Genomic DNA, 144,179 nt, shown 5'->3' with positions numbered 1-144,179 from the left:
AGAAGCTCCTGGTGGGGAACACAGTCTGAGAAGGTGGGAGGGATGTGTTCTTCTATTCTGCTCCCCAAGGTTTCCCTTTACATTTTCTTCCCTGTGGGTTCTCCCTCTCATGACAACCTCAGGCTCTGTGGCAACCCAGGAATTGCACGAGCCTTGGTGGGCAAACAGGAAAGAAGGAAAGAAGGGGCGATCAATCAGAATTTGGAGGGGAGAGCAGGTTCTGGGCAACATCAGCTTAGGCAAGCTCTGCAAACAAGGAAAAGGGGAGCCCGACTAGACCTGGTGGAGTGGGGAGCAAAGAGATCACAAGGGAGGCTGAGAAGAATGGCTTTGTGGAGCGGAACTCTGTGAGATTAGACTCTGAGAGCCCTGGGATGAGGATAGAAGGTAAATACTCTACAACTATGGTAAAAAGGCTGACATGCTGGACTGTTCCAGGTGCTCTCACATGCACATCTCTATGATCCTTACTACACTCCTGTGAGGAATGCAGCGCAAAGGCCGTCTCCCAGGAGACATGTGAGACGTAGTGAGGTTCGGTACCACGTCCTGAGTCAGGAGTTCTGGCTCCACAGCAGCCATTCCTGCTCCCTCCACATCTCACTGCGCCCCTAGTGGGCAAGGCCACTGCTGAGGTGCCAGTACCATAGTGTTTTAGTTACTATAGCCTTGTACTACAGCTTGAAGTCTGGTAGACTGATACCTCCCAGTTTATTTTTTGCTTAAGACTGCTTTGGCTATATGGGGGTCTTTCTTTAAAAAACTGGACTACAACCAGTTGAGCCAACCAGCCAAAAAGAAATTGTAGAAGATTTAAACAGATGGAAAAATGTGCCTTGCTCATGGATTGGCAGAATCAACATTGTTAAAATGTTCATACTACCTAAAGTCATCTACAGAATTAATGCAATCTCTATCAAAGTAGCGTCATCATTCTTTACAGATCTAGAAAAAATAATTCTACGCTTTGTATGGAACCAGAGAAGGTAAGAATGAGATACCACTGCACATCTATTTGAATGTCCAAAATCCAGAACACTGACAACACTAAATGCTCATGAGGATGTGCAGAAGCTCTCAATCATTGCTGGTGGCGATGCAAAATGGTACAGCCACTTTGGAAGGCAATTTGGCAGTTTCTTCCAAAACTAAACAATAGTCTTACCTTATGATCCAGCAATCACACTCCTTGGTATTTACCCAAAGGAGGTGAAAAACATTTCCACACAAAAACCTGCACACAAATGTTTATAGCAGCTTTATTCATAATTGCCAAAACTTGTATCAACCAAGATGTCGTTCAGTAGGTGAATGGATAAATAAACTCTTATATACTCAGATAATGGAATATTATTCAGTGCTAAAAAGGAATGAGCTATCAAGCCATAAAAAAAAACCCATAAAAAAACATAAATGTGTACTACTAAGTTAAAGAAGCCAATCTGGAAAGATGTCATACTGTATGATTCCAGCTATATAACATTCCAGAAAAGGTAAAACTATGGAGACAGTAACAAGGTCCATGGTTGCTATGGAATAGAGGGTGGGAGGAATGAATAAGTGAAGCACAGAGGATTTTTAGGGCAGTGAAAATATTCTGTATGACACTATAATGGTGGATACATAGCATTATACATTTGTCCAAACACCAAGAGTAAACTCTAATGTGAACTATGGATTTTAGGTAATCATGATTTGTCAATGTATGTTCATCAATTTTAACAAATGTATCATACTGGTGGGGTTGTTCATAATAGGGGAAGCTAGGCATGTGTGGGGGCAGAAAGTTTATGGAATATCTCTATACTTTCATCTCAGTTTTGCTGTGAACCTAAAACTGCTTTAAAAAAAACACTGACAAAAAAATCAACAGTGGAATGATTAACTGCTTGATATTTACACAATGGAATCTTATACAGCAATGTAAATGAATAATCCACAAAAACACGCAATAATATAGATAAATGCTCAACAACATAAGGAATGAAAAAGCCAAAAAAACCTTGCACAAATAAGTTAATGTTGTTATTTGATTATATAATATAAAAAACACATGTAAGTTATTTATGCTCTCAGATATCAGAATAGTAGTTTATCCTTGCAGGTGGTGACGAGGAAGTGGCAAAATGTAGCTTTTGGAAGTGTTGACCTGTTTCTTTTATAGGTGTTACTCACAGAGGTGTGTGTTCAGTTTCTAAAATTTCATTGAACTGTGCATTTATAACGTGCAAGTGACATTAAAAAATTTAATTCAGTTCCACAATAAAGTTGAGATAAAGTTAATTTATTAGTGTTGGCTACCATCATATTTTCCAGGTGCAGGTAAAATGTATTTAATAAATACACTGTGGTTAGTATTTAAAAGGATGCTGTAATTTCTAGGTTGAATAATAAGAGATACTGAATATACAGCTCCAAAGTAAAAAGGATAAATTACAGAACTATTTTTTGCAAATAACACATAATTTAAGTTAGAAAAACAAAGAGTATACAACAGGCATGATTAATATCACACTATAAATTGGTAAATATGATCTCAATCATATGCATTATTATGCTGAATGTAAATAGACTACTTCTGTTAGGGTAAAATATATTTTACTATATTAAATTTAGATAGTTGTTCAAGACATATAGCTAAAATGTAAGTATTAAAATAGAAAAAGAAAAATATGTTCCATATAATATGACCAATTAAAGAAATAGAAGGGACATATATACATATTTTATATCATATATAATATAAAATATTAATATAGATTATATTAAGGTATGCTATATTATATATTAGATTACAATTTTGTATAATAAACATGATCTAATATAATCTACATTAGATTATAATCTAATACAATCTATATATGTTAAGCAGTCTTACAGATTAAAGCAATGTTATTGTAATTAGTATTATTTTTTATTTATTAATTCACAGTTTTCCAACATATTGATTGATGGAAAACAATAAGAATTTTATCTATTTCATTTCTATTCATATGTGCAAATGTACATATAAACACACACATATATATACAGAAATGTATATACAAATATGTATATACACACACACATAACTCTCAAGCACCTTGCTTTGTAATGTATTATGTGGTAAACTTTTTTAAGTTTTTCAGGTGAGGTAAAAATCTGTTTCTCTATTTTTTTTTAACAAGGTTCAATATATACCTGTTATGTCAAACTAATTCTTTTGATTTTCAATTTTTGAATCCTTAATGCTTTGCATCAGGTTTATAATTTAAATATAGAGAAAGTTATAAAAAATATTTCCTAAAATTGAGAAAATACTCACTTTACTCCTTTGAAAAGCCATGGGCCAAATCCTCCATGTCAACCACACAGAGTCATGACTAACTCCTGCAAATGGCTCTCCCCTCCCTGCTTCAAGGGTAATGGCAGGCTTCACGAAAACCTTATTTCCTCCTCTGAGTGCCATGAGAGCACACCCTGGAATCTGTTTCTGCCAACATGCTCAATTGACATCTTCACATAATAGAAAAAAGTATACCTTCTACTGATCCCAAAATCCATGCAATTTCATCTCAGACGTCAATGCTCACTTGATAAGTTTTTTAAAAATAGCAACAACATAATTTTGTGTTCTTTATCCCACTGTTGGCCAACTTAGATATTTCTGCATGAAAATGTTTTAAATATATTAATCTCCCCTCATAACATCATATTTCCAATACTGTCATCTCCCTAAGGATGTAACATACAAAACTCATACTCAATCCTTGATGCCTCTTCTCTCCGAAACTGAACTTCCTGTCCAGCTAAACTCCATGCTACTCATTAATCTATGGAAGCTTTGTTTAGTTCTTCAGTTTCTTGAAAGACAATCTCAAATGTTGTTCCTGATTAATAGGACATTTCCTACAATCCCATAATAGTTAATGCTTGGGAAGATTTATGATGTCAGATTGAAAGCTACACACACAATGATGTCTCCATAATTTCCAAATTTTTCAAAAACAGCTGTTTAATACTGCATAGTGTCTGAACTTCTCCACTGCAGATGTTAATAAAATTTCAATTACATAAGAATTAGAATGATGCTTATATCATATTTCATTTATAATTGCTATTCAACTTACTGATTTTTGGGGACCAGAAAGTCACTCTGTCTTGTTGATCACCCTCTTGTATCGTAACTATTTCAGAAAGGTGCATGAACTCTGATGGAGATTAATGAGTAAACAACTAGCCACTTTGTACACAAAATTCACATATTTCTGATAACTTTAGGGGATTTTGTCTTCCTTCTCCAAGCAAAATAGGGCCTGGATACTCTGGAGTCATGGCTCATGAGAATGTAGAGGCTGACAGTTGGGAAACACAAAGAGATTTGTGTCATGGTTTTTACCAGCCACATACTGGGATTAACAAAAACAGTCAAACACATGTGAAAGATGGAGGAGAGCGTGCAGAAAAACACAAAGATGCTGACCAGGACAAGGATGCTTTCGGTGTCTCTTGTCTCAGGGGAGGATCTGTGGCAGAGACTGTTGCTGTGTAGGTACCGGACCTGCTTCTTGTGTCTGTACAGGATGGAAATCATGGAGCTGCTGGCCCAGATCGTAAGCACCAAACACAAAACATCATGGATTAATATCAGTGCTGCATACAGTGACTCCGTAATTTTGTCATGAAGTACAGAATAACAGTAGCCATAATCTCTTTTCTTCGTGACATTTTTGTTGCTCCATTTGTCAGTTATATACACAGGGACAAAACCATTTAGCATCATGTAAGGAACCCAGCAGACGATATTGGAGGTGCCCAGGTACTTGGCAGCTTTTCCTTTAAGCTCTGCCCACCTGGAGTTCCTGGGACTGATCGTGATCACCTGGAAGACACTCAAGAGGCAGGTGCTGCCAATGGATACATCCCTGCTCACACTGTAAAGACAGAACACAAGTTTGCATCCAATATCACTAAGGAAACCTTTCAGCCCCAAAGCCGCCATTGTTTGGGGAACTCCTTTAGACAGGATGACTAAGCAGTTGGCTACAGTCAAATGCCTGAGCATCGGGTCTGCAGACCTCATCCTGCATTCTGTGAAGTAAAGGAAGAGATAATGATAAAGAAGAGAGAAATTCCCTAGAACTCCAACTATAGTCTGTAATAAACAGATCATTTTTATTGCCAAATTCCTGGTGGTCATCTTCTCAGTTGTCAGTGACTGTTATTTGTTCTGAGAGCCAGAGATTCCTGCATGGGAATATGAAGGATTAACTACATGTATCATGTTGAGTGAAATCAATATTCTCTGTTTTCATTGTTTCCCACTTAGAAATAAATAAAGCTCTTCTTTTATTAACAGGTTCCAAGAATTGAATGTATAATCTTTAAAGTGTACTCACAAGGTATGAATCTCACCATTATGCTGTCCAAATATGAAATGAATCCTTTACTCTTCACAATGCCATGAGACAGGCGGCACTATTATTCTCACTGAAAATTTAAAGGACACTTAGGCAGAAAAAGGTTAATAATTCCTCCAAATCTAATGATTTTCACTGTGCAACGTGGGGACCTGCACCTGAGTAAAAAGTGCATTTAAACATAATGCTAGTCTAACAAGCTCTTAGGTGCGTTCCCCAAAAATGACAACATGTATTTACATTCAAGATCTATATGAAGATGTATATTTTCATACCTTGGCATTTTGTGTTAGATTGGCTGTATTTTTAATAATGTTGTTTGTAATATATTTTCATGAATATGTAAAATTTATTATATAAGTCATGCCAACTATGAATAGATTTAGATATTTAATAAAGTATAGATGCATTGATTTGAGTATAATTTTCTAGGGACCCGCCTCACAACAAATCTCAATCAAGAAATACACAATTGGATCAACACTGGTATGGCAATAAACAATCGCTTGCTTTTATAACAAGAACAAAGTGGCACCTCTTTCAGGAATCACCAAACACTGTGTCAGTGACTAGACGGTGGAGCATGAAACACCAGTCGGTGACAAAGTAGCATAAAGTATAAAGATTAATAACTTTAAATTATGTAATTATCTATATCAACACCTGACCTTAATAAAAATGCTAGCAACAAGGCAGGAGTTGTGAAATATATTAAAATATAAGAATATATACAACACAGAGACTGTAAGGGATGAAATCCTCTGTATTTTATAAATTGAAATTGTATAGATTGCAATTGGTATGAGTATATTTTTAAGCCAAAGAATAGATCAGAAAATACATTTGTACCTGGCATGGACTATTGGAAACCAATTATTGTAATCTTGCCTTTTCCTTAAATGCTCCTTCCCTAATTGATGATAGAAAACAGTTTCACTAAAATCAGCAGACCATGGATGTTCCCAATGGGAAACAATTACTGTCTCCAGTTAGTACTTCCTACCCCAAGATTTGGAGAAAACAATTCTCCAACTACTCCAGCAACTGAAATTCAGACACAGCATTTCTGCACAAAATTGGATAATTCTTATCAATTTATCTCAGTTTCTATTACAAGCATTGCAGTGTTATAAGAACACCTATAGTAATCCTGAAAATTTAGGCTATGATTCTTGTAAGGTGATTGAACAGCATATTGATTACAAAACTGCGGTCCTTAAGCACTTAAAAATCAGGTTTTTTATCACTTGGATTAAATACCAACAATCAATGTCAGCACGAAATCACTATTATTACAAGAGCTGCAGGAATTGGTATAGGGGAGAGGGATAGGGTCCCCGTCTCTCTTTGCTAGTTCAGCTCGTATTTCAGGAATTAAGTTTCTTTCCCATGTGGCTTTCACACTAAACCAGTTTCAAGCCCAGATGTATTACTTCTTCCAATATTATCACTTAACTAGAATCCTGACACTTTTTCTTACTTGCAGACTCTATCTCTCAGACTGAAATAAAAAATACTTGCTTCAGCCCTTCTTGTTGACAGGACTAGGGTTCTTGGTGTGACACTCGCAACAGCCAATATTGTGTGGGAGGGAGGCAGGCAGATCTCTAGGTATGGGTTTGTGATTCTGTGACCTCCCCTCCCCTCAGGACATTGGCAATTATCTTATCACCTGTTGCCACCTTGAGACAACAGGCTTGGGGAACTGAGAATATTTTTGAAAATCTTTATCACTTGTTAATTACCAATAAGCAATGACAAGCTTGTAGTTATCATTTACAGAGAGAGCGCTGAAGTTTGGGAGAGGCTCTTTTTTTTCCTTGATCCCTGGAGGCAGACAGGGTCTCATATGGAGGAAACAGGAAGTAGTGAGGTCTCACAGATGAGGGACTGGCAGGTAAGCTCTTTTTCTCACCGGGAACTGTGATCTCCAGAGAAGTTTTTCTACATTAAAGTGAGTTCTTACATAATCTTCAGACCATTGAGCTGCACTATCATCTAAGTTACCAGCAGAGACTTAGAAACAAAGTACCTAAGAAAGATTTTCAAAGAGATACAAATAAATAGAAGGACACGATGGTAACTAATTTATATTAGAAACTGCTGGACTTATTTGCACAACTCAATGCCAATTGATTTGAATGTATAAATGATATGGAAGTTTTGTAACAAAATATACTGTCTCAATATTCATTCTCCCTTTCCACTACAAGTGAGGACAGAAACTCTAAACATAAACATAACAACGTCTATAGGAAGATATTCATAGAATTTTATGAGTCCCTCATAAATAAAACCATGATAATACAGGCAGGATCAGATAATTTAACAGGCATATTTTATAAGTCTTTAAGTATCCTCAATTCAATTCAAGAGAATGGAATGTTGACCACAGTCATCTAACCTTATTTTTCTTTATTGTGGTATCATTTAACATGAGATCTACCCTCTTAATAAATGTTTAAGTATGAAATATAGCATTATTCATTATGGATACAATGTGGTACAGCAGATATCTAGAATTATTCATTTTGTGTAACTAAAACTTTATTCCCATTGAACAGCAACTCCACATTTCTCCCTGCCTGCACCTCCTGGTAACCACCATTCTACTCTCTGTTTCTAAGAGTTTGACTATTCCTGATACCTTATATAAGTGGAATCGCACAGTATTTGTCCTTAGGTGACTGGCTTATTTCGTTCAACATGATGTCTACCAGGTTCATCCACGTGGTGGCATATGGCAGGATTTCCTTCTTTTATGAGGCTGAATAACACTCCAATGTATGTATGTGTATGTGTATGTGTGTGTGCATGTGCATATATATCACTTTTTATTTATTCATTTATCTATTCATGGGTATTTAGGATGCTTTTAGATCTTAGCTGTTGAGGATAATGCTGCATTTAACAAGGGAGTTCTATTGTTTTTTCAAGATCCTGATTTCAATTCTTTCAGATGTATATCCAGAAGTGACATTGTTGGGTCATGTGGCAGTTCTATTTTTAATTTTTTGAGATATTCCATGCAGTTTCCCATAGTGGCTGCTTCAAGGTCATGTGGCTGTGCATGGCCATGAAAGGTCATCTCCCTTTGCAATGGCTGCTCCTAGCGTTTTCTGGTCTCACAGAGAGATGATCCAACTGGCCATTTCAGTACAGCTTCTCTTGCCCAACTATAATTTGAAAATGCAGATGCAAAAGTAAAGCTGTTCTCAAAGAACCTTCTGAGCCCTCCTTGCTCAACATAATTATCCTTTATATCTGGTTAAATGTAAAACTCTTTAACAATATACTTTAAATAGATACTTTTTATGCTATTAAATAATATCTCTATAAGGTCATTAACACATAAAATAAAACTGTTACATCATTCTTAAATATATCCAAAGGTATTAACACAGAGGTGTACAGCCACTATCATCCATATTAAAATTTGATGAACAATCTCTTCTTTAAACATTAGAAATTCTTTGCACCATGTTATGGACTGAATTATGTCCCTTCAAAATTCATAGGTTGAAGCCCTAACACCTGCTATGATTGTATTTGAAGATAGGGCCTTAAAAGAGGTATTAATAATTAAGGTTAGGCAAGGACATCAGTGTGGGACCCTGATCCAATAGAACTGTTGTCTTTATAAGAAGAGGAAGAAATACCAGGAGTGTGACCACACAGAGAAAAGGCCATGTGAGGACACAGCCAGGAGAGTCAGCCACTTGCAAGCCAAAGACAAAGGACTCTGAAGAAAACAAACCTGCTGATACCCTGATCTTGGAATTTCAGCCTCCAGAACTGTGAGAAAATAAATTTATGTGGTTTAAGCCACTTAGTCTATGGTATTTTATTAAGGCAGCTCTAGCCAACTAACATACACCACATTTCATCAAATCGAAGATACCACTGTTAAGTCTAAGACACAATGTTATTTTATGTTTCTCTGTAGGACTCAAGGGCCAGGGTAGAAAAAGCATCCACCAAATTGATCCATTCAGATTGGACGTCAAAGCTAATCCTAGACTGGTATAAACAGGAGCTGTTTCCACCTTTAGGAATAGAAAGATAGTAAGTGAGGTGGAAGTGCCACAGGGCTGCAGCCAGGGCTATTAGTAGGCACCAGTACTATGGATGGGGGCATCCAAGAGGGTCCTGGAGCCCCAGAGAAGGTGCATCCTCTGACTGACAGAAAGGCCATCTGAGGCACAAAAGAAAGGAACATACACACTGGCCTCCTCCGCACACTTCAATCTCTGCCAGTATTTTCCTGTGTTGGAACCTGCTCCGCAGCCAACAGGCAGGGGAGCCTGTATCATATAGACTCCTGTTGTACCCAGCAGAGCAGGCGATGTGTGGGCCGTAGGTCGGAGAGGACCACAAGCAGGTGATGGGCACAGTGTTCCAGAAACAAAACCTGCTACCCACTAAGCTATGTGAGAAACCTTTAACCAGAGTCCGTGGTGAGACCACCTTGCCTCCATTTGCTTCTGGTTGCTCTGCGAGTCCTTCCTTCTATTCTGAGTGATTTGACAATTTATTCACATACATGGCTGTGTTTTGATAGCGACCCCTTTGCATGTATCTCAGTGACAGCATGTGAAACAGCTTCATCTACTGCAGGGAGAGATTTTTTCTACGTAAGTTCTTTAGACTCTTGCTTCTCCCTGTGTGGTCTGCTGACCAGCAGGAACCTCTGGAAACTTAGTAAATACAGAAATTTGGGCCCCACTCCCACTTCACTGGATCCTAGTCACATTTAAGAAGATTCCTGAATAACTTCTTTGTCCATTAAAATTTGAGCAACACTATTGTAGAACATTACTAAAAGGGTAGGTTTTAAATGTATTACCACAAAAAAGTATGAGGTGCTGCATTTGTTAATTAGCTTGATTTAATCATTTTACAATGTAAACATACCACAAAATATCACATTGTACCCCATAAATATATAAAATATACCATTATTATGTGTGTCAATACAAAATTTGAAAACTTAAAAATTAAAAATATGACATTGTATTCATTTTATTCTAATGTCTATTCCATTCCTGACTTATCTGTTTTCATGTCTTTCCATGTATACAATAAATTCTCTTTTCATTGTAAGATCATAACTTAAACTTTTTAACTATTTAATTTATAGCTTATGATATTTTTTGAAGCAAAATAAGACTATGTCAAATGTTTTACATTTCAATTGGGAGAACATTAAAATTATTAATAGAACACAAATGATTATAGACATTTACATACATTATTCAAATTGATAAATGACTATTAAATATATAAATAACACTATAATATAATCATAACACCAACACAAACGGATGTGGAGTATGCCAATACTTTGAAATGTCTCGTTTTAGTGTCCTGTAGAGTTTTACAATTTGGAGCAAAGCAATACAGACAGACTGTTTATAAATTAGTGATCTCCACATCCCCCCAATCTCTCCACCTTGCCCCCATCCCCCCTTCTTTTTTGACCTCCATCTGTCTGTCACCTCCCTTCCTCCCTAGTCCCATGATTGTCATTCATCTGCTCATCCCAGTAACTTTGCCCAGCCCTTTCCCCCCCTGTCTCTCCTCTTCCCAACCCATGGATCCCCTCTCTAAGGGCTCTCAGCCCTCAATAACTGGGTGACCTCAGCTCCCCTAGGGGCAGTGCACAGATACTGGGGGACAAAGGGGCGCCACAGGATCAGAAGAGCCTGGAAGACATTCTGAAGTAAAAACTGTTATTATGAGAGATTATTAAATTGTTTCAAAGTGGTTCACTGCCCCTTTCTCCATGTGTCTCCCAATTACAGTGTCTTTAATAAAAGCCTCATGGGGCTGGGGGGATGAAGAGAGACTGGTTGATGTGTACAAAAACACAGACAGAAGGAAGAAGATCTAGGCATCAATAGTACAGTAGGGCAACTATAGTTAACAATAATGGATTGTATATTTCAAAATTGCTAGAAGAATTTAAATGTTCTCAACATAAAGATCCACGTTTGAGGTGATGGATACCCCAATTACCCTTTTATGATAATAATACACATTGTATGCATGCATTAAAATATCACATGCACCACCAAGTTATGTACAACTATTACGTATCAATTTTTAAAAAGCCATGTGGCTCACTGAAGCCTTTTTGCAAAAGTGGGGGTTTGGGGGGAACCTTGAAGCGGGGTGCTGAGTTGAATGTCTGGCTGATGTTTGATGAACACAAATTTGTGGGGAAGCTTAAATTGAGGATAGAGCATATTCCAAGAATCTAAATCCCCAGGATTTACTACCTATTTCTGGGGAATCTTCTGACTTGTCAAGCTACGGAACTGGTGGAGTAAGAGCAGAGATTTCTAAGGGGTTGTCTTAGTCAGCTGTACAGCACCACTATATAAGTACTTACATATTAATCACCTAAGATTTCATTTACTATGGCCATTATTACTGAGTATTTGATGTTGGGCCAGGCTCAGTCTATCTTATTCACCCCTCTCTGTGCAGTAAAATTGGCTCATAATTGTTCTTAAGGTTCTTTCAGGTCTGAGTGTATCAATGGCCGAATATGATGCAAGATAGACAATTCATATGTTTCTGATGACATGAGAGAATCCTGTATTTCTTCCACAGCAGAACCTATATATGCTGGAGTCGTGGCTCATGAGAACAAATGGGCTAATAGTTGGGAAACATGCAGTGATGAGTGCCGCAGTGTTCACCAGCCACCCACTGGAATTATCAAAGAGAGCTAAATAAATGTAAGTGATGGAGGAAAAGGCATAAAATGAAACAAAAGTGCTCACCAAGACAAGGATGCTTTGGGTGGCTCTGGTCTCAGGTGAGGATCTAGGGGAGAGATTGTTCCTGTGAATGTGTTGGATCCGCTGCTTGTGCCTGTGCAGGATGAAAATCATGGAGCTGCTGGACCAGAGCATGAGTCCCAAACATAAAACATCATGGAAAGATGTCAATGCTGAATACACTGAATTAACGACTTTATCATGAAGTGGAGGAGAACAATATCCAAGATCTTTTCTCTTTGTGATGTTTTTGTTGCTCAACTTCCCACTTGTATAAATAGGAAAAATTATATTTACCAGTATGTGGAGAGTCCAGCACAGGATACTGGAGAGGCCAATGTACTTTGAAGCTTTTACTTTAATCTCTGCCCACCTGGAGTTCATAGGGTGGATTGTGATCAACTGGAAGACACTCAAGAGGCAGGTAGTACCAATGGACACACTCCTGGCCACTCTGTGAACATATAAAAAAACTTTGCATCCAAAATAATTGATTAAATGTTTCAACCCAAAAGCTGTCATGGCCTCTGGGATTCCTCTAGAGAGAACCAAGGAGTTGGCTACAGTCAGGTGCCTGAGAATCAAATCCATTGGTTTTGGCCTGCATCCACCAACATAAAGGAACATGTAATGATACAAGAGTGAAAAATTCCCCAGGATTCCAATGACAATCTGCAGTAGGAAGATCGTTCCTATTTTCAAATCGACGGAGGCCATTCTGTCATTTTCCAGGACTCAATATTCAAATTCATAAGCAGAGGGCTCTGCATGGAAACATGAGTTGTGGGCTACATTTTCATGGAAAATAACATCTCTACTTACTATTCTTTCCCCCTGAGAATTAGTAGCTAAAATAACACCTTACCTACTCTAACATTTAATATTCATAATCCTATGAGTTAGGGCTTAATATTATTTTCCTTTTATCAACTAGGAGAATTCACTCACAGGGAGGTTAGGTGACTCACATAAATAGCAGTGGAGGCAGGATTTGAACCTGCATACCCTGGTTGCAATGACATCAATATTCAATACTGTGCTATATTACGACAGTTAACAGGTTGTATTCTTTAAATTATATATATGTATATATATACTCACACACATATATATATATACATACACTTATAAATACCTTGTCATATTTAAAATTTATTTACTTTATAAATTTGGCTTGATAATTTCCCATTTTTGTCTAAGTATTCTACAAACCAATATAATTTATAAATGAATATTCAGAGGTCTGAATAAATTATAGATGCACTGAATAATTTTATATGACCCAATTTGATTTACTTAATGTAGGTAAATGCTAGGATGACAACAGAAAAACTCATTTCATTGTTTGCATGGACCAAAAATACAATGACACCCATCAAAAAAATTAATGTATAAAGTTAGGCTGCACACTAAAATATGAGACATGAGAAATAAAAAGTGATAACATATTTTAGTAGAAAAGAGTTATCTTTAAAGATTATATAACTATATGTTCATTATTTTAGGACAACTGAAACAAATTAATATTTGATTTGGGAAAGCTATTAAAATACAATACAGATATGCAAAATGGAATTTTAAGGAATGGAATCTTGCACATTTAATAAATTGAAAAAGAAGAGAGATTAGTAGTGAGCTTGGGAATAACTGGTTTTCAAACCAGAGAAAATATAACAAGAAACATAAAAGCCTTAAAACGACTGCTTTTCCTAATAAGATTATATTTAAAATCAATTTATTCTTTTACAATTAAAATGTTTAAATTAAGTCCTTAATTGTTTGCTGTCTGAAACCCTCTATTATGGTGTCAACTTTTTCTTAAAGGCCTTTCCCTAATATCAGGAAGAAAAATAGTCTCACCATGATCAACAGACCATAGATATTTTCAGTAAAGACGGACACATTTACTGTCTCCATTAATCATGTCACATTCAAATTACCAAAAAATAATTATATTTCAGCAATCACTACTTAGTCACAGTGTTTATTCTGATAGATAATTCAATTAGGTCTATTGTATTCATTAAAGAGCTCCCATGCACAGAGCTTTTACAGAAATAACTATACTACTCCTGAAAATATTTCTGTGACTTCTGTATACTGTATTAAATAGATTAATTTTACAATTACAATTCAGACTTGCATAACACTTGGATCAAACACTAAGAACCCCCTCAATGAGAATTTCATGAAATTACATTAGCAGCAGTCATGGGTCAGTTTAGGGTCTCAGACCTCTGGTTCCACTCCACAAGCTCAGCTCATGCCTCAGGAATTATTCCTCCTTCCTTTGTAGTTCTGCTCCTGGACAAGTTTCTACTCCAAAAGATTTTCTTTTCCAGACACCTACCCAGATTCCTGATGTACCTCCTTTCCTTACAGACTATGTCTCCTAAACTGAGGTGGAAAATACCAGACTCCTTCCTGATGCCAGGATTGTGAGCTCTATGGGATGGTCGTGACAGCCGAAGTGTGTGTGGGAGGGGAGAGAGCCAGAGCCTGAAATATGGGTTTGCGATTCTGTGACCTCACCTCCCCACAGAACTGCAATTATCATTTCACGTGTAGCAGCAATGCCAGGTCACGCTTGGGGAGCTGAGAACAGTTCTGAAAACTTTTTAATTCCCAGAATCGATTAAAAGTTTGATTATTGAGCATATCCAAAGAGATGATTGGAGTCTTTGGGAGAGACTCTTTTCCATTATTCTTGGAGGCAAACGGGGTCTCTCATGGCAGCAGCAGTAAACGCTGAAGTCTAACCATTTACATGAGGACTGACAGAAGCTCATGTATCTCTTTGCTTCCATAAGAATTTCTTCTACCCCCACTTTAACTCTTTGTTAATCCTTAGACCCCTAAGTATCACTATCATTTAATTTATGGGCAGAAAAATACAACCACACAAACTACCCAAGAAGGACTTTCAATTTGGTAAGTGGGAAAGTAAGAATATGATGTCAATAATTGATCAGAAAATATTTTCTCTTATTTTCCCAACTCAGTACAAATTAACTAGGAAATGTAGATGAAATAGACATTTTCTAGGAAAATACACTTTACCAATATTGACTTCAGTAGAGATAGGGAGTCTAAACAGAACAATATTCAGAAGAAAGGGAGAAGTTGGTGAGTCCCTCACAAACACAAGCACCAGAACCAGATTGGCAGGAAGTCTTCAATTCTTTTAAATGTTACATAAGCCAGTGCTACTTACTCAATTCAAGGGCATTGAAGAGGAAGAAAAATTTCCAAATGAGTATTATAAATTAAACAAAATACTGATACTAAAATGTCCTAAAGTTTGTACCCAAAACAATACTACAGAAAGACCTCACATATGCTTACAGACGGAAACATCTAAAATATAGCAAAAAGCTGAAAAATAACACCAAAATAAAGTTTATGTCCGAAATCCAGGAATGATTCAATAATAGGAAATTCATTAATATTGTTCATCATATTTGTAGGGAGAGAAATCAGGGGATCCTACTCATAGTTACAAAAACATATATTCAATGTGTATTGATATTAAATTAAAATATTCAAAACTAGGAATTGATGGGTCTTTCCTAACTTGACAAAGTCTTCATCTCAGTCGTGGAGAAGCACTAGGATGATTCCACTAAGGTCAGAAAACAACATTAAAAACACATGATCATCTGTTCTATTCATTCATCATTGTACTGGAGGATTAGCCAATGCAATTTAAAATGCCATAAGAATTGAAAAGAAAGATGTAAAACCATGTGTGTAGATGATGGAATTATACATCAAGAAACACAAAGGAATTGATAGAAAAATCTACCACAAAAAATAATTCAGTAAGCTAATAGAATATAGGATTGATATACAAAAACAATAGCCTTCATATGTAGAAAAAACAATCATTTACAAGTTACAGTGGGAGGGGCTGCAATTACAAAAGTATAAAATAACACAAAATGAAATAAACTAATTAGGAATGAATAACAAAAATCTGTAAAGCTTATATGAGGAAAACGATAACACATTCTCTGAAATATATGAAAGTAGATATAAACAAACGGAAAGTCATATCATGTTTTTGGATAGAAAAACCGAATTTTATAAAAAGGTTAATTACCCTTATGCTAATTTATACATTTAGTTTGATCCCAATATCGATACCATCCATTAAGTTTTCGAACTAGCAACATTATTGCAAAAATCTAATAGGATGTACATCTATTAAGTATCAATAAAAAAACTAACAGAAGAGTGAACAAATGAGCCACAAAGCACTTCAAAATAAACAAAATGAGGTGCATAGCCCTGTAAGATATGTTGATTCATGAATAGACTGATAGACAAGTGAAGTTAAAAATTCAGAAATATACTAAAGTGTATTTTTTAAAAGCTAATAAGTAATAAAAATTACAGTGGTAATAATATCATTAATACTTGGTATTTGGGAAATAGAAATTCCTATCAAAATGATAATAAGTGGACTTATTCTTTATATCCTGTAGCAAGACAAAGGTCAAATGAAAGTTACATAAGTTTAACTTTAAGCCCAATAAATTAAAACTACCCAAGAAGTAATTGGGCAGTGATGTGTGGGAAGAATTTACCAAATGGGAAAGCCTGACTGATGATTAGTCAAGATAACGAGATGAAAAAATAATGGCTCTGTAGCAAGTGGTCCTAGACAGAGCTGGAGATAAAATAATACATTACACAAGGCAGAACATTGGTGACCAGGTTTTGTGTTTATCTCAAGTCCTGACAGCGAAGTGAATCAGCTAAAATATGATTGTTTGGGGTAGGGCAGTAGCATATTAAAAATATTTCCAGGTAAAAATGGGAAGAATGACCTACTTAGGGCAAAGTGTACATGGGAAACAGATCAGGAGGTTTTAATAAAAATTTAAGTCAGAGGCCATGAATACGGGAGACAGAAAAAAAAAACAGATTTTAGAAGGTAGAATATTTTCTATTAAGCAATGAACATAAAGGTTTCCAGGGGGATGCCTGTGTTCCCAAATTGGGGCAATGAGTCTAGGAGTCTAATGGAGATGTTTAGCATGCTTAGAAGAGCTGGGGAGGAGGCCTTTGAGGTGAAGGCCATGGAATGCTTATTTATGGATGCATGTTGGTCCTCTGAAACATTCAGTGTTATAAAATTTACAGAATCAAAAAATAAAATGGACAATCCCTCATCCATAGGAACAAAAAAATTTAAGAAATTTCTCTTGCTTATTGTCAGATAAAGCACTGAAATTTATTAATAATTCAACAATTTGAAAAATACAATGAATGAGTTTGATACAATGAACATATATTGAAACTGTGCTAATGTCATATTTTTGGCATAATACAGAACAATAAAAATAACAGAACATGAGAAACTATTTAACAAATATAAATATTAATAATACAGATAATGTTTGTTTAATCATATTTGTAAAATTATATATTCAGGAATATTGACATACTAAAAACTTTTAAAAAGCTGGTCAATATTTCTAATGAAAAATTATAATCTTTTAAACTAAAAGACAGTGATAAAACCACATAAACATTATGCAATGCTTTTAATTCAAGAACAGCTCAGAGAAATGAGATGGCTACAAATTCCTGTACTAAAATAGATGTCTGTACAATTAATGAGCTAGATGTCCAGCCCAGGAATTTTTTAAAAAAGAAACATAAACTAAATGGAAGTAAAGCAGCACAATGTAAATTTTAAAATTTTAAAGAAAATTATGTAAAATATAATAAAAATTGAATAAAATAAAATGATTGATAAAACAGAGCTACCACAATGTTGATAAAAAATAAGGACACAAATTAAGAATAAATAGTAGATAAACATGAACATATTTGATAGATATTTCTAATAAAATCTCTAGAGACTAATACAATCCACCTTGACTTCTCTAAAATATAGAATACCAAAACTGAATTTTTAAAATAATTATAATCTAGAAAACCATATATAACTTTTAAATACTTCGAGATATTAATGAAGTTTTATGATTATTTTGCAGAATTACTCTCCCATGTTTTCAAGGTTTAGGTCATCTCCATCATCCTTCTTCTGAATCTATTGTACAAAAGAGGAAAACAAAGAAAAGATATTATGTGGCCATTATATACATGATAACAAAAAACTGAAAAAAGATTTCTTATGAATTTGTATATAAAATAGTAATTAAAATATTCAGCATGATTGAGAAGGGTTTATTTCAGAATACAAGACATAAAAATAAGACAATGTGGTTCAACATATTTAAAATGAAATAAAACCATATTCACTGAGAAAATGGTTTTTTACCCTTATAAATTGTCACTAGTAAATTGACTTAGAAAACACTCTATCAGAGAGTGTTTCAATTATCAGTGATCACTATACATCAGGATATAATAACAAATGAATTTTTAATGGGTATATGTATTTGCTGGATATTTGAAATGTAGAGTTTATCAAATATTTCAATGAACCCCTTTATATTCTTACATTTATGTTATTTTGACCATGAGCATTCTATGTCCTAAGAAGATAATGTAGTCATTCTCTAATATGTTCATGTTTTCCCGTGAAGTGTCTTCAGAAGAAAACTGAAGATCTGAAGTCAAGCCTTCAGATGACTGCAGTGGGCTTGACAGAGTGACCACCACCTCATGAAAGCCAGTGAGCTAGAACCACCCAGCTAAGCCGCTCTCTGCTTTCTGACTGTCAGAAACTGTGGGATAACTGAAGTTTGTAATTTTAAGTCACTTAGTTTTGGGGTAATTTTTTTATGGAGTAAGATATAACTAGCATATCCTATGAGCCATCAGTGCCACTTTTCAGAGACACCCAGGTAATACACATGTTTAAAAATCCAAGAAGTACAATGATTCCATTGTACATTCTAGCTTATTGTAAAAATTAAATAATATTGAAAGTCTAAAATGAGGAAATTATTAAACTCTAGTACATTCATATGCTTTAATATTAGAAAAAAATCTCTAGAAAGTACTTGTAATTAAGAAAATCAATTGGTAGTATTTATGTAAAATATTATTACACAGTAACAGTGCACTGAATTGTCACTATATGCACTATCCTGCACCTTAAATGTATATAAAATGGTCTGGAAAGATACAGCTCAAGCTAATGAACGGATTATGTCGATGCAAAGCTAGTATCAAACAAGGAATAATCAAGGGGAACAACATATTACCATCCACATTATTTAACTAGTTTACAAAACTGTTCCCAATATAAATCTTGTGCTTTATTAAGCAGTGTGAAAAATTTTAAAATTTGGGAACACATTTCCTTAAACCCTTTACCCTGGCAATCTCAATGGGCTATTTACTATAATTGATGGGTCAGAAAAGGGAAAACCTTCACTTTCTACTTCTGAATTGTTTTCTTCACCTCCAACATTGCATCATTAGAACATTAAAATATACACCCATAAATAAATTTCATCATGAAAAAAATATACATGCACATCTTGAGGATCTCAGCAGAAACCAAAGGACAAATGCCTAAGTTTCTCACACTGGGAGCCATGATATGCTCAAACTTCCTTCCTGACATCTTCTTCTCTTGAAGAAGTTATACTAAAATGCACTCTCACTTTTTTTTACCCCTCACCTGCTATCAGATCTAATTTCCAGTTATGAAACCAGAGACCCAAAGAGGTGGTAGACAGACTTGGTTTACTCCGATCCCCTTATAAACTCAATTTCTCTTGGGCAATATGGGAGCCTCCAGTCTGGCCCAAGAGAAACCACTTCATTTGATCAGAATTACCAAGTATATGTTATGTGTAAATACGAGAGTAGAATATTTCATTAAAAATGTGGGTTAGGGGCCCCCATATGAGGATAGAAGGGGCTGAAGGAAAACTAGATGAGTAGTTCGAATATCAGCACGAAATGGTATAAAGCGGACCTTAATCTAAGTCCATTTCAAAGTAGGTCCGAGTGGAATGAGCAGAGCTCAGGGAAGGTGAGCTCAGACCTGGGAGCCTGGGGAGAGAGGAGGACAGGAAAAAGGGTTGTTTCAGTTTTCTTCTCCAAGAGAAATTTATGCGCTAAAGTTTAAATCTGTTTGAGTTCAAGCGTTCGATTACTTAAAAAATAATAAAACCTTGGTAAAATACTAGGTGACAAAAAAAAAACTTAAAAGTTTGAGAAACTGGTATTACTTTTGAGGAAAACAGAAAAGTGCCCTTTATTGGAAATAATCTGTTGGAAATTTGTGCAGCATGTACAGTAGTGAACTGACAAGTTCATATTCCAGCCAGCACCACCTTCAAAATTTTCACAGGAAACAGTAAAGGAGCTATTAACTCTGAAATTTCAAATTAAAAATTATTAGGGGTGTAAATGATACTATTGAAAATTTGGAAAACTAGCTTTACTATTTATCTTCAATGTTCATATAAAGGAATACACATTCTTATCAAGTATCTTTGAAAACATTTCAAAATTAATATTTCATTAGTTAAAAGCAAAGGCAATCTTTTATAAGCCAACTTTATTATCTCCACTTGACACAAAGCATTCAGATACAGAAAACAGGTTAAAATATCTAATTTACGTAATTTAATTTTCATGTTAAAAGTACTCTTCCAAACAACTAAAGATTTTGAAAGTACATTAGTAATTAATGACTTAAGCAAAATGCAGATGCCAACCAGTACATCTCAAAGGTATCTGAGTTTATAATTCATCTCAAGACGTGCGGATTAGAATAACAAATTAAATTTAAAGAAAGAAACATGAATTTATATCGATACAAGCCGAAACTTTTGTTCCTTTAAAGCAAAGTCTCAGCCCTCCACCCCCACAACCCATGGCCGGGCCCCAGGTGCATCTTTGCCTCCAGGGTGAAAAGGGAACAGAAATGAAAATTAGGTTCCACTGGGACTTAGTGAAAAAAACACAGGCACAGTTTGGCATCTCATTCTAGTTACCAACACCTACACGGACAACTCCAGATCTTGCTTAATGAAGTAATAAGTTCCAACTGTCCCGAGTCTAAGACGTTCAGGGGTCCGACCCTCGCCCTGCATCGCCGCCCTCCTCCTCCCCCGGGTCCCATCGCAGGACGAGCCGCCACAGCTCGCGAAAAAAACTTTTGACGTAAACCGTTTTCAAATTAAGAGGAACATCTCTGCAATTTAAGTGGCCCAAACGTCTCTAAGTTTTCACCTAGCCAGTCTCGAAATGGCACCAGAGAGACTCAAAGGAACCTAAAAGCCAAGGGTCAGGTACCACTGGCCGGAAAAACAGACGTAGAAACGCGCAGGGGGCTGAGCGGAGGGGACGCCTAGACCCAGGGTACCAGGATCGGCCGCTTCCCCGCCCAGTTCCGCCCAGTCCCGGCCCCCGCCCCGCCCCCTCCACCGCCCCATTACGCTCGCGCACGCGCAGTTTTCTGCAGACCCGGAAGCGGATCCTGCGGGTCGACAGGCAAGCTCAGGTGAGTGGTGCTCAGTTTTTCTGTTCAATAATGCTCTTGAGGGCCTCAGGTCGCCATACTCCACTGCCCGGCTTCAGGGGGTCGCCCTCTAGGTTAAAACCCCTGATCCTATCCATGGCTCTTGCTGTGAGCTCGTCGCTCTCGCGGCGTGGCCCCAAGACGTTCCGAGTCCTGTTGCTCCCAGCAGGTCCGGAGGTGTGCGTCCATTTCGGATTAAAATCCTTCTGAAGCGAGTACCGGCTACCGGCCTCGACCTTTTATTTGCCACCGACCACCCTCAGCGTCGTTTTCCTGCTGAAAACCCTTTTCTGACTTCCTGTTCCCTCCCCGTGCCCAACCGCGCCCGATACAATTTTCAGTCCCTTCGCCCCCCTTTCGGGGAGAACAGAGGGGAAACAAATGGGGGAGAAAGACGGAGAAATATGCAGAGTTAGAGGGCAGTCAGAACGTTTCAGGAGAAAGAACCGAACTACAGGAATTAAAACCAGGATTGCAGCAGGCCAAACACCCTGTAGGTAGAAGAGTACAGAGGGGAAACAAAATAAGCAGAAACAGAGAAAGGGAAACAAATGGTTGGGGGAAGGAAAGGAGGAGAGAGACATTTGGAGAGAGGGGGAAAGAACTCCTAGTAGTGAAGAAAGCGGAGGACCCAAATCCAGGTGAGTGTTGAATTGATTTAATATGGAACATTAACTTGTGAAGTACAGATGTGTGGCTCTATAATATTAATTTAAAGTTTGTTAAATTGTTTATGTAGAAGAGAATGAGAAGTGCAAAATCAGTTGTGTGAGGCTTCTGCATTTTCTAATTATTGCATCAGATGATAATACTGTTTGCAAACCCTGTTCAGCCAGAGGGTTAACTGACTTAGCTCATTTAATTCCAGATTATCGTCTTCCCTTTCTCTGATCTTGTGAGACAAGAGTGCAAAAAATGGAGAAAGCTTCTCTGACACCACATGGTGCTTTCTAAAACGGACATTAATTATGTTGTACCCTCTTCCTTTTTTTGTGGCTCACATCATTCTTTTTTAAATTTGATGTGTACTTAAACTTGTTTTACATTTAATCTCAGAATTTACTGGATTTTTAAAGAATTTCCAAATTATTTTCTGTCTTAAATGTGTTGTTCAGATTATGAGATTTAAATGCTATCTACTCTTTATATAAGAACTATTTTTTGATATTTAATATTTAGTAACTGATTTCACAGTGTTTCACTGTAAGGATGTTGACAATCCTTAGACACTCAAAATCTAGTTTAACCAGTTAGTTTAATACAGTTGATCTTGAACAATACAGGTTTGAACTTCGCAGGTCCAATCATATGAGGGATTTTCTTCTGCCTCTGCCATCCTTCAGACAGCTAGACCAACCCCTCCTCTTCTTCCTCCTCCTCAGGCTACTTGATATAAAGATGATGAGGATGAAGACCTTTATGATGATCTACTTCCACTTAATGAATGGTAAATATATTTTCCCTTCTTTACAATTTTCTTAATAACGCTTTTTTGTCTAGCTTGCTTTATTGTAGGAATACATATATAATACATATAACACAGAATCTGTGTTAATTGGCTGTTTATGTTATTGGTAAGGCTTCCAGTCAACGGGAAGTTGTTAGTGGATAACTTTTGCTGGAGTCAAAAGTTATATGCAGATTTTTGATTACTTAGGTTGTAGGCAACCCTAACCCAGTGTTGTTTAAGGGTCCATTGTATTCAGTTTCTTTCTTTCCTTCTGTAATCTGTTAATTAGTCAGCTTCGAGCTAAAGTCTCCAACTAACCAGATGTTCCCCCAGATCCCTTTGTCCTTTCTGTGCAAGATGTTGAAGGATGGGCTGGATTGATGTGGAATTTTGTCCTAACAAAGTCTATGTGTTCATGATGAAGAGATTACTTAGAACTGATCTCCATAGCTGATTCCCCATTCATGCTTTCCAAGAGTAATAAGTATTTGAAATTTTATATTTTTAAAATATTTTTCTAGAAAGGAGGAATTAAATGCTTGGGATTGATTAAACCCATCAAATAGAAGTTTCTCCTTTTCAGGTATATGAAGGGTAATCTGGAATAAGGACAAACCCTTTCCACTGCCCTATCCATGCCACCATTGCAGAATTCATTCACTGCTGAATTCTGCTCACTCAACTCAGACCTATTTAGGGTAATTTGGTGAAATGATGCCCCTCTCTGAACCTCAGTGTACCCACCTATAACATAGAGTGATGAAACAGACCAAATTCTGAATCTGAAAAAATGGGATCCCTGAAATAATTTTTAAAATTGAGCATGTGCCTGCATGTTGCAATTCTTTGAGAGCAGATGCCCAGTTATGATTTGAATCTTAAATGGCTCTCAGTCCTCCAAAAATGATGCAAACCACTAGGAAAGAGGAGGGAACATAGGCCCAGAGGCAAAAGAGATGCCTCCCAGTTTCTCCCTCTGTGCATCAGGAGTAAATCTTAAGTTTGGTTATGTCATCTCCTGGCATTGAACTGTTTTATGGTTTCCCCTTGCCTTCAGTACAAAAATGTAAACTTCTCAATATGGCTACATCAGGGAGCTCTGGAGCCAAGGTGGCTCTTCAGAATTGTTCCAAATTGAGGGAAGAGACAGGCTTTTATTTCCCCCACATTCACCAGCTATTGTATACAGTCTACCCAGGGAGAGGCCGTGAACTTGGACAAGGCAGTTCTCTTTGGCTAGATGTCAAGTAAAGAAACAACAGTGCAGTTGAAGCAAAATGTATGGGTTTTAGCAAGAGGGGAGGGATTTTTGCAGAAATGGGTGGAAGAACTTACTTATTGGGCTCCATGTAGGATTGTATTTTTCCTGAATCCCTCCTGTTGCAGTGGAAAGCTAAAGACCATCTTTTTTCCTTATTAAAGTTTTCCCTTTGTGTGTGTACTTGTGCCTGAGGAAGGAGGTGTGTATTTATTCTAAGCATTAAACAATATATTTTTGACACACAGACTAATCTTACCTGAGAAAGAAATCCAGAGGAAGAGGAAAGAAAGAAGAGGAGGGAATGGCACTTTCCCAGGTAGAAGTCATATTCTTTTTTTTTTTTTTTTTTTTTTTGAGACAGAATCTCACTTTGTTGCCCGGGCTAGAGTGAGTGCTGTGGCATCAGCCTAGCTCACAGCAACCTCACACTCCTGGGCTTAAGCAATCCTACTGCCTCAGGCTCCCGAGTAGCTGGGACTACAGGCATGCGCCACCATGCCCGGCTAATTTTTTCTATATATATTTTTAGTTGTCCAGATAATTTATTTCTATTTTTAGTAGAGACAGGGTCTCGCTCAGGCTGATCGATATTCTTAATTGATTGTTCTGTCCTCTTCTTCCTGAAATGCCTGATTTTGGACTTGGTAATCTCTGATTCTGAAGTGTCCTGCCTAACACGTATACGCATACCTAGGGCCTTCCCTCAGTTCCATCTACATGTAGATTCCATCTCACTGTGACTCAGTAACATGGAACTTTGGAAGAAGCTCCATTTAGATGATTGTTCTGGGAAGGGTTTTATTCCCAGGAATGGATTGGAGGTGGGGAGTAAGTAGGCTCCATGGTGTCAGTGAGATTGGGTGGTAGAGACTGTTTACAGACCTTATCTGGGTGCCCTTTCAGCTATTTATAAACCAGGATTAAAGAAACTGCATATGTAAGTGATTTATTAATGTGCACAAACACCTGGAAAACTCTGGAAAAGAAGACTGATGGGAGAAATTTGCTTTGCTTGATTTTGTAAAGCATTTGGGTGAAACTAAGCAGTTGAATAGTGTGTTTCTGGCTCCAAAATATTAATAATTTGGAATAGAATGGGAAGTTATAAAGTTAGGTTGTTTATTTGAATCTTTTCTTCCTTTTGTATCATAGGCATTTATTGCTATGACCTTGACTTGTAATGCTGCTTTTGCTGTATCCCATATGTTTTGTTGTGTTGTGGTTTTATTTTTCTTTATCTGGAGATATTTTTTAATTTCATTTTTTATTTCTTCTTTGACCCAGTGGTTGTTCAAGAGTGTTTTGTTTAATTTCCTTGTATTTGCAAGTGTTCTCATTTTCCTTTTGTTATTGATTTCTAGTTTCATTCCACTGTGGTTGGAAAAGATGTTTGGAATGCATTCCTTGTTTTAAATTTGTTAATTACTTTGTGACCTAGCGTGTGATCCTGGAGAGTATTGCATTTGAGAAGAATGTGTATTCTGTCGCTGTTGGAAGGAATGTTCTGTATATATGTCCATTAGATCCATTTGGCGTATAGTGTTGTTCAAGTCTGCCATTTCCTTATTGATTTTCTGTCTGGCTATCTATCACTGAAAGTGGGATATTGAGTCTCCTACTGCTATTTTGTTGCTGTCTATTTCTCTCTCCGTATCTGTCAATATTTGCTTTATATATTTAGGTACTGTGATGTTGGGTGCATATATATTTATAATTGTTATGTCTTCCTATTGAATTGTTGCTTTTATCATTATGTAATGATCTTATTTCTTTCTTGTGACAGTTTTTGATTGACAGTCTGTTTTGTCTGATGTAAGTATAGTCATCATATGCTCTCTTTTCATTATCATTTGCATGAACTATTTTTCCATCCATTCACTTTTAGGCAGTGATATGTCTGTCTTAGTCCATTTGTGCTACTACTAATATAACAGAAAACAGATGCTCCTTGACGCATAACAGGGTTATGTTCTTTCAAAATTCTTTGTTTTGGGATTTTGACAATTTAATTACAATATGTTTCACCATACACCTCTTTATATTCAACTTATTGAAGGTATTTTCTGTGTCATGAATCTGGATGTCAATTTCCCTTCCAGATTTATGGAGTTTTCAGTCAGTATTTTTAAAGTAAGGTTTCTATTCCTTTCTTGTTCTCTCTTTCTTCTGTGATTAATGGTGCCCCATAAATCCTGTAGGCTTTCTTCACTCTTTCTCATTCATTTTTGTTTTTGCTTCTCTGACTGGATAATTTCAAATGACCTATCGTGAACTTCATTGATTCTTTCTTTCTGTTTGATGAATCTGGCTGTTTGAAGCTATCTGTTGAATTTTTCATTTCAGTAATTGCATTCTTCAGCTCTAGAATTTTGTTCCTTTTTATACTTTCTCTTTGCTGAACTTCTCATTGTATTCATGTATTTTTTTCCTGATTTCACTTAGTTGTCTGTCTGTGGTCTCTTTTAGATCACTGAGTTTCTTTAAGATGATCATCTAGAATTTTTTTTATTAAGCAATACTTAGATCTTCTTTTCTTTAGGGTTAGTTATTGGAACTTTATTTTGTTTTTTATGTTGTTTCCCTGATTTTGGGGGATGCTTGTAGCCTTGTGTTGGTATCTGCACATTTGAAGAAGCAGTCACCTTTCTCAGTCTTTACAGATTATCTTCAGTAGGGAAAGCACTTCAATAGTCAGAGATTCTGAACAGACCTGTTCATGGGGCTGGTGGGCAGACTGGCTGGTGGTTTTTGCAGTAAGACCTGCTTGCAAGGTCCACAGGATGATAGGACTGCTGTCAGGTTTCACAGGCAGGTAGGCCTGGTGCTGGAGGCCTGCAGCCAGAGGCCATGGGTTGCCTATTGAGATCTGCATGCTGATTGCTGAGGGCCTCCAGCCCTTTATTAGCTACCCCAAGCAATCTATCCATGCCAGTTCCCTCAGTGTTCTAAGTGAGGTGTGACAGAAATAGGCCCCTCAGATGTCACCCAAAAGAGCTTTGAAACTCAGATACTGACATTGCTCTCTCCTCCCATTAGAGAACTTAATTAGCCTAGGGTATCTCTTGGTGTTATACTATGCCGGCTTGGGAGGTGGGTGACGTGGGAAAAGTGAAACTGTTCTTGTTATTTTCAGTGTGTCTTTTCCACTTGCTGGAAGAGTTAGTATTGTTAAGATGGCAGTACTCCCCAAAGTGATATAGAGATTCAGTGCAGTTTCTTTCAAAATCCCAACCGCTTCTTTTTTTTTTTTTTTTTTTATACAAATGGCAAAGCCAGTCCTAAAATTTGAACTGAAAATCCAGATTGGATTTTGGGGTAAGGACCCCAAATGACCAAAACAATCTTGAAAAAGAGGAATGAAGTTGGAGGAGTTATAATTCCTGACATCTAAACTTACTACAAACTTAGCATAATCAAAATTGTGCTTCTGGCATAAGGATAGAAACACAGGTCAATGGGATAGAACTGAGAGTCCAACAGTTAGGCCATACATCTATGGTCAGTTCATTTTCTGCAAGGGTGCCGGAAACATTCAATGGGAAAAGAATAGTCACAAACAAATGGACTGGGACAACTGAATATCCACATATAAGAGAATAAGAGTGGCCCTTTACCTCCTATTCATATAAATAAATTCAAAATGAATCAAAGACCTAAATAAGAGCTAAAATTATAAAATTCTTAGACAAAAACATAGGGGTAAATCTTCATGGCCTTGAATTTGGCAATGGATGTTTAGATATGACACCAAAAGCAGAAAAGAAAAAGTAGATGTATCTTCATCATAATTAAAAACTTCAGTGCATTGAAGGACACAGTCACAAAAGTGAAAACATGATTTACCAAATGGGAGAAATTTTGTGCATATCACATGTCTTATAAGGTCTAGTGTCCAGAATATATGTAGAACACCTACAACTCAACAGGCAAAATACAGATAACCTAATTAAAAAATGATTTAAGGACTTCAATAGTATCTCTCCATAGCAGATATACAGATGGCCAGGAAGCACATGGAAAGTTGCTCAGCGAAATTAGTCATTAGTGAAATGGAAAATGAAAACCACAGTGAGATACCAATTCACACCCACCAGGATTTGCTATAATAAAAGAGAAAATAAGAAATGTTGGTAAAGATATGGAGAAATTGGAATCCTGATACATTGCTGGTAAAATGGTATAGCCACTGTGGAAAAAAAAATTGGCAAATCCTCAAAAAGTTAAACCATATAACCCAGCAATTCCTCTGCTGGATGTATACCCAAAAGAATTGAAAACAATTATTCAAACAGATACTTGTAAACAAATGTTCATATACACTGTATACAATAGCCAGAAGATGGAAACAACCCAAATGTCCATCAATGGATAAATGAATAAATAAAATGTAGTACAGTCATGCAATGGAATATTATCCAGCCGTAAAAACGAATATGCTACTGATACTTGCTACATCATGGATGAACCTCAAAAGCATTATTCTAATTGAAAGAAGCCAGATATACAAGGTCACGTATTTTATGTGATTCCATTTATGTGAAATGTCCATAGAGACAGAAAGCAGATTATTGGTTGCCAGGAACTGTGAGGAAGAGAGAATGGGGAGTGCCTACTTAGTGGGTACAGAGTCTCCTTGGAAGTTGATAAAAATATTTTTGAAATGGACAGAGGTGATGTTTGTACAACATGGTGAATGTACTAAATGGCACTGAATTCTATACTTTAAAATGGCTAATTTTATGTTACATAAATTTCACTTCAGTTTCTTAAAAAATAAAATCAGTGATAAATAACTTGCTTAGATTATCTCACATGGATCAGGAGAACACTCATTCCAGCCAAATCAGTCCTTACACCTCTCTTCTGTTATTTTATGTGAAAATAAATCTTCGTACGTCTACGCTGTGAAATGTGTTTTCATTTCAGGCACTGTTTACATTCAAGGATGTGGCCATAGAATTCTCCCAAGAGGAGTGGGAATGCTTAGACTCCGCTCAGAAGGCTTTGTACAGGGATGTGATGTTAGAGAACTACAGGAATCTGCTCTCCCTAGGTAAGGATAACTCCCCTCCAGAAATTAGTAACTGCACTTGTATATCTTTGCGTATTCCCTTGTGAGTCTCTTGGCAGCCCCTGACTTGCTTGTCTGACTGTCCAATTCCTGTTCTAAAGGGAAAGACTGAAACTGTTTTGATTCACAATGGAAAGGATTTATAATGTGTCATATGGACTTTAAACTTCCCCTTTCTGCCAAAGTTCTGCACATTTCAGATTTGATAAATGGTGGTTCCAGAACATTGGTAGTCACAAAACCTTGTAACAAACTTTTAAAAGTATCTGGTTTTGCCCCTGTGCTTTTATTCAGTAGTTCTTGGAAGAGAGCTAGATATCTGCACATTTAAAATAATCTCTAAGCATTCAGAAGGATGGAGTCAGTTGACTAATTTGTGAAGTAGTTTTCTAGACCCATCTGTAATGTTCTATCTTCTTAGCTAAACAAAAGGCTGGGAATCTATTCTGGAAAAGCACAGTATATTGTGTTCCTTTTTCTTTATAAGTGGAAATCTCTCCTGAGCTGAATATTCTCTTCATTTTGGAACAAGGGAAAGATGCCTGAACTGCGGGGAGTGATGTGAAATGGGGAAAAATCCAAGTGGGTGGAAATGTGAACACAAATAACAGCTCAGATGGGTACAGAGAAAGCTGCTTCATTAAATATTGTGTGGGAAACTCCTCAAATGGGAAAGATCTGTGGGAAAACAAAAGTTTATTTCTTATGAGCTCTCAAAGGAAGCTCCCCTACACACAGACTCACTCTCTCTGTCTTGTATGGTTTTGTTAAATTCCCACTCCCCTGTGATGCCTCAACTCACGTGGACACAAAGGAAAATGCTTTATAGTGACCTGTAATACCCTATTATCTGGCCCCTCTTACAGTTAGTTTTGGTCCCCTGGCTTTGAGAGGGACCAAGATGGCTGTTTTGAAGGACTCTCTCTTTGTATATTTGATTTTATCTGATACTCAGTTCTCAGTCCATACAGATCAGAACTGAGGCCCTTGTAGTCCTGGCCCCAGAGCCTATTCAGTTTCTGTTCACAGTTCATGTACTTGTAAGACTTTCTAAGGAAAGTGGCGAAAACAGTGGGCCTGCAAAATTTATCTGAGCTTCCCTGAAATTTCATGGGGCCCTGTACCTGTTCAGGCCCCTTGACCATCTCTTCAGAACTGCTTTTGCCACATGTGAATAAAGAGGAGTGGAGCAGATCTTTTGAGATTGTTACTCAGCAGTAATAAAGACTTGACAGGGAGATCCTTTTTTTTGATTCTCATTCCAAAATGGGAATATATCTCAACCTTTTAGACTTTCACCCTGCAGGCCATGGGCAGAGCATACCACCCTTCTCAAGAACCATAGAAAATCTGATCCTCTTATGCTCCCATATCTTGTATTTTTCTACCTCTTCCAGCTTTCTACCCTGTCCAGAAACAAAAACAGACCTTTGTTGCTGGTCTTCCTGATTTCATATTCTAAGATTTTTGCCTCTGAAACTTGCTTTTGAAATATACATTCCTAGGGTCTGAAATTTTATCCTCTTTTTCTGCTAGGGTAACCCTCCTTTAGGTGGTGGACAACTTCTAGTGAACTCATCCATGGAAGGGGCTTATTTGGTAACAGAAAATTCTCTTTCCTCTATTTTCTTTTTTTTTTTATATTAGACAAGGTCTCGCTGTGTTGCCCAGGCTGGTCTCAAACTCCCACCTTAGCTTCCCAGGTAGCTGGGATGATAGGTGTGTGCCATGGCAACCATCTGGTAACGTAAAATTCTTGAAAGAGAATGATTAACCTCTAACTGCAGTGGTCCCAGCCTTTTTGGCACCAGGGACTGGTTTCATGGAAGTCAATTTTTTCACAGATGGGCGTGGGGGGTTGGGAATGTGGCGCTCAGGCAATGATGCGAGCAATGGGGAGCAGCTGTAAGTATAGATGAAGCTTCGCTCATTTGCTTGCCTGCCTGCCACTTACCTCCTGCTGTGTGCCACCCCCATTCCTAAGTTTCATGGAAGACAATTTTTCCACGGACAGGAGGATGGGGTACAGCAGAGCTCTGCAGCCTGGTCCCTAACAGGCCACACACCAATACTGGTCCACAGCCCCCGGGGTTGGGGACAGCAGTCTTACAGTATCCTGCTTACGTTCAGAAGTGCCTCTTGAAGCCATTGAGTAGACTGATCTGCATGTCCCAGAATACTGACAAAGCATCAGGAGAACCTGAGTGATAAGTGCTTTCAGTCCATCCGGCTTTTTTGGAAGTTACGGTGTTTCCCAAGGGCAGGGTGACAATGTTGTTTAGACATATAATGATCATCCACTTGGAGCCAGCAATAAAAGGTGTAGGAATTTATCCTAGGGAGAGCACTGTTGAAGTTCACAACTTCATATCCGTGAGAATGTTGACTAAACTGTTGTTCGTGCCACCATCGTTCATCCCATGTATGTGCTATTGTACGTTCTGCTTCAACAAATAAGATTTTGATGCTCTCATTGAGGGAACTTATAAAATTGAATGATGTCTACATATAAAAAATCTGTAACTTGAGGCACTCACACTTTCATCAATCATGAGTTACGTATTTCTTATGATACTCTTAGTGTTTTTTGTTTTATATTTACAATGTGTGGGGCTGTGGGATGAAGGAATGAATATTATTTTATATATTTTACAAGAAGATTTCTTTCTTGAGTGTTTACATCTGAACATTAGTTTCCCCCAGAACATATATAACCTCCAGAATTTTGTTAAAAGATAGTGCTGATTATTCCTTTTATGTATTTCCTATAACTTAATACTGACTATTAGCATATACTTTTTGTAACAGACTTAATTTTTCAATCAATTGTAGGTTCACAGAAAAATTGAGTGGAAGATACAGAGATTTCCCATATGCCCTCTGTCTCCACACATACATACCCTCCCCCATTATCAACATTTGCCAGCACAGTGTTAACATTTGTTACAATTGATAAACCTACATTGACACATCATTATCACCCGAAGTCTATAGTTTACATTAGGGTTCACTTATATTATATGTATCCTGTGGATAATTGCACTGCCCTAAAAATTCTGTGTTCTGCCTGTTCATGTTTTCCTCTCCCTAACACTTGGCAACCACTGATCTCTTTACTGTCTCCATAGTTTTACCTTTTCCAGAATGTCATATAGTTGGAATCACAGTGTGTGGCCTTTTCAAGTTGGCTTCTTTCACTTAGTAATATACATCTAAGTTTGTTTCATGTCTTTTCATAGCTGATAGCTCATTTCTTTTTAGTACAGAATAATATTCTGTTTCATTCCATTGCTTATAGAATGATAACCCTAAAGTTGTATTGACATACCACAGTTTGTATGGATATACTACAGTTTGTTTATCCATAAAGTTGAAGGACCTCTTGGTTGCTCCAGATTTTTGCAATTATGAATAAAGATGCTATAAACACCCACATTCAGGTTTTTGTGTGGACATAAGTTTTCAGCTGCTTTGGGTAAATACCAAGAAGTGCAATGGCTGGGTCTTATGATGTATGTTTAGTTTTGTAAGAAACTTCAAACTGTCTTCCACGGTGTTTGTACTATTAATATTTTGCATTCCCACCAGCAGTGAATAACCATTTCTATTGCTTTACATCCTTACCAGCATTTGGTGTCCATGTTCTGGGTTTTAGCCATTCTCATAGACCTTTGGTATCTCGTTTTAAAATATGTTTTTCTCCATTAAAATCTATTGCGTTTTTTGAATTGAGAATTTTTGATAACTTGCAAACACTTTTTTATTAACTTAGTGTTTTAGTCACAGAAATACCATTAAATTGACTTGCCATATTTTTTTATATAAGATACATTGCTTTTTCAATAGTATATGTGGTTTTCTAAAAATAACTTTTGGGTTTTATTTTAATTTTACAGATTGTACATTTTTCGTGACAAATACTTAGTTCTAATAATTATTCTCCCGTCTGTATTCATCATGTACATCTTGGTATACTAACCTAGTATTTTAAAAATCTCATTTTATGGGACTCTGAGGCAATTTCTTAGACTCTGTGGTGTCCTCACCATTATTGCTTATAACATTTGTGTTTTCCAGACAATTTCTTAAGTTCTTGGAATTGCATGTTTCAATTAATCCATCAGGACTGTTTTGTTTCCTGTTCTTTTCAGCTAAATTCCATTAAAAAGCTCACCTGGTCCTTGTTGACCCATGTCCTGGTGCTTTTCTAATGTTCTGGCTGTTACTTTTTTATGTTGTTCACCATTTATCTGTACATCAGCCTCTTCCCTGAATTTCCATGGCACTGCCAAAAATTGTTTCTGTACTTAAATGCTGCTACCAACACTGTACAAGCCATTCTGTGCTCTGGGTCATTTAGTAATCACTTGTGAGGATCTTTGTGAAGTCAGAATTCATTACTTTTGGATAAGTGCACATTAATTTCCATTGATTCATAATAATAATAACTTTGTATCTACTAATACAGATAATAAGAGCATTCCTCCTGTCTCATATGTCTGGGATTTTGATATAAAAGATCCAAAGATATGATTTCAAACAATTAAAGAAGGCCAGAAAAAAAGACTCTGTTATTTTTATGTAACAAACAAGGAGGACACTGGGACTAAACAAATCAACATGCTAAAATTTGTAAATTCTATTTTAAAAATTTATAATTTAGTTCTTAACTTACTTTTTACCAAATACAGTCGCATCCCCAAAGAGCTTAGACTTTGGCAAAAGCTTCCTGCTAACTTCATTTCTGCCTTCCACCCTCTCTGTCCCCCCAGCCAAGGGATTGTCATCCTGTACCCATGTCCACCCTCATTGCTGGACTCTTGATAGGATTTCATGCATCCATGTGTGTTTATACTGAGTGAACTCATCCATTCTCTTGATGGCCATTTCCAGGTTTTTGCTTTTGGGTCCTGCTAAGAACATTCTTGTACATGTCTTCTGGAATATATATAGAATTTGTGAGATATTTACTTTGATAGATTTTAGAGCAAACACTGGAATATATATAAACCTGCATTTTTCCTACATTACATTTTTGATGATATATTCTGAATGTTATCTACTTTTGCCCTGTTCCCGTAGTATGGTTTCCACAGAATGGGTCACTATTAAGCCACTTTCTAAATCAATTCCTCTCTTTTTCCAAGATCAGGATTTTAACTGTCTTAGTACAATCATATTCTCACAGATTTGCATGCAGAAGCTTTGCTCCCATAATGCTGCTTATTCCTTACCTTTCACTCTTGCTTTTCTAAATCCCTGTCTGGGCCTTTCCTCCAGTTTTTCTTTGATCTAGATGGACTATACTGGTAGGTCCTAGTATATTAATTTTGAGCACCTTGGCAACCCAGTTTTCATAAGACATAACCCTCCCCTCAGTGCACATACTGGCTGAGAAAAGACCCCTACTCATGTACAGGACAGCTTGCTCAGGACAGAAACATGTTCAAGACATAACTCAAATGCTGTTACCTGGGAGCGGTGGCACTGTCACACTATAAGTGACACACCTCAGGTCCTATATCTCCCTTGAAACATTTCTTCTTCCTAAGCTCCTGGTAGTTGCTGTGATCTGTTGTAATCTGTATTGCCTGGGTAGGCAATGGTGCTTAATGCTTTATGAATATGGCATCTTAGCCTTCACACTTGGGTTCAAATGCTGGCTCTTAACAATTGCTCCCTGTGTGAGTTAAGGATAGATATATAAACCTCTTGGGTCCCTTGTTTTTATTTGAAAAATTGTAATAATTTTTAAATAAGTTAATGCTTTTGGAGGGCTTAGTGCATTGCATAGCATATAGTATGGACTGAAAAGTTATGTCTGTTAATAAGATATATCAACTTTCTGTCATGTTGCTTATGAGATTGGCCTTTCCCTGCATTATATCTTATATGTTTTCTTTTTTTAAATTTTTTTCTGATCAATATTTTCTTTGACCCCAGATAATAAATTTTCAAAGCACACAGCTTTTATTATATATTATATATTTTTTGGCCATAGAACTGGAGGGTTAGGTGACACCTTCATAGTTAGGAAGTTGTTCTATATACTGTTTGTTATATAACTGCAGGCACAAAATTATGATAATAATGTGTATTTACCTAAACCTGATATTTCAAAATTCAGTGATTCTCAACATATTTCTTATTTTTCCTGTTGTGTGCTCCTTCAGCAATGAGAGTTCCTCCTTCAGTTCTTAAGCAAGAACTCTTTGGAATTCCACAGATAATAATGTTGTATAATTGTGATTGCTATTAGGTTGCCAGCTAGATTGTCACAGATTACTACAATGTTTTATTTATTTTTATTATGATTTACAGATGGTGGTTTTTCAGTATACGTTATGCAATATAATGGCCATGCACAAAATGTTAATGCTGCAAAATGCACATTTTATATGGGTATAGGTAGTTTTATAACATATTCAGATTTACAATGTTGTAAATTCTTATAATGGCATTTAATTATTAATAAATTCTGCCTGATTTTTCTTGAGCTACTTTTTTGCAATCATGAATTGCCATTTTTTATATTTTTATTACATAAGTTTGGGTGTGCTTTAGCTTTTATTTCTGTATAATAGTCATCACTAAATAATGCATCATTATTTGCTTCTCTTCAAATATGAGACAGCCATATAGCTGTGCCAATTATTGTGTTTTTTAGGTGATGGTGTTAAAATATCCCTTCTTTCAGGGCGTATATGAGTTTACATAGTATAAGTGTTTTGGATATAGTATGTTTCAAACTGTACTGCCCTTAAAATAATTTGAATTACATGTTTCATTGCTATATTACTTTCTTATTGAGGACAACCATGCCCTTTGTGTTCCTAAACATTAGAAGACCATGGTTGAGAAACTTCATAACCCTGTTCATTATAAATATTATTTTTTATAACATGTATTTTAATGTAAAATATTTATCTTCCAACTCTACACAATGGAAAGCCTATGGTTCTTTATCTTTCAGATGTTTGTGAGGAATTATCAAAAGAAGACATTAATAAAGAGGAATTATACCATCTGGTGATACTGGAAAGAAATGAAAGCCATGGCATCAAGGAAGTCTGGAAAAATATGTGTAAGTTTGACAGCCCATGGGGATATGATACAAGAAATTACAAAGGAGTGCCTTTTACCCATAACAGAAATCTCATTTATAGAAAAGATCAACAACATAATAAATCCTCAGTTAATTTTTCTTTAAAGCAGAATGTTTCTGTAAGAGATAATACCTACCAACATTTTGTACATAGCAAGCCATTCATAAGGAATTTGTTAAAACTGAAAAATAACATAAGCTATACTGGAAACAAGTATGTGAAGTGTTTTGAAAATAGGATTGGATTAAGCCTAAAGGCACATCTTGCTGAACTGCAGAAATTTCAAACTGAGGAGAAAACTTATGAATGTAATCAAGTTGAGAAGTCTATCAACAATAGTTCCTTAGTTTCACCACTTCAAACAATTTCTCCTAGTGTCAAAAACATTTATAATAAATATAGGAAGATTTTAAAACCCCCTCTGTTACCTACACAGTGCAGGAGAACACACATCAGAGAAAAATCATACAAATGTGATGACTGTGGAAAGGCTTTTAGCAAAAGTTCCAACCTTACTAATCATCAGCGAATTCATTCTGGACAGAGACCGTACAAATGTAATGAGTGTGGCAAAGCCTTTAACCAGTGTTCAAATCTCACAAGACATCAGAGAGTCCATACAGGAGAGAAACCATATAAATGCAATGTATGTGGCAAAGTCTGTAGTCAAAATTCAAATCTTGCAAGTCATCAGAGAATGCATACTGGAGAAAAGCCTTACAAATGTAATGAATGTGGTAAAGCATTTATCCAGCGTTCACATCTTTGGGGTCATGAGAGAATTCATACTGGAGAGAAACCTTACAAATGTAGTGAATGTGACAAAGCCTTTGCTGAGCGTTCAAGCCTTACTCAACATAAGAGAATCCATACTGGAGAGAAACCTTACATATGTAATGAATGTGGCAAAGCTTTTAAGCAGTGCTCACACCTCACTAGACATCAGAATATTCATCCTGGAGAGAAACCACACAAATGTAATGTGTGTGGCAAGGCTTTCATCCACAGTTCAAGCCTCCTGGAACATCAGAGAATTCATACAGGAGAAAAACCTTACAAATGTAATAAATGTGATAAGGCTTTTATCAGATGTTCACACCTGTGGGGTCATCAAAGGACTCATACTGGAGAGAAACCCTACAAATGTAGTGAGTGTGGTAAAGCCTTTACTGAACGTTCAAATCTTACTCAACATAAGAAAATCCATACAGGAGAGAAACCTTACAAATGTAATGAATGTGGCAAAGCTTTTACCCAATTTGCAAACCTTACTAGACATCAAAAAATACATACTGAAAAGAAACATTGTAAACATAAAATACATCGTAATGCTTTTATCCAAAGTTCAAACCTTGGGCATCATCAGAAAACTCAGAGAAAAACATAACAAATATAATGAATAAGACAAAACTTAAATGTTCAAGCCTTATCAACATCAGAGACTCCACTATGAAGAAAAGCCATATAAAACTAGTATATGTGGAAAGGCCTTTAGCCAGTGCTCACACATCACTTGACATTAGTATACATGTCTTTGAGAGAAACCCCAGAAATAAAATGTGTATGGCAAGGCTTATCCAAAATTCAAGCCTTGTGGAACATCCACAGAGCTCTTATTGTAGAGATACCTTACAAATGTAGTGAATATGATCAGCCTTATAAAATATTTACATCTTTGTGGTTATGACAATATATTCAAGATGGAAACCATACAAATATGTCAAGGCCTTTAAGCAATGGTCTGACTCAGGATATACCAAAGAATTCATAATGGAGAGGAACATTACAAATGTAATGTGGTAAATTGTTTAGCCAATTCTCTCAATGGATTACATATACAAAAATTTATTCTAGGGGGCACTAAGTCTCTATTCCTTCTTGAGGATTAACTGATTTCATGTTAAATTCCACAGATGATTACAAAGTGAAAATCATTTAAAACTCATGAGATAATGTGTGTCAAAAGAACAGGGACATCTGCAGAAAGATCTGTCTTCACTTTATTTATTTGAGATTTCTTAAGAAGGCTTTGTTATTGATGAATTACAACTTGACATTTGAAATCTGTTGATGGTATATCTTCGTTACATGACTTTCGTGTATCATGATTGTCTCAAAGAAGGGATTGATAAAATGGAAGGGCCTAAATATACAATATAGTATAAATGTGAGAGCATGGGAGTGAAACAATAGAGTTAAAACTGTTATCTAAGTTACCATGCTTTATGTAGTCAGGACCCCTTTCCTGATTTGTTGATACGACTGAGAACTTCTGTTGATTATAGGAAAGGTAAGCTTACTGTACAAGATGACCAGGAAACACAGCCGGGCACAGTGGCTCACACCTGTAATCCTAGCACTCTGGGAGGCCGAGGCGGGTGGATCGCTCGAGGTCAGGAGTCCAAGACCAGCCTGAGCAAGAGCGAGACTCTGTCTCTACTAAAAATAGAAAGAAATTATCTGGCCAACTAAAATATATATATAGAAAAAAATTAGCCGGGCATGGTGGCGCATGCCTGTAGTCCCAGCTACTGGGGAGGCTGAGGCAGTAGGATCGCTTGAGCCCAGGAGTTTGAGGTTGCTGTGAGCTAGGCTGACGCCACGGCACTCGCTCTAGCCCAGGCAACAGAGTGAGACTCTGTCTCCAAAAAAAAAAAAAGATGACCAGGAAACAGAAAGAATAGGCCTGAACATTGAGAGAATGAGATTTTCATGGGAGCACAAATGATGGGTTACTAGGGACTGCATATGTGGCAGAAATAAATGGAGGGGGAATGATGGTCACCATCTCCTTTGAAAGGTAACAGCTATTGCATATCACACATTATTAAAAATTGATCTTATTTTTGAAACTGAAGATATTACAGAATGATCATCATAGAAGACAGTTAAAAGAACCAGAGGAGAGTGTTTGTAAAGCTTTCACATTTGGCCACTGAAATTGTATTTTGATATCATTTTATTAGAATATGTTATACTTCTCATGTCTTAATTAGTACAGTATAATCATTTGAATAACCCTGAGTGAATCATGCCATCAACCCAAGCATGTCCTACCTCTTTAAGGCTCTTCATAATGAACATTAATAATACATCATTTGGCTCTCAAGGTTGAATGTCTCCAATAGCAATTTCTTTCCATGTTAGATTCAAATAATATGCAATTTTGGGAATATATATTCATAATTTACACTTGAGTCATTTTCTCCACACTCTGCCCCGGATTATTTCTATGACTGTGATAAAAATATCATACCATAGCAGTGTAATAGACCCCTAAAACCTGTCTTCTCCTTCATAAGTATGCACTGTATGATTATATTTTTACATGCCTGCATTTCTACATGCGTTTTTTTTTTTTTTTGCAAGAATGGCATGCACTTTCTTCTACATCAGTGAAAATGCAAATATAAGCATGTGAAAATATTAGTAAAGAAAATTTCAGAAATAAGGATTAAAATAACACCATCTCTTTTTTGTACTTGGATCACTCAGTGTAATAATTTGAAAAGATCAATGTTCACGAGTTTCCTCTTAATAAATATTCACAATGGGATTTTTTTTTTCTTTTAGAAACTAGAAACTTCATGTATTTACCCCTAAAACATTTTTTGTTCATTTGCACTTGTGGCCACTCCACTGGAATAGGATGGAACTCCACACAAAATTTGGTTTAAACTTCAAGACTGGTGACACCATTCATGGAAGTGTTAGGAGAATATTTATTACATGAAGCTTTCTGAGAAGAACAAAGCAGATTTTCCACTCTGGTTCAAAAATGGCTAGAAAGGCCCGGCGCGGTGGCTCACACCTGTAATCCTAGCACTCGGGGAGGCCGAGGCGGGTGGATCGCTCGAGGTCAGGAGTTCGAGACCAGCCTGAGCAAAAGCGAGACCCCATCTCTACTAAAAAAAATAGAAAGAAATTATCTGGCCAACTAAAAATATATATAGAAAAAAATTAGCCGGGTATGGTGGCGCATGCCTGTAGTCCCAGCTACTCGGAAGGCTGAGGCAGTAGGATCCGCTTAAGCCCAGGAGTTTGAGGTTGCTGTGAGCTAGGCTGACGCCACTGTACTCACTCTAGCCCGGGCAACAGAGTGAGACTCTGTCTCAAAAAAAAAAAAAAAAAAAAATGGCTAGAGAGCAGAGTGAAAGATGACTGGCTTGGGGTGTTACAATGATTACCTGGTGGGACTAGAACGAGGTTACCCAGATATGGTTCAAATTTCCAGCTGGTGCCAAAAGAGACATACAATAAAATTTGCATGTTTTAAGTGTGCAATATAGTGGGATATGTTACTGGAACATTCATTAGTATGTAATAACTTACCATTGCTGAGTAATATCCACAGTTAGTTTATCCATCCTTCATCATTTAATGGAGATTTGGGCTCTTTGCACTTTGTGAAGTTAGGCTATTATGAAAAATGCTGCTATGAACAATCTTTTATAAGATGTTTTTGCATATACATGTTTTCACTCAGGTATGTTTGTAAAAGTGGAATTGCTGGGTCATATGGTAACTATGATTATCTTTTTGTGGAACTGCCAAACTTTTCCAAAGCAGCTGCTCCATTTTACATTCCCACCAGCAATATACAAGTGTTCCAACTTCTGTACTTCCTAATCAACTCTTGGTATTTGTAGTCGTTGGATTATTAGTAGTAGTAGTAGCAGTAGTAATATAGCCTTCTAGTCATTTATAGGTGATATTTCACTGTGGTTGGATTTGCATGTCTCCATGACTAATATTAAGCATCTGTCCATATGCTTATTGGCCATCTTTGGAGAAATGTCTATTCATATCCTTCACTCTTTTTTTTTTTAAATTGAGTTGCTTGTGTGTTTTTGTTGTAAGAGTTCTTTTATATTCTGAATACTAGACCCGTATGAGATATATAATTTACAAATATTTTCTCCACTCCTGTGTATTGTTTGCTACATTCTGAATAGCACTCTTAATTTTGGTGAAGTCAAATTACCTATAATTTTTTGGCTACTTATTTTTTGGTGTTGTATCTAAGAAACTGTTGTCTAGCCCAATGTCATAAAAGTTTACATCTGTTTTCTTCTAAGAGTTTTATAGTTTTACCCACACACTGGCAAAACTTGTCCCATAGCTGAGATTAAGGGAACATTGGCTATGTGTGTGAAGCTGTTAAAAGAATGAGAAAAGTCATTATATTGGCTTCCTCTCTGACATACATAAAAAGCAAGGTGTAGATAGAATATTATATATGGTATTCTCTTTGTTACAAAAAATCTGAAAATGTATAGATAGTAACCTATTGAAGAAAATGAAAGGTTTGAGAAGGCAGATTGGAATAGAGATTGTCATATTTTTTAATATAATTGTGACTTGAGACTCAAAATAATTTTATGTGGAAAATGCAATGAATAAAAACACTAAACAAATTGAAAACTGTAATGTAACCAAGATAGAATTATTTTATGTTTTTTGAAACAAATGTAACCTTAAACATTTTAAATGTTCACTCTCAATTGAATATATTCTACATTGCCAACTAAATCCTGTTGCAGTCTCTACTACTTTATTGAAACATTTAATATAGGCTCCCCAATTCTGAAAATCTCTGAGTTATAACAGTTATATTAAAATATATTTGGAGGTGATATTAAACTATTTCCCAACTACTACCCTTTTGCATTTCTTTAAGATAGGATGGCATGAATGAAAAACATCTCAAATGGATTTTTTTAAAATTTTCCTACCCTGATGGTAGAATCAAAATATCTATATTAAAACGTGGAGAAGCACTTTTGTTTGTTTAGATACAAATAGAGCTAAAAGGAAATAAATCTGTAAGTTAAAAAACCCTAAGGACTGTTTAATAATTTTTGTCTCATTTGGAACACCTAAGAGACTGGCCGTAGGTTACATGGAATATTAGACTCTTGGGATAAAGAACAAAATCAGTTTATATAATCTGTCTTCCCAAAATTATGTTTACTTCCTTGTCATCTAATATTGGTAAGGGGCATTTTAATTTGGGCTGTACCATGTTTTGTCTAACTTCTTTTATTTACCTTCCTCTGTTCTTGAGATGTGAATATACAATTTGAAAATTCCCGTTCTTCATTAAAATTGCGCTGTCCACTTAACAGAATTACCTAATAATACTTGGAAAGAATTCCTGAAATTATTGCTTCCATATAAACAAAACCTAAATATGAAAAGGGTTTTGCCCCTCATCCTATACCCTTCTTAGTCATACCCCAGCCATCTGTATTCTCTTTAAGAAGAACGTGGCCAGGCGCGGTGGCTCACGCCTGTAATCCTAGCACTCTGGGAGGCCGAGGCGGGTGGATCGCTCAAGGTCAGGAGTTCAAGACCAGCCTGAGCAAGAGTGAGACCCCGTCTCTACTAAAAAATAGAAAGAAATTATCTGGCCAACTAAAATATATATAGAAAAAATTAGCCGGGCATGGTGGCGCATTCCTGTAGTCCCAGCTACTCGGGAGGCTGAGGCAGGAGGATCGCTTAAGCCCAGGAGTTTGAGGTTGCTGTGAGCTAGGCTGACGCCATGGCACTCACTCTAGCCCGGGCAACAGAGCAAGACTCTGTCTCAAAAAAAAAAAAAAAAAAAGAACGAGAGCTGAGTGCTAATCGAGGCAGAGTAGGCAGAATGGACTTCCCAGAGGACCTGTCACATCCCAAACCGCAGCCTCTGGACTTGGTGTCATGTGAAACTGATAAACCGCCTACTTGTTTTAGTCACTTTTCCAGGTTGTCTATCACTTACAAATAAAAACTTCTACCTGACAAGTGAGATTATTATTTTGTGTTGGGAATAGAATAGAGCATTTGAGAATATCTTGAATTTTTGTTACTTAGAAAAACTTCATGAAAACCTTTTGTCACTGCTGAGATGGGTCTGTGTAGCTCATGTTGCCTGAAATAACACAATGTAGAATTTATGACCTATGCATTGCAGTAGCTTTCTTCTTTGCATTGAAAAAAATGCATGCATTTATTCTTTCAGCATGAATGCACAAAGTGCTTGCTCTCAGGAGTTATTCTAATCACTAATGATCTAGCAGGAAACAAAACCAATTCCCTGCCTTCAAGTACTTTATGTTCGACAAGGGTAAGTGAGTGATAATAAAATATGGTGATATTGATAAGTACAATGAAGTGTGTATGTATAATAACATGACAGGATGTCCTAATTAAACAATGTATTCAGGCAATGCCCATGTCATAAGTTGATAGTTGAGCGGAATCATTAATGAATTGAAGGAGTGTGTCATGCAGATACAAATGGGGAAAGGTAGTTGAGAAGAGGAAATAGAAGGAGAAGATTGCCAGGATGGAAGCATAATTTACAATGATTGAGGAATACCTGCAATCAGTGTGTGACTTGTGAGGTATATGAAAGTAAGCATTTATTGGAAACATTTTTAGTTAGCAATTTTTTATTTTTCAGGACTTAAAAGTCAAAACTTACGTAAACTGGCTGTGTATATTTTTGCATGCTAATTCTTTTAACAACAAAATTTCCCTAGAGGGCTTAAGGTATAAGTAGACTTGAGATATAGGTAGACTTATCCAGAATGATGACGACTTATTTGCAGAATACACAGATAAGCAGCCTTTACAGCAGCCTTTACTACCAGGACATGAGGGTGGGGTAGGGTAATGAGTTAATGGAAAGGTAGTAAATATCATTTGTCAAAACTATCTGAAATCTGATGATACCAGTTCTGGAAAGACTTGTTAGGATACACGCTTTTCCTATAGTCTACTTCTGTAGCTGCCACCTAAGAGTATATTGCTACTTCCACTTGTGAATCCACATCAAGTAAAATTAGTGGAGTGTTTAAGCCCCAGTTTATATCTTCAAATGTCATCAACAAATATGGTAACATAACATTTTAGTTTCAAATCAAATAGCAATACAGTCTCACATCTTCTATATCTTCCCTAGTATGAGACAACATCTACTGACTCCCAATTATTCCTGGTTTTACCCTTCCAGTTGAGAGCAATCTTATGATACCCTTGCTTAATATTTGACTACAAAATTAACTTTTTCTGTATGCTTTATTTCTCAAATTTCATTGTAATTCACGTATGTGATAGAAATGTGATTCTATATGAGAAGTCAACAAACTTTAAAGGGCCAGATGGTATTTTGTTCATTGTAGGCCATATGGTTTCTGTTGCATATATTCTACTCTGCCTTTAATGAATCAATAGTACTTGCACACAGGCCGGGCACAGTGGCTCACGCCTGTAATCCTAGCACTCTGGGAGGCCGAGGCGGGTGGATCGCTCGAGGTCAGGAGTTCGAGACCAGCCTGAGCAAGAGCGAGACCCCGTCTCTACCAAAAATAGAAAGAAATTATATGGACAACTAAAAATCTATATAGAAAAAAATTAGCCAGCCATAGTGGCACATGCCTGTAGTCCCAGCTACTCGGGAGGCTGAGGCAGTAGGATCGCTTAAGCCAAGGAGTCTGAGGTTGCTGTGAGCTAGGCTGATGCCACAGCACTCACTCTAGCCTGGGCAACAGAGCGAGACTCTGTCTCAAAAAAAAAAAAAAAAAAAAATAGCACTTACACATGGATTTGGCTGTGTTCCAAGTAAACATCATTTAAAACATATGGCAGATCATATTTGGCGTGACTTGTGTCCTAAAAGTTGCAAACACCTGATCTACACAAAAGAATGAAGAGCACCAGAAATAGTAACTACATGGGCAAATTTGAATGTCTTATTTTTAAATCTTTTTAAAATATAATTGGCTTTTAAAAAAATAATAATCTAGTATGAGTTTATAGAATATGTAAAAGTAATATCTATGATTATGATAGCACAAAAACCAAGAGTGGTAAAAATGGAAGTGTACATGTGTAAGGGTCTCTTGCCCTCCATGAAGTAGTATACAATCACTTGAAGGTGGACTGGTAAGTTGTACAGTATAACTCCTAAAGCAAATGCTATAAAAATTAGTTATAGCTAACACAAACCACAAAAAAAAGGAAACAAAGTCATAAAAAATCAGTTATTCCAAAGAAGACAGGAAAACAGAAGAATAAAGGAGACAATATAAGACCAATAGCAAGGTAATTTAAATCTAACCATATAATAATTACTTTAATTGGTTATTTTAATTGGAATTGGTCTAAACAGCCAAACCAAAAGGCGGAAATTATTAGTTTTTTAAAAAGACAAACAACTGTGTGTTTCCTATAAGAAATGTACTTCAAATATAAAGTCACCAATAGAGTAAAAGCATAAAAAATACATCAACAGTATTTAAAATAGAGTGATTATAGTAATGTCAATGTAGATTAAAGAGCAAATAATATTACCAGGGATAATGAAACATTTTGTAATGATAAAGGGATCAATTCCTCAAAAGGACATGACAATCCTAAACATTTATGAACCTAGTAACAAAACTTCAAAACCCATGAGGAGAAGCTGACGGGACTGCAGTGAAAACAAATCCACCATTGTGGTCAAGATTTGCATTGCCCCCTCTTGCAATAACGTAATAGATAGAACATGTAGACAGAAAGTAACTTCCAAGAGGATTTCAACAATACTGTCAATAAACTTGACCAAATTGCCCTTTATAAAACACTCCACCTAAAAGAATTATAAGACTTTACTTTAAAAGTCCACACAGTACTTAGTCTGTTCGGCTTACTATAACAAAAATACCATAGACTAGGTAGCTTATAAACACCAGAAATTTATTTTTTTACAGTGCTGGACACTGAAAAGTCCCAAGATTAAAGTGAGGCAGATTCTGTGTCTGGTGAGGGCCCACTCTCTGCTGTATAAATTGCCATCTTCTCACATGGCAGAAGGGGCAAGTGAGCTCTCAGCAGTTTCTTTTATAAGGGCACTAATCACGTTCACAAGGGCTTCCTTCTCATGAGCTAATCACCTCACAAAGGCCTGACTTCCTAATAGCATCGCCTTGGAGGTTAAGATTTCAACATATGAATTTTGGTGGGGGTGGGGGACACAAACATTCAAACCATAGCAGTACTTTACCAAGACAAACCATATTCCAGGCCATCAAACCAGTCTCCATAAATATTAAAAGAATTCAAGTCATACAAAATATGTCTTTGACCATAATGGAATTTAGAAATCAATAACAACAAAAAAAAATCTCTGGAAAAATCCTCAAATAATTATTAAATAATAACCTACTTTTGAATTATCCCAGGACAAAGAAGAAATCAGAAAGAAAATTAGAATGGATGCTAAATTGAATGAATGAAAACAGAACATAATGACATTTTAATTACCCACAACAGTATGAGAAATTAGAAAGAGCACCCTTGGATGAGGACAGCAAAGCCCAGGAGCCTAGAGAACTTGTTTATTTACTTGGGATTTTCTTTTGGCCTTTTTTTTTTTTTTTGCCATCAGTATGAATTTCGTGGGTGTAAGGGGACTACAGTCAATAAGGGAGCTCATCTGATTCTGAAGTTTAGTAAGGTGAAGGCAGCACAGTGAAAGAAGACAAATTTCTTCAGGATATTTACAAATACCAGATTATATTAATAGCAAACCAGTTCAGTAAAGTAACAACAAGTAGTTCATCGAGGGTGGTTACATAATAAAAGGCAATATTTCTAGATGGATTTAAAAATTGTTATTCTAATGAAAGTAGAGCATATAAAATGGAAGGGATGAACGTAATATAAGGAGGGGACTCTTGAAATGGAGATTTCAAAGGTAGTGCAGTTGATGGAGATAATGAGCTACCATCTATAATCTTGGATTTGGGAGGTTAAGGTTGGTAGAGAAAAAGAAAAGATCATTGAAAGTGTACCAGTGAGCTCTCTGCAAGTTATGTTGTGGTAACAAATATTCCTGAATTCTTACTGGGTTACAAGAAACATTTATTTCTTCCTTATATCTATCATTATTCACTTCTTGCTTGGTTCCACAATTTGATTCTGGATTTGGGGTTAAATTTCAGTCTTTGTCTGGGACATACCATTCTAATAGCAGAGAGAAGATCAGAAGCAGCAAATGAAGGATCTTAAAACTTCCATTTAAATTAAAACATGCAAGATTCTCCTGCCAAGCCTCTGGAGCGTGATCCACGAATCAAGGCCCCAGAGCCACAGTTTTGTAGCTTTCTTGGCCGAACAAAGTACTCAAAGGGATCCATGCCACAGGGAGCATGAGTGACTCTGAGTTTCCCCTGCCTAAGGGTGGGTACACACAGCTGCAGGGGGCGGAGGGTGACAGTTGCCTGGATAGAGCCTGCCCCGTGCGCAGGTGGAGACCCTTGCCAGGCTCACCTTAAGTATGTGCAGCTTTTTATAGTACAGGGATGCATCCCTTAATGATGGGGATACATTCTGAGAAATTTATTGTTAGGTGATTTCCTCATGGTGCAGACATCATAGTGTGCACTTACACAACCCTAGATGGTATAGCCTACTACACATCTAGGCTGTATGGTATCTATTGCTCCGAGGCTACAAACCTGTACGGCATGTTACGGTACTAAATACTGTAGGCAATTGTAACACAATGGTAAGTATTTGTATATCTAAACGTAGAAATGGTATAGTAAAAATACACTATTATAATTTTTTGGGACAGTTGTATATGTGGTCCTTCACAGATCAAAACATTATGTGGCACATAATTATATATCAATCACACCTCAATAAACTGTTTTAAAAAAATTGCCTGGACATCTTCGAGGCAGCTGGGCATGATGTGGCCTAGAAATCTGCATTTTACCATGAGTTCTAGGTCATCTGAGATTTCTGGTGAGTCAACTGCCTTTTTGGTGAGAATTGTATTTGTTTTCTCTGTGCAGAGGAGAATTTTATGTGATGCTCCCAATAAGCCTAAGAATAAAGAAAAAAGCTACAAGTATGACATGGAGCTACTTGAGTTAAAGGACATGCCCAGTGTAGACAATTTTTAGCTCCCTGATTAATTTACAGGGACAGTCAACTTATACTAACAATTTCTCATTTTAAAAACATGCCATTTCTACTCACACTAAATTGGCTAAGGAACTCAAAGGCAAACCTGTCATAAAGGGCAATGAATTTCAATCCTCTCAAAGGAAGTGTGGTCTCAAGTCAAGAGGCCACACCTGATAACAAAGGGCAGGGATATACAGTCTCACAGGGGGTGATACTTGGGAATAATAGTACAATATGTGACAATGCATCTTTTTTTTTTTTTTTTTTTTGAGACAGAGTCTCATTTTGTTGCCCAGGCTAGAGTGAGTGCCGTGGTGTCAGCCTAGCTCACAGCAACCTCACACTCCTGGGCTTAAGCGATCCTCCTGCCTCAGCCTCCCGAGTAGCTGGGACTACAGGCATGCACCACCATGCCCGGCTAATTTTTTTTTGCTATATATATTTTTAGTTGGCCAGATAATTTCTTTCTATTTTTAGTAGAGACAGGGTCTCACTCAGGCTGGTCTCGAACTCCTGACCTCGAGCGATCCACCCGCCTCGGCCTCCCAGAGGGCTAGGATTACAGGCGTGAGCCACCGCGCCTGGCCTACAATGCATCTTCTATCAGAAATAATTTGTCCCTCTTTTTTTTACACAAAATATACTTACCTCATCCCCTTAATATTCCCCCCAAAAGGAAAAGTCCTACCCAAACATAACCTCAGTCACAAACAAGGATCTTATGACAGTCTCCTGAGACTCCTTTTGATTCAGAGCCCAGTGGAGGAGTCCTCACTCACAATGCATATGGTGGAACAGATAAATGAAACCTCATTAAACCTATTCCAAAGAGGAAAAGAAAGGAGGTACCCAGGAATCTCTAGGATCCACAGCAAATGTGCAATTTTGGTGGGCAGATGTTATCAGGCTGATTCCACTAGGGGCAAAAATGAGGAATGATCCTTTTTTTCAGCTGCAGTTCTTCCCTTGAGAATAGACATCCAGTCCTTTATGTTTCATTGTTCTTGAATTCACCTGATTATAACTGATAGTATTAGAACTGGGCCTTCTATTGTATTTTCTTTTTTTCTAATTTCATTTTGAGGTCTCTCTCAGGAGAGCGGCATATACTCCAGTCCTGTCCTGATATGGCTCCAGGGATTTGGTCCTGGATGTTTACATTGTGCTTTTCAGGTATACTTCGTCATCCTGGTGTGTGGTCTAATGTCCAAGTGTTTGACCCATGCATGACCAGGTGTTGCTCCCACAAGCAGATGCCCTTGTGGCTCTTGTCTGGCCTGTGTCCAGTTTATTCCTACCAAGATAGCTGCTTTGTAGGAGATTCCTGATCACAATAGAACTTGGGGTCAGGTGTGCCATTCAGGTAAAACACACAATGCAACTCAACACATGAAATAACAGAAGTGCACACACATACACCGCTTTATCTGATACTACATTTTCCATTAGCTATACCCACAGTTTTTAGTAAGATATGCCTAACTCTTTAATTTTCTTCTAGGATCTTCTCAGGCCTCTCTAGGAGATCTACACTCTAATTTCTGTTTACTAAGCCATTTTTTCCAAAAGGAGGAATTTCCCAGAAACCACTTTAATCAACTGGCAGGTTATTTGAAAGGGCAATACGGCCATGTTCTTGATTTGGATTTTGCCATGATTTTGAGCTTTAACTTGCCCTTGACTCTCAAAGAATTTCTCAGTGGTAAGTTTTACCAGTTATAGATGAATCACAGTTATACCTTGAAAACTTGCATGCAAATCAGCTCATTCATTTCTGAGGTCAGGTCTTTATAGTAGTATCGTGTGAAATGCAGTTGAAAGCAACATGGCACACGCCACTCAGTACCTTTTGCTTTCCTGCCCTTTTGTACTGGTGGAGACTTTTAAAGACAAGGTCTTCCTCTGTTGTCCAGGCTAGAGTGCAGTGGTGTCATCACAGCTCACTGCAACTTCAAACTCCTGGGCTCAAGCGATTCTCCTGCCTCAGCCTCCCAAGTAACTGGGACTATAGGCACGTGCCACAATGCCCAGATAATTTTATTTTTTGTAGAGATGGGGTCTTGCTATGTTGCTCAGGCTGGTCTTGAACTCCAGGGCTCAAGCAGTCCTCCCACCTTAACCTCTCTAAAGTGCTAGGATTATACATGTGAGCCACCACACCTGGCCTGGAGACATTTTTGATTGTCACAGCTGGTGTGGTGTCACTGGTATCTAGTAGGTAGAGGCCAGGGATGCTGCTAAACATCCTACAGTGCATAGGATAGCCTCACACACATAATTTTCTGATCCATGATGTCAATACAATGGATAAAATTAGACCATGCAAACATCAAACAAAAGAAGGCAGAGTGTCTTTATTCATATCATATAAAGTAGAAGTCTGAGAAAACAAAATTACCAGGGAAAAAAAGGAAAATTACATAATGATAAGAGGGTTAATTTCCAAAGATATCTTCCCAGTCCTAAGTGCTTAAGTACCAAAAAAGAGCTGCAAATTATGTGAAGCAACAGGCAATAGTACTAAAAGGAGAAAGACAAATCTAGGTGAAGCACTGAGGATTTTGAGAGTAGTGAAAGTACCCTATATGATACTATAATGGTGAAGATGTCATGCATTTTTTCAAATCCATAGACTGTGCAACACAATAGTGAACCCTAATGTAAAGTATGGACTGTGGATGATAATTATATGTCAGTGTTCATTGATTGCAACAAATGTACCACTCTGGTGGGGTATGTTGATGATCGAGGCTATGCATGTTTGGGGCCAGGGGATATATGGGAAATCCCTGTATCTTCTACTTAATTTTTTTTTTTGTGAACCTAAAACTGCTCTAAAAAATAGTCTATTAAAAACCGCATTAGAAAAAGGGCAAAAGCATAAAGAGACATTTCACTGAAGCAGATACACAAAGCAAACAGGTGAATGAAAATGTTTGCAGCATCACTATCCATCAGGTGTTAAGACCTCACCATTACCTGTTTCCTCCATGTGAGCCCGTCTGCCTTCAGGAATCTTGAAAATAAAATATCCCTTACCAAACACGCCAAAGTATCTCTTTGGTGATGTTCATTACAGACTTGTCGTTGTTTCTGAGCATTAGCAATGGGAACGGTGTCTTTCAGAAATATTCTCAGCTCATCAAGCATGTAGTGTCATTGTCACTACTGGCAAATTAATTGCAGTTCTGTGAAAAGATCGTATCTCAGAATAACAAACATATCTCAGAGACCAGCTGGCTCCCTCCCCACGACCCCCACCTCATTGGTATAACACACTAAGCTCAAAGTTCTGGCAGCAAAAGCAATCAGATGAGTATTTTCTATTGCATTCTGTTAGGCAGTCTTTGCATACAGAAAAGAAGAGTATCATGAGTCTGAGTACATGCTCACATCTGAAAAAAGATTCCTCTGGGTTAGAAACTATTCTAGTGGCAAAGATACACAGGGTCAAGGAATAATTTCTGAGATATGGACTGAGTCTGTGGAGATAGACTAGAGGTCCTACCTCCGACATCAATCCCTGATTGTGATTCTTGATTATATCATATATAATCAATAATAATTTGATCTCTATGCTAAAATGTTTTATCTCTTACTCATGTTCCAGGTTTTATAGCTTAGCTCACAATATCGTGCAATTGTTTCAGTGGTTGATATTAATATTATTTGACTCTTGTTCTTGGCTTAATGGCAATCTGTCTTCTGTCTTGATGATAAATAGTGAACCATTCTTGGGTCAATAAACCCAACTTCATCTTGGATAATCCTTCTTCTAGGATTATGTGATAATCAGTGTATCTGCATTTTATTTAGGTATTTATTCATAGTAATTTGGCCTATGAAATAAAAGTATAGACATAGTACAAAATTACCACAATCATGATGATTTAGGAAGATAAACTACTTAAAAATGAGAAGAGGCACTAACAAAATTAAGTAGAGATGCTGAGTGCCTGAAGGACAGAAGTAACTAGCCTTGTCAGTGTAGCACCCACTGTTAAGAGGGTCATCTTTGCAGTCAGACAACATACATCCTGACTTACCCACTTAATGAGATGTGATTGGATGAGTCTTTAAACTGTCCTAATTTCCTCATTTGTGAAATGAGAATAACATCAGTACAGTTGAAGATTCCAATAGTTATTACACATAAGGCACTAATAACAGTGACTCCTACACAAAGTGTGATATAAAGGATAATACATGTGCAAACTTGAGAATCATTTAGGGCCAGGCATGGTGGCTCACGCCTGTAATCCTAGCACTCTGGGAGGCTGAGGCGGGCAGATCGTTTGAGCTCAGGAGTTCCCGACCAGCCTGAGCAAGAGCGAGACCCCGTCTCTACTAAAAATAGAAAGAAATTAGCTGGACAACTAAAAATATACAGAAAAAATTAGCTGGGCATGGTGGTGCAAGCCTGTAGTCCCAGCTACTTGGGAGGCTGAGGCAGAATTGCTTGAGCCCAGGAGTTTGAGGTTGCTGTGAGCTAGGCTGACGCCACGGCACTCTAGCCCGGGCACCAGAGTGAGACTCTGTCTCAAAAAAAAAAAAAAAAAATCATTTATTAAAGGAAAATATATGTATTATTCTGGGATGGGAACAAATAAAAGGGGAGGTATTGGATGTCAGTTGCTAGAGTAAGTAGCACGAACCTCACGTTTCCCCACAAGATCCTCTCACTCTGGATGTGAATCCCAGTCACTGAGTAATGGCAGAAGAGCCTGCAGGGACTTGGCAATAGAGATTATCTCCTTGTCACAAACTATAGTAGGAATCTTGCAGACGTTTTCTCTTATCATTTTATTTTCATTTACTTCACCAGATACTGCTTAAGCTTCACACACTTGATTTTCAAGCAAGATGTATTAATATATTCTTATATCTAATAGTGAACACTACTTTAAAACATTACTATATTCATTACATTTGTAAATATGAATTATTTGGTGAACCCTGAGTTTAGGGCCATGCTTAAAAGCCTTACTACCTTCAGTACATTTGTAAAGTTCTCTCCAGTATGAACTGTCTGATGATTAGTGAGGTGTGAGCCCCGAGTAAAGGCTTTGCCACACTCATCACATTTGTAAGGTTTCTCTCCAGAATGAATTCTTTGGTGAATCTTGAGGTCAGACCATTGTCTGAAGGCTTTACCACATTCAATACATTTGTATGGCTTCTCTCCAGTGTGAATTTTCTCATGTAGCCTAAGATGTGAAGACCTGCTAAAAGCCTTACCACATTCGTTACATTTGTAAGGTCTCTCTCCAGTATGGATGACCTGATGTTTAGTTAAGCTTGAAAGGACACTAAAGGCTTTGTCACACTCACTACATTTATATGGTTTCTCTCCAGTGTGAATTCTCCGATGATTTACAAGGTGTGAATTTTGACTAAAGACCTTGCCACACACATCACATTTGTAAGGCTTCTCCCCAGTATGGATTCTTCGATGACTTTCAAGGTGTGAATTTTGACTGAAGATCTTGCCACATTCATCACATTCAAATGGTTTCTTTCCAGTATGGATTAAATGATGTGTAGTGAGGTGGGACCCCTGAGTAAAGGCTTTGCCACACTCATCACATTTGTAAGGTTTCTCTCCAGCATGAATTCTTTGGTGAATAGTGATGTCAGAACATTTCCTAAAGGCCTTGCCACATTCAATACATTTGTATGGCTTCTCTCCAGTATGAATTTTCTCATGATGTCTAAGTTGGGATTGCTTGATAAAGGCCTTATCACACTCATTACATTTGTAGGACTTTTCTCCAGTATGGATTACTTGATGGTATGTTAGGCTTGAACGCACACTGAAGGCCTTGCCACACTCATTACATTTGTAAGGTTTCTCTCCAGTGTGAATTCTTTGATGACTTGAAAGGTGTGAATTTTGACTGAAGACCTTACCACATATATCACATTTATATGGTTTCTCTCCAGTATGGATTATCTGATGTTTACTGAGGTGTGAGCCCTGAGTAAAGGCTTTGCCGCACTCACCACATTTGTAAGGTTTCTCCCCAGCATGAATTCTTTGGTGAATCCTGATGTCAGCCCATTGCCTAAAGGCCTTGCCACATTCAGTACACTTGTATGGCTTCTCTCCAGTATGAATACTCTCATGATGCCTAAGGTGTGAACGCTTGATAAAAGCCTTTCCACATTCATTACATTTGTAAGGTTTCTCTCCAGTGTGGATTACCTGATGGGTAGTTAAGCTTGAATGCACAATAAAGGTTTTCCCACACTCATTACATTTATATGGTTTCTCTCCAGTGTGAATTCTCTGATGGTCCACCAGACTTGAATTTTGGATAAAAGTTTTACCACATTCATTACATTTATATGGTTTCTCTCCAGTGTGAATTCTGAGATGTTTTACGAGTTTTGAACTTTGGATAAAAGCCTTGCCACATTCATTACATTTATAAGGTTTTTCTCCAGCATGGATTACCTGATGTCTAGTTAGGCTTGAATGCACACTAAAGGCTTTGCCACACTCATTACATTTGTAAGGTTTTTTTCCAGTATGAATTCTCTGATGATTTTCGAGGTGTGAATGTTGACTGAAGACCTTGCCACACTCATTACATTTGTAAGGTTTCTCTCCAGTGTGAATTCTGTGATGACTTGCTAAGTTTGAATTTTGACTGAAAACCTTGCCACATACATCACATTTATATGGTTTCTCTCCAGTATGGATTATCTGATGTCTCGTGAGGTGAGAGCCCTGATTAAAGGCCTTGCCACACTCATTACATTTGTAAGGTTTTTTCCTAATTTGTGCTTTCTGGTCTTGTGTGAGTAACAAAGGATGCATAAAACCATTCTCATATATATTAAACATGTTAATGTTGACACTAGGAGGAATTGTTTGAAGTGGAGAGACTAAGGAACCATCGATGATAGACTTCTCAACTTGATTACATTCATGCATCTTCCTTTCAGTTTGAAATTCCTGCATTTCAGCCAGATGTGACTGAAAGTTTAATTCAAGCTGATTTTGAACAGGCCTATTTCCCGCATCCCTTCTATTATGTTGATCTCTTCTACCAGTGATGGGTTCTTTTTGAATTATAGGTACTCCTTTGTAATTTCTTTTATCAAACCACTGATAATCAAAATCATGCATATTTTCCTGGATTTCCCTGAAGTAAAAATCTTTGATGTCATGGCTTTCATGTCTTTCCAACGTCAATGTTTGGAAGATTTCTCCTGTGCTGTTGCTCTCTTTTGGTGGTAATTCCTTGATCATAGGTGTAGGAGAGATATCTACAAAATATAAAGAAACATAGGATTCATATTAACTATAGTTGGTAAATCAGTACTTCATATTGAAAAACATATTACACCAAAAATAATATTTATACTGAACAGAATTGTTATAAAATTTTCAACCATGATTTTCAAATTTTTAGGAACACAAAGTTTGGATTTTTAATAAAGAGTGGTTACATGTAATTCAAATGAATTTTAGGGAAGCCCAGTTTCAAACAACCTATGGCCCAAACCCTTGTGTTGTACAGACTGTTAACCCTGAAAAAGGGGGTATTTTTCCAACATGATCTCAAAGCAAACAGCAATTATCAGTAAACACATGGATGTTTTACTGAAGAGAACAAAAATATTATATTATACAAACTGACTTCATATTTATTGTACACAAATAAATGCTAAAGAAAGCATGTCATATGGAGTTGGCCCTCCATATCCTTGGGTTCCACTTCTGTGGACTCAACCAACCTCAGATTGAGCATATGATACTCTGCGGATGTGGACCCTGTGGATACAAAGGGCCAATTTTCATATCCGAGGGTTCTGCAGGGCTAACTTTGGGACTTCAGCATCTGAGCATTTTGGTATCCACAGGGTATCCTGGAACCAATCCCCCATGGATACTAAGGAACAACTGTACTGTAATGATAAATAATACAAAAAAAAATTTTATCTAATAGATAATTTAAATACATAGCAATTTAAAATTTCAAAATAATAGTGAGAAAAATTAATAAAATAGTGTTACAAAAATACAATGTTTTTCTGAATACCTGTCATGAAACTGTCTATACCCACACAGATGACGCATTTTGTGACATTAACAAGTGGTACATGTGATTTATATTGAATAATACATGCTAAAAAAAACCCATCATCTGTAAATCACACTGAAAATGAATAAGATAGTCTAGTAACCTATAATAAAACCATAAATAAAAAATAACCACCCACAATTATAAAAAATTATAGTCTGTGGAATTCTAAACAATTCCTTAAGGATAAAGAAAGGACTTCTGTTCTAAAGACAGCACACATTGTGAGAACTGGAAAAGATGTTCAAACCACTGACTTTTGAAATCTCAGGTTGGGTAAATACATAACATTACAAAGAATAAGAATTGGAGAGAGAAGTCAGAAATCACAATTATGATTTCATGTCTGCAGTTACAAAACAGCTAATCACCAAAGCAGCTCCCTATCTGTGCAGCACCCTTTAATCATCCATTTCATTGGCCACAAAATATATGTAATATGGAGTGTGTACTTTTAACATTTATTAACTAAGGTTAGAAACAACATTGTTGGGAAAAAATGCAAAATAAAAACCTACAAGATTTAATAAAGGCAAAGGCACCTCATAATAAACATCAAAGAAAGTTGATGTATCTTGTTAAATAAAAGTAACTTGAGTTCTTACATAAAACATGCGCTATTGTAAAGCATTAACTTGTCAAAAAGGGCTTGAGGTATATTATTACTATTTTTCAAATAAGGACAGAAGACCCACAGGTTTATGTTACTCCCCCAAATTTACAAAGAAAATAAGTGATAGAAACAGGATTTGAACCTGAGGCAGGCTCAGACAACATTTTCTTTCCCTCGCTCCAACATGGAGATAATATTCAGGTCAAAAAAAGAGAGCCTTGCTTATAAAATAAAGGAATATGATGTGCTGTGGCTTCTCCAGAATGCCTACCTTATGTTTAGCTGAGGAAAGAAGACATTACAAATGGATAAAGAAAAATATTTCAGGGCGGCATGGTGGCTCACACCTTTAATTCTAGCTCCCTGGGAGGCTGAGGCAGGAGGATTCCTTGAGCTTAGGAGTTCAAGACCAGCCTGAGTAGGAGCGAGATCCCATCTTTACTAAAAATAGAAAAATTAGCCAGGTGTCATGGCACACACCAGCTACTCGGGAGGCTGAGGCAGGATTGCTTGAGCCCCAGAGTTTGAGGTTGCAGTGAACTATGATGAAGCCACTGCACTCTACCTGGGGCGACAGGGCAAGACTCTGTCTCAAAAAAAAAAGAAAAATGTTTCATAAATGTATTCACCAACTGCCTCCTTCTGAATGTTTACGGAGCACTGTAACATCAGACATCTAGCTCTCTTCAAAGAACCACTGAATCAAAAGCACAAGGCTAGAAAACACCTGGATATTTTAAAAGCCTGCCATGGGGTTTTATTTCTACTTAATCTCTGGAACCACCAATGATGTATCATGAAGGATGAAGATCATCTGAAGAAAGGGGACAGTTAAGCAAGTCCAGATGCCACATTATGGAGTTTTTCATTTCAGAGTCAACAAGGCTTCAGCTTCAGTCAAGCAACGCAGGGGCTCCCAAGAGGCACACAGAGAAAATGCAGAGGCACACAAGGGCAGATCCCAATGTCGAGAGCCATATTATCCTCACCCAGGGACACCAGGTTCCTGTAGTTTTCCAACATCACATCCCTGTATAAAGCCCTCTGAGCAGGGTCCAGGCATTTCCACTCCTCCTGAGAGAATTCTATGGCCACATCCCTGAAAGTCAACATTCCCTGAAAAAAAAAAAAAGCACATTTCACTGAGAAGCCATGGGGAGAGTTATCATTTTCACATAAAATGACAAAAGGAGAGAGGTATATGGAACAATTAGGTTTAAGTGAACACTATGACTGATCTTTGAAGAGATATTTTTAAGTAAATTATGTGTCTTTTTTAATACTTTTTCATAAGTAGTTATGATATCCTCTACATCAGTGCAGATTTCTCATTTGTATGGCCAATATAAGAAATATAAATCTAGGAAAGGCAACACAAGGTTTTCCCTATAGAAGTGTTAGAGGCCAAGCACAGTAGCTCACACCTGTGATCCTACCACTCTGGGAGGCCAAGGCAGGAGGATCACTTGAGGTCAGGAATTCAAGACCAGCCTGAGCAACACAGCAAGACCCTGTCTCTATAAAACATGTTTACCAAACATGAATAGCAGTAAACACTGGATATATTTCCTTTAAATTTAAAGTGGAAAAAGAGAGTTGGCCAGGGCTCCTACCATTCACCACTGCGTAGGATGCCTTACCAGAGGCCCGTAGAAGATGGAAAAGGAGAAAAAAGAGAAAAGAAAGAGTCAAAGAGCTAGAACTGTTGAAATTCAGAGATGACATGAATGCAACCTAGAAAAAGAATGTCGTTTAACTATATAACTAATAACAACACACTAAAAACAATATTCCTTGTTTAGCAGCACTAAGTAAAAAATACACACACAAGAATTAGAATGCATTTTAATTAGCACATATACCATGGTACCTATTTATAAGATATTTCTGGACCTATATATAGAAATTATAAAACTGAAGAAGTGATGTCAGCAAGATAGCAAAATAGAAAGCCCCAAACCCTCCATATTCACAGATGTAACAATATGAAACAACTGCCTTTGTGAGAAATCCAGAAATCTGTTAAGAGGTTCCTATGCCCCAAGGGAGTGTAAAACCAATTGCATCAAAACTGGGTAGGAAATTCTGTGGAACTCACTTACCAGAGCCTTTGCCCCAGGCATGCAAAATAGCGTAGCTGGGAGGAAACTCCAACTCCCAACTTATCCCTGGAGAGGAATGAAGTGGAAAATCTCTACAGTGTTCTGACTTTTCAGGGAGTTGCCTGGAGAACTAGTTTCTGTCTTGCCTGAAGGTAGGCACCAAAAGGAACAGGGAGCAAGGTAAATTCCACTAGGGATGGTAGTGGGCCACTGAGAACAAAGATCATCAACGAAACCCAGTGTTGGCATTAACACAGACAAACACTAGGTAGAGATCCAGTACCATGGCTTACAAGAGTACCAGAGAAGCCTCAGTACTGCAGATAGTCAAGAGGAGAGTACCTGTGTAGAAACTGATAAACATCTTCAATCAGGAGATTACAAGCAAAAGTCAGAGAATACAAATCCCCAGGAAAGATTTAAGAAATCTCCAGAATCTCTAGCCAGGCTGATTAGACAAAGTCCTCAGTGAACAAAACTAGACAGCAAAGGTTGGGAGAGGTGGCTGATTTTTCAAATGCCAAGGTCCCAGCAGACTACAAGACATACAAAGAAAAAGGGAAACATGGCTCTTATAAAACAAGTTAAATCTCCAGAAACTGACCTTGAAGAAACAGAGATATATGAATTATCACAAACAAATTAAAAATAACTGTCATAAAGATGTTCAAAGAATTAAAAGAGAGTGCAGATAGACAACTTGACAAAATTATAAAAATTCTGCATGAACAAAACAAGAATGTCAGCTGAAAAATAGAAACTAAGAAGAAGAACCAAACAAAAATTCTGGAGCTAAAAAATACAATAACTAAATTGAAATATTCACTAGAGGGGTTCAACAGCAGGCTTGACAATGCAGAAGAATCAGCAAACTCAAAAACAGGGCTTTCAAAATTAATGAAGAGGAGCAAAAAGTAAAAGCAATGAAAAAAAATGAAGACAGTGTAAGGGACTTATGGGACACCACCAAAGTGTAACATCATCCACATTAGGAGAGTCTCAAAAGGAGAAGAAAAAGAGAAGTCAGCAGAGTCTATTTTAAGAAATAATGACCGAAAACTTCCCAACTCTTAGGAAAGAGATGAACATATAAATTCAAGAAGCTTAAAGAAATCCAACTAGAATAAATCTAAGAGAACTACACCAAGACATATCACAATCAAACTGTCAAAAGCCAGAGACAAAGAAAGAATCTTGACAACATCAAGAGAAAAGTGATTCATCACAAAAGTGGGAGCACCCATCAGATTATTAGCAGATATCTCAGCAAAAACCTTGGAGGTTACGGATGATATATTCAAAGTTCTGGGAGAAAAAACAAAAAAAACCTGCCACTCAAAAATAATATATCCAGGAAAACTATCCTTTGAAGAAGGAGCAATTAAGACTTTCCCAGGTAAACAAAAGCTAAGGGAATAAATACTGCTATAGCTGCCCTACCAAAAATGTCGTAGAGAGTCCTTCAAATTGAAGCAAATTGCCAATAAACATCAACACAAAACCATATAAAAAATTCTTGCAGAAATCTAAACATACAATTATAGAACACTTTAGTATTATAATGTCAGTGTGTAAATCACTTTTATAGCTGGTATAGAATTTTAAAACAAAAACATAAAAAGTAATAAATGTATATTAATGCATACACAATATAAAAAGAGGTTATTATGTCACCAATAATACTAAGTGGGGATATGAGAGACGTAAAGGAGTAGATTTTATATATGTGATTCAATTTAACCTTTTACCTGCTTAAAGCACATTGTTATAACTTTAATATGTTATATGTAATTGCAGTGATGACTACAAAGAAAATATCCATAAAACATACACAAAGGGAAACAAGAAAGTAGTCAAAACATGTCATTACAAAAATATCAATGAAAGAAGAAAAAAAGCAGCAAGAGAATTTAGAAGGGTCAAAGAAAACTATTAACATTTACAACACAATTAACAAAATAGCAATAAGTCCTTCCCAATTAGTAATTCTTTAAATGTAAATGGATTTAATACCCCAATTAAAAGACATATATTAGTGGAAGGGATAAAAAAAAAAAACAACAGAAACAACTGTATGTTGTCTCATATAATTGTCTTCTTTGGAAAAGACTCACTTTTCCAAATTTTGTGTTTGGGAAGGAAAAAAAAAGACTCACTTTATATCTAAGGACACATATAGGGTAACAGTGAATGGATGGAAAAACATGTTCCATGCAAACAGAAATTTAAAGAGAACAGGGGTGGCTGTATTATGTCAGACAAAATAGACTTTAAGATAAAAACTCTATGTGATGATTTTCAGGGCTGTAGAGAAAGGAAAAAATAAATAAGAAAAAAAAGAATTAAGAAGTTAAAAATTGTCACAAGAGACAAAAAAGGACATTATAATGATAAAAGGGTGAATTCACAGGAAGAAGTAACAAATATAAATATATATGTAACTAACATTACAGCTCCCAAATATATGAAGCAAACATTGACAGAAATGAAGGGAGATATAGAGAATAGCACAATAATAGGAGAGACTTCAATACCCCACTTTTAGTTATGAATAAAATAACCAAACAGAGTATCAATAAGAATGTACAGGACTTAAACTATACTATAGATTCCTTGGACCTAAGAGACACAGAATACTCCACCCAACAACAGAAGAATACATATTCTTCTAAAGCATACACAGAACATTCTCCATAATATACCACATGTTAGGCCACAAAACTAATCTTCACAAATTTAAGAATTCTGAAATCATACAAAGTATCTTCTCCAAGAACAAGGGAATGAAACTGGAAATAAACAGCAGAAAGAAAACAGGAAAATCCACAAAAATGTGGGAATTAAAAAACCCGCTCTAGAAAAACCATGGGTTCAAAGATAAAATCACAACATAATTTAGACAATATGTGCAGACAAATGAAAATGAAAACACAGCATGCTAAAATTTATGGAATGCAGTGGAAGCAGTATGAAAAGGAAAGTTTATAAAGTTAAACACTTATATTTGAAAAGAAAACTTCAAGTCAACAGCCTAACTTTACATCTCAAGGAAGAAGCAAAAGAACAAACTAAACATAGAGTTAGCAGAAGGAAAGAAATAACAAAGATTAGAGCAGGATCAACAGAACAGAGAATTGAAAAACAAAAGAAAAAATCAACAAAACCAACAGTTGGTTTTTTGAAAAGATCAATAAAATTGATAAACCTTAGCTAGTTTAGAAAAAGAGAAGAGTCCAATAACTAAAATTAGACACAAAGAGGGGATATTACAACTGAAGTCCCAGAAATAAAAAGATTATGAGACTACCATGAACAATTACATGGCAATTAATTAGATAACCTAGAAGAAATGGATAAATTCCTAGAAACATACATGCTAATGAAGAAATAAAAAATAAAATAGATCTGTAACAAGTAGTGAGATGGAAGCCATAATTAAACCTCCTGACAAAGTTTAGGACCAGGTGACTTCACTTAAGAATTCTACAAAACATTTAAGAAGAATTAACACCAGTATTCTTCAGATTCTTCCAAAGGCCAATATCTCTGATGAATACTGATTTTAAAAATTCCTCAACAAAATACTAACAAAGCAAATTCAACAGCACATTAAAATAATTATACCCCATGATGAAGTGGGATTTATTCCTGGGATGCAAGGATTTTTCAACGTATGAAAATCAATGTAATGTACCCTATTAACATAATAAAGGACAAAAACCATGTGATCATCTCAATGCAGAAAAAACATTAGACAAAAGTTATCAACAAAACACTCCACAAACTAGGAACAGAAGGAAACTACCTCAACATAATAAAAATGTTATACGAAAACTCACAGAAAACATCATAACTTGGTGAAAGACAAAGCTTTTTCTCTAAGATAAGGAATAAGGCCAGAATACTGACTGTGGTGACTACTATTCAACATTGTACTGGAAGTCCTAGCCAGAGCAATTAGATAAGGGAAAAAAAAGGCATCAAAATTGGAAAAGAAGTAAAATTATGTCTATCTGCAGATGAATAATTTTTATGTAGAAAACTGTAAGTATTCCACACCAAAAAACAAACAAAAAAACCACAACCTTGTTACGTTTAATAAGCAAGTTCAGAAAAGTTGCAAGACACAAAATCAGAACAAAAAAAACTGTTGTCTAACCAATAAAAGTGAACAATATAAAAGGAAATTAAGAAAATAATCATGCTTACTATAGCACAAAAAAGGATAAAATACTTAGGAATAAATTTAAACAAGGAAGTGAAAGACCTGTACACTGAAAACAATAAAGATTGCTTAGAAAATACAAATAAATAGAAACATATCCAGTCTTTCCATACCTGACCTCATGTAATGGGTCACAGTCCAAACACACGTGCAGGCCAGGCACGGTGGCTCACACCTGTAATCCTATTACTTTGGGAGGCCGAGGTGGGAGGATTACTTGAGCTCATGAGTTTGAGAGTAGCCTGAGCAAGGGTAAGACTCTGTCTCTACCAAAAAGAAAAAAAAAAAACCAGCCAGGTGTTGTGCTGCACGCATGCCTGTAGTCCCAGCTACCCAGGAGGCTGAGACAGAAGGATTGCTTACAGCCCAGGAGCTGGAGGTTGCAGTGAGCTACAATGCCACTGCACTCTACCCAGGGCACCCCTCCTCACAGCCTCCCACCCCTTCATATTAAAAATAAATAAATAAAAATTTAAAAATTTAAAAAACAACAACAACAAAACACAGGTGCACAACACACAGATTATTCAGCATGCCCAGGAAAAGACCTTCCAGCCTCTTTCAGCTGCAATATATTTTTTCCACACATGCCCAAATCGCCCCCCACACACATAAACACACCCACAAAGGGTATTAAAATGGCACATGTGCAGGCTGGACAGGCCAACAGCAAGTTCATCAAGATGTCCCACGTGGGCTCAAGACATACATGCATTACTCAATTTTTTTTTTTTTTTTTTTTACTTTTTCTCTGTTTGTGGTATAAAGGTTTTGTTGAAAATGTCAAAAATGCCTGCAGATACCCCTATGGGCAACAATGATTGAGGGAGAAAAGCATTTATGTTTATCTATAGCACCAAAAGTCAAGTTATTGGAGAAACTAGACAGCAGTGTGAGCGAAAACGTCTTAGAGAAGAGTACGGTGTTGGAATGGCCACCATATGTGACCTGAAGAAAAAGAAGGAAAACTGTTGAAGTTCTATGCTGAAAGTAATGAAAAGTAAAAGAAAAATAGAAAAACATGGCATAAAGCTAAAAATGAAGATCTCAGTTGTGTAATGAAAGTGGATCCATCAGCATCACAGTGAACACATGCCAGTTAATGATGTGCTGATCATAACACAGGCAAAGATTTATCACAGTGAACTGAAAATTGACGGGAACTGTGAGTATTCAACAGGCTGACTGTAGAAATTTAAGAAAACATTTCACCAAGTTAGCCTGAGAAGGTCTGGGTTGAATGAACAGAACTGGGTTTAACAAGATTTTGAAAGTGGCCTGGAGGAGCCAGTGGGGCAAAGTTTGTCATTATCAACCTTCCCTATTAAAAATTCTAAAACCATTTTTCACATAGCTAAGCAAAATAAACTTCTGTTTCAAGGTGTTCATCACATTGATTCCTCTTCTCCAGAAATCATAGTAAAATATTTTTCCAGCCTGAGCAAGAGTGAGACCCCGTCTCTACTAAAAAAATAGAAAGAAATTAGCTGGACAACTAAAGATATATATAGAAAAAATTAGCCAGGCATGGGGGCGTATGCCTGTAGTCCCAGCTACTTGGGAGGCTGAGGCAGGAGGATTGCTTAAGCCCAGGAGTTTGAGGTTGCTGTGACCTAGGCTGACACCACAGCACTCTAGCCCGGGGAACAGAGTGAGACTCTGCCTCAAAAAAAAAAAAAAATTAAAATACAAAATTGTGAATGGAAAGCTATTTTTGTTAAAAATATAGGGAGGGGGTTAATTGTAGAAATAAACTCTGAGCAAATTTTTTTCAGCATGAATACATGGGCTCTGTTGGAATAAGGTTCCAAGTCAATTCAGCAAATCCTTCAACATTTACAGAGAATGGAACAGACAATAGGGACTTGAGGGGAACATCTACCTACTAGATCACAGCTCACTAACTTTACAGATCACATACAGGAAGAAAATTGAATATCAGACCAACTGGTTAAACTAGGTTTGACAGTAAGATAAAAAGTCATTGAGAGCATTAGCAACTGAAACGATCTAAAATTATTTTTTAGGTACCAAACAAGTTTCCAAACATGTGATAGAGTAGAAAGCATGCATACCTCAATCTCAGTTGTAACAAAGAAACAATTTGGAAATTGTTTTTTTAAAAAATCTAACAGGTTCTGGGGTGACAGTTTTAAAAATTTGAGAATATAGTTGACCCTTAAACAACTGTGCAGTTTCACTTAATACATGGATTTTTTTTCAATAAATAATATTGAAAACATTTTTGGAGATTTGTGTTGTGACAATTTTAAAACAAGGGTCACAGATAAACTGCATACTCTAAAAATATCAAAAAAATTAAGAAAAAGGTATGCCATGCATGCATAAAATATATGTAGACACTAGCCTATTTTATCAATTATTATCATAAAATATACACAAATCTATCATAAAAAGTTAAAAATTTTCAAAACTTACACAAACACAAACATTTACAGACTATGTATGGTGTTATTCACAGTTGAGAGAAATGCAAACAAGTGTTAAATCATAACTGCATAAAATTACTGTAGTCCACACTGTACTACAATAATAATTTCATAGCTACCTCCTATTGCTATTGCAGTGAGCTCAAGTGTTTCAAGTATCCATTTAAAATGCCATGTCTCTCTAATAAATTGCATATTGCAGTAAAAAGTGATCTCTCTCCTGGTTCTCATGTATTTTTCATTCTGGTTAGTGTAATATCACAAACCTTGAATAACACTACGGGACCCATACTAACTGCCAATGGTGATACTGGAAGTGCTCCCAAGAAGTAGAAAAAAATCATGATGTTAGAAGAAAACGTTGAATTGCTTGATATGCACCATAGATGGAGGCCTGCAGCTACAGCTGTTCACCATTTCAAGGTAAATGAATCCAAAGTAAGGATCATTGTGGAAAAAGAAAAGGAAATTCATGAAGGCATAACTGAAACTATGCTAGCAGGCATAAACCCCCCCTTGCACTTTTTGTAAATATCTTTTTATCTCATATTCAAAAAGCGTCTTTTATGTGGGTGCAGGACTGCTATAAGAATTGCTGTAAGAAAGGCATACCTATAGATTCTAATATGATTTGAGAAAAAGTAAAGCCATTATATGGCAATTTAAAGCAAAAGACAAGTGAAGGATCTAAAGCTGGAGAATTTAATGCCAGCAAAGGACGATTTCTACCTCTTTTTTCCCCATCTCTACTCCCCCTCTGCTTTCCCTGTTAAATGTCTGCTTCTCTGTTACACCCCCTTGTCCCACGGGAGGTGACTGCGAAGGAGAGGCTTAGGAGCTGAAGACCCTGGCCTGAGGAAGACTCCGTGTGAGAATGACAGAGGTGGCGCCTCAGGAGAGGGGTGGAGTCTACAGAATCCCAGAACCTAGGAGAGGACGCGGAATGTCCAGGATTGGGGCTGCGGCGCTGCCCTCCACGGTCCGACAAGGGCGAGGCATGAATGGAGGAAAGGTCGTGGATCCACTTCACGGGTAAGGATTTTAAAAGGCGCGGGGTTGGAGGAGAGGTCAGTAAAGAGTTTTAAGCAGAAAAAAGACGCGAAAGGTGGTGTTTAGTGGCCCAAGGCAGGAAGAATGGGGATAGGGACCAGCCTCAGAGCGATTTTAACCCAAAGGGAGGGGAATTTTTGGACTCGGACAGCGACGTCTGAATTTACTTGGGGTGGAAGGAACGGTGCGGGGATTTTAAGGTCTGTAGGGACCCCCAGACCCGGGGCATGGAAGAAGGGGCACTGCAAAGGGCAGATTTAATCTAAATACAGGGAAACTCACGCTCCGTGCGATGTGACCTTCACTTCGGGCAATCAGCTTCCGGGTCTGTAGGGAACCCCGCGGATGTGAGGGAACAAGCGGCCTAGGGGAGGGGCGCGACAGCCAGGGGACGGGGCGGGGTGGCCTGGGGACAGGGACGGGCGGGGCGCGACTGCCAGGGGGCGGGGCCGAAGAGGACAGTACTGGGCATGAACCACTGAGAGGATGGGGGCGGGGCCGGGGCGGGGCGTAAGCGGGGGCGGGGCCTGCACGTCTCTGGCTTTGCCCCCAGTGCGTCCCTATTTTCCGGGTTTGGAAGCGTTTGAGTCTGTTTCGTATCTTGTGGAGCAGTTTTGCTTCTTGCCTATTTTAAGTTAATGTTTCAGAGAGTTTTAAGGTAAAGCCTTAGAGTTGTGTGAGCTACTTATATTGGAAACTAAGATGTTTTCCTCTTAACTTGCAAACCGTTTAGGTCGAAAGATATTTTTGCCAGCGGATTGGACCCAATCCTGTTAGTGAGGCTGAAACACCTCAGTGGTCTGGGAACAGGACCTCGGTTCAGGGGGTAGATGTGGGGAGGTGATTTGATCCAGAAATGTTTCCCGCAATTAGAAATAGTGTAAGCAATTTAATTAAGACTGGAATTGTCTGTGAAGGGGATGCAAACTACATAATTTTTCAGATATGTGAATTCACCTTTAAAGATGTTTTCTGATATGATAATCCATCAGCCTGAGGGCTCTGGAATCCACATGTTACAATGATTAAAGCACCTGTGCTGGCTGATGCTCAACGAAGAATGCAAGCGGGCGCAGTGGCTCATGCCTGTAATCCTAGCACTCTGAGAGGCCGAGGTGGGAAGATTGCTTGAGCTCAGGAGTTCAAGACCAACCTAAGCAAGAGTGATAGCCCATCTCTACTTAAAAAAATTGAAAAAAGTAGCCATTCCTTCCTCCAGGTCCCTAAACTTTGGACTACCTTTAGGCAGGGTAATTTTGAACAACTCCGTAACAGCCCCTCTCAAGAGTAGGCTGACCTTTAATAAAACATTCCCTGAATAACTGGAGGTCGGTCATACCAGGTGCTCAACCACTGCCCGACACCTGGCTCTTTCTGAGCTTGTTTACTTTTCCATATAAAAGGTAAACTCTTTTCTGTCTGACTCTTAGATGTAATTACTTCGTGGTTTATAGGAAAGAGAATAACGTTTTTATTAAATACCCTTAGAAATACTGCAAAATTCTTTATTCTTTAGGTGAAAATAAATCCAGTATCTTCTGAAAACCACCAGTTTTACAGGCTTTATTGTTATCCACACGTGACAGAAAATTAAGAAATAAAAAACAAAGACCTAAAATTAAGTACAATTTTAAATAAAAAAGACAAGATCTAAAGTAGAACAATTTTAAAATAAAAAGCATGTTGTGTACCTTCAGAATGCACCTAAAGTGAATTTGAAATTACATTATATTTAGAAATTATTGCATTAAGCATATAATGATGTAAATGAAGTTTATTTCAAAGGTGTTTGAGGTTAACTCATCTTTCTTTTTTGTTTGTTTTTTTTGTTGTTGTTGTTAACTCATCTTAATGTGGAATAAAATAACAGTATCAGGAAGACCAATGCAATTTATATCTATTTTTAAAAAGTTATTGCTTGTTTTAAAGCAACAGTTGGTGATTTAACTTATCTCGGGAGAGGAAACTTTTTATTTCCAGGGCGCGTCAGTCCGGCAGCCAGTACCGTGGGACCTGAGGGATCAGGAGGGCTCTCTACCCACGTGACAGTGGAGTGGAATTTGGCTTCTTTATGAATCCTGGATTGACAACATAGGACATTGTGGGACAAATCGGGAAATTGCAATGTGGGCAAAGCAGTCGGTGATATTAATATTTAGCTTTCATTTTTATTTGCCGGTTAGATATATTCCGGTTGTTGAGTCAACGTCTATTTTTTACACGTGCATCCTAAAGCATAACAAACTATATCTCTATTTTTTTGTTTGTTAACAAACCAGAAATTAATGTTAAGCCTGTTTGAGTCCCTTAAAAAGATGTTTGTTCTCACATACTAAACTAAAAAAAAAACTTTTCTCGGGCTTTTGCCTTCCCACGATTCACACCCCACATGTTGTCCCCATAAAAGTCTGAAACTGAGTACAAGGCTGACTCCTTCCCATTGGGGCACTAAAGGAATAGGAATGAGGGGAGGGAGCAGACAGCCTCAGACCTGAGCTCTCAACGCTCTGCCCTCGGCCCCGCCCCAGGCCCCGCCCACAGGCTGCCCGGGCTCCTCTCTCTGCGCATGCGTAGTTTCCCGCAGTCCCGGAAGCGGATCGTGGGCGTGGAGCTGATGCTGCGGAGTGTGAGTGTCCCCCTGTCTAGGTTAAACCTGCACTTCGCTGTCTTCTGTCTACCATACCCGGTGCCTGGAGGAAGCTATGAACCTTAAACTCCCCAAACCGTCTCCTCCACCCCAGGTAAATTCAGACCTCGCGGTCCCTTTGGTTTAAAATCGCTCTGAGGCTGGTGCTGCCCCCTCTTGGTGCCTTCGGACCAGGTAAACACCGCCTTTCACATTCTTTTTTCTTAAAACTCTTTACTGATCTCTCCGCGCGCACCGCGCTTTTAAAAATCCTCACCACTCGCGAGGTGGATTCACGCCCTTTGCTCCCCTCAACCCTCGCCCTCGTCGGCCCCTGGAGGGCAGCGCCGCAGCCTCAGTTCAGGAGAGGCCGCGTCCTCTGCCCGGTCTGGGAATCTGCAGACCCCCCCCTTCTACTAAGGCACCATCGTCCCATCACTCTTCCTCCTCAGGCCTGATCCTGCTCCCCAGGCCTCCCCTTCACAGTCACCACGTCCCCTGACCCCTCGTTTGGGGAGGTGACCGGGGCCTGTCTTGTGACACCCAGCATTCTTAGATGCCCAATTCCACCCCACTGGAAAATGCTGCTCTTCTGGGAGGCGGGCATCTTATTCCATGCCGTTCCCTGTGATTGTACGGCCAAAGGGGATCAGGAGAGAGAGAAAGCAACTGAGAGAGAAATAGAAAAACTGAGGAAGAGGAAAGAATGAGGGAGATCTGTCAACAGATGTCAAACTATAGAGAATGTTGGAGGAATTTGCAAAGAGACAGAGTGAAAGAAGAAGCAGAGAAAATAGTAGGGAGAGAAAAGCAACTGGAGAAATTTAGAGAAAAATCCAATGTGCAGAGAGATGAAGGAAGGACAGCAAAATATGGAGAGGGGCAGCAAAGGAGGAGGCACCTCAGACAGCTAGTGGGACCAGCGGATGGATGATTTGGAGTCAGGGCAGACAGCAGCGCGATGCTGGGACAACAAGAAGGGGCACCTGGTGACAAGGAGAGCAGAGTGGGAACCACAGCAGGGAGGAAGCCTAGGGACTTGGAGGTGCCAGAGAGTGAGGGCAAGGGGTGTAACAGGGAAGAGAGAATTTAACAGGGAGAGCAGAGGAGGAACAGAGACAGGGTAAGAAAGAGGCAGAAATATATGGGGACTGGGACAATCAAAAGATTGGAAAGAAAGTGGAAGAAGAGGCGAAACAAGTTGCAAGAATGGAACAGAAAGGTACAAGAGAAGCAGAGACAGAAAGGGAAGAAAGAGCAGGAGAGGAGAGGGGCACAAATGAAGAGCAAACCCAGGAAGAAAGCACCGAAAAGAAAGGGGGGGAAAAGGAGCTAGGGAGAGACCGTGAAAATGAAAGATATATACAGAATGAGGGAGGGAAACACAGGAATGAAGAAAGAGGAGACCCTGGGTCCACATTAGTGGTGAGGAATACAGAGATGACTGGATATGATGATTGTAATTATCATTGTAATTAGCATTTTAAATGGATACCAGTCCTCCAATAATGAAAAAAGAAAAAGAAAAGAACAAGAATGGAAACGGGCTGAAACAGAGAGAACATCTACAGAGACCTTTCTCTACATTAGGATTATCGGGGCTAAAGCTAAAGGCAGGTCATGTCAGTCCCTGGCATTGAGCTGTCTTCTGGTTTCCCATGTTCCTCAGGATAAATCCAGATCCTCCCTGTGGCTCCACAGCCCTGTGTCATCAGGGCCCTGCCAGTGTGTGCAGCCTCCTCCTGGGAGTTCACCCTCCTCATGGCTCACCTGCCCCCGTCACATTCCACATTTCTCTTTTTCCAAACACAAAAACCTTTCCCGTCTGAGGTCTTTTTCTTTCTCTTTCCCCTTTTCCCTAAATCATCATGGCTCTGTCCCTTTCTCCTCCTTCAGATCTAGGCTCAGATGTCTCCCCATCCCTTTGCCAGTCAGTCTTTACCATGTTACTCAGGTTTTATTGCCTCTGCATTAATCTGTCCGAAACGCTCTTCTGCATTGATCATTTTGAGCATTTTGTGTTTTCCCTGCATTGAAGGACACAGTCTCCATCCTGTTCACAGGACAACTGCAGCACCTGTTCTGGGGCTGTGGTTAGGTGCTGGGACTATGGTTGGGGCTGAGGGAAGACCAGAGGGACAGGGCAGGTGATAAAGATGGACCCATATTTCTTTTGGAAATTTCAGCTCTCATTGATCTAAACTTTCTGTGGCCACTTACTTTACTCAAAATGAGAGCAAAAGGATGTACTGAGGCCTGCGAAGCCCTACAGACCCTGGGTCCTCAAACATGTGTTGAGGTTCCCCGATTTTAGCCATCTGTGTCACTGTTTCACTCTGGCTCCTGGTTCTTCCAGGCTCTGCACATCACCAGGGACCAGTTGCATGTATTTAAAATATAGGAGATTGTTTGTAAGTATATTATTTTATAATACAAAGAAAAAATTTACATGTTTACCTAAAACAGGTGAGAACGTACATCTTTTCCAAAATTCTTTTGAGGTGTGGGGAAAAAAAAGTTTTGAAGACCTGGGCCCTCCCTGCTCTGCTCCCCCAGGACCTCTCTGCTCGTGAGCTCCCTAGTTCGGTCTGCTCCAGCCACACAGACTTGTTTCCTTTTCCTGGGGCCAAAATGGCTACTACCTTGGGGCCTTCACCTGGGCGGTCCCTCTGCCTAGAACTTGGGGGCCCCTCAGCTGCAGGTGGCAAACACTCTTTCTTACTTTTTTCCTTTAGTCTTCATTCTGATATCATATTCTCAGTGGAGACTTCATTTGAGCTCCATTTAACATTCCAGCCACACCCTCACCCCCACCTCTGGTTTATACTGGCCACTGTGTGTGTGTGTGTGTGTGTGTGTGTGTGTGTACGCACGCACGCACACGTACATTCCTTTACCTTCCATAACCTGGATACGGTTCACAAGGCCCCAAGGGGACAGCAAAACCAGGAGGTGAGAGGTGTGCTGGGCTTGCCCCTCTGAGTGGAACTCAATCCTGGCCTCATATTAGAGTGCTGAGGCACTTTGGAAGTACATTTCTTGTGCACCCTTACAGAGATTCCCATTCAAATAGGCAGATTGCAACCATCTTTCAATAATATTTGTAATGCCCCAAGTGTTTCCAGTCTGTGTCTAGCATTGAACACCACAGTTCTGTGTCCTTCTTTTCTGAAGGCTGAGATCAGCCTGTGATCCACGGAGGGGTGAGGGGGGCTGTGCTGTGCATCAGGTTTGGTCAGGGCCATACCTGTGCCCCGGAGGGGATCTCAGCCCAGTCCAGCTCCCCACTGCTGCAGCGTGAGTGTGGGCTCCACCAGGAGGGGAGCTAGTTCTGAAGAAAGGGGTCGAAAACTTAATTGTTTTTCCTGTAGGAGTTTATTGTTCCTGCATCTCTCATTGTGCAGTGGGCAACAGAGGACCATCTTTCCACTTGGTGATGTCTTGCCTATATATGGGGTTGTGGCACAGGAAGGGAATGTGTGGGTTGTGAATAGTAAACAGCATATTTTTAACATTTAGGATTGACTTCTAACGACTCATTTTACATGACGAAGAAACCCAGAAGAGGAAGAAGAGGAAAGAAAAGGATTCAGGAATGGCTCTTACTCAGGTAAAGTGATATTCTTGGTGGATTGTTCTGTGTCTCACTACTTTCTGAATTTCTGGGCATTGGCATTGATTGCTGATCTTCTCTGACTCGGAAGTGTCCTGCTTTATGTGTTTGCTCACACTGACCCATGCCTTCCCTCAGTCCCTCTCATCTCCACTGAGATTCCGTCTCACTGTGGCCCAGTGACATGACCTTTTGAAGAGGCTCCACTGGGCATGGTCCTGGGAAGGGCTTCTCTCCCAGACATGGATTGGAGATGGGGTGTGGGCCCCCAGGTGGCAGTGCTATTGGGAGCAGGGATTGTTTAGGGGCCACATCTGGATGCACTGTCAGCTCTCTTTAGAAGAGGATTAGAGAAGCTGCCCATGGAAATGTAGACATACTGTTATTTATAGTGGCTATGCTAATTTATATTCCCCGAAGAGCTCCCTTTTCCCTACATACTCACCAGCATCATTTATTTTTTTATCTTTTTTAATAATAGCCATTCTATCTGTGTTAAGATGATATCTCATTGTGATTTTGATTTGCATTTCCCTGATGATTAGTGATGTTGAGCATTTTTTCATGTACCTATTGGCCATTTGTATGTTTTCTTTTGAGAAAGCTCTATTCATGTCATTTGCCCACTTTTTAATGGAATTATTTCTGTTTTTACTATTGAATTGTTTGAGTTCCTTGTACGTTCAGGATGTTAGTTTCTTGACAGATGCATAGTTTGCAAATATTTTCTCCCATTGAACAATTTACCTTTTCACTCTGTTGATTGTTTCCTTTGCTGTGCAGAAGCTTTTTAGTTTTATGTAGTCCCATTGCTTCATTTATAAAAATAGAATTTTATTTTTGTTTTTGTTTGTGCTTTAGAGGTCTTAGTCATAAAATCTTTGCTTAGACCAATGTCCTAAAGGGTTTCCTTTGTGTTTTCTAGTGTTTTTATAGTTATGGGTCTTATGTTGAAGCCTTTAATTCATCTTGAGTTGATTTTTGTATATGGTGAGAGATACGGGTCCAGTTTCAATGTACTACATATGGATATGCAATTTCCCCAGCACCATTTATCAAAAAGTATGTCCTTTCCCCAACATATGTTCTTATCTAATTAAAGGGAGACTGTTTCTCCCTTTAAATCTAATATTTGAGTTGTTTGTTTGGGTGCTCCAGTGTTGGGTGTATATACATTTACAATTATCATATCCTCTTGCTGAATTGATGTCTTTATCGTTATGTAATGACTTTCTGTGTCTCTTTTTACTGTTTTTGACTTGAAGTCTGTTTTATCAGATAGAGGTGTAGCTACTCCTGCTTGCTTTTGGTTTCTCTTTTCATGGTATATCCTTTTCCATCCCTTTACTTTCAGTCTATATATGTCTTATAGTTAAGCTGAGTTTCTTTTAGGTAGCATAATAGTCATGTGTTTTATTCATTTAGCCGGTCTATATCTTTTAAGTGGAAAGTTTAATCTGTTTACATTCAAGGTTATTATTGATATGTGAGGGCTTATTTCTGTCATTAATTGATTTTTCTTTGTTTTGTATATCCTTTGTTCCTTTCTTTCTCATTGTTTCTCATTGTGATTTGGTGGTTTTCTGTAGTGATAACATTTGAGTTTTTTTCTCTTCCTTATATGTGTGTTTGCTCTGCCCGTGTGTTTTATACTTTCATGTGTTTTCATGCTGGTTGATATCATCCTTTCACTGCCAGGTATAGAACTCCCTTAAGCATTTCTTGTAGGGCCAGTCTACTGATGATGAATTCCCTCAGCTTTTGCTTATCTGGGAAAGACTTTATTTCTTCTTCATTTATGAATGATAACTTTGATGTGTGTGGGCTTTGATGTGTATAGTTTAAGTGGCTAGCAGGTTTTTTTCTATCAGCACTTTTAATATATTATACATCTCTTTCCTGTCCTGTAAGTTTTTGCTGAGAAATCCACTGTTAGTCTGATGGGAGTTCCTTTGTAAGTGACTACATGCTTTCGTCTTGCTGTTTTTAGAATTCTCCTTTTGTCTTTTACTTTGACAGTTTGACTTTAGTGTGCCATGGAGAAGACCTTTGGATTGTGTAACATCTCTTTTGGACTCTCTGAGCTTTCTGTATCTGGATGTCTAAATCTTTTGCTAGACTTGAGAAGTTCTTAGGTATTATTTTGTTAAATAGATTTTCTATCCCTTTTGTTTTCTCTTCACCTTCTGAGACACCAAAACTTCAAATATTTTATGGTGAATTCAAATATTGAATGCAAATGTTTTATTTATGGTATCCAATATGTCACATAAGCTGTGTTAATTCTTTTTTATTCTTTTTATTCCTTTTTGTCTGACTGGATTATTTAAAAAGACCTGTCTTCAAGTTCTGAAATTCTTTTTTTTTTTTTTTGAGACAGAGTCTCACTCTGTTGCCCAGGCTAGAGTGCCGTGGCATCAGCCTAGCTCATAGCAACCTCAGGAGCTCAAGCGATCCTCCTGTCTCAGCCTCCCAAGTAGCTGGGACTACAGGCATGCACCACCATGCCTGGCTAATTTTTTCTGTATAGTTTTAGTTGTCCATATAATTTCTTTCTATTTTTTTAGTAGAGACGGGGTCTCACTCTTGCCCAAGCTGGTCTTGAACTCCTGAGCTCAAATGATCCACCTGCCTTGGGCCTCCCAGAGTGCTAGGATTACAGGCGTGAGCCACTGCGCCCGGCCTAAAATTCTTTTTTCTTGCTTGATATAGTCTGTTGTTAAAGCTGTTGAAGGTATTTTGGTATTTTATTCAACGAATTTTTCACTTCTAGAATTTGTTCTTTTTTTATACCTCTTTCTTTGGAAAATTTCTCATTTATATCCTGAGTTGTATTTTTGATTTATTTGTATTATCCTTCTGTATTTCCTTTTATCTCAAGGAGCTTCTTTAGTATCATTATTTTGAATTCTTCTTCTAGTATTTTATAAATTTCTTTTTCCTTGGAATCTGTTGCTGGAGAATTATTTTGTTCTTTTGAAGGTGTCATATTTTCTTCTTTGTGTTTCATGTGTCCTTACATTAATATCTGTACATCTGGTGTAACAGTCACTTCTTCCATTTTTTTTTTATTTGCTTTTGTGGGGGAGGGCTTTTCCCTGAAGATGCTTCTATGGTGTTGGTTGGGTAGGGTACTTAGGCTTTGATTCTGGTTGCGTGCAGTAGTGTTGTCTTTCTATGATTTCTTTGACTGTAAACAGCGTCAGGGGTGTCTGATTTCCTCGGTGGCTTAGGGTGCCATTGTTAGTGGAGGGAGTGGTTTAGTTTTGCTGGGGATGGGGATGCCAGGTGGGCCAGTTTTTTGGCCCTAATGTTAGCAGCAGCAGGCCAAGTCTGCCTGTCCTTTTGCTCCGGGGTGAGTCCAGGTGGGCTGATTCTTCAGCCTCTGGGTGGTTTGCTTGGGTGCTGATAGTGGCGGTGGTGGGTTCTCAGGCCCCTGGGCAGCAGATGTGGCATGGGTGATGGCAGAAGCAGTGATAGGACAACCCTCTGGCTCCCAAGTAGTTCATGCTAGTGTCAGCAGTGGCTGTGACTGGCTGGGTGGACTAGTCCCCAAACCTGCAGGTGGCACATGCAGGTGGGTGCCCACTGTGGTAGTAGCAGTAGGTTGGATGGGCCCAACCTTAGGGCTTCCAGGAGGAGTTGGATGGCACACGACTGTAGGCTTGTGTGCCAGTGGTGGTGGAATGAGCTGAGTGGTTCCCACACCCTTGAGCAAGTGGTCAAGCACTGTTGGGGTGGTAACAGGCCAGGTGGGCCTGTCCTTGGGCCCAGCCCTGTGGTGGTGCATTCAGGTTGCAGCAGGCAGGGGTAAGGTGATCCCTGGGCCCCCGGCAGAATGCTTGGCTGGGGGCAGCAGTGAGTACTCTATAGCCTGCTTTGTGGGGAGTGTTGTGGGTGGGGGTGGGGGTTGCTTTCAATGGCAGGAAGCATAGGCAGGTGGCTGGGAAGCATGTGCTTTGGCCCCAGGTGGCAGCTGCAGGCAGGGTTGCCTGTCCTCAGGGCCCTTGTAGATATGTAGCAGCTCTGTTGCTGAGGGCTGCGAGGTCACTGCCAGAGGCTTAAGCTTCTGTCCCAGCCCTGGTGGTGGCAGCCAGCAGTGATAATCAGCTGCAAGTGAGGGAGTCTCTCCTTGGGACATGAGGACATGACCAGTGGTTCCACTCTGAGGGGTCTGGAGTCATTGCCAGTGGCCCGCTGTTTGGCCCAGATGGCAGCAGCCATCCATGGCTACATTTGGCTGCAGCCCTGGGCAACCCCCTTTTCTTTAATTTAGAAGAAATGCATCTAGTGTTTACTGCTGGTCATAAGGTTTGGTTAAACATTCTTCTTAATACCAGGTTTTGTTTTTTAAAATTTTCCTTTGAGCCTGATTTGTAGTTATCCAGTAATTTCTTCAACTTTCTACTGTTGCAATACATATTTTTTTCATTTTACTCTGTTAAATTGATGTATAATACTAATTTTTTTTTTTTGAGACAGGATTTCACTCTTGTCCAGGCTAGAGTGCAGTGGCATCATCATAGCTCACTGCAACCTCAAACCTCTGGGCTCAAGCAATCCTCCTACCTCAGCCTCCCAGGTGGCTGGAATTATAGGTGCATGCCACCACACCCAGCTAATTTTTAAATTTTTTATAGAGACAGGGTCTTGCTATGTTGCTCAAGTTGGTCTCAACTCCTGGCCTCAAGTGATCCTCCTGCCTCGGTCTCCCAAAGTGTTAGGATTACAGATGTGAGGCACTGCTTTTAGCCTATATGTTTAATCTTATACCGTGGTTTTGTGGATTGAACTAACAGATTCCATAGGGCTCTTGTTAAGTATGAGTTGTACATTTTTATTGTCCCAAACATGCTGACATGAACCTGAGCAAAATGATGAAAAAAATCATCAAAATATACAAGGGCTGTCCACAAAGTATCCAGCCATGTCACCTTTCTCTTTATATTAACAATGGCTGGATATACAAGAATAGCCCTTGTATGTCATTGAGAGACAGTTTCTCTTATTTCCTGGATGCACAAGCACTTGGTTTATTGTTTCTTTGTTTGTTTTTAGAGACAGGGTCTTGCTCTGTTGTCCAGGCTGTAGTATACTGGTGTGATCATAGCTCACTGCAGACTTGAACCTCTGGGTTCAAGCAGTCCTCCCACCCTGGCCTGCCAAGGTGTTGAGATGACAGGCCTGTGCAACCAAGCCCAGTCTTGTGTTTTGTTTGTTTGTTAGGTTTGGTTTGGTTTGGTTTTTTGGCTGTTTAAGTGAGACAGTGGGAGTGGAGAAGGAGCAAAGAAATCTGTAACTGTAAATTGTGATCAATTACTTGTAAATACCACTGGACTCAGACTAGCTAGCAAATTGTTTTTATGAAAGATACATCATCATTTGAAATAAGTTTTATATTTTGTAACAGTTGTAATTATATTAATATCTTAAAGATTTTCCATGGTTTTAAATTTGTTCTACACTATCACGTTAATGAGGTAGCAGTAGTAAGAATAGTGACATATTAAGTGCATAACTGTGTGTGTATACAGTGACCTGTTATGATGTTCCATATTCTTAACCTTGAATTTCTTTCACATTTTGTCCATTACATAAACGTCTGTCAATTTACATTTCATGCTGTCTCTGTTACTTAAATGATTGTTCCTTTATGTTCAATTCTAAGTGCCCGACACCTGGGTGCAGGTACTGGCTCTATCATTTTTAGCTCTTTGATCTGTGGCAAGTTTCTTAGAGTGTCTGTGACACAGTTGTCTCCTCAGTGAGTTGGGAACAGATGATTCTATCACAGGCTCTTATTATACGAATTAGGACATATAAAGCATTTAGAATAGTGCTTATTAGCACATGAGAAGTGTTCAAAAACTTCAATCATTGCTATTGCCATCATCATCACAGATTTTACATCCTGACCTTTTTTTTCTCTAAAGCCACCATGGCCTTTGTCATTTCTGAAGACACGTATTCTAGCTCACCTAAATACCAAATATTACTTGGTATGTTGAATATAATATCTAACACTTTGATAGAGATATAGCACTGTGTTGACTTGTTATTTGTATATTTCTTGTATTCTCCACAAAAATGGCAAATCCACACTGATATAGAAGATATAATCTCTTTTGGGAAAATGTAATAAAACAATTAAGGAGAGATATGTGCTCAAAAATACCTTAATGTGAATTTTTCAGAACATTTCAGTCAAATCCATATTTAAAATTTGCTTCTCTTTTCATTTTCTGTGAAGATGACAAGTCCCTCCATAACCCCTCAGTAAAATGTGTTTTTCGTTTTAGGGACAGTTGACATTCAGGGATGTGGCCATAGAATTCTCTAAAGAGGAGTGGAAGTGCCTGGACCCTGCTCAGAGGACGTTATACAGGGATGTGATGTTGGAGAACTACAGGAACCTGGTCTCCCTGGGTGAGGATACCTTTATTCCAGAAGTTGGGGTCTGCCCTTTGTATCTTAGCATTTTCCCTTGGGTACCTCTTAGGAGCCCCTACATTGCTTGACTGCGATTGAAGTCCTTCTGAACTAGAAACAAAGGCTTCCTATGAGGCATTTAAATTTGTTCTACACTATCCCCTTTCTTCAGTTGTTCTGCCTCCTTTAGGATATGTCAGTTGTGGATCCACACCTAAAGTATGCATAAAACCTTATTATGCCAGACTTTTAAGGTATCTAGTTCCTTGCTTTTTTACCTGTACTTTCATTTCAGTAGTTCTTAGAAGAGGGTAGATGTCTATGTGTTTGGATGTAAAAAACTTTGATTTTGTTGTCTTATGTTTGTGTGATTTTGCTTCTGGTAATTGCATTTGATATACATAGTTTTAGGTCATGTCTTTTTTTTCTGCTGTCATAACCCACCTCTAGGTTGTGTTCTTGTGAACTCTTTTATGGGATGAGTTTACATGAAAACAGAAAATTCTTGAAGGAGAACACTTTGACTAATATGTTTGAATATGATCCTGCTACATACAGAGATGCCTCTTGAAGCCCTGAGCAGAATTGTCAGCATGTCCCAGGACGCTGAGATGGAATGTATCAGGAGAGCCTGAGTGATAAGTGTTTGCAGTTGTCTTTCTGGTTTTTGAGGAGTATCACAAAAGTGTCCCTCAAGGGCACTGTGACAATGTTGATCACATATAGTAATGACCATCTCCTCTGAGCTAGCAGTCAGTGTTGGGATGTCCCCTAAGGAGAACATTCTTCAAGCTCACAGTCTCATATGTATGAGGCTCTTGGCTAAACTATTGTTCATGCCACATTTTTTGTCCCCTGTGTCATTGTTCATTCTCATCAGCAAACCTTTGTTCAAACCTGTGTACAGTTTGTTTCACGTTCAAACATACAACAAATACGGTTTTAACACATCTTGTGGAGGCAGCTTGTGAAGTTGAATGATGCCTCCGTTTTTAAAGTCCACTTCATTTGTTTAAGCTGCTGCTACTTTCATCTTGTACACTTCCATGTGGTATAAATGAACTTATTTTTTATTCATTTAATCATCAGTTCTATATTTTTTATGATATTCTTAGTATTTGTTTTGTAACTGGAATGCAAGGAGTGTTGTGTCAGGAAATGGCCATTTATTTGTGTATTTTTGAAGTTTTCCTTCTGTGGATAGGGTACATATTCGGAGGAGTTTCTCTAATACACACACAAACTCCAGAACTTACTGAACAAGTAGCATTAATTGGTTTTTTTACTTCTATATCACTTAACTTAGTACCTACTATTAGAGTATACTTTGTCAATTACACTTATTACTATTTTTAAATTGAGAATTTTTGGTATCTGGAGAATATACATTTTTTAAATTAAGTTACTGTCAAATCCCAGAAATAACATTAAATTGACTTGTCATAATTTGTCACTTAAGACACATTGCTTTTTTTATAGTATATTTTTAGCTTTTTAAACATAACTTATTTAACTTTATTTAAATTTCACTGAATTCTGATTTCTTCAAACAAATGCTGTATTGTAAAAATTACTCTCCCTGTCTAGAGTCATCATGTCCATCTTGGTATACTAAATTAATTTTAAATATCTCCTAGTATTTTATAGGAAACAGCCTATTTCTTGTACTTCATGGACTTTTCCGCCATTGTTTATATCACTCGTATTTTCTTCACAATTTTTGAAGTTCTAGAAATTGCATTCTTCAGTTAACACACGGAGACTAATTGTGTTTCTTGTGGTTCTGTCTGTAAGAATTTTTTTTTTTTTTTTTGAGACAAAGTCTCACTTTGTTGCCCGGGCTAGAGTGAGTGCCGTGGCGTCAGCCTAGCTCACAGCAACCTCAAACTCCTGGGCTCAAGTGATCCTCCTGCCTCAGCCTCCCGAGTAGCTGGGACTACAGGCATGCACCACCATGCCTGGCTAATTTTTTCTATGTATATATTTTTAGTTGTCCATATAATTTATTTCTATTTTTAGTAGAGACAGGGTCTCGCTCAGGCTGGTCTCGAACTCCTGACCTCGAGCGATCCACCCGCCTCGGCCTCCCAGAGTGCTAGGATTACAGGCGTGAGCCACCACGCCCGGCCTATAAGAATTTTATATAAAGTTTATCTGTTCCTTGTTCACCCACCTCCTGGTGCTGACCTGTTTATTGTTCTCTGGCTCTTATCTGCTGCTTATGTCGCTGACCACCTGAGTGTCAGCCTCCTCCATGGGTTTCCACGCCACAGCGAAAAATAGACCTGAAGTTTGTTGCTACTAAGAGCGCCTTTTAGTATGAGCCATTCCCCACAAGGGGTCGTTTACTTATTTTTTTCATAAGGTTACCTGTGTTCTCCTAGTGATAATTACGAAGTCAAATTTATTAATTTTGTATAAGTGCACATTGATTTTTATTCATTTATACTAACAACTATATATCTACTAATATATACAGTAGTAGTAGTACCCTTGACCCCATGTTTCATTTTTTAAAATTTTGTCATGTAACTTTTAGAATATTTTACATTGTGTGAGCTTAGCAGAGGTAAAATATACCATATTTTCTTGTTATTTGCATTTAGATTCAATTTATTGTCACGGTATTTAAACTCCACCTTTTCCCCCTAATCCCCTCTTTCCCCAGCGGTTGGAAACTACCATTCTACTTTCTGTTTTATTTTACTACTTTATTTTTTTAATTAATTTATTTTTTTAAGAGACAGGGTTTCTCTATGTCACCCAGGCTAGAGTGACAGAGAGAAACGTGTCTTTTGCATGTGGATAATTTCTCAAATTTCTTAGCACCATTTGTTGCATTGTTTGTCCTTTTCCCATTAGATGGTCTTGGCACCCTTGTTGAACATCATTGATGATATGTGTGAAGGTTTGTTTCTGGCCTCTCCATTCTATTTCATTGGTTGGTACATCTCTGTCTATATGTCATTACAGTAGTGTTTTGATCACAGTATCTTTGTAATAAATACTGAAATTATGTAATGTAAGACCTCCATTTTCATTCTTTTTCAAGTTTGTTTTGACATTCAGGGTGCCAGGTGATCCCATGTGAATTTTAGACTTTTAGTGTGAATTTATCTATTTCTACAAAAACTGCCATTGACATTTTGTAGGATTGTCACTGAATCTGTAGATCACTTGGGGCATTATTGACATCTTGACAATGTCAAGTCTTCTAATCCATGAAGATAGATATCTTTCCATTTATTTGTATCTTTTTAAATTTTTTTCAACAATGTTTTGCAGTTTTCAGTGTACAGACCTTTTTATGCTTATTCTTATAACTTTTTAATTTTGATTTTATGTATTTAGTTATTCATTTATTTATTTTTGAGACAGGGTCTTACTCTATTGCCCAGGCTAAAGTGCAGTGGCACAATCACAGCTCACGACAACCTCAAACTCCTGGGCTCAAGCAGTCCTCCTGCCTCAGCCTCCCGATTAGCTGGGACTATAGACTTTATTGACTGGCTTCACGCAGGGCAACACCTTCACTAATCAGCCCTGTATAAGGCTCTGGGACCTCTCAGTTCTTTTCTGGGGTTATATCTTCCCTGGTCTGGTATATGTGCTTTTACTCCAGTATATGTGGCTGCTTATAAAGTATTTATTTTTTCCAAAAGAACTATCTCTTCTTCTCCGAGGTCTTCAGTGTCTGTGGTAGTTCTCTACTCAAAATCTCTCCCTGCCATCCCCCACCCCAACCTTCCTGGCACTGCAGAATCTGTGCTGCTCTAATGCACTGCAGAACCTGCTTGTAATTTCAGTAGCCTCCGATCTGACATACAAATATGCCACTGTTCCTTTCAGTAATCAAAGTCAGACAAGACAAAATCCAGTCCTTTGTGCAGATGCCAGACAAACCAGAATGATGAATGCAAATTCTACTCTTTTCTTCCATCCCAAGAAGGAAATAGGGAGGAAGGCACAAATACTGTGCTGGGGAGGAGATGGGGCAAAGATGAACAAATTTCTACAAACTTTCCTACACTTTCTGGGTCAGTTTTGCATTGATTAGGTATTCATTGGGCACTGATCTTCTGTACTGATTCTGGACTCTTCCCAAAGGTATTTTGGACCATACATTGTTGTTAAGTCGGTGTCTCCATGGAGGCATGAGGGCCTGGCATCTGCTAGTCTGTCTTCTTGCTGACATCACTCTTCATGTCTCTTTATATTTTGAAGATTATCTTAACAGGTCTGTTGATGTGATTTCAAAATATAGGAGCCAGCAAAAGAGACACTATTATTTTATACAACAAACAAAGAGACTTACCCTAAAAATTTTAATATGTAAAAATAGTTTAATTTCTTCTTTTAAACACATAATATTTTGATTAGTGAATTGTTTTAGTTTTTTCGCTAATGTGATCAAGATCATGCCTTGGCAACAGCTTCTGCTAGCTTTGTTTCCTTAAACATCTCTGCCTACCCAGCCAGGGGATCATCATTCTGCCCCCATGGTTTCCTACATTGCTGTACCCTTGATAAAGTTTCATTGTATCTCTGTGTGGACAGAACAACTTCATTCATCTTAATTTCTTGGCCACTTCCAGATGGTTTTTTTTTTCCATGTTCTCCTAAAAATATTCATGCACAAGGAATCTTTTTGTAGGATTTTGTTAAATATATGGGCAGAAATAGAATTCATGGGACATTCATTTTGATGCATGATATGTGAAATAGCAAATATTTAAGAGATGTAAAACTGCTTTCTTCCTGCATCATCATACTGTCTCCCTTTTCAATCCCTTCTTGTCCCACACCTATAGTTTAATTCCCAGATTTATGCATGGATCAGTGTTTCTTTCCTTCCAAGGTCAGAATTTGAACTATCCTAGTACAGTTATATGCGGGCTGTCCGGAAAGTATCCAGCCATTGTTAATACCATTGTTTATTTAATATCATTTTTCATAGTACATGGCTGGATACTTTCCGGACAGCCCTTGTATTCCCAGATTTGCATGCACAAAGTTTATTGCTACATCCCTATTATTTCCTGCCCTCTACTCTTGCCCTGGCTCCATCCTGGCCTTTCAACACATGGTACCTTGATCTAGATGGAATATACTATAACTTCCTAGCATATTAATTTTGTTTTTTTTTGAGTCTCGCTCAACAGAGTCTCGCTCTCTTGCCAGGGCTAGAGTGCCATGGCGTCAGCCTAGCTCACAGCAACCTCAAACTCCTGGGCTCAAGCAATCCTCCTGCCTCAGCCTCCTGGGTAGCTGGGACTACAGGCACGCACCACTATGCCAGCTAACTTTTCTATTTTTAGTTGTTTGGCTAATTTCTTTCTACAAGACAGGGTCTTGCTCTTGCTCAGGCTGGTCTCTAACTCCTGAGCTCAAGCGATCCTCCTGCCTCAGCCTCCCAGAGTGCTAGGATTACAGGCATGAGCCACCGCATCCGGCCCTAGCATATTAATTTTGTACTCCTGAACTCCCCAATTTCCACAGGACACCCTCACCCCCCACAGTGTTCTCCCTGTGTAGGGCAAGATGTTACTCATCCACTTAACAATGTCAGGATGCTTCCTTAACCAGTATGTATGGGGGGTGATGACTCAGCTACCAATACTCTGAGGGATGGCTGAGTAGCACTATTAGCAACACAGCTCAACTCTTGTATCGGCCTTGTATTTCTTTATATGCTTAAGGTATTTGCTGTGACCAGTTATTCTCTATACTGCATGGGTGAACAGTTGTGTGTAAGAACCTGTCTGATCTTGCAGGCCCAGGATCAAATCCTCTCATTCTCAATTACTTTCTGTGCAAATTGGGGTTAAACATCATGAATACTGTGGGCCCAGTGTCTTTATTTGAAAAATAATGATAATTTATCTGAAAGTTTTCAACACAAGTTAGTGTTGTGTAAAGGCTTAGAATATTGCATGTTTTATAGTAAAGTCTCAAAAGTTCCTCTGTTTAATGATTTATCAACTCTACAATGAGATGGTCCTTTCCCTGTCTTATTTAACTCATTGTACCATAAGAAATACCATAGACTGAGAGGAATAAACAACAGAAATTTATTTGTCGTAGATCTGGAGGCTGAGAAGTCCAGATTAAGATCAGTGCCAGACAAATTGGTTCCTGGTGAGAGTCCTCCTCCTGGTTTACCCCAGCCATCTTCTGGCTGCCCCACATAGCAGGAAGAATGACAGGAAACAAGCTGTTATGTCTCTTCTTTTAAGGGCATTTATTCTGCTTATGAGTAGTCCACCCTCACTCAGGCTGCACCTGCAATAACATCCCATTGGGGAATAGGACCTTAGCATATGAATTTTGGCTGGCATATTCAGACCATAGAGGCTGCATTATATTTTGTATGTTTTTATTTTTCTGTTATATTCTAAACAATATGTTCTCTCATCTCAGTTAATACATTTTCTAAGTACAAACTCTATTATATATATTTGTGGCTGATTATTAAAAGGCAGTACATTATTAATCTGTTATTAAAGGACAATACATATATAGGGAATTGTTCTATTGACTGTTACATAACTGCGTGTGAAATTATAATTGTGATTTCTCACTTTGTTACCTAATTCTTACTCTCTGTTAATGCTATGTATTTACCTGGCCTTGTGCATCAAAAGTCCAGTTCTCATATCATGTGCTGCTTCTGAAATACTAGTTCCTGCTTTTTTGTTAAGAGGGAAGTGTTTAGAATTTCACAGACTATAACTTTGTATAAATATGGTTATTAATTATTTGCTTCCTGATTTTATCATGGACTACTGTGTTTTATTAATTAATTTTTATGAAGATTTTCAGATGATGGTTTTCCAGTAGGTTTTATGCAATATAACTGACGTGCATCAGTCATTAATGTCACAAAATGCCTTATCTATATGGGTATAGTTTTATAATAGGTATTCCAAAAAATATGATATATTTTTTTATTAACTTTTTCCTTATTTTCTCAGTGCTATTATTGTTTTACAATTCAGAATTACCGTTTATTTGGATTAGTTATTGCATAAGTTTATTGTAGCTTATTTACCATTGTATATTGTGAAGTACTTTAGCATTTATACATACAGTGTAAATAAGCTATAATTATATACAATCTAATTTTTTTTCTTTTCAATAATGAGACAACCATATGTTTTCCAAATGTAGTTCTGTTACCAATTGGTGTGTACTTTGGAGTCAAGGTGGAAAAATATTAATACTCCTCTCAAGACTAGCATAGGTTTGTGCAATGTGACTGTTTTGGTCATAGGATGTTTGAAACTAGGCTTTCCTAAAATTCATTTGAATTACATGTAATCACCCTTTTTTTATTAAAGAATCTTATTCCTATTGTCCTAAAAATTGAAGATCGTGATTGGGAAGTTTTATAACTGTGTTCAATATTAACTATAAGTTTTTGTACAATACTGTTTTTTAATATGAAATATTTACCATCTGTAATTAATCAGAAACCTGTGGTTCTTTACATCTTGTAGATATCTCTCCTAAAAGTGTGATCAAGGCATTACCCCCAATAGGTAACAGCTATACAAGGGAAATATTCCACACAGTAACATTGGAAAGACATGAAAACCATGACATCGAAGATTTTTGCTTCAGGGAAATTCAGAAAAATATACATGACTTTCAGTGTCAGTGGAAAGATGATGAAGGAAATTACAACACAGAGCCCATGACCCAAAAAGAAAATCTTACTAGTAGAAGAGGCCAACATAATAGAAGAGATGCAGGAAATAAGCCTATTAAAAATCAGCTTGGATTATGCTTTCAGACACTTTCACCTAAACTGCAGCTATTTCAAGTTGATGGGAATATTTATGACTGTAATCAAGTTGAAAAGTCTATCAATAATGGTTCCTTAGTTTCACTACCACAAAGAATTCCTTCTAATATTAAAACCCATATTTTTAAAAAATATGGGACTGATTTCATCAATCCTTCATTACTCACACAAGAACAGAAATCATGCATTAGGGAAAAACCTTACCAATGTAATGAGTGTGGCAAAGCCTTTAATCACAGTTCACACCTCATGGTACATAAGTTAATCCATTCCGGAGAGAAACAATATAAATGTGATATCTGTGGCAAAGTCTTTAGTCAAAAGTCAAATCTTGCACGTCATCAGAGAGTTCATACTGGAGAGAAACCATACAAATGTAATGAATGTGACAAGGTTTTCAGTCGCAATTCATGCCTTGCACTACATCGGAGAATTCATACTGGAGAGAAACCTTACAAATGTAATGAGTGTGGCAAAGTCTTCAGTCGTAATTCATGCCTTGTGCTACATCAGAGAATCCATATTGGAGAGAAACCTTACAAATGTAATGAGTGTGGCAAAGCCTTTAGTGTGCGGTCAACGCTTATGAACCATCAGGTAATCCACAGTGGAGAGAAACCTTACAAATGTAATGAATGTGGCAAGCTCTTCAGTCAAACTTCAAGCCTTGCAATTCATCAAAGAATTCATACTGGAGAGAAACCTTACAAATGTAATGAATGTGGCAAAGTCTTTAGTCAAACTTCAAGCCTTGCAAGGCACTGGAGAATTCACACTGGAGAGAAACCTTACAAATGCAATGAATGTGGTAAGGTCTTCAGTTACAATTCACACCTTGCAAGTCATCGAAGAATTCATACTGGAGAGAAACCTTACAAGTGTAATGAGTGCGGCAAAGCCTTTAGTGTGCATTCAAACTTAACTACCCATCAGGTAATCCATACTGGAGAAAAACCTTACAAATGTAATGAGTGTGGCAAAGCCTTTAGTGTACACTCAAGCCTAACTACGCATCAGGTGATCCATACTGGAGAAAAACCTTACAAATGTAATGAGTGTGGCAAATCCTTTAATGTGCGCCCCAACCTTGCTAGACATCAGATAATCCATACTGGGAAAAAACCTTTCAAATGTAATGATTGTGGCAAATCCTTCAGTGTGCGCCCAAATCTCATTAGGCATCAAATGATTCATACTAGAGAGAAACCTTACAAAAATGATAAATACGACAAGGTCTCCATTCAAAGTTCAAATCTTGCAAGTCTTCAAAGAATTCATACTGGGGAGAAATCTCACAAATGTAATGACTGTGGCAAGATCTTCAGTCATAATTCACTCCTCGCACAACATCAGAGAATTCATTCCTGAGAGAATCCTTACACATGCAAAGAGTATAGCAAACCATCATGAGTTCAAGCATTAATTGTCTTCAAAGAGCCCATACTAGAGTGAAATTATATAAATGTAATGTACAGGGCAGGGGCTTTACTTAGGCCTCAAAACTCGCTAGACATCAAAATATACATCTGTGATAAAAACAGATATGTAATGTGCATGCCTAAGCTAATACCCAAGTATCAAAACTGTATAACATCTTTTATGGTGGTGTCTAAGAAATAATAGGATGGAAGGGCTCACTTCATTAGATGAGGATCATTTCTTTCCAAGTTCTTTAAAGAAGAAGGACTCTGCCTTTGACAATTAATTAGAGAGCATGGAGTAAGGGCAGAGAATAACGTAACACTAGGATGTTGGTCATCATACTGATTGGGTTTGGGGTGCTCTTCCTCCAACAGGAGGGCGCTGTGAGTTACAGGAAAGAAATGTTCTACCAATTGACCATGAAATAAGCAAGTCAAGACCATAGGACACTGGGATTAGTAGGTATTAGTGACTAATTATGTTGTAGAAATATTACAGGGGAAATGGTGGCCACCTTCATTGAATGGCAACAGCTGTTGTATAACAAAGATTATTGAACTACAATAGGACTTTATTGAGTAGGATTCACATATAACTGCTGGCGTTACATTTTGCTGCTGTTTTATTCCAAATGTATCATAGATCTTGTGATAATTAATAAAATTTTATCTTTTTTCATAACTACGAATGCATCGTGTTCTTTCTACCAACGTAGTTTCATCCCACTTCAGTAGGGTACTTCACAACAGACATAACAATGCCCCATTAGGCTCTTTATATTGAAAGGTGTAAAATAGTTTTTTTCTTAGAGGAATCAAACAACATACAATGTTGGGAATGTATACTCATAGAATGCACTTGAGTTATTCTCTCTACACTCCGCCCTGGGATACTTATATGGGTATAATGAAAATCTAATAGAAGTGCAATTTCAGACTTTTATACCCTAAAACCTGCATTGCTGTTCATGAACGTGCACTATTATTAATATTATATTTACATAGCCTCGTTCTTGTGTGCCAAATAAGACCCATGGCATGAACCTTGATTTACATAAAGAGAAAATACAAACATAGTAACAATATGAAAAAAATTAAGAAATTAAAATGCAAGGAATAAGGATAAAAAACATATTTTGTCTTTGCAGTGCTCAGTGACATAATTTAAAAATATTAATGTTCATGAATTTCCTCAAGAATAAATAACATACAATGGAAATTTTGTTTTGGTAGATAAACTTCATATCGTCACCCTCAAAACACTGGGTGAGTTGAACTTTTGACCACTCCACTGGAACTTGATTGAAGTCCACCTAAAAGTTCAGTTTGGATCTTGAGAATGATGATGTCCTACACGGAAGTGTTATGAGAATGTTTATTGCGTAATGAGGCTTTTTAGGGAAAGCTGTCGAGACCTCCCCTGCTGATCCAAAAATGTCTTGAGAGACCTGGGAGAGGCAGCTGGGCTTCGGTGTTAACAATCCTTAAAGGTACCTGCGTGTCGCGGGCCCAGCGTGGGGGCTGCAGGCCTGCGTGCCTGCGTGTGTACCTACGTACGTGCCGTCGTGTGATACACGCAATAATTAATGACCTCTAACGTCTGCCACCAGTCGAGGTCTCACCTGAGGAAGCGGCAGCCACTTCTCAGCCCCGACACGGGTAGGGTGTCGTCCCCTCGCCTGGGCGTGGGAGCCCGTCCTGGCTCTGGTGAGAATTTGACAAATCTGAATTGTCTTCTACAACAGTAAATATCTTAATTGTTCCACCTGTGATAAGATTATGTACATTCTCCTTTTTTTGTGGCAAAGGGCTTAATATATATTCAATAGGTAAAAGTAGTTGTTTTAAAGAAATTTTAAAATCTTTAATAGTTTGCATATGTTTTATGGTGATATTACAAACAGGCATGTCACAACCTTCCTGTGATTGATGAAGTATCCTTTTTTTATTTCTTATGAATATGTCCATTTTGCTCCCTTGAAAATTTTACAAGGTCCATATAAACAAAATAGATTCATAATTTTATCTATAATTAGCTTATCCTATACTGTAGTGAGTTTAATGAAAAGCTCTACAATAAATTCATTTTTTTTTGCTTCTGATTATGGAATTTCATACTGATACTTCTGTTTTAGCAACATTACTAGTTAGCAAATATTACATTTTGTGAGATCCCCAAATCTAGATACCACGTTTTAAAAATGTGGTGATGATAAATTTTCTTGTATTCGTTTGTAGGTAACACCAGGACATCATGCTCTTTTAGACTAAAAATATTTTAAACATACTAACTTTTCTATCTAAACATAATCATATTTCAATTAGTTACCACTTCTGGGTGGATGAAATCTTCCACATGCAGGGATGTGACAGAAAAACTCAATTCATAGTGGATGTTAATTCACAGATATTACCACAAAATTATTGCCTGTAGAAGTGAGTTCATTTAAATTTGATAATCTTGTTTCACTTTCTTTGGGGTTCAAGGAAAGAGAATAACTGCCCTATTAAATGCCCCTAGAAATACTGGAAAATTATTTATTCTTTACGAGAAAATAAATCTAAATGTCTTTTGAAGGCATCTATTTTACAGGCTTTGTAACCCACAAAAGAGAGATCATTCAGAAATAGAAAACAAAAGCCTAACATAAATTACTGTATTTAAATAAAATACGTTGTCTAACTTCAGAATCCATGTATTTAAAATTATATCTAGAAATTATTGACTTAAGCATATTATGATGTGAAGAAAAGATTATCTCATAAGTATTTGAAGTTGCTATCTCAAGTATGGAATAGAATGTGCTTAAAGAAGAACAATGCAATTTATAACTTTTTTAAAGTTATTGCTTTTATTAAAGCAACGGTTGGTGATCTAACTTACCAGGAGCCTTAGCTTTCCATGGCCCACACCACAGGTCTTGTCCTCCTGGAAGTCTCTGGAAGTGAGCACCAGGTTGACTCTGTCCCTCTGGGGCAAATGGGGAATAAAAATGGAAATGAGGTTGGAGGGACCATAGTATTAAATTGCAAATTCCCTGCAGGCAGTTTTGCGTTTCGCATTCTAGTATGCATCCCCTTCAGAGATAATTTCAGGACTTTTAAATGAAATTGCTCCGATTAATTTTACTTTCAGAACCTCCCAGGATCCTGTCACCGCCCCACATTTGCCCCCACTACGGAGATCCCACGTCCCAGACTGCTGAGCGGTTTATTGGGTAAACCCGCTAGCAAAAACCAGTTTTAACATAAACTGTTTCTAACTTAGGAGAAAAACAGTTTGGTTTCCAACATCAGTGGCCAGTACAACTGTGCTTTTAACTTGATGCCGAAACCTTTAGGCTGTTCCACAGGACGCTTTGCAGACCCAAAGCGACGGCCCACGGCCCACGGCCCCGCCCTCCGCGCCGGCCCCGCCTCTCGCGTCCCTCTCCAGGCCCCGCCCTTTCCCCCCCGACCCCCCTCAGGCCCCGCCCCCTCTCCCCGCGCAGGCCCCTCCCTTCTCTCGCGTCCCTCTCCAAGCCCCGCCCTTTCCCACCCCCGACCTCCCCCCTCAGGCCCCGCCCCCGGGCCGCTGCGTCTCTTCCCTCTGCGCAGTTTCCCGCAGACCCGGAAGCGGATCGAGCGGAGAAAACATCAAACCGCGGAGTGTCAGTGTCCGTCTGTCTAGATTAAATCTGCGCTTCGCCGTCTTCCGGACTCGGTGCCCGGGGGTTGCTACGGACCTTAAAATCTCCGCTCCGCCCCAGGTAAATACAGACCTCGCGCCGTGGGTCCGGAAACTGCTTCCCTTTGGGTTGAAATCTCGGAGGTTGGTCCGCCCCCGATCTTTCTGGCTTCGGGCCAGATAAACACCGATTTCCGAGGTTTTTAAACCTTTAAGCAGGGGTTTACCTGCCCAAACCCTTCACTAAACTCCCGCACTGTGCCACGTTAAGTCCTCGGCCGCGAGGTACATGCTCGCCCTTTGCGCCACCAGTGCCACCCTTGTTGGCCCCGGGAGGGCAGCGCCGCAGCCTCAGTCCAGGAGAGGCCGCGTCCTTCCTCTTTCTGGCCCTGGAATTCTGCAGACCCCACTCCTCTCCCAAAGCACCATCGCCCCATCCGTCCTCCTCCTCCTCCTCCTCCTCCTCCTCCTTCCTGATCCTGCTCCCCAGGCCTCCCCTTCACAGTCACCCCTTCCCCTCACCCACGTTGCGGGAGGTGACCGGGGCCTGTCTTGTGACACCCGCTCACTGTTCTCATGTGCTAATTCTACCCCACTGGAAAATGCTGGTTTTCTGAGAGGCGCGCATCTTATTCCATGCCCTTCCCTGTGAATGTTTAAGCAAAGGGGATCAGGAGAAAGAGACAGCAACTGAGAGCAAATAGAAAAACTGAGGGGAAACAGTAAAAAAGAAGGGGTGAGAACTATAAAAAGATGTTGAAGTGCAGAATGTGGAAGAGATTTACAAAGAGACAGTAGAAGTGAAAGAAGAAGCCAAGAAAGTAGTGGAGGATGAGGGGAAGTAACTGGAGAAATGTAGAGAAAAGCTCTATGTCCTGAGAGAGGAAGGACAGCAAAATAGGGTGAAAGGATGCAAAGGGGGAGGCTCCTTAGACAGAGAGTGGGGGGAGAGGACAGATGATTTGGAGCCAGGGCAGACAGAGCAGTGTGGTGCTGGGACACCAAGAGGGGGCAGCACAGCAGGGAAGAAGCCTAGGGACCTGGAGGTGCCAGAGAGTGGGGACAGGGGATTGCAACAAGGAAGAGGAAATTTAACAGAGAGAGCAGAGGGGGAGCAGAGGGAGAAGAAGAAAGAGGCAGAAATATATAAGATTGGGGACAATCCAGAGATTGGACCAAAACAGCAAAGCAGGTGAAACAAGTTGCAAGAAAGGAGCTGAATAGGTGTCAGAGAAAACAAACAGAAGTGGAGAAAAAGCAGTAGAGGAGCACAAAATCAGCAGAGTCCCAGGGGGGAAATGAAAGGAATAAAAAGAGATAGAGAAGGTGAGAATGAGAAGTATGTATGGAATGAGGGAGGGAAACATAGTTATGAAGAAAGAGGAGACCCCTTGTCCAAATTAGTGATGAGATGATTGGATTTGATGATTAAGTTATGACTTTGGTTTCTCTGTAATCTAATTGTTTCAGTTATACAAAGGAGGATGAGAATTATCAAGCTCTTGTCAATGAGGCTAGTACATTTTATAATTCTTGGCATCAGAGGGTGGCCTCTTGCAATCCCTGTTCAGCCAGAGAGCAGTGACTTGACTCATTCAGTTGTGGGTCACCCTCTTCCCTTTTCCTGGAATGCGGTGGGGAGTGGTGGAGTGAAATGGGGAAGAAGTGACTGACTCTGTCACTACATGCGGTCTTTTAAAGGAACTTTAAAAGAGCTGCTGTTTTTTTTGTAAAGAATTTACTGTTTTTTCTTTCTGGTTCCCTTTCATTTCATACGTGGTTCATTTTGAAGGCCGAGATGAATCTTAGCTAGTAGAGTTTCTATATTTTTATATATAATTACTTCTGAAACAAGCTTTGCTCGAATCCTATAATCAGCTCATGTCATTTTCGTCTAAATATGATATATTTAAATTTTTTTCCCTTTGACTACAGAATTCATTGTTATTTTTTAACAATTTCAAAATCGTTTTCCTTTGAAATTTTGTCAATTTCAGATTGAGGTGTGCGTGTTTTCTACTCTTTATAATATATTGGAAACATTTTTTGGTAGCTGGTAGGTAATTTTGGATTGTTTAAACGTGTAGTTGGTAAAGATATCAATGACCTTTTGCTTTAACATCAGAACCTAGTTGAACCACTCTATTTTTGTTTTCTTCCCTATGTCATCTGTTAAAGCTGTGAGCTACTAAATAGATGTTCCCCTCAAGTCCCTCTTTTCTGTTCTGTTCTCTCCAAATGTTAAAGGATGGGCTGGATTGACATGGAACATTGTTCCAACAGAGCCTATGTATTCCTGATGAAAAATTTCCTCAGAGCTTATTTCTACAGCTTACTCCCTTTTACTGTTTTGAACACCAATAGCCATGTGTTCACAATTCTGCATTTTGTAAGTATGTTACTGTGTTTTTTTAGAAAAGAACAATTAAATGTTTGGGATCAATGTGATGAAACCTTGAAAGAGAAGTTTGTTTTGCTCAGGTATGTGAAAGAAGGTCTTAGAATTTTCAAGGGAAGTTGTGATAAAGAACAACCCTCCCCATTGACCCAACTACCTTATCAGAATCAGTCACAGCTCCTCATTCTCACTCAGCCCAGACCTTCTCAGGATCATCTGGTGAAATGTCTCCCCCTGTGGGCCTCAAAAAACCCCCCTGTAACACGGAGATGAGGGACTGGACCAGAACACCTCAATGTAAGCCACACCGACCATTTAAGTATTTGGCAAAATTGGGTGTGAATCTGTGTTTGGCAATTCTTCTAAGAGGGGGGAGTGCCCAGTGTAATCAGAATCTTAAATGGGACTCAGTCCTCCAAAAATGAAAATGAAATAAAACCATAAGGATGGAAGGATGGTCTCTGAGAAACTGCATCAGGATTATCATGGCTAAACCTAAAGGCAGGTCATGTCTGTCCCTGGCATTGAGCCCTCCTCTGGCTTCCCATGTTCCTCAGGGCAAGTCCGGATCCTCTCTGTGGCTCTACAGCCCTGTGTCATGAGGGCCCCTGCCAGTGTGTGCAGCCTCCTCCGGGGAGCTCACCCTCCTCATGGCTGTCTCTGCCCCAGTCACATTTGATATTTCTCTTTTTCCAAACCCTTTCCTGTCTCAGGTCTTTGCCCCTGCTCTTACCCTTTGTCCATAAATTATCCTGACTCTGGCCCTTTCTCCTTCAGGTCTAGGCTTATAGACATCTTCCCCCACCCCACACCCTGTCACTTCATGTTCCTTCTGCCACTCAATTTCTATCATGTTACTCAGGTTTGATTGCCTTTGCGTCAATCACCAAATCAGAAATACTCTTCTGCATTGATCATTTCGAGTTCTTTTGTTTTCCCTCCACCGGAGGCTGCGCAGTCTCCATGGTCACAGGACAACTGCAGCACCTGCTTCGGGGCTGTGCAGTTAGATGGTGGGGCTTTGGGTGGGGCTGAGTAGACCAGGAGCCCAGGGCAGGTGAAGAGGATGGTCCCATATTTCTTCTGGAAATTTCAACTCTAATTTACCTAAACCTCCTGTGGCTACTTTAATTTACTGAAAATAACAGCAGGAGAATGTGCTGAGGCCTGCAAAGCCCTACAGGCCCTATGTCCTCAGGCAATGTGCTGAAGTGTCCCCGTTTTAGCCATCTGTGTCACTGCTTCACTTCAGCTCCCAGGTCTTACAGGCTCTCACATCACCAGGGACCAGTTGCCATCATGAGCGGGGGCTTTGCCTTCCACCAGGTGATGTGCAGAGCCAGGGATCCTGGCTTCCCTTCAGGAAGGGTGGGGAGAAGGTCAGGAGCCTGAGGGGCATGAAGGCCCCCGCTAAAGAACTAGGGAATCTTGCAGTTTGCTGTGATTGGTGAGACATAGGGACAATGGTGGCTTCCCTCATGAGATCTGGTGCCTCTTTTTCTGTGACATCCTCAGTTAACTCAATCTAGCCAGTCTTCACCTGCCTTTAAACTGGACTCCATGTTGTCCCAAATTGCTGGCTATTTCTTCCAGCATGGCCAACTTCTTAGACCACATACTGGAGGCCCCACTGTCTTGCATATAGCTATGTGGGTCCATTCCTGCTGCATTGCTTGTCTGGAGTCCCCTGTGTTGGTCAATGTAGTTTGTTCTTCATGCATGGAGGAGAGGCAGGAAAATGGGAAAAAGTGGAGGGGTGTCCTTTGTGGTCTACAGGAGGAGTATGAAAGCAAAGGTGGGCCTCTATATAAGTCCTGTGAGTGGTGTGTACCCCTGTTTCAAGTGTGGTTGTTGGATGAGGAGTGTATGGAACTTTTGGAAAGGAATATCTCAGATCTGGCTGGAGCACCTGGAAGTGGGTTTATGGGTGGCTGTGGGGCTGCATGGATTGTTCTGGAATGCCATAGTGTCTTAGTTCAGGTTTCCTGGGACAGAGATACTGAGACTGAGATTTGCATGCAGGGGTTTAATTGGGAAACTTATGATCACAATGAAGAGGACTGAAGGCAGTGGAATCAGGCAGAGAGAAACATTATCTGGCAGTGTAGTTAGAAACAAGCCCTAAGCTGAGCCCACAGGGAGCTCAGGCAGGAGGAGGATGGGTCCCTGGGCCTGAGGGAGTGGATCCCAGAGCTGTACCACAGCATCCACTCCACACTTCTGTGGAGTCTTTAGGGAGTACAGAAATTGTCCTGCAACCCATAGAGGAATTCTAGGGGAAATCTCAGAAATCATCTTCTGGATTACCTTTGGTATTTTGGATTGTAGGAAGCTTTCAGATGCATTTTGGAAGATAAAAGGACAATTTGGAGTGGAAGATATTGGGGTCTCATTGGGGCATGTGCCTCTCCTTTTTTTTTTGAGACAGCATCTGTGTCACTCTGTTGCCCAGGCTAGAGTGCAGTGGCATCATCATAGCTCACAGCAACCTCAAACTCCTGGGCTCAAGCAATCCGCCTACCTCAGCCTCCCAGATAGCTAGGACTACAGGCGTGTACCACCACACATGGCTAATTTTTTATATTTTTTGCAGAGACAGGGTCTCCCTTTTGCTCAGACTAACCTTGAACTCCTGACCTCAAGTGATGCGCCCAGCCACATCTCCTTTTTATTAGTGAATTTTGGTGGTGTTCCTGTGTGGGATGGAGTCATAATGAGTGAAAATATGGTGTCTTAGGTCACTGAGCCTCTGGGACTTTTATGTGCATGATTCCATGAGTATTAGGGCTTATGAGATTTTATAGCTGGATGGTTGGATCATTATGGAGTATGTGGGGAGTGTGTGGGTCCCCATGGAACTTTGTAAGAATGTCTGAGTCCAAAAGGGCAACAGAAGGGCCTCAGACTCAGGTGGCAGATGGTTTTCATTAGGAGGGTTTGGTGTGGATGGGTCTAGGGGCACAACTCGAGGGAGTGGTTCTAAGGGTCTGTGAGATAGGGAAAGGTTTTTCTAAGATTCAGAGGGCAAATATAGACAGTGACATGCAGCCCAGAGGCTAAAATTGGGACTGTCCTTGGGAAGATAAAGCTGCCAGTTTCTCGCTGCCAGGCCACTGGTGGTGATTACTCTCTACTGGCCTCTTCCTGTTTGTTCCAAGATGCACGCACAGGTGGAGCGGGTGGAGATAGACACCCTGCCAATGAGCGGATCACAACTCAGCCCCGTGAAGGATACGGGGAGAGGTGTACTGACCCCAAAGGAGGGTCCCCGTGGGGAGGTGGTTTCACCCTGCAACTGGCAATTAGAACAGCATATTTAATTAATCCAGGACCTTATTTGTCTGTGTAGGGGATGGAAACTAGAAATTGAAATGCAAAATTCTGCCTGTACTGAATGTACAATTTCATAGCGATGCCATCAGAACCTCATTTCCATTTCTATTTCTCATGCACCAAGGAGGAAGACACAGAACTCTGGGCTCAAGTCCAGGGACATTCAAGGGCCCAGGACCTGGGTGTTTAGGGGAGGGATATCAGATAACTTAGGTCACCAACCATTACCTTAAACGTCTATAAATAATACTTTAAAAAATAGATATTAATGCTTTGTTTCCTTATGTTTCAATTGTTGATCTATTATGTGCTTTGAGTGAATTATAAGTTCAAATGGCTTTGAAATAAACTTGGTGCATCCAATTTTTTCAATTCAATGAAATATTTTTTTAGTGGTAAATGATGCCTTTTCTATGTGATAAGATCAGGCAATACATCCACAATGAAGATTCAGTGCCCTTCAATGCCATTCAAAGGCTACCAGGGCAAGTTTGTTATTATTATAAGTTTAAACTTTCTCATATTCCAGTTTTCAAATATAACATGTATATCCATGAGTTTTTGAATTTTATTTAGTGTTATGTGTTGACAATGTAGAAGTTCACTCCAACCCTGTAATCCTGGAAAATAGCAAAGGTTAAACTGGCCCCCCAACTCTGTTTTTTATTTTGGAAACAGTTTAATGCAAAGAACCACATTTCCATGTGGGACTTACTCAAATCTAATGACCCTTCAAATTGGTTAACTTGACTTAATCAGACTTAAGTTTAAGTTTCACTCCTTCTCCCAGTCACCTGAACTTTGGACCGCCCTTCAGCATTGTAATTAGGAACATCCTCTCTCTAAGATTGCCTCCCTGGAGTAAGCTGACCTTAAAATAAAACATTCCCAGAGTATCTGTAGGTCATGCCACATGCTCGTCCACTGCCCCATACCTGGTGCTTTCTAGCTTCCTTTTCTCCTTCATATAAAAGAAAAGCTCTCTTTTGTGTGTGTGAATCTTCAACATTGCAGATCTACTGGTAAGAGCAGTTGGTCCATTGCAATAATTTTTTAAAATAAAATCTTTCATTACCTATGTCTGAATTTGTTTTTTTCTAATGGTAAATATTTTAATTGTTCCATCTGTACTAGAATATGTATATCTGTTTTTGTAGCACAGGGTTTCATATATACTCAATTGGTGAATGTAGTTCCTAGTTTTAAAATACTTCTTCAATCTTTAATAATTTACATCTGTTTTATAATATTATAGGGAGATAGATGGCAAAATTTTGTTTGCGGAAATATTCTTTTTAAATTTCTTGTGAATATGTTGATTTTGCTTTAGTGAAAATTGTACAAGCATCCAAACTGCACATAAACAAAATGGATTCATGACTTTTCTCCTATAATGAGATTCATCTCTGCTATTCCCAGTTTAATGAAAAGATCCACAATCAGCTCATTTCTCTGCTTGGGATCATGGAAGTCCATGCTGAAATTTCCTAGTCTAGTTCACGTCCCCATCACAGACAATTGCAGAGTTTGTTTAATTAAATTGCTTAATTTTAATTGCAGAAACTTTTCTGGATCCAATCACAAAGCAACGTTGACGTGCCCAGCAAGAGCCCAGTTCCCAGCCTCTGAGTCGCTCCAGCCTGCCTGGTAGGTCCTGGGAGTGAGGCCAGAGAAGCGCGGGCCCCACCCCCACCCTCAGGATCCCACCCCACAGTGAGGCTTTCCCCCACCCCTGTCCCCCGGTCCCTGTCCCCGCCCCCCCCCCTTTTGCAATTTTGCCCCTTTTCTCTCCCTCCTTACCCCGCCCCCAGGCCAACCGCCAGCCCCTGCACATGCACAGTTTCCCCGCAGACCAGGTTCACAAGCAAATCTCTTGGGAGTGAAGGCGTGAAGGCGTGTGTGTGTGTGTGTGTGTGTGTGTGTGTGTGTGTGTGTGTGTGTATGTGAGAGAGAGAGTGAGAGAGTTGCCCCCTGTCTGGGATAAACCTGCGCTTTGCAGAACCCTGCTCTTCCAAACCTGATTTCTGGGGTTCCCTACAGACCTCAAAATCCCAGCATTGTTTCCTTCACCCCAAGTAAATTCAGAAGTCCCTATGAGCATCCAGGGGTTGCTTTTTTGGTGGTTAAAATGACACTGAGGCTGGTCCTGCCCTTGATCTTTGTGGCTTCAGGCCATGCAGACACCTCCTTCGCTGTGCCTTCCTTCTTAGGACCTATGCTGATCCCTCTGCCTGCCCCGAGCCACATAAATCACCCACCCAAGAGGGGTATTCAGGCTTTTCTGGTCCTGTGAGCCTCGGCTTCTGGAGATGTAGCCCAGTCCAGGAGAGGACCGGACCCTCTCCCTGTTGCTGGGATTCTGCAGCAGCCCCCACTCCCCAAAGACACCCGGCTGCCCTGGGCTCTCTGGGCCGGGCCCTCCTGCTCTCCAGGCCTCCCCTTTGCAGTCACTGCTTCCCCTGACCCAGCACAGAGGCAGATGCCTCGGGCTGTCTCTTCAGGTCCAGTGTTCTGTCCCAAATTCCATCCCACTGGGACATTCACTCTTCCATCCCCTCCCTGTGAATGGCTGAGCAAAGGGGATAAGGAGAATGACAGACAGCAACTGAGAGCAAACAGAAAAACTGAGAAAGAGTAAAAATGAAGGGGTGAGAACCCTAAAAAGTTGTAGAAGTAGAGGATGAGGGAGAGATTTGCAAAGACACAATAGAAGTGAAAGAAGAAGCCAAGAAAGTAGCGACGGGGGGAGAGGCGGGATAAGAGTAAATGGAGAAATGTAGAGAAAAGCTTGATGTCCCGAGAGATGAAAGGCAGCAAAATAGGGCACGAGGGTCAGCAAAGGGGGAGGCACCTCAGACAGAGGGTGGGGGGACAGGAGGGGTGATTTGGAGCCAGGGCAGACAGAGCAGCGTGGTGCGAGGACAAGACGGGGCTCCACAGCAGGAAGGAAGCTTAGGGACCTGGGTGTGCCAGAGAATGGAGACGGGGTGTAACAGGGAAGAGGGAATTTAACAGGGGAAGAGAGATGGGGAAGAAAAAGACAGAAATATATAAGGTTGGGGACAATCAAAAGATTGGTGAGAAAGAGGCACAGCAGGTGAAACAAGTTGCAAGATCGGAGGGGATCAAGTGGAAGAGAAGGAAGAGGGAGAGAAACAGCAGGCGAGGAGAGGGGCACAAATGAGCAGCAGAAGCCCGGGGGAAACGAGAAAAAGCTAGATAGAAAAGGTGAGAGTGAGAGATATGTACAGAATGAGGGCAGAAAACACAGTAATGAAAAAAGCAGGGACTCTGGGTCCAGATGAGTGGTGAATTGATTGGTAAGGTGATTAAGTTGTGACGTTGATTTCTGTCTTTACAGTCTAATAAGTCTTAATATGTTTATTTAAATTACGCAGATGCTGGTGAGAACTGTAAAAGTCTTGTCTATATGACATGTGCATTTTTACAATTCTTGATAGCAGAGTCTAGCTTGCATTTGCAATCTCTGTTCAACCCCAGAGGGCAGTGATTTGACTCATTTAGTTGTGGGTTACCCTCTTCCCTTTTCCTGGGTTGGGGTGGGGTGGGGGCAAGTATATGAGCTAAGAGGAAAAGCAAAAGTGTTTTCCTTTGGCTTTTCCTCCTGTCACACGCAATATAACAGTGAACACTCAACACAGAATACTTTACCTGTGGTCACCAAAATGTGTGGAGATTACTCCCCACCAATCCCCATCACAAACCAACTGGGTGTCGTATGGTTTAACTCATTTCTGACACCATGTACCTCGAGTTACCACCAGATCCCAGTGGTTGAGGGCTCAGTCCCACAAGACTGCCCCCACTTCAGATGACAGTTACAAGTCCCACTCTTAGGACCTGAACTTCTGACTGACTGGGTACAAACTGAGGATTCCCTTGACCCCCCCCCCCCTTATTAGGTTCTGTTAGTTTGCCAGAGCAGCGCAGAGAACTCAGGGAAACACTTTTCTTAGTTTACCCATTCGTTATAAAAGATACTACACAGGATTACAGATGAATGGCCGGAGGGAAGAGCTGTCCTAGCAAATTAATCGAACAACAAGAGGGGTTCAGAGAACCATGACATTGATCAGGGCAGTCAGAGGTGGAGGTGACAGCCACAACTTGCATAGTGCATCTGAAGTGTGGGGCAGTCTTGTGGGGACTGAGCTCGTATTCTGTGGGGTCTGATGCTATGTCCTTGTAGATAGTGTCAGAATGGGGTTAAATTGTAGGACGCCAGCTGGCAGTCCCCTGGAGAACTGGTAAGTGTGGGGAAAACCACTCACATGTTTTGGTGACCACAGTGAAGTATTCTGTGTTGAGTGTGAGAGCAGTGAAAACAGTTTGGTTTTTTCTTGTCTTCTCCAACAAACAATAAAGCCTTTTTTCCCCCACTTCTACTCATTCATCTTTAAAACAAAAAATACTCTTACCTACATTTCCCTCTATAGTACGTGCCACTCTTCTGTACTCCATTTAAGAGCATAATGCACTAAAAACTGGCTCTTTCTTTGTCTAATTCTTCCTTCAAATTCTTGCCTGAACCCTTGAATTCTTGTTTGAATCAAGCTTTCACATCTGGCATTCCACTGATCCTTTTCCTGTCAGTAGCATGTGGCACAGTTGATGACTTTCTCTATTTTTTTGGCTTTGAGGACCCCCCACTAACCTTCGGAAATCTATTTGTTTTAAATTTCTTGTTGCCTCTCTGATCACTCTGTGCTTTCCTCATCTGGTGTCTCCACAGCTTTCTGCTGTCTGAATGTGGAGTGACTGACCGTGGTCCTGATACCTCTCTGTCCACACCCACTGCCTTTCCTTCTCATCTCAATAGTTTACACCCCGCCCACATGTCTCCATTTCCCCTGCGGACCTGTCCCCTGAACTCTAGAATCCTGTGTCTGGTTGTCTCCTCACCTCTCTGCTGGGCTGTCTAACAGGCATCTGCCCCTTCTTACGTCTAAAAGTGACTTCCTGACTCCCCCAGACGTGTTCCCCTTTAGTCCTCACATCTCAGATGAGGGTGATCCTATACTTCCTGGGGCCTAGCTGAACTTTTTGTTATTTATTTAAAATATATAAGATATTACATTGCGTGTTAATTTATAACATAAAGAAGAAATTACCAGTTTTCTTAAAATGGGTGAAGAAATACATCATTTCCAAATGTTCTTCCTACGCGTGGGAGAGAAATGTTTGCAGGCCTGGGCCCTCCCTGCTCTGCTCCCCCAGGACCTCCCTGGCCTCATCTCCTGCTTGTGTCATCCTTGTTTGCTCTGCTCCAGCCACACAGGCCTCTTTCCTTTTCCTGGGGCTGAGGTGGGTCCTGCCTCAGGGCCTCCATGTGGGCTGTCCCTCTGCCTAGAACTCTCGGGCCTCTCAGTTGCAGGTGACAAGCACCCTTCCTTCCCCAGGTCGTTGTGCAGGTATCACCTCAGTAGAGACTTAGATGTCCCACCCCCATTTAACATTCCAGCCTCGCGCACACACATTGTCCATGTTCTGTGGTTCTGTGTGTCTTTTGTTCCTTGGCCGTCCACTGTCTGAATATTGGTGGGGTGACAACAAGGCCCCAAGGGAAGAACAAAGTCACAACATGGGAGGTGTGTTGGGCTTTGCCCCCTTGAATGGAGCTCAACCCCTGGGTTCACATTGGAGTGCTGAGACATTTTGCAAATACATCTCTTTGTACTCCCTTAGAGATTTTCCTTCAAATAGGTTGAGGCCCAGCCTCAGTAATACTCACATTGCCCCAGGTGATTCTACTCCATGTCCTGCATTGAACACCAAACTCTGTCCTGCATTTCTGGGTGTTGAGCTCAGCCTGTGATCCACGGAGGGGTGAGGGGGGCTGTGCTCTGCATCGGGTTTGGTCAGGGCGGGGTCGGTGCCCTGGAGGGGGGCTCAGCCCAGCCCAGCTCCCCACTGCTGCAGCGTGAGTGTGGGCTCCACCAGGAGGGCGGCGAGGTCTGATCAAAGGGGTCAAAAACTAACTTTTTGGTCTTTATGTAGGAGTTTTTTGCCCTTGCGTTCCCCTAGGTGCAGCGGGGAATTTTTCCACAGGGTGAAGTCTTTTTTTTTTTTTTATACAGAATACAAATAAAAGTTTATTGTACAAAATTAAGGCCTTCACATTTTATAATTCACTAAGGCTAAAGAAAGACTAAGTCCTTCACAAAAATTTCACTTTTACTTCCCCCCCCACCTCCGACTATTAAAATGATGTGACCAAATATTATCAAAACAAACAGTACAAATAACACCAAGTCCTTTAAAGATAACTATCCTAAATGTTATTTCTTGGCATAGGTGATCTTCATGGCGTGGGATGGTGTGATCTTAAATCCTTGGAAAGCATCCCTGGCAGCTCCAGCCTGCCCATCATTTTCAAATTCAACAAAAGCAATGTCATGCCTCACAGGGTGAAGTCTTCCCTGTGTGTGTGGCTGTGGCACAGCAAGAGGGTATGTTGATTCTTAGCATTAAACAACATATTTTTGACATTCAGGACTGACTGCTAAAGATTCATGATACATGAAGAAGCAGCCCAGAAGAGGAGGAAGAGGAAAGAAAAGGAGTCAGGAATGGCTCTTACTCAGGTAAAGTGAGATTCTCGGTGGATTGTTCTGAGTCTCCCTCCTTTCTGAAATGCCGGGCACTGGAGTTGCTGATCTTCTCTGACTCCGAAGCGTCGTGCTTGACGTGTTTGCTCGCACTCACCCATGCCTTGCCTCAGTCCCTCTCATCTCCCCTTAGATTGCATCTCACCGTGAACTAGTGACATGACCTTGTGAAGAGGCTCCACTGGGCACGGTCCTGGGAAGGGCTTCACACCCAGCTGTGGGTTGGAGATGGGTCATCGCTCTGTGGTGTCAGTGCTGTTGGGCAGCAGGGACTGTTTAGGACCCACATCTGGATGCAGTGTCAGCTGTCTGTAGATCAAGGTTATAGAACATGCACATGGACGTCGCCTATTAATGTGCACAAGTACCTGCCAAACTCTGGAAAGGGAGATCAATAAGGGGAGATATTTTTAGCCTGATTTTGTCGTGCGTTTAAAGCTAAACTAGTGAGTCAGTATGTCTCACTATTTGTCTCTCAGTGTGCTGAAGGTTCGAACTCCCCCACCCCACCCCACCCCCCCGGGTGCATCCTCAATTTGGCTTAATAAACCTACATTGATTGAGATTTTTGCCTCAGTCACTTACTTGGGTCAACACGTGATGTGTGTTCATGAGTACATGGATGCATAAGCCCCTGGTTTTTATCAAAGACACATCATTTGAAATAGGTTTTATGTCTTTTAACAATTTTATTTATTTATTTATTTATTTATTTATTTTGAGACAGAGTCTCACTCTGTTGCCTGGACTAGAGTGCTGTGGCGTCAGCTTAGCTCACAGCAACCTCAAACTCCTGGGCTCAAGCAATCCTCCTGCCTCAGCCTCCTGAGTAGCTGGAACTACAGGCACACACCACCATGCCCGGCTAATTTTTCTGTATATATTTTTAGCTGTCCATATAATTTCTTTCTATTTTTAGTAGAGATGGGGTCTCACTCTTGCTCAGGCTGGTCTCAATCTCCTGACCTCAAGCGATCCTCCCACCTTGGCCTCCCAGAGTGCTAGGATTACAGGCGTGAGCCACCGCGCCTGGCCCACCAAAGTTTTTAGATTCTGACTTGTCTTTCTTTAAAACTACTGTGGATATCATCATCTCTTAAGACATGACTCATAGTCTAGCTCATCTAGATACTGAGTATCATTTATTGTGTCGAACATGATATCTAACACTTCTATAGAGATAACCTTGTGTTGGTTTTATTTTTTCCAAATTATTTTCTTTCTTTAATCAACACCTGTGAAAGGACTTGTGTTGGTTATTTGTATATTTTTTTGCATTCACAAAACTGAGAAATCCACACTGTTTTAGAGAATATTATAACCTCTTATGGAAAGGTATAATAAAACAAAATTCGGGAGATATAACTTGCTCAAACGTGTGCAAGAATATAGGAGAAACAAACTGAGTTTCGCCTACTATACCCTCACAACACAGAACGCTCCGTGATCTCGAATGTGGACTTTCCTCCACATAGCAAGCAAGCAGTTCTGCAGTAGACAAAAGTGGATGTTCTTTTATATAATTCTGTTCTGACTCTATCTACCTGGATACAGGGTCATATCCCACAGGTTGAGGCCTCAATCCCCCAACAGTGTCCCCACTTCAGTGCCAGTCACAAGCACAGATTTTGGCTTGTGCTTCTGACTGACTGGCTATAATTCATGAATTCCCCCTCCTCAGATTTAGTTAATTTGCTGGAGTGGCTCACAGAACTCGGAAGCCACTTTACTCATATTCATCCACTTATGATACAAAATATTACAAAGCACACAGATGAAGAGTCAGATGGAAGCACTCTATTGGGTGAGGTGTGGGAAAGGGGTTGAGGGGTGTCTATACCCTCTTTGATTGTGCCACCCCCCTGCCCAGGAGCCTCCCCTTGTTCACCTATCCCTCTGTTTTGGGGGTGTTTTGTGGAGGTTTCATTACTCAGGCATGATTGCTTCCATCCTTGACCATTGGTCATCAGCTCCCTCTACCTACATTCCCCCTCCCGTCACAAGAAGTTGGTTCCTGGGGCTGAAATCTCAACTTTCTAATCCAGCCTTGGTCTTTCCAGTGATCAGGGCCCATCCTAAAGCCACCTAAGGGCTTCCAGCCACCAGTTACTTCATTAGCATACAAAAAGGTACTTATCCCTCCCCAGGTTTCAAGTGAGCTCTGATGTCAGGAAAGGGGGGTGAAGACCAAATGTGTATGTCTGCCAGTCTGCTCACTTGAATTTAAGCGGTTCTAACAGTTCTCCTCACTTGATGTGAACATTAGAAGTCTCCCCATAGTTACATGGTGAAATGTGTTTTCCATTTTAGGGACAGCTGACGTTCAGGGATGTGGCCATAGAATTTTCTCAGGAGGAGTGGGAATGCCTGGATCCTGCTCAGAGGGCTTTATACAGGGACGTGATGTTGGAGAACTACTGGAACCTGGTCTACCTGGGTGAGGATAACTTTTCCAGAAGTCAGGATATATTCTTGTGTTTCTTTACATTTTCCCTTGTGAATCTCTTGGGAGCCCCTGCATTGCCTGATTGAGATTGAAGCTTTATTAACTCAGAAATGAAAAGCTTAAAAATGGGAAATCTGGACTTTAATCATACCCTTTCTTCAGATGTTCCACTCCCTTCGTGATATATCATTGGAAGATTTCAGAGCTTTTGTATGCATACATAATACTTTGTGTCAGATTTTTTTTTTTTTTTTTTTTTTTTTTTTTGAGACAGAGTCTTGCTCTCTTGCCCAGGCTAGAGTGCAGAGGCGTCATGATAGCTCACTGCAGCCTCAAATTCCTGGGCACAAGCCCTCGATCCTCCTGCCTCAGCCTTCTAAGTAGCTGGTACTATAGGTGTGCACCACCATGCCCAGCCAATTTTTTTTTTTTTTTTTTTTTTTGTAGAAACAAAAAAATATATTTGTCTCGATATGTTGCTTAGGCTGGTCTTGAACTCCTGGCCTCAAGCAATCTTCCTGCCTCGGCTTCCTGCAGTGCTAGGATTACAAGCACGAGTGAGTCACTGTGCCTGGCCAAGTGTTGGAATTTTAAAATCTCCAATATCCTGTTTTCTGCCTGTCTGCTTTTACTTCAGTGGTTCATGGAATAGAGCCAGATATCTGCATATTATAGTGGTTTCTAAGCATTTGGAAGGAAGCATTCAGTGGATGAATTTTTGACATGTTTTTCAACATCCATCTCTGGTGTCCTCTGTCATGTAAATATAGGGGTGGGATTCTAGAAAAGCCACAGCACGTTATTTCTTTCTTTTCATAACCAGGAATCTCCAGTTTTGACATGAATATCATCTACATATTGGAGGAAGGGAAAGAGCCCTGGACTGTGGAGAGCCAGGTGAAAATTGCAAGAAAACCACATAGGTGGGAAGGTACCAAAGGTGCGATCACAGGTAAGAGCTCTGATGGTCAGAGAGAAAGCTGCTCATTAAATAGAGTGTGGGAAACTCTCTGCAAATGGAGGAGGTCTTTGGGAAAAGAAAACTTTATATCCCGTGAGCTCCGAAAGGAAATTTTTTTGCCCACTTATTCTGTTCTTCAGATGTGTAACAGTTTATGCTTTCACCCTCCAGTTGTACTACAGCTCAGAGACAAATGCAAGGTATTTGTCATGACCTGCAATACTCTGTCATCTTGCTTCTGTGATCTCTTTGGTTTCTTTCAGGAAGGTGGCTTTCCTCTTTGGTCTCTCCTTGTGTATTTAGTTCTACGTGATGCTCAGTTTTCCCTCCATATAGATCAGAGATGAGGGCTCCATAGTCCTGATGTCTGGACCTATCTATGTTCTATCCCATTTCGTGTGCCTGAAAGACTTCTCAAGAGATGGGAAACATTGCCTGGTCTCACTTTGTATCGGGGGCCGTGGAAACTTCTTGGAGCTATCTCAAGTCCTCTCTGCCTGTTGAGACTTTTCAGCCAGTTCTTACATTCCACTTTTGCCACACTTTGTGGGTGTATGTGACAAAGGAATGGGTTGGATCTTATGAGACTAAATGTAAAGACAGTTGACAAAGTCATTCTCTAATTAATCCCCACTCCTACATGGGATGCATATCCTATTTTTTCAGGCTTTAGCATGGGATCTGTAGGCAGAACAGAGTCCTGTCTCAAGAACTCACAAAATCAGACCCCCATATGTTGTATTTTTCTCTCTCTTCCACCACTCAATACTCTGTTAATGTAGAAAACCTGGGCTATTCCTGATACCGTATTTTCTTATGTTTGTGTGATTTTGCCTTTGAAACATGCTTTTGATATATACACTTCTAGGGGTTGACATGTCATCTTTTATTTTTTACTGTGATAACCCACTCTTAGATTATGCATAACTTCTTGTGGACTATCCCACAGAGTGGTTTTACTGGTTAACAAAATTGATAAATGAGAACACTTTGACTAATATATTTGAATATCATCCTGCTACATACAAGATGCCTCTTGAAGTCTCTGAGACATGTCAGCATCTCTAAAGATACTGAGATGGAAAATATCAGGAGAGCCTCGTCGCTAAGTATGCCCAGTTATTCTTATTTTTGAAAAGTATCACAAAAGTGTCTCTTAAGGGCATTGTGACAGTCTTGATTACATAAGTAATTATGTCCTTTTAGCAATCAGTGATTTAGGAATTTCTCCTAACGTCAGCATTGTTCAAGTTCATAACCTTATGTGTATCAGACTCATGACTGAACTATTGTTCATGCCACATTTCTTATCCCCTGTATGTGTCATTATTCATTTTCAACAGCAAAATTTTTGTTCTATTTGTTGTATGTTCAAATGTGCACCAGATACAGTTTTCTTCTTCTTCTTTTTTTTTTTTCTTTTTCTTTTTGAGACAGAGGCTCACTCTGTCACCTGGGCTAGAGTGCCATGGCATCAGCCTAGCTCACAGCAACCTCAAACTCCTGGGCTCAAGCAATCCTCCTGCCTCAGCCTCCTGAGTAGCTGAGACTACAGGTGTGCACCACCACACCCGGCTAATTTTTTTGATTTTTAGTAGAGACAGGGGTCTCGCTCTTGTTCAGGCTGGTCTCGAACTCCTGACCTGAAGTGATTCTCCCACCTTGGCCTCCCAGAGCTAGGATTACAGGCATGAGCCATCATGCCTGGCCCAGATACAGTTTTGATGCAGCTTACTGAGGAAACTGATGAAGTTGAATTATGTCTCCATATTTTAATTCTGCCATCATTTGTTTAAGCCACTGCAGCTTTCATCTTGTACGTTTCCATTTATTATAAGTGAACTTTTGTAACAATTATTTTATTTATTTAATCAGCACTTGCTTGTAGTCAAGGAACTCTTGAATAAAAAGAACAACCCTGGAGTGATCACACAACCTGTTTCAAACTATATTACAAAGATACAATTTATTTTTTATTTTTTTGAGACAGGGTCTCACTCTGTCACCACAGCTAGTGTACAGTGGCATCATCACAGCTCACTGCCACCTCAAATTCCTGGGCTTAAGTGATCCTCCTGCCTCAGCCTCCCAAGTAGCTGGGACTGCAGGTGCACACCACCATGCTCAGCTAATTTTTCTATTTTTAGTATAGGCAGAGTCTCGCTCTTGCTCAGGCTGGTCTTGAACTCCTGAGTTCAAGCAGTCCTCCTGCGTCAGCCTCCTAGAGTGCTAGGATTATAGGTGTGAGCCATTGTGCCCAGCCAATAATGTGTTCTTGAGAGGATGGATGTGTTATTAAGCTTGATTCCATCATTCCACATTGTATGCCTACAACAGGACGTCACTTCGTGCCCCATAACTGTATATATACAATTATAATTTGTCAGTATACGATAAAATTTTTAAAAAATTGTACTACAGTTCTTGTAGTCTATACTCCTTCATTTCTCTTAAGAGAAACCTATTTACAATTCCACAAACTATAACTTTTTATAAATGTGATTACTAATTCTTCTGAACTCATTTTATCATGGTTCCTAGAATATTTTCATTTTTGTATGATTTATACATGGTGGTTTTTCAACATGCATTATGAAACGCACCACTGTCAACGCACCACTTGTCAGCGTTGCAAAATGCCTGTTTTTGTGCATATAGTTTTATGACAGATATTTAGTAAAATACTGTTTTTTTCTGACACTGTTGAATTCTTTCTCATTTCCCAGTGCTATGATTGTTTCAGAATTCAAAATTGCCACTTTTTAGTAATTCATTAAATAGTTTATTTACCATTATAGCATATCATGTTGTGCTTTAGTATTTATTAATATTTGTATATAATATTACAGCATAATATTTCTTTTCAATTATGAGACAGCCAACTATTTTTGGCCAGTTGGTATGTTCCTTGAGGTCATGGTAGAAAAATACTCCTTTAAAGGCTAACATAGGCTTCCACAATGTGAATGGTGGGTCATAGGTTGCTTGAATCTAGGCTTTCATACCATTTTAATTGCATGTAGCCACTTTGTTAAAGAATACTATTTGGGTTTTTTTTTACTTCCTTTATATTGAAATTCATGGTTCTGAAGTTTTATAACTCTAATATAAGTATTACTTTTTGTATAATACTATTTTTCAATATGAAATATTTGTTTACATATGGTGATTAATTGGAAACCTGTGATTCTTTATATCTTGTAGATCTCTCTCCTGAATTTGTTATCAAGGATTTACTACCAAAAGGGAAAAATTTTACAGGAGAAATATTCCAAACAGTGATGTTGGGAAGACATGGGAACCATGACATTGAAGACTTTTCCTTCAGAGAAGTCCAGAAACATATATATGATTTTGAGTGTCAGTGGCAAGATGATGAAGGAAATTATAAAGGAGTGCTTATGACCCAGAATGAAAATATCACTGGTAGAAAAGATCAACATGACAGAAGAAATGCAGAAAACAAGGATGTTAACAATCAGCTTGGATTAAGCTTTCATTCACATCTGTCTGAACTCCAGCTATTTCAAGATGAAGGGAAAATGTATCAATGTAATCAAGTTGGGAACTCTGCCAACTGTGGTCCTTCAGTGTTACCACAAAAACCAATTTCTTCTCGTGTCAGAACCCACAATTCTAAAAAGTATGCAAAGGAATTTAGCTATTTTGCATTACTCACGCAAGGACAAAAAGCAAACAGTTGGGGAAAACCTTACAAATGTAATGAGTGTGGCAAGGTGTTCACTCAAAATTCACACCTTACAAGTCATAGAAGAATTCATAGTGGAGAGAAGCCCTACAAATGTACTGAATGTGGCAAAACCTTTAGTGTTCGTTCAAACCTAACTATCCATCAGGTAATCCATACTGGAGAAAAACCTTACAAATGTAATGAATGTGGCAAGGTCTTCAGTCAGCCTTCAAACCTTGCAGGTCATAGGAGAATTCATACGGGAGAGAGACCTTACAAGTGTAATGAGTGTGGGAAAACCTTTAGAGGACATTCAAACTTAACTACCCATCAGTTAATCCATACTGGGGAAAAGCCTTTCAAATGTAATGAATGTGGCAAGCTCTTCACTCAAAATTCACACCTTGCAAGCCACTGGAGAATTCATACTGGAGAGAAACCTTACAAGTGCAATGAGTGTGGCAAAGCCTTTAGTGTACGTTCAAGCCTAGCTATCCATCAGACAATTCATACTGGAGAAAAACCTTACAAATGTAATGAATGTGGAAAGGTGTTCAGGTACAATTCCTACCTTGGAAGGCATCGCAGAATTCATACTGGAGAGAAACCTTACAAGTGCAATGAGTGTGGCAAAGCCTTTAGTATGCATTCAAACCTAACTACACATCAGGTCATCCATTCTGGAAAAAAACCTTTTAAATGTAATGAATGTGGCAAGGTTTTCACTCAGAATTCACAGCTTGCAAATCATCGAAGAATTCATACTGGAGAGAAACCTTATAAGTGTAATGAGTGTGGGAAAGCCTTTAGTGTGCGTTCAAGCCTAACTACCCATCAGGCAATCCATACTGGAGAGAAACCTTACAAATGTATTGAGTGTGGCAAGGGCTTCACTCAAAAATCACACCTTACAAGTCATCAGGGAATTCATTCTGGAGAAAAACCTTACAAGTGTAATGACTGTGGCAAAGTCTTCAGTCAGACTTCACAACTTGCAAGACACTGGAGAATTCATACTGGAGAAAAACCTTACACATGTAATGAGTGTGGAAGAGCCTTTAGTGTTCGGTCAAGCCTAACTCTTCATCAGGCAATACATACTGGACAAAAACCTTACAAATGTCATGAATGTGGCAAGGTCTTTAGGCACAATTCATATCTTGCGACTCATCGAAGAATTCATACTGGAGAGAAACCTTACAAGTGTAATCAGTGTGGCAAAGCCTTTAGTATGCATTCAAACCTAACTACCCATCAGGTCATCCATACTGGAGAAAAACCTTATAAGTGTAATGAATGTGGCAAGGTTTTCACTCAAAATTCACACCTTGCAAATCATCGAAGAATTCATACTGGAGAGAAACCTTACAGATGCAATGAGTGTGGGAAAGCCTTCAGCGTTCGTTCAACACTAACTACCCATCAGGCCATACATACTGGGAAAAAACCTTACAAATGTAATGAATGTGGCAAAGTATTCACTCAAAATTCACACCTGGCAAATCACCGAAGAATTCATACTGGAGAGAAACCTTACAGATGTACAGTGTGTGGGAAAGCCTTTCGTGTACGTTCAAGCCTGACTACCCATCAGGCAATCCACACTGGAGAAAAACGTTATAAGTGTAACAAATGTGGCAAGGTCTTCAGGCAAAGTTCAAATCTTGCAAGTCATCACAGACTTCACAGTGGAGAGAAACCTTACAAGTGAGTGTGACAGGGTCGTCAGTCACAGTTCACTCCTTTCACAATATCAGAGAATTCATTCTTGAGGGAATCCTTACAAATATAATGACTATGGCCAGTCCCTCCTAAGTTGAACCATTAATAGATACCAAGAGAGCCCATGATAGGAAATATCATGTAAATTTATGTGGCAGAGGCTTTATCTAGGCCTCACAGCTCAGTGGGCATCAAAATACACATAATTGATAAAACTACACAAATGCAATGTGTATGGCGATGCCATTACCCAATGACCATAACAAATGTAATGTATATGATGAGGCCATTACCCAGTGGCCATAATAACTGTAGATGAGGATTCATGTGAAGAATAACTCTGTCTCTAATTTCCCAATTAATCTTTGATATTTTATACTGCAGAATAATTACAAGTCCAAATATGTTAAAAGTTATGACACTCACATATTAAAAGGTCACAGGATGTTTGTATGTGGCCTGTTAACTTCAGGTTATAAAATGTTTTATTGAATTATTTAAAGTTTCTTGAAAAAAGAGTAGTGATTATGATTTTCAATCTGAACTTTGAAATATGTTGATATTATATGTCTTTACCCACCTTCCATGGTGGTTTCTGGGAAAGAATCAATAGGATGTAAGGGCTCAGTTCATTTGGTGAGGGTTATTTCTATCCAATTTGTAAAGAAGGAGGACTCTACCTTTGAAAATTAAATACTGTCTGAATTAGCATCTGTGAGGGGCTGAGAATAATATGAAACACTGATGTCAGTCATGCTCATTGTGTTCCGGGTGCCTTTCTCCTGACAGGAGGGCACTGTGGGTTCAAAGAGAAATGCTCTACCAACTGGCCATCAAATGAGCAGGCCAAGACCATGGGACACTGGCATTTTTACGGGAGGAGAGTAATAGGTAATAGGCACTGGTAGTGTGGTAGAAGTAATGCAGAGGAAGTGGTGCCCACCTTCTCCATTGAATAGCAATAGCTGTTTTATAGCAAAAGATTGATGGAAAATTAGTCTTGCTTTTGCAATTGAAGATTATTAAATAGTTACCAGGGTGAAGAGTTTATTCGAAAGAACCAGAATAACATGTTCTTGAGTAAGACTCATTAACTGCTGGAATCACATTTTGCTTCTGTTTTATTAAGAGTGTATCATAGATGTAATGTTTTAACTAGTACAATTTAATCTTTTTAAATAAATGAGTCCCATTCTTTCAACATCATTTTATTCTACCTCAGTGGGATGCTTTATAATAGTGATGCACTGTTAGGCTTTTAAAGTTGAAGCATCAAGGACAATTTTTTTCTTTGGTGGAATCAACACAATTTTGGGAAACATATTTTGCACTTAAGTTATGCTGTCCCTACTCTGGCATAGGATACTTATTTGAGTACAATGAAAATCCCAAAGAAAGCACATTTCACATTCTTAATGCCTGAAAATCTATCTGTATTACTATTGATGTGTATGCACCATATGATTATATTTCCACATACCTCTTTCTTGTGTGCCAGATAAGGCCCATAGTCTGAATCTTGACTTACATGCAGGGAAAATGCAAATAGAGTAGAATGTGAAAAATATGAAATGAAACAGATTTGGGGGATAAAGATAAAAACACCACCTTCATTTTATTTTTGACATATTCAGCGACAAAATTTGAAAAGATTAACATTCGTGAATTTCCCCTTAAGAGTGAACATACACAACTGGACTTTTATTTTGTTTTGGCAAATAGACTAGACATTTCATATATTCACTACCATAACATTTTTTGGTAATTTAAACTTGGAACCATTCCACGGGAACTGGATTGAATTCCACCTAAGGTTTGGTTTAGATATTGAGAATCATGCTCATAAACTGGATTGAATTTCACCTAAGGTTTGGTTTAGATATTGAGAATCATGCTCATAAACTCAAGTGTCAGGAGAATATTACATAATGTGGCTTTCTCAGAGAAGCTGGTAGACTTCCAAAGCTGGTCCAAAAATGGCAGAGATAAGGCAAGACTGTCTCAAAAACAAACAAACAAAAAAAAAAACTCTGTATTTCTGCTTATAGATAGGATGAAAGCACTATAAGACATGAGTCTCCATCTGCCTCGTTTGCCAGCAAATTAATAAACCTCTGCTCCTTCTGATGTGGCCTCAGGGACAAGTGCCAAACTTTTGGGAACATCAGTACACGATACACTGAGTTGCAGCAGAGGAGGTTTAATCTTAAAGCTAACCATGAGAGGGGAATCCTCTCTGTTAAATCCATTTCCCTGAGGGGTTTGGGGATGGGAATTTTTTTTTTTTTTTTTGACAGTCTCACTCTGTTGCACAGGTTAGAGTGCAGTGGCATTATCATAGCTCACTGCAACGTCAAACTCCTGGGCTCAAGTGATCCTCCTGCCTCAGCCTCCAGAGTAGCTGGGACTACAGGCACACACCACCACACCCAGCTAATTTTTCTATTTTTTTTGTAGAGACTGGGTCTTGTTCTTGCTCAGGCTGGTCTTGAACTCCTCCTGACCTCAAGTGATCCTCCTTTTCAGCCTCCTAGACTGTGAGTGGGGATAGGATATTTAAGGGGTTTGGAGTGGGTGGGAATGTGGAGATCTTTGATTGGTGGAAGAGTGCAGAGTGAAAAGTCACTAGACAGGGGAGTGAAGAAACTGCATTCTCGTGTTGATTTGGTTTCTGGGCAAGGGATCTTCAAACTGGTTGGCATCTGGTGTTCCCCTGGAATTCAGGATCTGAAAAACACCTTAAGCCATTATTAAACAAAAGCCTCTACCCTCCTGAGGTCTTATCTGCAAAAACAATGGGGATGAAAATTAATTCTTAAAAGCAGTATGATTCTAACATCAGAGATCCTATTTATAGCAACAATGGGGATTCAAATGGTCAATAATAACTTTCAGTTACAAGGAAGTGGGTCAAAGTGTGCCTGATTAGTGGTTAATTATAACTATATTTCTGTGCAGATTTCTTGTTAACTCTCCGAGGGCTGTTTCACATCCATGTTGATTCCTTGACGCTTTTAGAGGAAACAAAACTCCTCATATATAAAATGGGTTCATGACTTTAAGCTACAATCAGCTTCTCATACTGTTTTGAGTTTAATGAAAAGCTCCACAATCAACTCATTCCTTTGCTTGAGATCTTGGAAGTCCAGACTAAAAGTTCTTTCTCAGCAACATAGCTACTTAACAATATTGCATAATACAGAACAATCTACCTTGTGAAGATGGCAAATTCTATCCTGGATGCTATCTTTAAAAAAAATAACGTGCTAATGGCTGGGTAAGGTGGCTCACACTCACGATCCCACGACTTTGGGAGGCTGAGGCAGGAGCATCACTCGAGGCCAGGAATTCTGAGGTTAGCCTGGGTAATATACGGAGAATTGGTCTCTACAAAAAATAATTAGCAGGGCCTGGTGGCACAATTCCCAGATATTAATACTAGAGAGGGTGACCCAGGAGGATGGCCTGAGCCCAGGAGTTGCAGGCCTCAGTGAGATATGATCACCCCACTGCACTCCAGCCTGGGTGAAAGAGAGGTACCCTGCGCCTCCTCCCAGAAATGCCGATATACCTTCTTGTAGTCATCTGTATGCCATGCCAGGACATTCTGCTCATTTTAACTGGCTGAAATGGCACATTCAGCCCACGCACAGCTTTGTATTTTCCATTCTAGTTTGCATCCCCTTCACAGGCAATTCCAGGCTTTTAAATTAAATTGCTAAAACTAATTTGAATAACAGGAATTTTCCTGGAACCAATCACCAACAGACTTTGCTCTCCCGCAGCAAGACCCTAGTTCCTAGATCACTGAGTTGTTCCCGCATTGCAGGAAGATCTAGTCTGCTTCACGCTGAAAACCCGACGCTGCCAGAGCGCGAGGCCTCGAGAAGCGCCGGCCCCGCCGGCCCCGCCCACTCCCGCCGCCCCCCGCTCAGGCCGCGCCCACTCCCGCGGGCCCCCGCTCAGGCCCCGCCCACTCCCGCCGGCCCCCGCTCAGGCTCCGCCCACTCCCGCAGGTCCCGCCCAGGCCTGGCGTCTCCTGCGTGCGCAGTTTATCCCCGACCCGGAAGTTGATCTCGCGGAGGGAAGGCGATGCTGCGGCCCGTGAGTTTCCCTTTGTCTAGATTAAGTCTCCGCTTCGCAAACCCCAGCACTTGTGTACCCCGGGTCTAGGGGCCGTAGGGACCTTGAAATCCCCGCACCGCTCCTTCCACCCCGAGTAAATTCAGGCGTCCCAGTGAGAGTCCTTGGCCACTTCCCTTTGAGTTAAAAATCGCTCTGAGGCTGGTCCTGTCCCCGGTCTTTCTGCCCTGGAGACACCGCCTTTCGCACCATGTCCCTGCTTAAAGCCCTTCAGTGACCCCTCCACTCCCTCCAGGCCACGTAAAGCCCTCACGCGCGAGGTGGATTCACGCCCTTCCGGTCCCCCAAGCCTCGCCCTTGTCGGCCGCTGGAGGGCAGCGCCGCAGCCCCAGAGTCCTGGGGAAACCCGGTCTTCTCCCCGCTCCTGGGATTCTGCATGGCCCACCCCTCTCCTAATTCATCCCCGCCCTTTCCTCCTTGGGCCCGACTTCTGTTTCCCAGGACTCCTGGTCCTCGGTGACAGTCACCGCTTCCTCTGATCCTGCGTTGCGGGAGGTGACTGGGCCTTTCTTGTGACTCTCAGTGTTGTTCTGTCCCAAATGCCTCCCCGCTGGAAAACGTGCTCTTCCGGGACTCGGGCATCTTGTTCCACCCCCCTCCCTTTGAATGTGTGGGCAAAGGGGATCAGGAGAGAGACTGAGGGGAAATAGAAAAACTGAGGAAGTGAAAAAAAGAATAAGGGAGACCCATAAACAGATGGCATAGTAGAGGGTGGAGGAGGGATTTGCAAAGAGACAGTAAGAGTGAAAGAAGCAGCTGAGAAAGTAGCGGGGGGCGGGGGCGGGGAAGCAACTGGAGAAACTTAGAGAAAAGGTCGATGTCCCAAGACATGAAGGACAGCAAAATAGGGAGAGGGCAGCAAAGGGGGAGGCACCTCAGACAGAGTTGGGGGAGAGGACAAATGATTTGGAGCCAGGGCAGACAGAGCGGTGTGGTTCTGGGACAACTAAAGGGGACCCCTGGTGAAAAGGAGAGCAGAGGGGGAACCACAGCAGGGAGGAAGCCCAGGGACCTGGGGGTGCCAGAGAGTGGGCACAAGGGGGTGTAACTGGGAAGAGGGAGTTTAACAGGGAGAGCAGAGGGGGAGCAGAGATGGGTAAGAAGGAATAGATTGGGGACAATGAAAAGATTGGGGAGAGAGAGGAACGAAGGGTGAAACACGTTTCCAGAATGGATCAGAACAGGAGTAAGAGAAGGAATAGAGGGAAGAGGTGGAGAAAGAGCAGAAGAGAAGGGGGCACAAAATGAGAAGCAGAACCCCAGAGAGAAACATAAAAAAGCAAAAGAGCTAGAGAGAGAAGGTGACGATGAATATGTACAGAATGAGGGCCAGAAACACCATAATGAAGAAAGAGGAGAACCCTGGGTTCAGATGAGTGCTGAGATGATTGGATATGATGGTTAAGTTGTGACATGCTGATTTTTTTCTATATAATATAATAAATAATATAATATATATAATATATATAATAAATAATATAATAAATTTAGGCCGGGCGCGGTGGCTCACGCCTATAATCCTAGCACTCTGGGAGGCCAAGGCAGGTGGATTGCTCAAGGTCAGGAGTTCGAGACCAGCCTGAGTGAGACTCCGTCTCTACTAAAAATAGAAATAAATTATCTGGAGAACTAAAAATATGTATATAGAAAAAATTAGCCGGGCATGGTGGCGCATGCCTGTAGTCCCAGCTACTCGGGAGGCTGAGGCAGGAAGATCAGCTTAAGCCCAGGAGTTTGAGGTTGCTGTGAGCTAGGCTGACGCCACGGCACTCACTCTAGCCTGGGCAACAAAATGAGACTCTGTCTCAAAAAAAAAAATAATAATAATAATAAATTTGAAATTTGTATAAAGTATACAAATGAGAATGAGAATTGCAAAACTCCTTTCTGTAAGACTGGTGCATTTTGTAACTGTTGGTGTCGTAGTCTAGCTTCTATTTGCAATTCCCATTCAGCCACAGGACAGTGACTTGACTCATTTAGTTGTCTTGCTTTCTTCTCAGATCGGGTGAGGAGTCGCGGAGTGAAGGGGGGAACAAGTGACTGGGTCTTTGTTACATGGTGCCTTTTTGTCGTTGAGACAGAGCCTTGCTCCATCACCCCTGGTAGAGTGGAGTGGCGTCATCATAGCTTACTGCAACATGCTTTAAAAAGGAACATTAGAAGTGCTTTTGTTCTCTTTTTCTAATGGATTTGCATTTTTGTCTTTTCATTAATTGCTTTTTTTTTTTTTTTGGAGACAGAGTCTCCTTCTGTTACCCTGGCTAGCAGGCTAGCATGCAGTGGTGTCATCATAGCTCACAGCAACCTCAAACTCATGGGCTCAAGCGATTTTTCTGCCTCAACTTCCAGAGTAGCTGGGACTCTACGCAAGTGCCACCACGCCCAGCTAATTTTTCTATTTTTTGTAGAGATGGGGTCACACTCTTGGTCAGGCTGAGCTCAGCCCGTGATCCATGCAGGGGTGATGCATCAGGTTTGTCAGGGCCAGGTCTGTGCCCTGGAGGGAAGCTCAGTCCAGCTCAGCTCCCCTCTGCTGTAGTAAGGCGGGGGTCACTTCACCAGGAGGGAAAGTTTGGAAAAAAGGTCAAAAATTCACTTGTTCATCTTCCTATAGGAATTTATTTTTCAGACATCTCTCATGGTACAGTGGGCAGCAGAGGACCTGGTTTCTATAGGTTGAAGTCTTCTCTGTATGTTTGGTTGTGGCACAGGAAGGGGCTGCATTGAATCTGAGCATTACACAGCATATTTCTGATATTTAGGATTGCCTTCTACAGATTCACCATATGTGAGGAGGAAGCCCAGAAGACTAGGAAGAGGAAAGCAAAGGAGTCGGAAATGGCTCTGACTCAGGTAAAGTGCTGTCTGTGTTGTTCTGTCTTCCTTTCTGAAATGCTGGGCCCTGGGGTTGCTGATCTTCTCTGACTCTGAAGCGTCCTGCCTGTTGTGTTTGCTCACGGTCACCCATGCCTTGCCTCAGTCCCTCTCATCTCCACTGAGATTCCATCTCACCGTGACCCAGTGACATGAGCTTGTGAAGAGGCTCCACTGGGCACGGTCCTAGGAAGGGCTTCACACCCAGACGTGGGTTAGAGATGGGTCGTAGCTCTGTGGTGTCAGTGCTGTTGAGCAGCAGGGATTGTTTAGGACCCATATCAGGATGCACTGTCAGCTGTCTGTAGACCGGGATCAGAGAAGCTGCACATGGAAGTCATGTATTAATGTGCATAATTACTTGCTAAGTTCTGGAAAGGAAGACCAGTAAGGGGAAATACGTTTAGCCTGATTTTTGTCATGCATTGAAAGCTAAACTAGTGAGTTAGTATGTCCTCTGACTTGGGATGGAATGGAAAGTTGAAACACAGATAATAGTGATAGAGGATGCTTTCTTTTATCATTGATTTTAAAATAGGAAATCAGTATATTTGACTATAGGAGATTCTTTAGATCAGTCTCAGCACTTTCATCCCATGGAGACTGTGGTGTTCCTCCTGGGACTCTCATGCAGCAGGTGTTTCAGGTAGAAATGGTTAGAATTTTGCTCAGACATTAGAGCAGAACTTCTTGGTCATTAGAGAGCCATATTCTCACTTGACTCCTCTGGTCCATATTGCCTGTTCTGCATGTTTATTACACATTGTGTTTCTCTTATTTTAGACATTACATGATCGATATATTTGTTTTATAGTAAAACTCTGAACAACAATGCACTTGGGCCGTAAGATGTAGAACATCCCCTTTCCTGTCCAGCCTTCCACCCTCCCTCACATCTCAGCGGGGAACCACTGTCATCAATTCTTTGCTGAGAGTCAATGCAAGTCTTGTACAAACATGTGACACTTAGCTTTTCTCTTGCTATTAAGATTTATTCTTTTTCTCTGAATTTTAACAGTTTTATTATGATCTTGGTTATAGGTCTCTTGATTTATTCTAGTTGAATATCCTTAAGCTCTGAGTCTGTATGTCCAAATATTCTATAATTTGGGAAGTTTTGGCCATTATGTCTTGAAACAGGCTTTCTGTCCCATTCTCACCTTCTGGGACTTGCATAATGTGTAGGTTGCCACTGATGGTGTCATTTGGCCCTTAAGCTCTGTTCATTTTTCTTTATTCTTGTTTTCTTTTGCTTCTTTTCCTCCTCACTGATTTTTTCTTTGGTTAAGTGTGATTTTGCACCCACCTTTTGAGTTTTACAATTCAGTTATTTTTAGCTCCAGAATTTCTACGTAGGAGTTCTTTGTAGTTTCTGTCTGTTGTTATTCTCATTCTGCTCATGCATCGCTTTTATTTTCTGAAGATAAAATCTATGTATGCTGCCTTTCAATTGAATAAGCATCATTATGACTCTTATTTTGAATTCTTGGTCTGGTTATTTATAAATCTCTGTTTTTTTAATGTCAGTGTGTGGTGATTTAATTTGTTCCTTTGTTTTAGTCATGTTTTCTTTTCTCTTTGTCTGTCTTGTTATCTTCTATGAGTACTTCAGCAGTTGAGAAATCAAGCAAATACCCATTTTTGGTGTCTAGCTTTGTTCAGGAAGGATACTCTCCAAACAGCCTGGCTAGAAATTCTTGAGACCTCTCAAGCTTTGTCTGGGGATGTGTCCACTCTAGGCTTTTCCTGATAATCTGCTAACTAAAGTTAATTTAAGTGTATGGATATGTGATGTATGCATGGATGGGTAAATCCATGGTTTATATCAAAGAGATATTAGCATTTGAAATAAGTTTTTATTTGTAAAATTGAAATTATGTTAAATATTTTCCATGGTCTTAAATTTGTTCTAAACTATATTATTGAGTTAATAGTAATAAGAATAGTAAACATACTATGTGCATGCTTGTGTGTGTCTGTACCGTCACCTTTTATGATGTTCCAGGTTCTTCTTAGTGAACTTGTTTTATGTTTTCTCCATTACATAAACCTCTGCCAATTTACTTTTTTTTTTTTTTTTTTTGAGACAGAGTCTCACTCTGTTGCCCGGGCTAGAGTGCCGTGGCATCAGCCTAGCTCACAGCAACCTCAAGCTCCTGACCTCAAGCGATCCTCCTGCCTCAGCCTCCCAAGTAGTTGGGATTACAGGCATGCGCCACCATGCCCGGCTTATTTTTCTATATACATATTTTTAGCTGTCCATATAATTTTTTTCTATTTTTAGTAGAGACGGGGTCTCATTCTTGCTCAGGCTGGTCTCGAACTCCGGAGCTCAAACAATCCGCCTGCCTTGGCCTCCCAGAGTGCTAGGATTACAGGCGTGAGCCACCGCGCCCGGCCTACTTTTGAAGCTGTATCTGTTACTTAACTGGTGATTTCTTTATGTTCAAATCTGAATCCCTGATACCTGGTTCAGGTGCTTGTTTGGCCATTTTTTGTTCTTTGATTTGTGGCCAGTTTCTCAGAGCATCTGTGGTGTAGTTGTCTCCTAGTACAGACCTTTCTATCGTGGGCTATGTTATTTTGCAAGTTAGTACATATAAAGCATTTAGAATTGTGTTTCGCACATGGGAAGTCTTCAAAAAATGTTAGTCATTCCTATTGCTATTATCATAATAGTTTTTAGATTCTGACTTTTCTCTCTGTAAAGCCACTGTAGCTTTTGTCATCTCTGAAGACACTCCTTGTATTCTAGCTCATCCAGATACTGAATATCACTTGGTGTGTCAAACATATTATTGAACACTTTTGTGAAGATAACCCTGTGTTTACTTCTTATTTGTATATTTCTTATATTGTCCACAAAACTGAGAAATTCACACTGACTTAGAGGATAGTGTAATCTCCTAAGGAAAAGTACAATAAAACACAATTACAGACAAAACCTGCCCCAAAATTACCTCAATGTGAATGTCAGAACACTCTAATTTAATCAATACTTGATTTCTCTCCTCTCCTCATTTTGTGTGAAGGTGATACCTTGGTGAAATGTGTTTTCCATTTTAGGGACACTTGACATTCAGGGATGTGGCCATAGAATTCGCTCAGGAGGAGTGGGAATGCCTGGACCCTGCTCAGAGGGCTTTGTACAGGGACGTGATGTTGGAGAACTACAAGAACCTGGCCTCTTTGGGTGAGAAAAATGTCTTCCAGAAGTCAGGAATCTGCCTTTATGTCTCTTTGCATTTGATCTTGTGTGTCTCTTGGAGGCCCTGCATTGCTTGGCTGAGATCGAAGCCTTGTTGACTCAGGAACAAAAAGTTCCCTAATGCGGCATCTGGACTTTAAGCATCCCCCTTCTTCAGATGTTCACCTTTTGTGATACAGCAGTGGTAATTCCAGAGCTGAAATATATATCAAAACTTAGAGCAAACTTTTAAAACATCCAGTTCCCTATTTTCTGTCCTTATGCTTTTGATTCTTGGAACAAAACAAGATATCTGCATTTTACAGTGTTTGCTAAGCTTTCAGAAGGAGGCACTCAGTGGATAAATTTGTGGAATAATTCCCTAGATGCATCTGTAATGTCCTCTGTTCTCACATAAACACAGGGCTGGGATTCTAGAAAATCCAGAATACATCACGTTTCTTTCATTTTACAAGCAGGATGCTCTCTTCGTGGCCTGAATATTGTCTCCATGTTGGAAACAGGAGAGAAGCCCTGGTCTGTGGAGAGCCAAGTGAAAATAGGAAGGCAACAGAAACGGTGGGAACGTGTCAAAAGTGTGATCACAGGTAAGAGCTCACTCAGATGAGCATAGTGGAAGCCGCACCATTAAATAGTGTTTGGGAATCTCTCAACAAGTTGGAAGGATATGTGGGCAAACAAAAGTTTATATCCTGTGAGCTCTCAAAGGAAATTTTAAACTTCTCCCACTTATCACTTTATTCTTCAGACATGTAAAAATTTATCCTTTAACCCCCCAGTGGTGCTGCAGCTCAAACAGAGACAAACAGAAAGTCCTTACCGTGATGGACAGCACTCTGTCATGTGGCTCCTATGACCTCTCTGATTCCTTCACTCCGAAGGGTCTGGGGAAGGTCATTTCACAAAGGGTCCCTTCTCCCTTGGGTCTCTTCTGTACTTGTTTCCATTTGATGCTCGATTCACTTTCCATGTAGATCAGAGCAGAGGCCTCCATAGCCCTGACGCCTGGAGCTGTCCATGTTCCATCCCATTTCATGCACCTGTAAGACCCAGTCAGGAGATGGGACTCATTGGCTGCTCCTCCTTTGCATCTGGGGTCCCAGAAACTGCGTGGAGCTGTCTTGAGCCCTCTCTGCCTGCTGAGTTCCTCAGCCATTTCTTTCCTCTGCTTTTGCCATAGTTCGTGGGTGTGTGGAACACAGGAGTGGTTTTGATATTCTGAGATTGTTACTCAGCAGAACTGTGACAACAGTTGACAGGTCTCCTCTCTTTGATCCCTAGTCCTGCATGGGGAGTGTATCTCATTCTTTCAGGCTCTTAGCTTAGGGTCTATGAGCAGCACACACAGTCTCCTGTTACAATCCCTCAAAATCTGATCTTCCATATATTGTAATTTTCTCTCTCTTCCACTGTTCTTTCTGTTTGGATGTAAAAAACATTTTGATTTTGTATTCTCTTAAGTTCGTGTGATTTTGCTTCTGGTAATTGCATTTGATAGTCACAGTTTTAGGTCTTGTGTTTTTTTCTGCTGTGATAACCCACCTATAGGTTATGCTTTTGTGGACTCTCCTATGGGGTGAGTTTACATGAAAACAGAAAATTGATGAAAGAGAAGACTTTGACTAAAATGTTTGAATGTTAGCCTGCTACATATAGAAATGCCCCTTGAAATCCTGAACAGAATTATCAGCATGTCCCAGGGCACTGAGGTAGAAAGTACCAGGAGAGCCTGACTGATAAGTGTTTCCACTTGTCATTCTGTTTTTTCAGGAGCATCACAAAGGTGTCCCTGGAAGGACACCATGACAGTGTTGATCACAGGTACTAATTAATGATCATCTCCTCTGAGCCAGCAATCAATGGTGTAGAAGTTCCTCTTAAGGAAAACATTTTTCAAGCACACAGCCTCATGTGTGTAAGGCTCTTTTATTTCATTTTATTTTGTTTTAGTGACCGGGGTCTCGCAGTATCACCCTGGCTAGAGTGCAGTGGGGCAATCATAGGTAACTATAACCTCAAACTTCTGGGCTGAAGCAATCCTCTTGGCTCAGCTTCCCAAGTAGGTAGGACTGCAAGTGCATGCCACCACACTTGGCTAATTTTTAAATTTTTTGTTTGCATCCACTGAAGTACAGAAAAATAAATAAATAAAAATAGATAAATAAATAAATGGTTTATTTATTTATTTATTTATTTTTGGCTCGGGGGAAGACAGGATCTCGCTCTGTTGCCCAGGCTAGAGTGCAGTGATGTCATCATAGCTCGCTGCAACCTCCCACTCCCAGCGTCAAGCAGTCCTCCTGCCTCAGCCTCCCAAGTAGCTAGGACTATAGGGCACATCACCACACCCAGCTAATTTTTGTATTTTTTGTAGAGACCGGTGTTGCTATGTTGCTCAGGCTGGTCTTGAACTCCTGTGCTCAAGTGATTCTCCTGCCTCAGCCTCCCAAAGCGCTGGGATTACAGGCCTAAACCACTACACCCGGCCCGTTTTGTACATTTTGTCATATAACTTTTCTAATATTTTCCATTGTATGAGCTTAGCAAAATTAATATATACCATATTTTTCTTATTGTTTGAATTTAAATTCAATTGATTTTGGTGAGTATTTAGACTCTACTTTTCTTCCTATTTCTCTCTTTTCTCAGCCCCTGGAAACTACCATTCTAGTTTCTCTTTGTATGAATTTAAGTTTCTTACATACTTCATAAGTAGAATCACACAGTATTTGTTTTTTTATGACTGGCTTATTTTACTTACCGTAATGCTCTCAGGGTTCATCAGCATGGTGGTATATATCAGGATTTCTGTGTTTTTTAAGGCTGAATAATATTCCATTTATCTATTCCTCTGCCGATGGACATCTGAGTTGGTTCTGACTCTTTACTATTGTGAATTGTACTGCTATAAGTATGGGTTTACACATAGCTGTTGAAGATCCTATTCTCAATTCTTTTGGACATGTACCCTAAAGTTGAAATTTTAGGTCATATGGCCATTCTATTTGGAGTTATATGAGAAAATGCGATACTTTTGTCCATAGGCTCTGCTCCATTTTACATTCCCAGTAACAATGCACAAGGCTTGTCCATCTCCACATTTTCACCAACACTGTGTGTTTTCTAGTTTTTTTGACAGTAAACATTTTCATGAGTTTGAAGTAACATCTCATTGTGGTTTTTCTTTGTGTTTCTCTAATATTATATTTTGCATCTTTATATATGCTTACTAGTCATTCATTTGTCTATCACTTTTTGGAGAAATGTTTGTTCAGTTGTTTTCCTCAATTTTTAATTGTGTTTTTTGTTGTTGGTGACTTGTATTAATTGCTTTTCAGATACATGATTTCACTGTTTTTTCTGTGGAATGTTTAGTGTTTTCCCCACTTAAGGTTATGTTTTCTGTGAACATAGATTGTTTGACTTCATTGTTTCCACTGCTTGCCAATTTCTTTCTTCTTGTCTAATTTTTCTGGCTAGGATTCCAGTACTATGCTGAATAGAAATATGGAAAGTGGGCTTCCTGGTTTTTTTCTTGATCTTAGAGGAAAAGATTTCTGGCTTTCAGCATTGTGTATCATATTATCTGTGGGCTTTTCCTAAAAGATGGTCTTTATTGTTGTTGAGTTAGATTTCTTGTATTCTTTGTGTGTTGACTGTTTTTATCAGGGAAGAGTGTGCAGCGTTGAAAAATGTTTTTGTTGTATCAAATGAGATGATTATGTGTTTTTCCCCTATTTTTGTTAATGTGCAATATTACATGGGTTGATGTTCATATGTTATACCAGCTTTGCATTCCAAGAACAAATCCAACCTGGTCATGGTGTATGATCTTTCTGAATGTGCTGTTGAATTCAATTTGCTAGTTGTTTCTTTTTTTGTTGTTGTTGTTAGTTTTTTTTTTGTCTTAAGAATTTTTGTTTTCAATTAATCAGGCATATTTTTCTTATCTTTTTTCTTCGATCCTTTTTTACTTAGCCTAATATTAGTTCTGAAATCAGAGATATTTTTCTACACTTTCCTTTTCGTGTAGTATCCTTGCCTTGTTTGCTGTCAAGCTAATGGTAGTCTAATAGCATGAGTTTGGAAGTATTCCCTCCTTTTCAGTTGTTTGGAAGAGTTGAGTGTGATTAGTTTTAATTCTTTCCTTCTCTCCTTCCCCCTTCCTCCCTTTCTTCCTCACTCCCTCCCTCCTGCCACTGAAGCCATATGGTCCAGGACTTTTCTTTTGAGGAGGTTTTTGCTTTTTTTTTTTTCTTTTTTTGAGACAAGGTCTTGCACTGTCACCGGGGCTAGAGTGCAATGGCATCGCCATAGCTTACTGCAACCTTCTGGGCTTAAGTGATCCTCCTGCTTCAGCCTCCTGAGTAGCTGGGACTACAGGTGCGCACCACCATGCCTGGCTGATTTTTCTGGTTTTTGTACAGACAGCATCTCGCCCTTGCTCAGGCTGCTCTTTAATTCCTGGCCTCAAGAGATGCTTCTGCCTCGGCATCCCCAAGTGCTAGGAGTATAGGTGTGAACCATTGTGCCTAGCCAGTGTTTTTTGTTTTTGTTTTTTTTTAATTTTATACTTAACGTACAATATTATGTTTTGAAATATAGATATTGTGGGGGATGGCAAAATTGAGCTAATAGACATATGCATTATCTCACATAGTTATGATTTATTTGTGGTGGGAACACTTAAAATCTATTCTCTTGGTGATTTTTCAAATACACCATACATTGTTATTAACTATAGTATTAATAATTATGTGGTACAGTTGGTCTCTGCATTTCCCTTTAATTTTGAAGGAGAATTTTGTCAAATAGAGTATTCTTGGTTGACAACTTTTTTTCTTTCAGTACTTTGAATACATTATCCTGCCATCTGGGCTGCTAAGTTTTTGCTGAGAGATGCAGATTATCTTAAAGTTTTCTTATTATGACAAGTCCTTTTCCTCCTGCTTCCCTCAAGATTCTCCTTTTTCTTCAGTTGTGATCATTTGTTTATAATGTGTCTCTGTGATGATATCTTTCAATTTATTCTAGCTGGGGTTGATTGAACTTCTTGACTTTGTAAATCCTTTTTTGTTTCCTTCAAATATGGAACATTTTGGCTATTCCTTCTTCATATGAGCATTCTGAACCTCTCTTTTGTAATGTATATATTGTTCTGCTCTCAGTAAACCAAAAGTCTGTTAGGCTCTGTTTGGTTGTCATTATTATTTATTCATTTTGTTCCTCAACTCAATAATTTTCAGTGAGCTGTCTTGGAAGTTTGCTTATTCTTTCTTCTTAGTTGCTCTGCTTTTGAATTATTCTCATAACATTTTCAATTTATTTTTTTCAGCTCCAGAAAAATTTTGATCTGGTTCTTTTTGATAGTTTGATTCTTTGTTGATACTCATGTTTTGTTCACATATTTTTTACTAATTTTCTTTACTTGTGTATTTCTGTTTCCTTTTAGCTCCCTGAATGTCTTTAAGACAACTGTTTCAGGTTTTTTTCAGTAATTCAGAGAACTTTGCTTCTTTAGGGTCATTTTCTGGAGAGTTTTATTTATTATTTCATTTGACAATGCTGCCCTGTCTTGTTGTAGGACTTATAATCTTTCATTCTATTCTGGGCATCTGACAAAACAGCCACCTCTCCCAGTGTTTATGAACTAGTGTCATGCAGGGGAGACCTTCAGTAACCACCCAGTGTAAGTTTCTAGGACCTCTCAATCCTTTTCTGGGCTTATGTCTAACCTGGCCATTTGTATGTACTTTTACTTCAGTATATGTGGCTGCTTATATATTTTTTATTTTCCTCAAGATACTTATTCCTGTTCCATCTTGAAAGCCCTCAATTTCTGTTGTATTTCTCTGCCCATAATCTCTCCCTACCCGCCCCAACCCTCCTAGCACGCAGAATATGTGCTGCTCTAACCACCCCGCCAGAGTCTGTGTATTTTCAGTAACCTCCAAGCTGCTATACAAACTATCCCACTGTTTCTAACAGTCATCCCAGTCAGACAAGACAGAATCTAGTCCCTTGTGCAAATGTCAGATAAGCCAGAACAATGGATGCAAGTTTGACTCTTCTTTTATCCCAAGAAGAAAATACTGAGGGAGCCACGTTGCACTGTGAAGGAAGGAGGTAGGGGAAAGATGAGCAAATTCCCACAGACTTTCCTATCTTTTTGGTTTAATTTTTTGTATTGCTTGGTGTTCATTTGGGTGCTGCAGCTTTTTTATTGGTTCTTAGACTTCTCAGAGATATTTTAGAGTGAATATTTTTGTGAAGTCAGTGTCTTCATGAGGCTGTGAGGACCTGGTGTTTCCTAATCTGTCATCTTGCTGATGACACTTTTCATGTCTCATTTATTCCAGACACTGTGTTTAGAGGTCTAGTGATGTGATTATAAATGATACAGGGCCAGCAAAAGAAATACTATTATTTTGGTATAAGAAGCAAGGAAACATAATCTCACAATTTTAATATGCCATAGTTGTTTATTTTCTACATTTAAAATCATACCATATGACTAATATTTTAATTATTGGATTGTTTTGTTTTCACTACAGTGACCACAGATAGACCTTGGCCAAAGTTTTTGTCTAGTTTTGTTTTCTCAATCATATCTCTGCCTACTCGGCCAGGGGATCAATAAGTAATCCTTTCACCTCAGACCCCTGAGTACCTGGGATTATAGGCATGGGCCACCATGTCTGGCATAATTAATTTTTATTATTCTATATAGATGATTTTTCAGTATATGTTATGCAATACAACTGATATGCACCACTTGTTAATGTCACAAAATATCTGTTCTGCATGGGGAATTTGTTAACGTTGCTCTATTGATCTTATTTTTTTCATTGTTAGTGTTTTATAATTCAGAATTACCATTTATTTAGATGTTTGTTGCAGATTATTCACCAATACAGTGTATTGTACTGCCCTTTACCAATTACTTGTGTACAGTAAATACACTGTAACTATATATATTTTTTGTCATTTATGAGACAGCATTATATCTTCTGCAAATTGTTGTGTACATTAGCATAACGGTGGAAAAGTACTTATTTTAGGCTTACACATGTTTGTACAATATGAGTGATCATGATATTAGAAACTAGGCTTCCCTAGAATTAATTTAAATTACGTGTAATTACCTTTTCTTTATTAAAGAATTAAACTCCTTTTGTGTTCCAAAGCTTTGAAGATCATGTTCAGGAAGTATACGTTTTACTTTCCTATAATATAAATTTCAATATTAAATCTTTATTTACCATCTGTAGTTAATAGGAAACCTATGGGTATTTATGTCTTGTAGATATTTCTCCTAAACGCGTGAGCAAGGAATTACCGCCAACAGGGAAAAGTGCTACAGGAGAAGTATTCCACACACTGATGTTGGAAAGACATGAAAGCCATCCCATTGGAGAGTTGTGCTTCAGGGAAACCCAGAAAAATATCCATGACTTTGAGTTTCAGTGGAGAGATGAAGAACAAAATTACAACGCAGTGCCTTTGACAAAAAAAGAGAATTTTACTGGTAGTAGAGACCAATGTGAGAGAAGCGATACTGGGAACAAGCCTATTAAAAATCAGCTTGGATTAAACTTTCAGTCACATCCACCTGAACTGAATGTATTTCAAGCTGAAGGGAAAATCTGTAATCAAATTGAGAAGTCTATCAACAATGGTTCCTCAGTTTCAGCATCCGCAAGAATTTCTTGTAAGCTCAAAACCCATATTTCTAATAAATATGGGAATGATTTCAACTATTCTTCATTACTCACACAAAAACAAAAAGCACACATTAAAGGAAAACCTTACAAATGTAATGAGTGTGGCAAACCCTTTAATTATGTCTCACACCTCAGTATACATCAGATAATCCACTCTGGAGAGAAACCATATAAATGTGATGTATGTGGCAAGGGCTTTAATCATAAATCAAACCTTGCACGACATCGTAGAATTCATACTGGAGAGAAACCTTACAAGTGTAATGAGTGTGGCAAAGCCTTTAGTGTGCGGCCCCACCTCACTAGACATCAGAGAATGCATACTGGAGAGAAACCATACCAGTGTAAGGAATGTGACAAAGTTTTCAGTCACAATTCATGCCTTGCGGTACATTGGAGAATTCATAGTGGAGAGAAACCTTACAGGTGTAGTGAGTGCGGGAAAGTTTTCAGTCAAAAGTCAAGCCTTGCAACTCATCAAAGAATTCATACTGGAGAGAAACCTTACAAGTGTAATGAATGTGGCAAATTGTTCAATCAAACAACAGCCCTTAAAAGTCATCAGAGAATTCATACCGGGGAGAAACCTTACAAGTGTAATGAATGTGGCAAAGTCTTCAGTCAAACTGCATCCCTTGCAAATCACTGGAGAATTCACACTGGAGAGAAACCTCATAAACGTCATGTAATTGGCAACATCTTTAGTAAAACTGCAACCATTGCAAATCAATGGAGAATTTTTACTGGAGAAAAACCTTAAAAATGTAATAAATAACTCTGGGTCTTCAGTCAGACTTCACACCTTGCAAAACATCAGAAAACTCATCATATTGGACAGAAACTTTGCAAATGTAATGAGTGTGGCAAAGTCTTCAGTCAAAATTCACTCCTCACACAACATCATAAAATTCCTTCTTGACATAATCTTGTACAAATGCAATGAGTATAAAAAGCCTTCATGAGTTCAAGCAGTAACTGACATTAGAGAGTTCATATTAAAGACGAATTATATAACTAATGGCTGTCATGAAGGAGTTTTGCTGGTTTCACAACTCACTAGACACAAAAATATATATCTCTGATGCACCACACAATTGTAAAGTGCATGATGAGGCTATTACCCATGTTTCAAAAATACAGAACATCGGAAGACTTATGAAGAATAACTAAGTCTCTAGTTCTCCATGATTAACCTTTCAGGTTACATACTGCAGGACAATTACAAGTTAAAATATGTTAAAACCTATGGTATGATACATATCAAAGATCCCAGGACTTTTGGAAATGGCCAGTTTTTTTTTCAGGTTATATTTTACTCAATTATATGAGGTTTATTGAAAAGGGTACCTTATTATTTATGACTTTCATCCTGACCTTTGATACCTGTTTTTTACTTTTTTCAGTAAATTCAGCTTGATACAAAAAAAATTGTTGATATTATGCATCCTTACATGCCTTTCAAGGTGGTTTCTGGATAAGACTCAACAGGATGAAGGACCTACTTACTAGGTGAGAATCATTTACTTCCATGTTGCTGGTGAAGGGCTCTGCTCTTTAAAGCTTTTCTGAATTAGCATTTGGCAGAAGCCAAGAATAATGTTAAACTATGATGTCACTCAAAATGGTCACTCAAAATGGTTCTTCGTGCATTTCTCCTGACAAGAGGGCACTGTGGGTTAAAGGAAAGAAATGCTCTACCAACTGACCCTAGAAGAGACCAGGCCAAGACCTTAGGATGTGATGATTTGGGGAGAAGAGAGACATAGGTTACTTGGGACTGACTGTGTGGTAGAAATAGTCTTATTTTTTGATACTGAAGAAAAACACTTGTCAGGAGAGTTTAATCAAAAGTACCAGTAGAGCATTGTCCGGAGCCTTGAGGCCCGGCTACAGCATTGCCTCTGACCTTGAGCTCAGTAGTTTTCCACTCCATAAGCAGCAGCACAGTTATCTCCACCGTGGGAGGAACTGATGCTTCCCGCCTTGCTTAACGGCTGCTTTTTGTCTTTACCCCGCCTTCTCCTCTCCCACCTTGCTGACCTATATAACCTGCCATTCAGCATACAATAAGTGAGACTTGATCAGACTCCTGTCTTGTCCCATTTCTCGCGTCTCTTGTCCCCCCAATTCCCACTCCCTCTTCCAGGGTCCGCGTTGACAGTCCTGCGGGTCAGGACAAGTGGCGCCCAACGTGGGGCCTGGGCACGAGGGACCAACGTGAGGAATAGACGCAAAGAAAGGCCGGCGATATAAGTGAGCAAAGTGTCCTTCAGCCGCCGCGGGAACCTGCCGCGTTGGAACCGAAGGTAAGTGAAAGCGTCTGAACATGGGGCAAGAACTCAGCCAGCATCAGATTTATGTGAAACAATTAAAAGAGGCTTTAAAGGCGCGAGGAGTAAAGGTTAAAGGTTATGACTTGCTTAAATTTTTTGACTTCATAAAGGACACCTGTCCTTGGTTCCTGCGAGAAGGAACCATTGATATAAAGAGATGGAAAAGAGTAAGAGATGCCTTACAAGATTACTACAGAACTTTTGGGCCTGAAAATGTTCCCATTACAGCCTTTTCGTATTGGAACTTGATCAAGGAATTAATAGACAAAAGGGAGGACTATCCACAGATAGTGGCGGCAGTCACCCAAACGGAAGACTTATTAAGACAATCCTGTTCAAAACCTGATCTCCGAGAACCCCCGCTGGAGAAAGAGATAGATCTTATTTCCTTAAATAATGATGATGAAGGAGCCAAAGCTCTTCCGGCAAAGGGTACCCAGGAGGTTCCTTTGGCACAAAATAAAGAGGAGGAGGGGGCCAAATGTTCCTCTGTAAGGAGGAAGAGTTTGCAGTGCAGTACAAAGCCTAAAAAGTTCCCAGTGAGCAGGGAACTGCAAAAACATGATAATGAAAATAATCCTGATCCCTCAGAGGTGGACTGGGGCGAAATAGAAGAGGAGGCAGCAAAATATAATCCTGACTGGCCTCCGTCTGTTTCATACCCTCCTCCCTATAACATGGCTTCCGCACCCACGGTGATGGCAGCCATAGACCCTAAAGAGGAACTCAAAGAAAACATTGCACGGCTTGAGGAACAGATAAAACTAGAGGAGCAGTATCAGGCCTTGGTTGCTAGGTTACAAAAGATAAGAATGGGGAATGAGAGCATGGCAGATCTGGGGAATGACCAAGGACATGTCCACCCACCTCAGCAGCCTGGACAGCATGTCCCAAAAGGGAAAAAATATATATCTAGGGGAGAGGATGCTTCCCTTATGGAGGCTTTTCTAGTAACTGAAACTACTGATGGACAGGCTTGGAGACATCACAATGGGTTTGATTTTACCATGATAAAGGAACTAAAAACAGCTGTCAGGGCTACTGCCCCATATACTATGGCCATCTTAGAATCTGTGGCTGAACAATGGCTCACTCCGGCAGACTGGAACACTCTGGTCAGAGCAGTCCTTTCAGGAGGGGATCATCTGCTCTGGAAATCAGAATACTATGAAAACTGCAGGGAGACGGCTAAAAGAAACTTCCAGGCGGGAAATGGCTGGGATTTTGACATGTTAACCGGCTCCGGTAATTATGCAAGCACGGAGGCTCAAATGCAGTTCGATCCCGGACCGTTTGCACAAATTCAGGCAGCTGCTACCAAAGCTTGGAGAAAGCTCCCCGTTAAAGGGGACCCAGGAGCTTCGCTCACTGGAGTCAAACAAGGGCCTGACGAACCATTTGCGGAGTTTGTCCACAGGCTCATGACCACAGCCGGAAGGATTTTTGGTAATGTTGAGGCTGGTGTAGATTATGTTAAACAACTAGCTTTCGAAAATGCCAATCTGGCCTGTCAGGCAGCAATTCGACCGTATAGAAAAAAGACAGATCTGACAGGGTATATCTGCCTCTGTTCGGATATCAGCCCCTCATATCAACAGGGCCTAGCAATGGCAGGAGCCTTTAGTGGACAAACAGTAAAAGATTTCCTCAATAATAGAGATAAAAATAGAAGGGGCTGTTTTAAATGTGGCAAGTCAGGGCACTTCGCAAAGGACTGCCGGGGGGCCCCCAACAAGAACGCCGAAACAAAAACTCCGGGTCTCTGTCCTAGGTGCAAAAGAGGGAAACATTGGGCCAATGAGTGTCGGTCCAAAACTGATAGTCAAGGAAACTCTCTGCCACCCCAGCAGGGAAACAGGATGAGGGGCCAGCCCCAGGCCCCGACACAAGCTTTTGGGGCAGTAAGCTTTGTCCCGGCCAGCAGCAACAATCCATTTCAGACCTTAGTAGAGCAACCCCAGGGAGTGCAGGACTGGACCTCTGTTCCACCTCCCACACAGAGATGGGAGCCCAGGCTCTGGGCACCGGGGTCCACGGTCCCCTGCCCCCAGATACCTTTGGATTGATCCTTGGAAGAAGTAGTGTCACTATGAAGGGTCTACAAATCTACCCAGGGGTAATTGATGGCGACTACACTGGGGAAATTAAGCTTATGGCCAAAGCCGTCAACAACATTATCACCATTCTCCAGGGAGAAAGAATAGCACAGATAATATTACTGCCATTAGTCAGCACTGATAATAAAAGCCAACACCCTACAAGAAGGGCTGAGGGCTTCGGGTCTTCAAATGTGTATTGGGTGCAGCCTATTACTGGCCGAAAACCCACACTAACCTTATGGTTAGACGGTAAGTTATTTACCAGATTGATAGACACAGGAGCCGATGTGACCATTATTAGGCAGGAGGATTGGCCCCCTAGTTGGCCCACCTCAGAGACTATGACTAATCTGAGAGGAATTGGACAGAGTAATAACCCTAGACAAAGTTCTAAATACCTCGCCTGGAGAGAGAAAGAAAACAACTCAGGCCTCATTAAGCCATTTATTATACCTCAGTTACCAGTTAACCTTTGGGGCAGGGATCTGCTCTCCCAAATGAAAATCATGATGTGCAGTCCTAATGATATAGTTACTGCACAGATGTTAGCTCAGGGCTATAGCCCTGGAAAAGGGTTGGGGAAAAAGGAAGACGGCATTTTGCAGCCGATCCCAGCCTTAGGACAGTTAGACAGAAAGGGCCTTGGAAATTTTTGATTTCGGCCATTGACATACCTGCACCCCGTAGGTGTGCTGATCCCATAACATGGAAATCAGACGAACCTGTCTGGGTTGATCAATGGCCCCTGAGTACTGACAAACTGATGGCTGCCCAGCAGTTAGTGCAGGAACAGTTAAAAGCAGGGCATATAACAGAAAGTACTTCCCCCTGGAACACCGCTATATTTGTCATTAAGAAAAAATCTGGCAAATGGAGGCTATTACAGGATTTGAGAGCTGTGAATGCCACCATGGTGCTCATGGGGGCGCTACAACCGGGGCTGCCTTCCCCTGTGGCAATCCCTCAGGGATACTTCAAAATTATTATAGATCTTAAGGACTGCTTTTTTACAATCCCTTTGCACCCTGCAGATCAGAAAAGATTTGCTTTCCAGTATACCATCCACAAATTTTAGGGAGCCCATGAAAAGACATCATTGGAAAGTGTTGCCCCAGGGGATGGCCAACAGTCCCACATTGTGTCAAAAATATGTAGCTGAAGCAATACAGCCTGTCAGAGATCACTGGAAGGAAATGTATATTATACACTATATGGATGATATCTTGATTGCAGGGCAAATAGGAGAACAAGTCTTACAATGCTTTGCCCAACTCAAACAAGAGTTGGCAACGGCTGGGCTACAAATAGCCCCCGAAAAGGTACAGTTACAAGACCCATACACCTATCTGGGTTTCCAGATTAATGGACCAAAAATCATTAACCAAAAAGCTGTCATTCGTAGGGATCAGTTAAAGACACTCAATGATTTTCAAAGGCTTCTAGGAGATATAAATTGGCTCCGACCTTATTTAAAAATAACCACAGGTGAACTAAAGCCCCTATTTGATATTTTAAAAGGGGACCCCAATCCTAGGTCTCCCAGGTCAATCTCTAAGGAAGCACAAAGCACGCTCAAGTGGGTGGAGGATGCCATTGCTGCTCAATTTGTCACTAACATAAATTATTCTCAGCCTTTGACATTCTTTTCAATACAGCACTGACACCCACTGGCCTATTCTGGCAAGATGATCCCATGATGTGGATCCACTTACCCTCCTCTCCCAGGTCTTGCTACCCTATTACGATGCTGTGGCAGACCTGACTATTCTAGGAAGGGAAAACAGCCGTAAATACTTTGGCATAGAGCCCTCAAAAATTATACAGCCCTACTCCCGGCCACAGATTCATTGGCTCTTGCAAAATTCTGTGGCATGGCCAATAGCCTGTGCCTCCTATCCTGGGGACATAGACAACCATTACCCACCAAACAAAATTATCCAATTTTGCAAGCTGCACGCCTTCATGTTCCCCCGTATTGTTAGTACAGAACCTCTAAAAGATGCATTGCTGGTATTCACTGATGGGTCATCTACGGGGGTTGCTGCCTACACTTTTGCAGACAAGATAGTTAAATTCCAGACCAAATTTACCTCGGCTCAACTGGTGGAACTGCAGGCCTTAATCGCCATCCTATCAGCTTTTCCAGACCAAGCACTCAATGTTTATACAGATAGTGCTTATCTTGCTCATTCAGTGCCTCTCCTAGAGACTGTGGCCCAAATCAACCATGTGTCAGAGACTCTTGCTTTATTTTTACACCGCCAAAGACCCATTCAAAAGAGAACAGCCCCCTTTTTCCTAGGACACATTAGAGCCCATTCAGGCCTACCCGGACCCCTAGCCCAAGGCAATGAGATAGCTGATACAGCCACAAAAACTGCGGCCACAGTCGTGTCAGAAGGCCTGCAACAGGCCCAAACCGCTCATGCTTTACATCATTTAAATGCTCAATCTCTAAGACTAATGTATAAAATAACTAGGGAGCAAGCTCGTCAAATTGTTAAACAGTGTGTCACTTGTGTGACGCACTTGCCAGTCCCCCACCTGGGAGTCAACCCTAAAGGCCTTGTCCCCAACCTGATTTGGCAGATGGACATCACTCACTATACAGAGTTTGGTAACTTAAAATTCATACATGTATGTATAGACACATACAGTGGATTTATATGTGCAACCCTTCAGACAGGAGAGGCCACCAAAAACATCATAGCACACCTCTTACACTGTTTTTCTGTCTTAGGAATTCTCAACCAAATTAAAACAGACAATGGTCCTGGCTATACGGCAAAGGCTTTTCAAGAATTTTGCTCTAAATTACAAATAAAACATACTACAGGAATTCCTTACAATCCACAGGGCCAACGAATGGTCGAACGGGCCCATCTGTCCTTAAAAACCATTGAAAAAATAAAAAAGGGGGAATGGTACCCCACAAAAGGCACCCCTAGAAACATTCTGAGTCATGCTCTCTTTATTCTAAATTTTTTAAAATTGGATGTCCATGGAAAATCCGCTGCAGACCACTTTTGGCACCCTGAGTCCCAAAAGCAATTTGCCATGGTTAAATGGAGAGATCCATTGGACAACACATGGCATGGTCCGGGGTAGGGGCTCGGCCTGCATTTTTTTCTCGGGAGCATGACACGGCCCGATGGTTGCCGGAACGGCTGGTAAGACAAGTTGACTATAACAAACAATCCAGGGACGAAGCCTCTCCCTGAGAATATCCTTTCTCTCTTATTCCAGAGATGATTCCTGTCAGAATGCTCCCGTGGCTTACAATCCTGCATTACCCCATGCCCAGAATCCATGCTGGTCTCGATGACCCTAGAGCTGCTCAAAAACTGCGACAGAAACTTGGTAAGCCTTGTGATTGCACTAGAGGGTATGTGTCCTCCCCACCTACCACTGTCATCTCCACTGTGGCTTGTGGCACTCATACTGCCTATCAGTCCACCTCTCCCAGGTGGGAGTGTGTTCGAATACCAACACCTCTCCCCTCCAACAGTGGGCGTCCTGGACTGTGCCCCACAGAGTGCACATCCTTCCATGAGGCTATGCACAGTTCCTGTTATTCCTCATATCAGGAATGCACCTCGGGTAACAAAACATACTTCACTACCACCCTAGAGAGAAAATATTCAGGGACCTTTGGAGGTGATTGGGGGATCAGGTCCCAGGTCCTAGGGACTACGAACAAGTATGCACAGGCCTCTTGTTCCAGTAAAGTAGGAAAACCTGTGTGTTGGCACAGAACGCCCCCCGTTCATGTCTCCAATGGAGGCGGCCCACAGGATTTGGTTAGGGAGATCATAGTACAAAAGAAAATTGAGGAATTACGTAAAAGTTCTTATCCTGAACTCCATTATCACCCTCTGGCTTTGCCTAAGGCCAGGGGCAACGTGGGGCTTGACCCTCGGACCTTTGAGATACTTGTAACCACTTATGCCTGGCTTAATGCTTCAAATTCTTCCTATGCTCAGGGCTGCTGGCTTTGTGTGTGACAGACGTACCCCATTCCCCTCGCTGTACCTTAGAACAACTATTCTTCATTTCCCTCAGATTACCATTCGGAGAACAGGTCTTGTTTACCGATTTTCCCCCTGCAAGTTCAGCCCGTACAGTTCTCTGGCTTCCCCTGTGTCTATTCCCTCTCCGTCAACAGCACTGATCAGGTAGACATTGGTATGGCCGGCTTTGCCAACTGCAGCGAAGCATTTAACGCTACGGGTCCTTTATGTGCTCCAAATGGTACAGTTTTTGTCTGTGGTAGTAATAGGGCTTACACCCTATTGCCTGGGAACTGGACAGGCAAGTGTGCAGTCGCTTACCTCTTTCCAGACGTAGACATCATCCCTGGAGACGAACCTGTTCCCATTCCTACCATAGATCACGTCATAGGAAGGTCCAAAAGAGCAGTGCAGCTAATCCCGCTGCTTGTAGGTTTGGGAGTAACTACCGCCGTAGCATCTGGAGCTACAGGCCTGGGCGTCTCCCTCACCCAATACACCAGACTATCCAGACAGCTAATCTCAGATGTTCAGATCCTTTCAGACACTACCCAGGACCTACAGGACCAGATGGACTCCTTGGCTGAGGTAGTGCTACAAAACAGAAGGGGCTTAGACCTACTTACAGCAGAGCGGGGAGGCATCTGTTTGGCTTTACAGGAGAAATGTTGCTTCTATGCAAACAAATCTGGAGTCGTCAGAGACAAGATTAAACAACTACAAGACGACCTAGAACGGCGCAGAAAGGAGATGGCGGCCAACCCATTCTGGACCGGATTAAGTGGACTCTTACCCTACCTCTTGCCATTTTTGGGTCCCCTCATTACCCTGCTGCTCCTCCTTACACTGGCACCTTTGCTGCTTAATAAGCTCATGGCATTCATCAAACAACAGGTTGAGGCCATTCAGGCTAAGCCTATACAGGTCCATTATCATCGCCTTGAGATGAACGAACAGGGTGGTTCATGCTTGTCTTTAAATAAGAGATGACACATTGTCAGCCACCTCCCTGCGAGCTGGACTGGACAGCCAAAGACGGGTAAGATTGGGTCTAGACCACACCAACCTAAGACAGGTCTTAGTCGCTCTGAGGACTATCGACCGATGACGGGTACGGGTGGTTTCCTAAGACTCAACAACCTAAGACAGGCGCAGTCCCAGAGGGAACCCTCTCGGCATTAAAAATGATAAAAAAGGGGAACCTGTCTGGAGCCTTGAGGCCCGGCTACAGCATTGCCTCTGACCTTGAGCTTAGTAGTTTTCCACTCCACAAGCAGCAGCACAGTTATCTCCACCGTGGGAGGAACTGATGCTTCCCGCCTTGCTTAACAGCTGCTTTTTGTCTTTACCCCGCCTTCTCCTCTCCCGCCTTGCTGACCTATATAACCTGCCATTCAGCATACAATAAATGAGACTTGATCAGACTCCAGTCTTGTCTCCATTTCTCGTGTCTCTTGTCCCCCCAATTCTCACTCCCTCTTCCAGGGTCCGCGTTGACAGTCCTGCGGGTCAGGACAGAGCATATTCTTGAGTAGGCTTCACTTTTAACTTTTGGCATTACATTTTGCTGTTGGTTTATTCAGAATGTATCACAGATCTCATTTTAATTAACAGTAGAAACTATTGAGTTAGAACTATAGTTTCTTGGAAGAGCTTACAGAAAAGGAACAACGTATCACAATGCACTGTATGTGGATGACAAGGCTTAATATACCATTACATAAAGATCTGATGAAACTTTATTATAATGATGCAATAGACAAGGAAATTTGGTTATTTGTATGCATGCATTTTAACATAATAACCAAAATTATGACTGATAACATTATACTAGGACTCACCAGATTTCTTTTTAATTTTTTTTTTTTTTTTTTTTTTGAGACAGAGTTTTCCCTGGCTACAGTGTAGTGGCATGCTCATAGCTCACTGCAACCTCAAACTCTTGTACTCTAGTCTTCTAGTTATCCTCCTGGCTTAGCTTCCCAAGTAGCTGGGACTGTAGGCACATGCCACTACACCCAGCTAATTTCTTTATTTTTTGTAGAGATCAAGTCTCGCTATGTTGCCCAGGATAGTCTAGAACTCTTGGTCTCAAGCAATCCTGCTCCCTTTGCCTCCCATAATACTGGGATTGCAGGCATGAGCCACCATGCCCAGCCACGAACTCCTAAAACATAAGGTAGACACATTAAAACTTGCAGAGTCTGAGCATTTGGTGTTTCACAAATGGGCCAGCACCAGACCACAAGGCTTAGTGGTCCACTCTGGGGGCTGGAGAGGAAACTTTCATAAGGTGTTCATGGAAGCAAAACAAAGAAAATATATTTAATTGGTTAAAGCAGAAAGTCCCTAGTACGATGTTTAGTTGGTAGTTTTTGATTGGTTTAGCTAAAGGTTCCTTTTACTGTTCACATTAGGCTTAGTTTTCTTAAATAGCAACTCAAGGCACTGGAGCAGGCTGAGCCTAGTGGTGTCCCAATTTAAAAATTTTTCAACACTAGGTGTTTTTTGTATTACATATTATATTAGATATTACATACTATATATTATCTCATTTTTAAACTTTTAAAATTAATAATACACATAAAATGGTCCATTTTTACCTTTAGTAAATTCAAAGTGTTGTCCAACCATCACCACTATCTGGTTTCAGAAAAATTTCATCACCCTTATGGCAACTCTGTGCTCATTAAACAGCCACTCCCCACTTCCCTCTCCCTTCAATCCTTCCTGTCAACCAGTAACCTGCTTTCTGTTTCTATAGATTTACCTATTCTGACTATTTCACATAAATAGCATGCAATATGTGACCTTTGTATCTATATCATTTTTCATTCTATCTCAATTTATGCTTTTGTAACTTCAGCCTAACCTTCCGTTGTCAACTGTAACTGATTATACTTTGTAAACATAAAGTCTGCAAATGTTCCTATGTGACCTATTATGTTAGTTCACAGAAATTTGTGTTAGAGTTCTACTATTTCATTTGTGTTTTCAGAAATATATCATTTGCAGATAGACATTTGCCCTTTTGCTTACAGTTTTTTTACTCATTTATTCCTCTTTTTTTTAAATTATCTTGGCTATTTCCTCCAAAATGATGTATTATAGACAGGAGATCTGAGGCTCCTTGTTACTTATGAATTTAGTGGGGGTTTTGCTAGTGGTTCTCAAATGAAGTATGAGGGCTATAACCTGCCCTTTTAATAAAGATACATACATTCCTAGTTTATTGTCTAAATGTAACATTAATCCCTGTTGAATTCTGCCATTTTTTGTACTCATGAGTATGCGTATTTTTCTCTTTATATCTAGGATGAACTACATCAATGGATTTCCTAATATTAAATCTTATCTGCACTCCTGGTATAAATTGTATTTGTTCATCATGTATCCTTTCTAGTTAGCAACTGCAAACTGATAATATTTTATATAAGACTTTCATATATATCCAAGCATGACTAACTTCAGTAGTATAGTGTTTGCAAAAGATTTTAAAAGGTCTATCAGTGTCTATTCAAATAGCAAAAGTTACTTTAAACTTTCCTTATTTACTTAATGACCTTCCCGTATTTCTAGTAGCATTGATTTTGATTTATTTAGAAGACTGGGGGGGGGGAGGGGCAAGATGGCAGACTGGAAGCAGCCCATGCATGCTGCTCTAAAAGAAAGAATCGGATGTTGCAGATGGATGCCCACCTATGAATGGGCCTTCTTGGAAAGAACATTGTGAATCATCAGAGAAACAATGGGGGACATTCAGAGCCAAGGAGAAGGTGATGACACGATCCACTTGGTAAGAATGGAAGGTACCTGGGGGAGGCATCCACATGTGGGGAAGAACAGCAAGGGAGAAACCTAGGGCTTCATACTCCCCCTGTGGGCACTGCACCCAAGCTATGAGTGGGCCCCCACCATCGCTGACTTCCAAACTGATCAGGGAGCTGCTGAGAGTTTGTACAGTGACATAGCACTGGAGAGTGAGCACAGCAGGGACCTGGTAGGTTCTGTTCCCAGATTGC

The 144,179-nt window shown here is 39.7% G+C and overlaps 6 protein-coding genes across 10 annotated transcripts; 4 read left to right on the top strand and 2 right to left on the bottom strand.

Moving 5' to 3' along the window:
- Positions 1-11,971: 11,971 nt before the first annotated feature.
- Positions 11,972-12,904, bottom strand: LOC123624180 (vomeronasal type-1 receptor 2). Its single transcript, XM_045531812.1, has one exon. The coding sequence runs from the start codon at positions 12,902-12,904 to the stop codon at positions 11,972-11,974; it is 933 nt and encodes a 310-aa protein (XP_045387768.1).
- A 10,143-nt stretch (positions 12,905-23,047) lies between these two features.
- ZNF677 (zinc finger protein 677) lies at positions 23,048-38,927 on the top strand. Its single transcript, XM_045532683.1, has 4 exons — positions 23,048-23,097; positions 24,607-24,677; positions 29,288-29,414; positions 36,406-38,927. The coding sequence occupies exons 2-4, from the start codon at positions 24,663-24,665 to the stop codon at positions 37,923-37,925; spliced, it is 1,662 nt and encodes a 553-aa protein (XP_045388639.1). The 5' UTR covers positions 23,048-23,097; positions 24,607-24,662; the 3' UTR covers positions 37,926-38,927.
- Positions 38,928-50,627: 11,700 nt separating this feature from the next.
- On the bottom strand, positions 50,628-67,339 carry LOC123624643 (zinc finger protein 665-like). 3 transcript variants are annotated; one of them, XR_006730180.1, is made up of 3 exons: positions 67,303-67,339; positions 53,143-55,762; positions 50,628-51,675 (listed from the first exon to the last, which is right to left on the bottom strand). XR_006730180.1 is itself a non-coding variant. In XM_045532674.1 (2 exons), exons 1-2 carry the CDS (start codon positions 58,214-58,216, stop codon positions 53,430-53,432), a joined length of 2,367 nt encoding a protein of 788 aa, XP_045388630.1. In that variant the 5' UTR covers positions 58,217-58,303; the 3' UTR covers positions 53,085-53,429. The 3 variants fall into 3 exon arrangements, 1 of the variants encoding a protein (XP_045388630.1); XR_006730181.1 differs by lacking the exon at positions 67,303-67,339 and adding an exon at positions 56,234-56,302; XM_045532674.1 differs by lacking the exons at positions 50,628-51,675; positions 67,303-67,339 and adding an exon at positions 58,183-58,303 and having other exon boundaries at positions 53,085-55,762.
- On the top strand, positions 66,167-89,592 carry LOC123624644 (zinc finger protein 415-like). 3 transcript variants are annotated; one of them, XM_045532676.1, is made up of 4 exons: positions 66,167-67,002; positions 73,166-73,256; positions 79,559-79,685; positions 87,188-89,592. In XM_045532676.1, exons 2-4 carry the CDS (start codon positions 73,242-73,244, stop codon positions 88,861-88,863), a joined length of 1,818 nt encoding a protein of 605 aa, XP_045388632.1. In that variant the 5' UTR covers positions 66,167-67,002; positions 73,166-73,241; the 3' UTR covers positions 88,864-89,592. The 3 variants fall into 3 exon arrangements, with proteins under 3 accessions (XP_045388632.1, XP_045388633.1, XP_045388631.1); XM_045532677.1 differs by lacking the exon at positions 66,167-67,002 and adding an exon at positions 69,615-69,646; XM_045532675.1 differs by lacking the exon at positions 66,167-67,002 and adding an exon at positions 69,621-69,761.
- A 2,926-nt stretch (positions 89,593-92,518) lies between these two features.
- Positions 92,519-114,969, top strand: LOC123624640 (zinc finger protein 160). The gene is made up of 6 exons (XM_045532671.1): positions 92,519-92,665; positions 99,875-99,961; positions 104,829-104,919; positions 107,254-107,380; positions 108,213-108,341; positions 111,555-114,969. Exons 3-6 carry the CDS (start codon positions 104,848-104,850, stop codon positions 113,750-113,752), a joined length of 2,526 nt encoding a protein of 841 aa, XP_045388627.1. The 5' UTR covers positions 92,519-92,665; positions 99,875-99,961; positions 104,829-104,847; the 3' UTR covers positions 113,753-114,969.
- Positions 114,970-117,780: 2,811 nt separating this feature from the next.
- On the top strand, positions 117,781-141,586 carry LOC123624641 (zinc finger protein 160-like). Its single transcript, XM_045532672.1, has 6 exons — positions 117,781-117,867; positions 120,687-120,762; positions 123,850-123,976; positions 124,450-124,578; positions 131,298-134,021; positions 139,394-141,586. The coding sequence occupies exons 2-5, from the start codon at positions 120,748-120,750 to the stop codon at positions 132,473-132,475; spliced, it is 1,449 nt and encodes a 482-aa protein (XP_045388628.1). The 5' UTR covers positions 117,781-117,867; positions 120,687-120,747; the 3' UTR covers positions 132,476-134,021; positions 139,394-141,586.
- Positions 141,587-144,179: the final 2,593 nt, after the last annotated feature.

This window comes from Lemur catta, chromosome 19 (genome assembly GCF_020740605.2).
Source record: "Lemur catta isolate mLemCat1 chromosome 19, mLemCat1.pri, whole genome shotgun sequence".
Classification (NCBI taxonomy): domain Eukaryota; kingdom Metazoa; phylum Chordata; class Mammalia; order Primates; family Lemuridae; genus Lemur; species Lemur catta.
This window is presented reverse-complemented; position numbering and strand designations above follow the sequence as displayed.

What these genes read in the sequence shown, in the direction of transcription:
- LOC123624180 (XM_045531812.1), bottom strand. Translation starts at nt 12,904, where the DNA reads ATGGCCTCCGTCGATTTGAAAATAGGAACGATCTTCCTACTGCAGATT.
- ZNF677 (XM_045532683.1), top strand. An exon ending in CAGGAATCTGCTCTCCCTAG is followed by an intron (nt 29,415 to 36,405) that starts GTAAGGATAACT and finishes TTTATCTTTCAG; the next exon opens with ATGTTTGTGAGGAATTATCA.
- LOC123624643 (XM_045532674.1), bottom strand. Translation starts at nt 58,216, where the DNA reads ATGTTGGAAAACTACAGGAACCTGGTGTCCCTGG. An exon ending in CAGGAACCTGGTGTCCCTGG is followed by an intron (nt 55,763 to 58,182) that starts GTGAGGATAATA and finishes TATATTTTGTAG; the next exon opens with ATATCTCTCCTACACCTATG.
- LOC123624644 (XM_045532676.1), top strand. An exon ending in CAGGAACCTGGTCTCCCTGG is followed by an intron (nt 79,686 to 87,187) that starts GTGAGGATACCT and finishes TACATCTTGTAG; the next exon opens with ATATCTCTCCTAAAAGTGTG.
- LOC123624640 (XM_045532671.1), top strand. Translation starts at nt 104,848, where the DNA reads ATGATACATGAAGAAGCAGCCCAGAAGAGGAGGAAGAGGAAAGAAAAG. An exon ending in CTGGAACCTGGTCTACCTGG is followed by an intron (nt 107,381 to 108,212) that starts GTGAGGATAACT and finishes TTTCATAACCAG; the next exon opens with GAATCTCCAGTTTTGACATG. An exon ending in TACCAAAGGTGCGATCACAG is followed by an intron (nt 108,342 to 111,554) that starts GTAAGAGCTCTG and finishes TATATCTTGTAG; the next exon opens with ATCTCTCTCCTGAATTTGTT.
- LOC123624641 (XM_045532672.1), top strand. An exon ending in CAAGAACCTGGCCTCTTTGG is followed by an intron (nt 123,977 to 124,449) that starts GTGAGAAAAATG and finishes TTTTACAAGCAG; the next exon opens with GATGCTCTCTTCGTGGCCTG. An exon ending in TGTCAAAAGTGTGATCACAG is followed by an intron (nt 124,579 to 131,297) that starts GTAAGAGCTCAC and finishes TATGTCTTGTAG; the next exon opens with ATATTTCTCCTAAACGCGTG.